The sequence below is a fragment of the Aulostomus chinensis genome, chromosome 14, assembly GCF_037954235.1.
Source record: "Aulostomus chinensis isolate RoL2024-O1b breed Wild chromosome 14, RoL_Achi_v1.0, whole genome shotgun sequence".
In the NCBI taxonomy this organism is placed as follows: Eukaryota; Metazoa; Chordata; class Actinopteri; order Syngnathiformes; family Aulostomidae; genus Aulostomus; species Aulostomus chinensis.
The window spans coordinates 18001452-18143375 of record NC_141333.1 but is presented as its reverse complement, the minus strand read 5'-3'; the positions used below and the strand labels follow the sequence as shown (position 1 = coordinate 18143375).

Here is a 141924-nt window from a genome sequence, read left to right as displayed (position 1 = left end):
AGTTCATTATTCAGTCATCATGCAATGTACAGGGCTTATTTGACAGGCTGTCCTCAAGCTAATCCATTTATTGGGCACTAATCTAGTCACTGAGTTGATATCTTCCTTCTTGTGTCGTCAGCTGCTTGTACTCACCGATGACAATGCCTCCGATGGCGCCAGCTTTCTGAATGTGTCGGGCTTTCTCTGCAAACATACACTGACCCCTCTGGAGCAGAGCAATGTGGCCCTGGATATAATCAGCGTTGGCGATCTCACTACAGCCACTGTAGGGCTCTGCTACAGTCACGAAGCCTCGTACCTGCACAGAGGAGGACGGAGGAAGAAAACGCTTCAGTGTTTTGCTTCACTCTCCTGTTGCTGAACGAATTAGGAAAATATTCAGCGAGAGGAAGTGTTTTCTAAAAACTACAGGGTAAATGTGTTAGGAAAAACAAACAGGAGGACAGTTAAGTGCCCGTTGGAAACCTGGCACCTTAGCGACACTAACAAACCCACTCACCCCCGTGGAACTTTTGGACAGGTCGGTGCCAAACTGTGCGGGGCCTGCGGTCAGCACAACCCTGCCAAAGAACGGATGTGAGACAATCTGAATGGCTCTGGGAGGAAGCTGCTCTTTCTGCTGCTGGCTGGACAACTCCATCATCTCCTGCATGAAACGTACGCCGTCCTCAGCTGCTACCGCGCTAACCGCCTTAGTGTGTGTGTCAAAGAGAGAGAGAAAATCAGAATAATTTGCATGACAAAGAATAAGGACCTTAAGTTTCTATAAGTGCATTGCAGATATACTTGCAGTCATTAAAATAAGGTCTAAGATCATCATCAGAATCAGCCGAGTAATTAAGAAAATATAATGACCTCAGCCTTGGACTGTGTGTTTTTCATGACAAATCAGCCATCAATGAGCACACATTGTGTTTTCATGTTGTGTACCTGCGTAGCATGCTGCACCAGTTGCACCCTGCCATCTTTCAGGTGGATGAGACTTACACCCATCCTCCTCAGCAGTTCCAGGTGTTCAGGGTTGTTTGCCATGAAGTCCTGAGCTCTCAGCGGAGGGCTGCCCATGCCAGGCTCCCTGAATGGAGAATGAGTTGGAGGGAAACGGTGATGGAAGGGAAATAACAAAATTTAGGGAGAATAAATAATAAGCACCAGATCTATGACTGCATTACCGGTAAGGAGCAGGACGTGGGCAGCTCTTGTCCACGGCGCTACGAATGGGTTCTCTCAGGTTACGAGGGAAGGCGGGGTCAGGAAACAGGAGTCGAGTGTTAGGACAGGTCCAGTCAAAGTTAGAGTCATCCAGCTCCTCCTCTGACTGAAGCATCACGAGTATGAGACAAGTGCCATCAGAAACTCGACTGTGGAAATGAATTCACCTTCTTGCCTGAAGTAATTAGAATGGCAGCATGACAATTACCGTTCTATTTGAGGGAATAGATGAAGAATGAGGGGCTGTGGAAAGAGAAAGAGGCAACAGGTGTGCCTCAGTAGTAAAGATGTAGTCCTCCACATCAAATGGTAGGTCCTCAGCATCAGCAAAGAGCAGGAAAAGGTACTTAAACATCTCAGCAAGGAAGAAAGAGTCCATCCTATGAGCAGAGAAGAAGTGAAAGACACCAGCAAAGTTAAAATGTTTATTCATCAAAGTACAGCCTGACTAAATTACAGTCAGGGAAATACACAACATACAGAATATGCATCTTTATACCAGTGTAGTACGTTGGAAGATGACAAATATGCTGCTGTACTGCATCATCCATCCATCCATCAATTTTCTATTCAACTTTTCCGTTAAAGGTCGCAGGAGGGCTGGAGCCTATCCCAGCTGACATTGGGCGAGAGGCGGGGTTCACACTGGACGGGTCGCCAGTCCATCATGAAATAAAATAGTGACCAGTCCCCCTTAAAGATTATCTACCTTGTGCTGAGTGAGTCACATTCCTATTCAAATGTTTATGACAGCCTAACTGATGTTTAGTTGGTGACAATAGTCAGGATTAAGAGCTACTTTTTAGGATAAACGTTGGTAATAACATAGCTCTCAGGACAGTCTTATACTGTACTGATATTTTCCCATCAGCAATTATGTGTTATAACAAATGTGTTACAGGTGGCATTCTTAGATAACTCACATTCTTTACAATAACTTAAACTTTACAAACAGAGTTTATTACCGCGATGGCTCTTCAAATGAAGTTTGAGGAATCTCAGTCTTAAAATTGTGTGCTTGATGAGCACTAAGCCATGATATGTTAATTTGAGGCATTTAACTGTTCAGATATGGATAGCATCCATTTTTCATCTGGTGTTTATTTCATGTTACACAGTATCTAACCCTTCCTGCTTTACACTTGCTGTATTTCCTACCATACTATACAAACTAATACTATCTGATGGTATATAAAGCAAATCTGATGGCTTCATAGTTACCTGTCCTCGTGGCTCCCCGTACGCACATCCTTCATCGCGGCAAAGCCACAGGGAACACGAGCAAAACGATTGAGGTTATCAAGGATGGTGCGCCCTGCTTCCAGGTAGTACGGGTCTGCTGTGGCCTACAAGAACAAGACGGACATCAGAGCAGCACGACAAGGAATCTGGTTAGGTGAAGAGAAGTACTAGGGTAGTAGTAGTTTTATTCTGGCAAACAAAACAAAACAAAAAGTTAAGTAAGTTTATTAGATTAATGACAATTTGATTTTTTTTAATTATTTTTTTAACCAGACACTGTATCTGAGCTCTTAAAGATGAAGAGTGCCTAATAAACAGCACAAATGAAGATGATGCTTCAGATTTTGGTCACACTGAACAAAAATCAGATGCTTGATAACAGATAATATTCTACCTCTGTACTTTAGAGCTGCATTACATCATGTTTTCCTGATAAACTACCTTGTAAAGGAAATAGGTGCTCTCTGCAAATTCAGGCCTCAGGGGATGCTGGGCCCAGTGTACCCTGAAATCAGTAGTGAAGGCCTGCAGACACACAGAGAAGGACAAACAGGTCAGCACAGCACTCCAACCTTGTAATGAGAGGAAACAGAAGAAACTCATGATGCCAATTCAATTTAAAGAGTTATCAGCAGATACAGCTAAACGTGTAGCATTTAAAGACCCATCACCTCAGGTAGGAAGTTGTGTTTCTTGGTTACTTGGTACAGCATTTCATGAGTCTCAATGGCTGGACGAATATCTCCCTTCAACACCTGAAACAGTATATAAAACATTACAGACAGAGTACAAGATAACAAGGACAGTAAACGCTTTCACTGCTGATCAAATCTGACCTGAAGACCAGGGAAGAATGCGAGAAGCGAGTCCATCCAGGTGCGAGCCGGAAGCAGAGGTTTGTGGATGTGGACGTCGAGCAAGAGAGGAGGCTGGCTGATGTACTTCATTATAGATGCATAGTGCTACGAGGTGAGGGGGGCACAGAGGATCAGACTGAGATGAGCATCAGAACGTCAGATACGTTTCAGGGTAACAATAATAATATACGCATCCCCAACGCGCACTCTAAAGGCTGTCTTGTGTGAGACAAATTGTCATTATGCAGAGAGAGCGGTGTAGGGTTACTTTAACTGAGCATTCAAGAGTGTGCATGTGTGTGTCCTCACAATATTGAACCGCTGCAGAAACTGGTCATCTCCCAGGAGGACGTAAGCCTTAAGCAGGTATTCATAGTAGGAGTCAATCCCTGCCCCGACGCCACTGTCTGGAGACACAAGATCATATATACATCACTCTTTCAGGCAATAAAAAAAACCATATGTTCCATTGTCCACTGTCTGTACACCCACATCTTCTCTTATCAAGACACAGACTGCTTCAACTAAATTTTCACTTCCCAAAATCTCTATATCACTCTGTACTCTCTGACTTCCCAGGGTCCTCGGTTTCTATCATTATCACCTGCTTCCCATCTCACCCATCCATCTCTCTCTCACCCCTGCGCACCCACTCTCCAGAGTGGATGTTGATGGTGGTCCCCACCAGATTGCTGTTCCTCTGTCTCTTTTCCCAAAGGAAGTCCAGGGCTCGCCGGGCGTGGGCCTGTGTGTGTGTGCGTGTGTAAAAGGAAGGTTGCATTATTGATTAAAATAGAGAATAAAAGGCCATGTGCAGTAGCTGCTCACTGTTAGAGTGATTACAGTGATGGACTCTGTCTACTTGTTCAGCAGTCCACTTCAGCCAGGAAATGAGCTCAGCCAGTCACAAGCCGTCAACAGGTAAAAACATTATACTGCATTAGACCACTGTGTCTACATGATCCTAATCCCTGGTGAAACCTGAATAAACTTCTCAAAGAAGAAAGAAGGCTGAAACTTTCTGGTACAAGCAGGTTGATGAAATGAAAAGAAGATTCATTAGTATTGTAGCCCATCTTTATTATCACCTAAATCTTTTCGTCAAAAATGTTTGTAGGTCGTTTTAAAAAAATTAAAATATATTTGCTTGAACTAACAAAAATCTGCACAAACCTGATGAACACCAGGATATCAGATGACTGCGTGCACGGAATGGGATTAAGACTGTTCAAAGACCTCATGATTATGTAGCAATTCTCAAAGCTGCATAAGTCTTTCGAGAATTATAAAGGAACTGGCAACATTTTTATTTATTTTTGTTCTAGATCATAAATGAGCCCCAGTATTAATATGATCAAGAGACACACATTTAAACACTATTAACTGTTTAAAGAGCTGGTGGCTTTGTTACTGGTGCAAAACTGTTCCAAGTAGACCAGAAACATACGTATAATTTTGTGACTGCTTTACGAGACACAAAAAAAAAAAAATAAAATCAGGCAACAAAAATAATTTGAGTTAGAAGATGAAATTACCCTAAATAATCATTTCCCTGTTTTAGAAATATGAGAAGGCTGATATGTGGTTTTTCATCATCCTATCTGTTTTATTGACATCATATTGGACATTATTTATAATCATAATTGTTTACCTCAAAAACAGGATCCCCGGTGAAGCGACTTAAGGCAGCAAACTCCAGGATGATGGTTCCTGCACATGCTGTGCAGGTGTCTGTTTCTGTGCCTGTTCTCGTCTCTGGACCCCTGACACCATATTTCAAGTTCACCTGTTGGAACGGGGGGGGGGGGGGGGGGGGAGAAGAAGAAGAAGTATATCTTTACAGAGTCACATGATGCACTCAGGAACCTGTGTGTGAAAACCAGTCAGCCCAAAAAGATAAAAAGCAGAAACTTGTAGACATGCTGTACCAACGCTGAAAATGAATCCGTGTATTTTTGCCAGATGACATGAATGATATGATATGATATGAATGAAGCGAAATGATAATTTTCACCCAGATTTGTTTTTGTGTGCTGTGCAGGCAAAATATTATTAACAGTTCACAAACAGAGTTAGTACCTCAAAATCCTAGTGAGTGGAGGATTCACTGTAGTACCATATGAGATTTACAGTCGTGAAAACTGCATGCCACAAACTAAGCACAAGTATGTGCCATACTAAAGTATCAATTGATGACTGATTCTTGCTTGAGGGGTCTCCACATGTTTCTTACACGGGGGTACGGAAGGCCACTGCTGGTGTTGAAGGCTGGCAGCAGACGGAGGCCCAAGTCTTTGGCCATATGCAGGAGCTCATCCTGGTACCACTGCATGTGCTGACCCTCGTCCTTCAGCATCACAGCCATGGAGTGTCCTCCCAGCAGACCTCTGAAGACACAAACAAACATGTCAACACATTAATACAACCCTCATTTCATTTCTTCTCACTACAGTCCTCCTGTGGGTCAGAGATCACCACCATTGAACCTGCAGGAGATCACATAAGCAATTTCTTAACCCTCTAGACATGCGAATAATCATGCTCCAGTCTCACCCCAGGACTCGAATGTTGGTTTCGAAGACAGACACCACAATGTCATTGTCCAACCTCACGTCTGATAGGACTCTCCTCACTGCAGCCTCAAACTCTGTTGTCTTGTTCAAAAGCTGCTCATGAGACACAGTACGTGGAAATAAAATGAATACAAATACAATTTTTAAAGAATAAATGTTTACTTAAGGACTGTATTCATCTTTCCTTGGTGATAACATTATTTCCACCTTTTACTTTTAATGCAACATGAATTAGAATCATTTTCATGCACAATGTGGATATAACATTCCTGTGATGCCACCCACACTTCCACTGAGTTCTGTCCCAAAAAAACGTGAAAAATAATTGATACTCACCACCAGAGTATCCAGAGTGTCTATGAGAGTCAGAGAGAACCTAGCAGAGACAGAAAAGAACTCTTAAAAATAAAACCTGGAAAAACGTGGTCCTTCCCAACTACTTAGCACCTTGAGTAAAGGTAGGCTCATGCATAGCCATGGATTTACGAAGTTAGTATGAATGATAGTGAGGTATGAATCGATATGGAGTCGATTTCCTAGCTTTATTCAAAAGAGTGGTATAAAAGGTCGGGAGCATGATTTTATTGGTTTTATGTTCATATTCTCCCTGAAAGCCTGCACTAACATTTATAATAGAAAAATGTGTATAAACTGTCTTTTTATTCCAAAAGTCATCGAGAGAGCTTGAGGAGAGTATTTAATAAAAGTATGGAGGTCAAGAGTGCCTGAACATCAAGACAGCAAAGGAGTCTAAGTGCAAGAAATCTGTGCAAGCAACATCATATCTAAGGGCAGGCATACAAATGGAACAGAAAAAGAGCAAATCTAAGAGTATGCAGAGGATATTTGAGTGCAAGGGCAGGGTTAGAGGGAAAACATCGCAAAATGTAAACATGAAATCAATAAATCAACCTGCATTACCACACTTGAAAAGTGATTGGAAAACAGCGCCATATCAATTCATAATTACGGTCAAAAGTCAAAGCTCAGGACCACAAGTGAGTGTTGAAATGCAAATTGACAAACTGGAGCTTTGCCTTCCAGTTCAAGCTAAAGAAGTTAGCATTTCCTTGTTTATTACAGTAAGGCTGAATATCCTACTGGAAGTTTGTTGTCCCATATTGATTTGTTTGTTTTGAATTTTATATTTTACATCTCTTCCCAGAGGTATTTCCCCTGGGAAAAAAAAACCCTGTAAAATTCAGTGAGTCTAATGATATTTTGAATTACTACCTAAAAAAAACAAAGCAAAAATACTATAACACCAACTGTGTTGAATCTTGGTGAAGGGAGGGGTGTAGCACAGGCCAAAAAACAACCAAATACACTTGGGCCTTCTCTGTGTAACAAGCGGAAAAAAACGCCAATCTATTTCTGTAAGGAGAAGTTAAATCTGTCACCTTTCATCAAATAGATGTCAGATGTTGGTGTGGTATAATATCTGGGAACGTCAGAGCTTTGTTAGTAGATTAAAGAGAAAGGAATAAAGGCAGTAATGCTACTCACTTTCCAAGTGCGTCATCTATGTCACCTCGACTAGGTTCAAGCCCACGTACTCTTCCTCTGCACGTTAGAGGCATCAGCTCATCGGCTGGGTACGCATGATCCTAGGCAATAAATACAGGTAATATTTACATCATGTCTTTTAATTTGGTGTATTCCCTCACAAGCTGGCTAAAACATAGGAGAGTCAGTCATCGCAAACTATGCAATAGTAGAATGTTAATTATGAATAAATCTTGTTCATTATTCTGTTTAGCTGCAGGACGGACATCGAAACATGCAATCGATTTAATTTTTTTTCAATTTCAGATCTGTAAACACAGCCTCAGATCTAAGCTGCAACATCATCCTGATCATAATTTTGATAATCAAGACAACAGAAAAAAAGTATGACTTATCAACTGTGTTTAAGCTGATCCTTTGAGGAACTTACCATATAATTCTGATATGCATGATCAAACATCTCAACCACTTGGTTTCTTTGTTGAGTGGAGAAGAGACACAAATCAGTACAAAGAACCAATTTTAAAAGAGCTTTTTTTTTTTTTTCATTGATGTTGTGTTCTTTTCCTCACCTCAGCCTGTGCTTCTCCTCCCGTGGCATGGCCCATCCCAGGCTACATAATGCTCCAAAAAGCATCAAGGTGAACAATGCAGGCGGCATTGTAGCAAGCAGGGAAATTTACAGCAATATACATACAACCACAGCTCAGTTCTCACTCAGTCTTTGAGCAAATACAAAGTGTTCACCCCCACCCAAACCAAATAACAATGTACCTCTGAAATCATGTTGATCCACTACAAGATACCAGCTTCTAATCAATGATTACATATAGACAGTAGCTTACGCAGCATCTATGTTTTTGCGGGACACTCAGTCTATGCACTTCCAGCTGACATGCAAATTAACAGCTGTCAATTCAAAAATATCCAACTGTAATAAGGAGAGAGTGGCGTAAGCTATGGCGCAAATAACTTTCTGATATCGGTCCTGTGAACAGGCTTGTCCGTCTCTCACACAACTGTTTACTTTTCCAAGCTGTCACCCGGACCCAATACAGGTAGGAGGTGTGTGTGACACGTTGACAGGACTGTCGTTACATCTCAGTGGTGCCCGAAAGCAAACCGACTGCCATAAGGAATTCCAGTAAAGCCATCTACATATGACATTAACTCCAATGTTATTATCGAGGGTTTAAACTTCAGTGAATGCAACTATCAAGCAACCCTCTCAGTAATCAGGACCTCCTGTGTATATAAAAAAAAAACAAAAACAAAAACTCACTACAAACCAAGTAAACGTAACAGTAATCCTGTCAGAGAAGTTCTTGTTATCACCCAGGTGCGTGTCGACCCGCTTCAGATACCGCTGTTAAGTTAATCATTTCCTCCTCTCGGCGGATCAGTTTAGTTAGCTCGACAGAGAAGCATCCGAGCACTTGTCAAGGTTTAATTAGCCAGTTAGCCACCAGTGCTAACTCACCGAGCAGCTGGCCGTCGACATGCCGACAACGTATGAGAAATCCCCGTAAACACAGTCCATTGTTAGCCGGCAGACCTGACCGGGGTGTATTTCGCGTCTGTCGTATTCAAGGTTGTAGGTGGCCAATTTGCCGTATGCAGCTATTTCACCGAGCTAGCCTGCCTCAAAACCGGATAGCGTTGCAATACATTGCAAAAAAGGTCAACAACATCCGCTTCCTGGTAAAAAAAAAAAGGAAGATGAACACTCCCTGAGTTTTGACTCTCAGATTGCACTTGAGAACAAATCGGTGCCTTTTTTTCCGTCATTGTCAGCGTATAACTACAGATATTATCACAAATAAATAATTCAACATATAAAAAGAAAAAGCTAAACATAACTTCCTGTCAAACACGGAATCTGTTACCTGACAGTCAAACTAAGGGACATAAATTGATCTATACTTTTGCGTCGCCTCACCGAAACTCGTAAATGGTCGGGGAAAAGGAACACTCTGATTAAAAGTGTTTCACCGCAATATTTCACATATGGCGTCGTCACCCAGCGCTGATTTTTGCCTTATCTGTTACGTAAGTTTTTAAACGTCATGAACTAATTTAATGTTTGCCTTTCAACTTTGTTAAGGATCTTTTCGTACACCCACTTTATTTTGATGAGAACCCATAACACCAATAAATACTTAAAACATAAAAAAAAAACTGGAGATGAAAAAATTGGTTTAAATATACACTCAGGGTTGGGTACCATAATGTTCACGTTTTCCTCTATTTACGTTCGCGTTGTTCGTCAGTAACTACACTTCCCAGAAAGCTTTGCAGTGTCACTTGACGCTTTGATATTTTCACGTGATAGGCACATCAACTAACCGCGGACCGGGAGAAAACAAGTAAAACTCAGCAGCCTTTCGTTCCTCAAAGTAAAATTGATGTTCTTACGCAGAGACAGAGAAGACTCCAACAGGTATGCAGCCGCGGACACTCTCACACAAGTCTTTAGGATTTTTATGAAGGATTCATTGTCCCTCGCGCCTCTTAGCTTTATACGACAAAATAAAACTACTCTATTTTTTTGTAAAGACATAAAAAATTTTTAAAAAAGAAGCAAACATCGCGCTTGATTAGAGATTAAGCGGTGTATTAAGTCTATTTTTCCTCAAGACCTTAACATTGTGAGACAGCATTTTTCATTTATTTCTTAGAAAATACTACATGGATCATTATTTAAAAAACAATCTGGTATATTATTTAATATAATATGGGGTATATTTGCTTAATATCTGTTAATATATAGGCTTTTTAAGAAGTGCCATTTGAATGTTGAATAATGTGCACAAAAAAACACATTTAGGTTATTCTGTTAGACATTATAATGTCCCCGAAGACTGGTTTGTTTCTGTTGTTGTATACGCCTCATGACTTTCGTGGAATTTTTTTACACAAACACAAAAGTGATAGCGTGAACTGGGAATCTGTCAAACAAGGACGTTGCATTGGCAGGATATATAGTCAACAATGCTTCATTTTTAATGGATACAATGAATTTTTCCTTTATCACTGTATTGTAGCTCTTGTAATCTCATTATGGCACTTTCTCATGTGGCAGTTTCAACATAATTCTGATGAATTATGAAGCCCCACTCGTAGATCATTCTCAGTCCCATGTGTCCTAATAGTCATATTGAGCCTGTAGATGTTAGTCAATTCAAGATAAGCCTTTAATAATAAGACAGTAAATACTACAGCTTTTTATTCTATTATTTTTTTCCCAAATCTTATTTTTCTCTTTGCCTTTCTTTCTACCCAACCTGACTGACATAGCTGACATATCTTTCATGATGTCTGGCACGGCTCCTCCTGCTAATAAAAAACTGGCTGGCCTCGTTGCAGCCACGTTTACTCCCTTCAATGACCATGGGTAAGTACCTTGTAGTCCTGGAGTCCAGGATAGAATGATGTGTTTAGTGCGTGTAGATATTCAGTTTCCATTCCCAAAAAAAAATGAAAATGAGTAATGTGAGGGAAGACAGATTGATGAGATTAAAGGGAAAAAACTGGATTAATGAGTGGAGAGGCAGGATGATGATGTAAAGTATGAGGGGCCTCTGGTATTTTGCCTTTGCAGTCACCAAATCTCACCCGTGAGAGTCAACCAACATTATCTACTCTGAAGCTGCACTTACTCTTTCCCAACACTCACCTTTTAAGTCCATTCGCATTGGTTTTCCTTTGATTGTCACCCGTCCGTATGTATGAACTGTTGCCACCCTGCCCACTTGTAGATCTGGAACATATTTGACAAGTATTCAGGTCTATATTTGTCATATTTTTCCCCAAACAGTGAAATCAACTTATCAGTGATTGGACCATATATTGACTACTTGACAGAAAAGCAAGGTGTAAAAAACATATTTGGTAAGTTTACAAGTGGATTCTTTCTCTTGAAACTCATCGTTGTCTGTGTCCCCCTCTGAATTAAGATATGTTTAATTTCCTAATGTCTAACCTGTCAAATAACATGTTTACTCCTTTGTCCTGTTCAACATAGCGACTTCTATTTTATGTTTTGATTGTTAGGAAATCTTGTCAGTCAGGTCTGGAATATAATCATGGTCTCAGGTTACATTCAGGTGATTTTATTCTTTCTTTTCTTTTTTTTTTTGTTTGTTTCCGTAACAAAACCTTCAAAAACCAGGGTATCTTTAGTGTGGCAGGTTCTCAGCTTGGAGGGAAAAAGGGGAGTGTTGATCGTCTGATACATTGTTGGCTGCAGAGACACACGAGTGGATGTGTGTAGCAGTAGTCAGTTGTCTCTGAGCATTATATGTGGGACAATTTCAATTGCAAATCCTCCCAAAAAATCAAATTACAAACATCTTAAAATTCCAAAAGAAACCATGCATCACATCACGTATTGCATAACTCCAGTAACTGATGATGACAGACATTGCTTCACACCATAAAGGATCAAGAATCGAGACAGTCCATTTAAGAGCTGCTCTCTGTATCTGTGTCACATGTTTTTTTTTCCATCGGCCCCGTCCCTTTAGGAGACTAGCAGCAGATCCTGGAATGGTTAGGAATGATTGTTTCACCCCGAATTCACCAAAGTAAAGATGTGACCCTTTTTTCAAAAGGCAGCGAAGCCACATATCTTCTCAACATTCTTACTGTAATTATGAAATGAATCTTTATTTGCACAAAGTCAAGTCAAGTTAGTTTTATTTATAAAGCGCCAAATCACAACAAAAGTTATTTCCTGACACTTAAAAGGTAGAGCAGGTCCAGTACCTCACTCCTTCATTGAATGTACACCCAACAATTCTCCATCAGCAGCACGTCCTGCAACAGTGGTGATGAAAACCTTTCTTTTAACAGGCAGGAAGGTTGAGCAGATCCAGGCTCAATGGGGACGGCCTTCTGCTTTGACCGGTTGGGGGGAAAGAGAGCAGGAGAGCAGGGTGGAGACAAAGACAGATAATGGAGGAAGACAGATACAGAGAAGGAAAGAGAGGGACAGAGATAAAGAGGGAGAGAGAAAGGGAAGAGACAGGATGTGCCTTATCTTAGAAATGTTATGAAACTGAAAGAAAGCAGTCCTAGAAATTTGCTTAATGTGGGCATTAAAGGGCAGATCCTGATCAAAGAGAACTCCTAGGTTCCTTACGGTAGTGCTGGGGGCCAGGGTGATGCCATCCAGGGTAACCATCTCAGTAGATAGGGTGTTTTGGGCCCAGCACAATCATTTCAGTTTATCAGAGTTTAATAAAAGTAAATTATGGGTCATCCAAGTTCTTATCTCCTTTAGACAGGCCTCCAGTTAATCAAATGATTTGTTTCCTATATATATATATATATATAAGTGATATAATAATGAAGTGCAGGAACATGGGGACTTCAGATTAGAACAAACTTCACAAGTTCTTCCTCAGTTCTGGTGAAACATCAGAGCAGCAGCAGGTCAGAGTTCACCAATGACAGTTAATTTTGATGACTGACAGATTCGTTGGTGTTGCAATCAGCCGTTGCATTACAGCTACAGATGGTGCTGTAACCCTGCAATTTAGGAGTAAGTGGCATCAAATGTGAACTCGTGTGTCCCTGCTTTTGAATTAAATTACATAATAATCCCAAATACATTTTAGGCCCACTATGAAATTAAATATAATCAGCTTATATCAAACTCTGTAGACATTTCACTGACTGTATGATATTGTTTCATTAGAAAGCATTGATAATATATTGACTCTTCACTTGTAATTTGCATTCTTTGCACTAAATTGTCTGACCTTGCTGGCCGTGCTGATATGTTTTATCAAACAAGCTTCTCCTTTGCCTTCAGCATGCGTCATTCAAACATGATCGCTGATGTGAGCTCCTTTCTGAGGTCCTTCTTTTGATTGAGGCCAGTCAGCCGTACCTGATAGGCTGGGCTTGGCAGCGGACCTCTTTTCATACCTGTAAATTTGGCTTAAAATCTTTGTGGTTCTTTTCTGACCTGCCATGTTTAGAGTGTTAAAAATCTAGATCCATGTCACCTTGCTCTCTTTACTAACCATGCAAGATATGCATTCGGTGATAAGAATATTGCTCTGAAAATTAAACACACGAGCGCTTCTCGACAGTGAATGGCACCACGGGGGAGTTCGCGTCTCTCACTGTTGCTGAGAGGATGAGCCTGGCAGAGGACTGGTGTCAGAAAGCCAAAGGAAAGTAAGTCCTCATGCTCCCTCTTGATCCAGAAATATGTCTGTAGACCTCCTCATCATCCCACTGCACAATTATGATGCTAAAAATTATAGATGCAGACACTGTAGTGATTTCATCTGGAACCAGCGTCTGTGTTTATGATTTGAAGGAGAAGTTAGTGTTACAGATTCTAACTTATTTACTCTGTGTGTGTGTGTGTGTGTGTGTGTGTGTGTGTGTGTGAACTCTACAGAATGGATCATGTGATTTTGCATATCGGTTGCTCAAGTCTCAATGATTCCCTGGAACTGGTGAGTTTCTGGAACCTGTGATTCATAAGGCGCCGGAGGCGTGGTCTCTTCCTGTTACTTGTTCGAACAGGTCTACTTTCAGTGTCTGCTCGGCGTTGTTGTCACAGGGAAAACTGTTAAGAATCTTCACACTTGATTAAAAGTTGGACTCTGAATATTTATGTCGAACATGAGAAAGAATGACTTCCATGAAACAGACGTTGACAATTAAATTTGATTTACATTACTCATGAAAATAAGAAAATGGCAATATAGTTTGTAATGTAAAGTCACTCCATGAAAAAAATGTCATTGGATAAAGAGAGAAGATAACTTCTGATTTAAATAGAGATTATATACATAAATACAATTTGCAGTATTTTTCTTATTTTTTTTCTTATTTCTTGTTTTTCTTTCCCTCTTTAGGTAGGCCTACAATTACTCTCTCAATTAGATGTCCTTTATAGGCCCCTTCTGATCTCTTGTCTCCAGTTTGCCCTTTGCACTGAAATTCTTCTTGTAATATCTCTTTCTGTGCCCTTAATTGTGCTAAAAAATATTTTTTTAAAAACGGTAATGACGCCATAAAGATAAATTCTCCTCTCCATTACCGCGTTGTTCGTAGAAGTAAATTCATTGGCCCCCGTTATGTAAAATTTAATTAATTTTTGGTGTGGCACACTTAAGACAGGAAATAATTAACATTCTTCAACCAGCTGTGAGCTTTGCTCAGAAGAAAAAAATAACAGGTTGAGCACGTCACTATTTTAGCTTGTTTTTTTTTTTTTTCTCAAACGTAGTCAGTAGAAATACTGCGATGTACAATTCCTCATCTTCCACCTCAATCTTCCCTTCAGGCGCGCCATGCTCAGCGGCTCCAGGCTGATGGGATTGCAGCCATCTCCCCTTCCTTCTTCAAACCCGCAACAGCAGGTATGCAATGCTGTTAGTGGTGAAAGCATTTACTGCTATGGTTTGATACGGCTTTTATGGGATCATTCATAGTCGATACTTTCACATTGAAGTCAAATGTCAGTACTGTATTTTCTCCGTGTCTGTCCTTCTCATCCTGTCTCAGAGGCGTTGAGGATGTACCTCCACAAAGTGGCTGCAGCCGCCCCAGATATTCCCTTCTACTATTATCATCTCCCAGCTGTCACTGGTGTTAAGAGTTAGTGCCACTGATCACTGGTTTTAGCAAATGTTTTGGCCAGAGCCTGCTGAATGTGTTAACCTCTGACCACCCTCCATGCCTTTTACTGTTCAGTTCTGGCAAGAGATGTGTTGGATGGTATCGAGACGCTCATCCCCACCTTCAGAGGCATCAAGTTCAGTTCGACCGACCTGTTGGACTTTGGCCGCTGTGTCAGCCTTAGCCAGCCCCAGTGGTCACTCCTCTACGGCGTGGATGAGGTCAGCTCTCTTTCTTTCTCTCTCTCTCCCACTCCACATTGTCCTTCTATTTTTTTACACAGATAGGTTGTCCCTTTGTTCGTCACTGAATCCACCAGACTGATTCATCATTGAACACATTTGCTTTTATTTTATCAAAGCAACTGCTTGGAGCTCTGCCACTGGGAGCCCAGGGAGCAGTCGGCAGGTCAGTGTATGTTGCATGATACCCCTCTCACACTCTCCATCCAGCAGTTATTAATGGCTTTTGTTTCTCTTCCAACAGCACTTATAACTATCTAGGAAGCCATTTCAACAAGCTGCTATCAGGATACGAGTCATGTGACCTCACCCAAGCCAAGACCATACAGGTACGGTGCATCTCCCAGCTGGCCGTGCATCTCATGATATTTGTCTTCCGTTTGCTCATATCTTGATTTTCTTTTCACAACCAGTTCAAGGTACAAGACTTTATCTGCTTCGCCATGGAAAAGAGTGAGTGGTGTTTCTATTAAACGGACTCTCTTATTTGTGCTGTAGCAGTGTTATTTTAACTTTTTAACCCGCTTTGTTGTTGTTTATAGGATTCGATGTGGGAGTGAACAAGCGGGTGATGGAACAGATATCAGGCCTGACTCTGGGTCCCCCTCGACTCCCTGTGATGCCTTGTACTGTTGAACATGCCCAGACCATCGTTCACAAATTATACAGTGTTTTCCCTGAAGACTGATATGCTGTAGATTGTTGAACTTTAAAAAAAAAAAAAAAAAGCTTTCCGCTATATTCATGCTTCCGAGTATCACTTCAATTTGTCCAACTAACTGCATTAAAACCGCATTCGCATAGCTTTAGTTGCTTTGCCAAATTCTACTGCAAGTTTGTTTTGTGGTTTGTTTGGGTTTTTTTTCAATGCACTGAATGATTCCAACAGCTGGGCATTAAATCATTGGGGTTTATCTCTTTATTGAACATACGATTATATTTCAGGGGCAGTCTCTACTGTTTTTTTCTCCACTCCATTTTTTTTGTTATATTCCGTTTACTGAGAAATTTTCCACAAATGTTGATGTTTCTATCATTTCATATACTATAAATAATTGTTTTTACTGTTACATTTAGGTGGGATGGAGGGGTACTGTAAAATTCTTAGGAACCTTCCATCACTTTTGAGGTTTCGGTGCCCTATTTTTCACGACCAGATCGCAGCTCAAGTCAGCAGTGAGGCAGCCACAACCAGAAACTTACCCTGATTTGTCAACTATTTCACTCTGATTTGGATCATAATTTACATCATGACCATTGTGAGATATTGAAGAAGACTTAAAATTAATGATTTAAATTATTAACTCATCAGAATAAAATAGACTGAGGCGACAAGTCAAGTGAGACGTCAGTATCTCAAGACAGCATAATGATGACCGAGTGAACTCACCCCTTGTTGGCTGTGAGTAAGAATGCAAGTTCAAGGCACTTCCACTTTGGCTTCATGTCAGACCTGGAGGCTATGTCCAGCTCTTTCATACTGTCAGGAGGCTGAAAATGTTATGAAATGTGTACTGTTGAAATGGAAAAAAGGGAAATATGTAATGAGCCTTTTTAATATGGCAAATGATCACAATTTTCTTACAAATAAATCTGCTGAGCAACTCGACTCCTTTTTTTTTCTTCATAAGAATTTTCAAAATCAAAAGATCTGATTATTTTAAATAGTTTAGCAAAGCATCAAGAAAAACTTCTTTTTAGATCGTTCTTTTTCAAACCTGAAATATTTCCAAATTCAGTTAAACAGATTATGTCCATCTGTTACCGTTTAATTCAGCTGCCTCTTCATTCACCACAAAATCAAGTCAATTTTATTTGTCTAGCACCAAATCACAAGTTATCTCATGACACTTTACGAGTAGAGCAGGTCTAGTAGCACACCAATCAGTGATCAATGAAACAGCTCTATAATTTATGAAATGGTATCCATCCCAAGTTTTGTACTGTGGTATAGAGTTTTGCTGTTTTCCTTTTATTTGTGAATTTACCAGTTTGGAATGATAAATGTCACATGTGAGTTACAGGTTCAGAAACCCCAGTGATTCTCCTGTATTTTGTGGATTCTTCTGTACTCAATCAGATGTTCCAGCGCGCCATATTTATGTTCTCTTCAATACTCCCATTCATCACTCTGAGACGTTCTTTGATGGATAAGTACAGCGATAATTTGAATACACTTTGATGCTTGCAAATACAGTGAGTGGATGGTAAATACGGAGTATTGACCCTTGATCATACAAGTCATTTTAAATGTCTTAGTTTGTGTATGAATGCTTATAACTATAAGAACACAATAACACATTAAAAAAAAAACTTCTTAACATCGTAATGAGTTATGATATTTAACTGCACTAATGAGGCATTATATTCACTATATGTATTTTCATAAAGGGGCAGCATGGCTTAGAGTTAGATGGATGGATGGTATGTTCATAATGTATTTTAATGTATAATAGACATGGGCTCAATAGCTCTGTCTGCCCATAATGATCCTGAGCCAGACCAGAGACCAGAGAGCCTTGACGAAATTAAAAGAATCTTTGTCTTAAGGTTAATGTTGTCATTAACATATTGATCTGTTGTTAATATCAGAGTGTGTGTTACGTGGATGCCTACCCGCAACCTGTTGACCTTAGAGAAATGAGAAACAGCCAGACCTCAATGCCCGCAAATGGCTGACACACCACTTTTTCATGTTTAAAATAAAAAATCTGTTTTTAAACCCCCAAAAATTGCTGACTTGCTGCCAGAAACCCAGCAGAAAAGATTCAGAAGAAGAAGAAGACGGAGAAGGAGGAGGAAGATGGTCGAAAGTTGGCTAGTTTTATAAAATCTTGATCCTTATTTTACATTATAGAAGAAAAGTCAGCACTTCATCAATAAGTGTGACTGAAGAAAGCTTTTGCAACTTGACTTCATGTATTTATTTCTCATAAATAAGAAGAAGCTCAGCTTTATTACTATCAAAGATTGTTTCCTTCCATATACCAAAAAATGCAAGTTATGTTAAATAGAGACTGTATGGCTGTTGGAGAGAATGTGAATGTGTATGTTTGTATGTCCCTATAGAAAAGCTATATGATAGATGACCAACCAGTCCAAGGTCTGTCCCAGTTCTTGCCCAGTGACAGGTTGCATAGACCCTCCACCCCCAACCGATATAAACAACGGATGGATTAATCCCGGTGATGAAAAAGACTGATGATGAAAAAAAAGAGCCTCTATCCCATGATGACACCCTCATAACCTAAAAGTGTGTCAGGATGTTGCTCCAGTTATGATCCAGTGTGTGGTGTGAAACCCAGAACCTGCCGACCTGCAAACATGTGATTTCAGTGTTTAATTTCATGACTGCAAAACGACTGGCAGTGAAAAGAAGGACATATTTGACTCTATTTGTTTGTGTGTGTGTGTGTGTGTGTGTGTGTGTGTGTGTGTGTGTGTGTGTGTGTGTGTGTGTGTGTGTGTGTGTGTGTGTGTGTGTGTGTGTGTGTCCTGCAGTGGTTCCTACGTATTCTGGTACATATTCTCAGGCTTGTGTTTGGTCAGCTGTTAACTTGTTAACTGAAGTAGTCGCCATCAGATGAAAGCTGATCCTCTGAGCGGAAGAGTGACAAAAAGATGAAGTTGTGTTCTAGAGATAACAGCAAGGTTAGATAGTATGATCAAAGAAAGAAATATTCCTTCAATATCAAAATTCAAAATGTAAAAAAAAATGATCACAAGTATTGATATTTGTGATCAGACCCAATGAGATAATGATTATGTCAGTAAACGCAGCTGCTTCTGCTTAGGGACTCACAGCTTCTTCAGATGACTCAGTAAAGTTACATTCAGAACCATGCAACAAAAATACAAGTCCTAAAGAAGCCCCGACCAGCCAGCTACAATGACTACTGCCCCGTGGCGCTGACTTCCATAATCATGAAGTTCCCCGAGTGGCCGGTCATGCAGAACATCAAATTCATCCTCCCTCAGGATGTTTTGGCCAGCATTCAGTTTGCATACAGGTCAAACAGGTCCACAGAGGATGCCATTTCCACCACTCTCCATCCAGCCCTCGCCCACTTGGACACAGTGAAATCTTGTGCGCGAATGCTATTCTTGGATTTCAGTTCAGCAATTAAAACAATTGTTCCCCAGCAGCTAATACAGAAACTCAGACAATATGAACTCAAAACCTCTCCCTGTAACTAGGTACTGGACTTTATTCAGGCTGAGCGCAGGGGACCTCAAGGGTGTGTGCTCAGCCTGCTGTTCTTCCTCCTGTTGACCCATGACTGTGTACAAACTTACACTTGTGATGGGCCACATCGCAATCGATGATCGATGATGACGCCAACAGTTGGTCTGTGGTGTAAAGACAACAAACTCCTCCTTAATATGGGAAGACCAAAGAGGTTGCCGTTGACTTCAGAAGCCATTCACACCATCCCCCTTTGACCATCGGGTCAGGTGAAGTTTGCAGAGTGAGTTGAGGTCCAGAGAGGAAAAGCTGGAGCAGAGTTGAAGGAGGAAAGCTGGGCAGATGAATCTGGCAGGGGAATCTGAGAGATCTGGACACAGAGAGGACAAAAGGTAAATTCAAATACATAGAACAAGAAACAAACTTCCTATCAGGAGCCAGGTTGAATATCACATGGGGTAACAGGCAATCAGGTAGTGAGCAGAGGAATTAAATAGGGCAGGCAAAAAGGGAACTTGATTGCTTGGTCAAGATGCGGGTGTGTGATGAGCAACAGATGAAGGCCTGAAGGATCTCCAACTCCACCCCAAATCCAGACACACGAACACAGAACAAACAGACAGGGGGCGACAAACACACACCTGAGGGGAGCGAGAGAACAGAGGAAATGCAGGGCAAAAAACATGCTGAACCCTGACGAGGTTATCTTAATTATTCATTTATTAAAACAATTGACATGCATTCCAATAAGTTCTCAATCATCACGTCAAACCTCCGACCACTATATAACTAAAAGTTTTTATCAACATAAACACATATAGCTGAATTCATGTCCAACCAGTCCAAAGTCTTTTCCTTTATCAGAGTTAATGCAAGCCTCAGATATAGCAGTTATGTTGAATGGTTGTGTAAACTGGCTTAAATATTCCGAGATGTTATCAGAGTTTTCATACAGGCTTTGGTAATGAATAGGATTATTGATAATTTTGCTATCTGATTTAATGGTCGGATTGTATTGTTCATTTGAGTGGTATCAGTTGGAATCAGAATCAGATTCAGAATCAGAATCAGAAAAGACTTTATTGCCAAGTATGGTTTCATACATACCAGGGATTTGTTGTGGTGCTGTTGGTGCATGCAGTCCAATAATCTAAACTAAACTAAACTAACTTCCTCAAGAGAAGAAATTATTGTCTGTTCTTTCATATTCTGTAAATTGTAATCCGTACATTCAGATGTTTTTTAGTTTAAGTTTATCATGATGAAAATGTGTGTGTGTGTGTGTGTGTGTGTGTGTGTGTGTGTGTGTGTGTGTGTTCGTGTGTGTGCGTGTGTGTGTGTGTAGGGGGTGGGAGTGGCTGGAGCCTATCCCAGCTGACATTGGACGAGAGGCGGGGTTCACCCTTGACGGGTCGCCAGTCCGTCGCAGGGCCACCAGGAGCAATTAGGGGCCCAATGTCTTGTTCAAGGACACCTCGACATGGTCGATCGGAGGAAGTGAGGATCGAACCAGCGACACCGCAGACACAGTCGCTGGACAGCCACGTTACCTCCGAGTCATACCGCCACCTAATATATTCATAGCTTAAAAACATAGACTGTAAATTGACTTCGTCAAAATGTAGCAGTACAGAAACAGGTCTAAATATGTTTATAAAGTACAACAAAAAAATAAATCAATTAATTACAAAATAGAGGAAAACAAATCACAGAACAAGTTTTATACACATGCATGAGCAGCAGCTATGATTAGCTTAGACATTGCCTCTTGTTAATATAGTCCATAAGAATGTCCAACATAATATCACAAAACTGTAATTTTTGCAAACTCACTCTGATAAAAAAAAAAGAAAAGAAAAGACGTAGAACCTTCTTTGAGGCTATTTGGTTCCGCGTCATACGCGGACGGAACCATTAAACTGTCACACACACACAAAGCTGTCGCTCTTCCGGCCAGCTCAGCGCGTCAGTCCTGAGGTGTTGTCCGTTTACAGGCTGTCAAACACCAGTGTCAGTTACCTTCTCTTTCTGGTTCAGCGGGTCGCGGAGAGGCAGCAGGACTTAGGGAGAGATGGTGCTGCTGACGATGATCGCTCGGCTGGCTGACGGACTGCCGCTAGCCGCGTCTATGCAGGAGGACGAGCAGGTTACTAACCCAGCCTTCTCTGCCTATTTGTTGGTAGCCTGCATGTTTTCTGCCAATAGCACAGGCTTCTGTAGTATGTGTCTAAAATGTCTGGTTCTGTGGACACGCTTGCCACGGTAACGTTGCTCCCCTGCCGGGGCTGTCAAACACACGGACTGGTTTCCTCCAGATGTGGAAGACTCACCGGCCACTGGATATAGCAGAAAACGGTCCAAAGACTTGCTGATACGTGGAGGTGTTGTGTTGTAGGCCCGTCTACCTGCTCTTTATTTACCTACTGCAGCTGACTCACTCCCGAGTGTTTAATGAGTACGTTCGCATAGTGTCAACCCCCCTCATACTAAGGTGGTTACCAGGGTCGCTTTACAGCCATGATGTGGGCCACATCTGGACCAAACACTTAGTGCTTCTTATGGGAAAATTTGCTCTGACCTATACTCAACCCCAAACCTCTGTCTCATAAAGGTCTAAAAAGACCTACTAACCTTATTCGTAGATACTAACCTTAGGCCAATTTAAGTTTTATTTATAGCCTTGGAGAACACACAGCAGAGAACTTTTTTTGGTTCTTTTTTGTATGGTCTGCATCACCAGCAGTATAATACTGTTACACAGTAATGCACTCTTGGGAATATTGATTAGAAAATCCTGCACTGTACAATGTGATGATCATATCACATGGAAATGATTATCCTGGTTGGATTTTTTAAAAATCCAACATTTTATCAGCGGTTCGTATTGCAGGTATTTCTTTTCTACATGCAGAGCTATCCCCTCATAAATGAATAAATTTATACTTTTAGGGATATAACAGGGATCAAGATTTATATATATATATATATATATATATATATATATATATATATATATATATATATATATATATATATATCCCTACTGGAAACCAATGAGCGCTGAGAGTACAATATACACTAATAAAATGTGTACACAATTATTGCAAGCAGATAAGAGCCAGATGATTGCATCACTAACCTGTCAGCATATACGTTGGCTCGCAAGACAAATCAGTTTATAAAACCAAAAAGATGTTACATCATCACCGTTATATAAGTTGTCCTCCGCAGATGTTTCTGTTCAACTGAACACTGCGTTTACGAGTGGGGTGGAGATATCAAATACTGTTATAGCAGATTTACTGAATATGGAACTTATTTTTGGAACACCAGCTGAACTCCAGTATTATTGCTTAATCAGCGCCTGCTCACTGTCAAAGAAGTAGGTCAATATTTTACAGATGTTTTCTGGAACATGGCTCAGCACATCAAAGCAGACACAGAATGTGTACAGTGGTAAAAGTGGTTACTAACTTGCTAAGTTGTTATAATGTGAAGTTAACACTGGTTTTTTTCTCACTCTCTTGATTGCTTTCTTAAAGGGGAGTGAAAAGGTTTGTTGTGTCTCTGCTCTCTGCTTCTGCAGCATGTTTGTGTCTGTGATGCTACAGTTTAGCATTCATCGTCATTCAGCTTCCAAATTCTGACCATAAACAGTTTGCGTGGCGTGGCTGTGTGTACTATCAGGTCTCACATGTAGCATCACATGGTTTAGTCAGTCTTCCATGTCGGGCGTCTATTTTCAGCAGCTCTAAGGTGGGGCGAGAAAAACACTCACCATCAAAGTGTAGCATGCAGATGATTTGAGTCAGTCTAAGGGTTTTACTCTTCTGTTGCTAGACAGTTAACTGAATCCAGTTTCATGAGCTGTTTAAAGTTACTATGCCGTATAAGATGTGTGTGGGTTTGCTAACCATCGCTGGTGTGTTGTGTGTGGTAGTTGGGTCGGGACCTGCAGCAGTATCAGAGTCAAGCCAAGCAGCTCTTCAGGAAGCTCAATGACCAGAGTCCCACGCGCTGCACCTTAGAGGCAGGTTCCATGGCATTTCAGTAAGTACGAAGCATTAACTTGGCTACCGCATAACTTCTGCATGTGTAACGAGACTGAGGAAACCCGGCGATAACGCACCTATGACCTAGATATTGATGATATGAATACGTGTAAACAATGCCCTGAGGTTTGTGGGGATTTAAAAAGTAGTTTGCTCTTACTGTTATGCAGAAAACAATGAATACAACTCATATAAACACCTCTAAACCGCAAGCAATTCCCATAATAGTCACTGATTTGTTTGATCGTTGGCAAATCATGTGATTAAATCATTACACGTCTAGAAATGAAATATAAATGTATTGTTTTTGTTCACGCTGTGAAGTCCACATCACTGCCAGTAGTTTAGCATTTGTTATTATGTAACCATAGCACATTTGTAAATTGCTGGACTTTTATACATCATATTAACATTTCAAAGTGTACTTTCATTTTTATTTTGTAATACATTCATAATTCCTAGCCATCATATGTCGTTATTTGCCTTCACTGAAAAAAAAAAATTTAGATCTGAAAATGACAATTATTCAGATCAGTTACGTATCAATATGATTGTAATCTGTTGCAGCATAGGTATTGCTAAAATTGTAACCAATATTACTATCATATTGAATTTTTTACCCAATTGGTATGAATTTGGTCTTGAGAGGGAAGAATCTCATTCTTGCGAATGGTTATAAATGTGGTTGTAATCGTATAATTGAAACCCAATTATCCACTTGCTTTCATTTACGGAGAGCCATAGAACACAATGCAACAATTAATTGTACATATTTTTAGCATAACTAATAATATATAGTGAAGCCACGATTATCTTAGTAAAGTATTGTGAAGCCATTTTTGATGCAGCACTATTATCCATTAGATAAATCTGCCTCTCCTCAATCATTCAGGTTCTTACCATTTTTAACAAAATCCCGTGCAGCACATGTTTAGAGGGTCTTCTGTCTGCAGCTACTTTATAGAGAAAGGAGTGTGTTACCTCGTGCTGTGTGAAGCCAGCTTCCCCAAGAAGTTGGCCTTTGCTTACCTAGAAGACCTGCAGGCAGAGTTTCATGAGCAGCACGGGAAAAAGGTCCCCACCGTATCCCGGCCTTACTCCTTCATTGAGTTTGGTAAGAAAACAACAGCCTTGTACTCTATTTTAAATCACAATTCATCAGAACTTGATCGACATGTTATTAAAGCCACTTATGAAGTTATTCTCACACAATTTGTGCCCGTTTTCCATCTTTGTATTAACTTGGACATTTTTTGAAAAACATTCCAGAGTTTACCTGCAACCAGTTCTGCTTATCTCTCCATTACCAGACACCTACATCCAAAAAACCAAGAAGTCCTACATTGACAGCCGAGCCAGAAGGAATCTAGGCAGCATTAACACAGAGCTCCAGGATGTACAGAGGATTATGGTGGCCAATATAGAGGAGGTGCTACAGAGAGGAGAGGCTCTCTCCGGTAAGGCCGTCTACCTCCAGCCTTATTCACTCTGATTGTGAAAAAACCTGAGTTCATATTCAAAAAGCAGTTACAGAATTCTGAGAAATTCTGAGCTTCACGACAGACTCTTAAGAATTTCCCCTTAAGGTTAAGCTGTTATGATAGATAAGATAAAAACCACTTCGCTCTTCAGAGAGCTCCTCAGGAGTGTGAAGGAGGACTTTTAAGGAGCTTAAGAGTTTCTTCCGTAGTTGAGGAAATGACGGAAATAGGAAGAGAAAGGAGAATAAAAAAAAAAAAGAGTAAATTGACTGAAAATTTGATTTTATCACGAAAGAATTGTGTTCATCATCAATTTGATTGGATGCGCTGTCTTCTCCCGCCAAACAACAACACAGCATTCCCAAGAAAGAGTGAAAACAACTTTAAGGTATTTGGATTCTGGGAAAATGCTGCAGCACGGCAGCTTATTTGGGTTGGACGCACAGTGGTGATGACAGTGTTATAGTGTTGAGGAATTTGTGTAATCTAATCCCCGCCGGGTGTCCGCACCTTGCAAGCTCACAAAGGAATGTTCATGGGCGTATTCCCCACCCTATTGTTACGAGCATCATTGCAACTTAAGAAAACTATATTTTATTACCATTCTCTTTCCTATTAATATGTAATGAAATTTAAAAAAAATTGCCAACAAGAGCGCCATCATTTATTTTTTTAATAAAGAAAAAAGTTACATCTTTTTACTTGATGGACTATGTTAAACAGTCAGAGCTGCTCTAAAAATATTCCTTAAACACTCCTTCACTCCTGATCTCAGAGTCCTCGCCAGACATATTTAGGAAACTTTAAGAATACAGCGCTGCTTCTTAATTTCACACTCTTGCCCCCCCCCCAGCACTAGACTCCAAGGCCAGCAACCTGTCCAGCCTATCAAAGAAGTACAGGAGTGATGCCAAGTATCTTAACACCCGCTCCACCTATGCCAAGCTTGCAGCTGGCGGCGTCTTCTTCATCATGCTCATCGTCTATGTGCGCTTCTGGTGGCTCTGAGGGAGGAGGATGAAGGAAGTGCCGAATGTCTCGACGTCTGCAGGCACCAAGAGAAGTTTTCACCAGGCACCTCGAGAAGTTGTAACAGGATCCCTGCCTTTAATAAGACTTTTCAGACCATACTGCCGCCCATTTTGTTGTGTGATCTGAATATAAATGATGTCATAATACATAGTTTCATGATTAGCAATTATAGTACTGCACTCGTAGTTCCCCTGGTGTTTAGAGGAAATGAGTGAGTGCGTGGGGTTTGTTTTTGGAGATCCACGTGAAAGATTTGACTGTTCTGTCATTTTCTAAACCTGTACGGCTACGGGCCCATGTGATTTTATCTCATGTACTGTCCAACAATACAGGGAAAACATATTTAATTTATCCTGATGATACTGGTTCCCATGATACTGGTTCATTAACTTTATAATCTTAGTAGTTCTGGCTTAATGATGGATGCAGATGTTTGGGAAAACATGACATTAATCTTTAGCCTGTTGAATATTTTCATCAACGATCAATGTCGTTTTTTTTTTTTTTTTTTTTTAAGGTTCTGTGTGGAAGCCTCGCATACGCTTGTGATTTGCAGTTTTGTTTTGTTTTGTTTTTTTCCCGCCATCATGGGATGTCCTGAACTGCGTGTATGTCTGTATGCTCCCTCACACTACATGGACCAGCACCTTCCTGTCCCCAGGCATATTACAAAGTAGTTGCTGTCTGGTTGGGTACTTTCATTTTCTATAAAGTTTACACAAGTGTAGACGATAGTTAGCACGAGAGTTGCAGGTGTTGCTAGGCAGTCACTGTGAGGACTCTCTTTTTCTGTTCTGTCTGCTATCTAAAAATAAAATCATTTGCACGACACACGCTTCCTTTTTGTCAGAGGGCCTTGAGGTGAACCATGATCAACACTCTTTGATAAAGCTTGGCTTGAATGCTCACTATTGTTTAGGTCATCATCCAGAGCCAAAACCTGTAATTAAACATAATTCTTTCACCAATATAATTTGTCATGTTTAACCTTTTAGATCTTTTTTGGTTTTTTTTGCATTATTTAATATTAAATATCCAAAATGTATATTCCATACATGATACATAATAACAAAAATACAACAAAAAACAGTGTTAGAAAAATGAGTGGGTAAAAGCTCTTAGAGGAAGCCAGTTATGAAAACTCATGGCTCAAGTATGTTGCTCCTGTAGTTTCACTCATCAGGGCTACGCCAAGTGTCTGTGCTTGTTATCCTCACTCGTGACCAGCAGGTGGAGTATTTTACCCACGTGTGGCCTGCTGTAGCTGAAACCAAAGGCTCAAAATAACCTCCTAACTTCTGCTTCTGACTGCGGCCTCCTGACAGTTCACAGAGCTCAAAATAATAGGTTACCTTTAAAAGATGGAAAAACATAGGCTGCAGCCCTCAGGATGAGAGGAAGAGTACAAATACAGACCAGGGCAGCACTTGCAGAGACTTTCAGCACATGACAGTAAATGCACCAATCAACCCTATAGGCTCACAGAAGTGCGGCATTTGAGGTAGAACAGGAAATGTCGAGCGAGAAAAAAAAAGAGAAGCAGTAGAGGATAGCGTGCCAAAACATCAACCGCAGTGCTCAGGCTTACCTTTTGACCTCAAGGTGGAAGTGGGTATTTATGAGTCTGGCACACTTGTGAGGAAAGGTGTCTGTGTTGCATTTTACTGTAACATACTTCATGACGTAAGAGATACTCTTTTGGGGGGCCAGACTTCATTTATTGTCTTTTTGTTGTTTTGTGTTGTTGTGTGTGATGCTGTGCATCTTTCTGTGTCCTGTCTTCAGTTGAAACAACATATAAAGTATGTAATATTTGCATTTATATAAGTCCTGGCTGGTATGCAAGTTTTAACTTCCCATATTCAACAGGCTACCATCAGTATATACATTTTAAAACGTAATTACCTTCAAGTAAGCATTTTTTTTCACGATCAGGCACTGCTCTCATACTTAACTTATCATCTATAATTATTTTATTGTACAAGAAATTTTCAACTTTATGGGATAACATGACACTTATGTTTCATATTTTAGATTCCTCATAGTAGCCACCCTTTGCTTTGCTGACAATGGTGCAAACCTTTGGCCTTCTCTCAATGACTTTCATGATGTCGTCACCTGAAATTGTTTTCACTTCCCAGGTTTGCCTTGTCAGGGTTAATTTGTGGAATTTCTTGCTTTCTTAATGGGGAAGGTTCAGTTTTGTTGTGCAGAAGTCAGGTTGGTACACAGCCGACAGCCCTATTTGACAACTGTTAGACTTCATATTGTGGCAAGAACCAATCAGCTAAGTAATGAGAAATGACAGTCCATCATTACTTGAAGAACTGAAGGTCAGTCAGTCTGGAAAATTGCAAAAACTTTGAAAGTGTCCCAAATAGCAGAGGACCGCCCCAGGAAAGGAAGACCAAGAGTCTCCTCTGCTGCTGAGGAGAAGTTCATCCGAGTCACCAGCCTCAGAAATCACAAGTTAACAGCACCTCAGATTAGAGCCCAGATAAATGACACACACAGTTCTAGTAGCTGACAAATCTCTACATCAACTGTTCAGAGGAGACTGCACAAATCAGGCCTTTATGGTCAAACAGCTGCTAAGAAACCACTGCTGAGGAAAAGCAACAAGCAGAAGAGATTCGTTTGGGCCAAGAAACACAAGGAATGGACATTAGACCAGTGGAAATCTGGGCTTTGGTCTAATGAGTCCAAATTTGAGATCTTTGGTTCCACCCACCGTGTCTTTGTGCGACACAGAAAAGGTGAACGGATGATCTCTACATGCATGGAGGAAGAGGTGTGATGGAGTTGGGCTGCTTTGAAGGTGACACTGTTGGGGATTTAGTCAAAATTAATGGCTGAACCAGCATGGCTACCTCAGCATCCTGCAGCGACATCCCATCCCATCCCATCTGGTTTGCGTTTAGTTGGACCATCATTAATTTTTCAACAGGATAATGACCCCAAACACACCTCCAGGCTGTGTAAGGGCTAACTGACCAAGAAGCAGAGTGATGCTGCGCCAGATGACCTGGCCTCCACAGTCACCTGACCTAAACCCAATCCAGGTGGTTGGAGATGAGATGGACTGCAGGCAAAAGTGCCAACAAGTGCTCAGCATCTCTTGGGACTCCTTCATGACCGTTAAAAAACCATTTCAGGTGACGACCTCATGAAGCTCACAGAGAGAATGCCAAGAGTGTGCAATGCAGTCATCAAAGTGAAGGGTGGCTATTTTGAAGAGTCTAAAATTTAAAACATCTTTTGAGTTATTTCACACTTAACTACATAATTCCATATGTGTCCATTCATAGTTTTGATGCCTTCAGTGAGAATCTACAATGTAAATAGTCATGAAAATAAAAGAGAAACCATTAAATGAGAAGGTGTGCTCACAGTTTTGACTGATAGTGTATGTGTTTTGATGTCATTATTAAAAGGTCTTAAATAATGTTCATTAGGTAAAATCAATAACTTTCATGAGCTAAAACTAATGATTCAAATAATGTTCTAGGTGCATACGAAAATTACAGCAGGAAAGTTTACCATGAGTCTTAGTATGGACACCTTCAGCCACCAGCAATGCTTCTGATTACATAAAAGAGCAGCCCTCACACACACACACACACACACACACACACACACACACACACACACACACACACACACACACACACACACACACACACACACAAATGTATGTGTGGGCTGTATATCTTTTTTGAAGTCATAACAATATGAAGTCTCTTGGGAAGTTGAGTACTACCGAGGTGTTTGTGTGTGCGCGTGTGTGTGTGTGTGTGTGTGTGTGTGTGTGTAAAAATGTCACAGTGATTAAAGCGAGGACAACGTACCCCTCTCTTACTCTAGTACGTTCTCTCCTTCCTCTGCAGGTTACCATGGCAGCGGCGAGTGTGACAGTCATGTGAAAACGAAGCTGATTGGATTAAAATACTTGGTGTGATCAGGGGTCAGGAACACAGCGCATGTACTAAACACACAGTCTGATTTTATAAACACACACACACACACACACACAAAGCAAGACAAAACTGCACAGCACCTTCTACGTATGTTTATCAGTTTTCAGAAGCTTCGTTGTGTGAACTTCTGACAACTCATATTACCCTATCTTGATTACATTTCCTGTCAGGGACAACCTCAAGAGCGTCCACCAACTTTTTCACGTGTCTTGTGCGATCTTAAAGAAACAGGACACTAAAACAACATAACCTTGACAATGACCATCAGACACTTGTCCTAAAAGTCACTGAGACGGTCGAGCATGCTAGTTCACACAAAGCCAGTCTGAGAGTTTCACTCATCTTTCTGGCAGACTCTCATCACATGAGCCTTTAACCCTTTCTCAACCACATGTGGTCAGTTGCACATTCAGCAATCGCAAACCCTGAACCTCACAGATATGATCTCATGATGGGAGGTCAGACAGCAGACACACTCACCCTCCTCTCAATCTTAGTCTCTGACAGGAAGTGACAAAATAAAATAAAAAAGCACCCCTGGTCAAAAGTTAGATGAACGGTTGCTTCAAATGTAAATTTTAGATTTTAAATTTGTATGAATAACATAAACTGTTGTCTTGACCTCTTGCCTCTTGGCCACTTGTTTTTTACCCTGTCTAAAGGAAAGTAGAAAGTATTCAGAGAGGAAGTACATCTACCAGTGACAAAAAACTTGTGCTTTGACCCCAAATAAAGCTTCAATTAGCGATGAGAGGGCCATGTCGAAGTGTGTGGCTGTTATGGACAGTGGGAAAGAGATTAAATAATACTTGGTTTTTGCTCGTGATGTGGTGTAAATATCCCTTCCTGCATCCACTGAGTCGCCCGAGAGAACACAAGCTTACTATGATGTCGCAGTCCATCACAATGAGGGGAACACAGTGTAATGTTACTGTAAATCAAAGGTTTGCTACATCGGGCTTGCTTTTGATGATCTCTTAGTCGCACTATGAGTTAAATTTAGTTTGTAGATGTCTTCAGTTAGGGACTCTCAATAAATGTGTGAAGTTTGGACAAGATCTGACCATGTGAGTCCAAATATGAAAACTATCCTCTTCACAATAACGCATCAATAAGTTGTTAAGGTGTTTCTAACCAAATTTGGAATTAAACTATTTGACCAACTTGGAGGAGTATTGGAAAGTTAAAAAGTAATAATAATTTAAAAAAAAAAGTTATTTCCTGTTACCACCAGGTGGTGCTGTGATCAATCAGCCCCAAACTTGAACGTTTCTGCCTTGGCCTATTTTTCTCCATGACAGTGTGTTTGGTGATAATCTGTTTTACAGATTTTGTGTAATCCTGCTAGCAGACACACAAATCCACTGAAGACATCAAGATTTCCTTGGGGGAGGTAATAATGAAAATAAGTTCTCAGTGTTACCTGATTATGATATAAATGACTTAACATTGAAGTGCATCTAGTAAGAATTAAAACAGTTTCCTTAAAAATGTGCTCCATATCAAATCAGCATCCCACCTCATTCTGGCTGCTTCCCCATCTCTCCCTGTTCTCTCTCTTCCCTCAACCTCTTCCAATCAGAGCAAAGAGAAGCTGCGTGGACAGCAGCTGTATGGCAGAAGGTCATAAAATGCAGAGGGTTGAAAGAGGAAGTAAAGGGACCTGGTGAGTTATTGCCCCCAAACGTACACACCGGGTCCTGGGAACGGGGAACTTCTCACAGGGGGGGTCAGTGTGGATCTATGCTGGACTCTGCTCATTCTTTATCACCTCATCACAAATCACTGATGACCCATCACACCTTGGCGTCATAATTCTGCATCAGTCTATTTAAAAAAAGAGTGGACCTTTAACTCTGCAATAAAAACCATGTCATTTTCCCAGTACCATGTATTTACCCATGTCTCTGTAGGTGTGTGAGACTATGCCATAAACAATAAGAAGATATGGAGGAGAGTGTGAGAGAAGGAGAGAGTGACATTCACACACCTACATGAATACATGCTGCTCTGGAAGAGATGCCTCACAGGCCAAAACACACTCTTGCATTCTTTGTTAAGGCAAACACTTACATTATCGTGTCCTAAAAGAACTTCAAACATGCATTTCTTTTCTGTGTCATTCCCCAGTGTGTCTCATTCATCCCTCCATTTTTACTAATTGATAACACTGTTGGTTTATTAATAGTTTCTTATCAGCATGAACGCTCACACAATATCAAGCTGTGCCTGTGAGAAAGTGAGGGCTGAAGTGTAAATTCCAGCCATGCCTGTCTTTTAGCAGCTTGTGAATTTATGATACAATTAACCCCCTCAAGATATGACAACCACACTCACTTAGAGCTTTCAGCGTGTGAGTTAAACCCAAACATGCTTTAGGGTCATTTACACCTATTAAATTTAAATTAAATGCACCGATATAATTTTTGACAATAAATTATATTTTGAAACTGTATGATATCCTGCTTTTCGATCACTAAATTTGACAGGTCATTGCAAAAAGAACATTGGCAGATCAAACTGAGATTTTTTTTTTTGTCACTATTGGTACTAGAATCAGCCCTAAAACAATCCAGCATCAGTTTGCCTCTGACAGGTGCCATTTTGTCACCCTGACAAATACAAATGTATTTCAAATTAAGTTTATTCCAAGCACTGTAAACACTTTCAGTATGTATCCCTTATCATTGTCTGTATTTTGTATTTTTTGTTTTGTTTTAGTGTTGTTTCTTGTATACAGTGAGCCAAAGACAAAGTTCCATCTCAGTGAGCAACAAAACTTTGTTCTACGTATTCACTGATGTTACTTTCCAGTACGCTGATGTTCATCACTTTGGATGAAAAATATTTCCATTAAAATGTAAATCATCCTATGTCCATTACATGCCTTTGTCCACAATGTTTGATAACCACATTTTAGGGACAATTGAGAGCAAAATCAATCAATCAATAAATAAATCTAACATATCGTGGCCAATATATATTAGAAAGGTCATATTCCCTTATAGCTTCATTGGCCCCAAAAATACTTTATCAGTTGGGTTCTATTTTTAGTGGCCTTTGTTCTCATGCTGCCTGTTTGGTAAACGTCATGGACTGTTACAGATTAGCTTCACTTTCTCCCATGGGATCTCCCATGACACACTGAGCTTCTCTCTCCTCCTCTCTGTCCTCCTGTACTCTTACTTGTTACTGACTGGACTTCTTCACCAGAGAATTTATGCTTCCCCACTTCCCTGATGCTGGAGGAGGCCACAGACCTGAAGAGGCTCAAGCTGCCACACTTAGTATTACTATTTGTATTAGTACTCGTAGTATTCATATTAGTATTCTCAGTACTGTACTAAAAATTAACATCAGCACTTTTTTTGTATTGTATTATGCTGAAGTTGATAGCTTAAGTAACTGGAAGATGTTATTATTGGTTGCTAGTTTACTACTATTGCTGCAGTTGTTGTTCCTCTTCCCTCTGTCTTTCTTTCTCCCCGCTCTGCTCTTTCCTTACATCTTGTTCACGTCGCCGTCTGTCTGTAACTCTCCCCCTCCTTTCTCTTTGTCTCTGTCCCTCTTTTTCCTTTTCTAGCTCTGTCCCTTTCCCTTATCTGTCTTTGTCTCTGCCCCCATTTTCTTGCTCTCTTTCCCCCCAACCGGTCAAAGCAGACAACTCACTGAGCCTGGATCTGCTCGAAGTTCCTGCCTGTTAAAAAGGTTTTTGATGCTGCTGCCAGAAGATGTGCTTGCTCATTGAGAACTGTTTAGTGAGAATCAATTGAGGGAGTGTGGTACTAGACCTGCTCTATTTGTAAAGTGTCATGAAATAACTTTAGTTGTGATTTGGTGATAGACAAATAAAACTGACTTGACTTGACTTGATGTTCAGCATTGCTGGATCCAGGCCCTGATGGAAGAAGTGGGTGACAGCATTTTAGAATAAAAGCGTTAACAGCAATGTTGGATGGGCAGGACTGACTATTCTCCAACAGCAGAGGCCTTTCTAAACTCTATTATCTGCAGCAGAATACTGATAAACAGGGAATGGATAAACAAGACCCCCCCCCCCGCCAAAAAAAACAACAACCTCTATCACAAATATTATTTTCAATATAATATAATTTATACAATTATGATTATCATCATCTTTTTTCAAACTGGCTTAATCTAAAATCTAAATCAGTCCCATTGACTCCCATCATCACAACATAATCCTCTTTTTTCCCCTTTGTTCCTCTATGCTTGTTTTTGTCAAATATGGTGTAGTTTGGGATTTCGGTTAAAGTCATGTGGTCTAATCTGTGGTAGTGACAGTGCAGTTATAATTACTCTTATGAGAAAAAAACGGAGTTAAGCTTCCTCCCCTTAGCGCGGCATGCAGTGTCTTTTACTATCTACGCCTTCATTTAGCCTGTAACTATGAATTTCTGTTGACAGTAAAATTATATTATTCTCAGGAGCACAGATTTTGTGAACTGAGGAATGTTTACCCTGGTCAGAGAAAGGAGAGTTTCACATGCATCAGGTACCTATTATGTCTGCATATATAAGTGTACAGACTAGAAAGCCCATCGTAATATTCCAAATACCTGTTGTTGCCTTTTGCAGTGTTACTTAAAGGCATCACCAGTGCTTCCATCCTGGCAACTCTGCACAAATCAAAATAACAAATCTAAAGTGTCACATGATTCCTGTTTTAGGATGACTCAAAAAATAACTTCAGCCTTCAGTGCTCAAATATGTCAGTAAGGCTGCACGCTGCATGTTGTCCTTAAGTTGTTTGTGACTGAGGGAGTTGGTAAGGCATAGTGGTGTTTTGAATGTGGGTGTGGATGAGGAGTATAAACCTTGCAGGATCCAGATGACAGTCCCAGGGCTGATCTTTTCCCACAGCGCAGTATAAATAGCCTGCTAGTGTGGGGTGACGGTGGGCAGGCAGGGGCGCTCGAGGGAGGATCCCATCCACACACCGTGGAATATTCCTGTCCACCTGGTCCTGCCAGAGTCATGGGTCACAATGTATTCACACACACACACACACACACACACACACACACACACACACACACACACACACACACATACACATTCACAGTGCAGTATTCCCCCTATTTCTCACACCTTTCCTTCATCTCCTGTTCCCCCACCTCCTTCAGCTCCTCATCAAGGACCCCCTCATCTGAAGTTGCTCACCTCTCACACCTGGTCATATGTGGACCTTCTGTTTGAGAACACACCGCATTATCATCATTTCTCACAGAACTAAGGAACTTATTCGGGGTAAACCTTCTGTCCATAGCGGAATATACTAGGGATGACATTACAGCTTTTGTTTTACTGGTTCAGATGACAACCTGGTCGCTCTCAGTGAATTGGTTCTAACACACAGTGCTTACAGTATAACATTTATATCAGTGGCTACACAGGGTTGCTTTTAACTTCATGTAAAACAACTTTCTTAGGAAACAATCCTGTGTGGAACCTGATTTGGAACTGGTAGCTTTGGAAACTATGCATACATTATCTGGCCCGATGTTGACATATGACCTCGGGTTCACACATGATGGTGGTTAAGTACTTGGAAACCTTCTATCTACTCAGTAGCTCTCTGTTAAATTAAGCAACTCGTGGCTTTTTCTCATCATGATGACCTGGCGTGCTCTGGCGCTTAACAGCAAGATCTGAAACTCACTTAATCTGATACACTAATGTCTTGTTGTCAGAACAGAAGTTTGCCTTCACACGCAGCTTTCCTGCTTTAATTCAAACCCCTTCTTAATATTACAGAAGGGGCCCTGCTCTGCTCCAATCTGTCTAAGGGGGGCTGCTGCTTCTTTTCTCACAGTCAAAACAGGTCAGTGAGAACGAAGGAGGTGATAATCAAGCCTAAATATACCCCCCCCCCCCCCCCCCCCAGTTTCCTGTCCCCCAGATCTGCTTACACAGAGAAGACGATATTAGACAGACGATGCTTCCGGCACAACATGTGCAGGAGTCTTGATGGGGGCACAGGGGTCATCAGAATCTCACACCCAGAGCTTGAGATTTACAAGAACAAAATGCCTGCTAGTCAGTCCCTCTCAACTGATCTCAGTGAGGCTGCAGTAAAGGGGTTAAGAGCAAAAAGAGTCATTACAAGAAGCCTAGAAAATCAGCTGCCAGAGAAGTGTCATGAAATCAGTCGCCACCGTTGCTAATTATAGAAGGGCATCATATATACCCATCACGCTAGCTCCTGTTTGCAATCTCAGGACATAAAGCTGGTTCCTCTTTGAATGACAGGTGCTGATTTGGTTTCCCATGGCTATCATGGCTGGGGAAGATGGTGTGTTTATGGTTGAGGGGAGTGAATGTGCACACACACACACGAACACACACACACACACCCTCACTCCCTCTCTTCATCTGGAGTAATCATGTTCTGGAGTATAAATCTAGTGTCTGACACCTGGAGTCACCCTGACTGATGAGCTCCAAATCAGTGTGAAGAGCCCAGACACGGATGAGAGCAGCTCTTTCACCAGTTGATCCAGTTTCAAGACCACACTGGGATTTACATAATAAACCTATAACAAACCTATAAGTTATGCATTGGATCCAAAGTGTTCTAAGAGTGACATTCAGACCCACTGATTTAAATGTGTTTTGGTGTGTTTGGATGTCTTGAGTGCAAATACAACAGATATTTAATGTGAGTTGGAATGCACTTAGTAATTATCCAAACTATGGAGTTCCTGTCCTCTCAGACTGAGACTTGAACCTGGGTTGGTGATGCTTTTAATACAAACACTGTTCAAAGGGAGTAAAAGTATGAGTGAAACTGAGCTTATCCAAAGCTTTGTTTTTCAAATGCTTTATTTTTTCTTCTGCGAAGCTATGTCAAGCCTCTGTGATAGAAAGCCTTTCATCAGTGCAAAGGCGAGGAGGAACTAATCAGAGTTTTCTGCTCACGAGGCAGAGCCACACCCAGTCTCACCCCATCGTTCCCTAAGCCCACATCTGGAGTGACATCATTAGGAAAACAGTGCTTCAGTGCAGACAATGTGATCCTCTGGAGTGATTTATATCATGATACTGGCTTTCACCCCTGTGAAATATGGAATTTATCAAAGTGTATCACAGGAGAAAATCTGAATTGAATCTTGTGACAAGGAATAATTAAATAAAAATGCAGGGTTTACTCAGAAAGCGATGCGTTCAGGGCAGTAGATTTGTGTGTTTTGGTGAAAGATAAGAAGAATAAGCAAATGCAAGATGTGGTTTATCAACTGACCAAATGCTTGAACACTTTTTGTTGTCCCGCCAGCACCTGACACCCAACCACGCATGGAGAACTAGAGCTTGACATTGGCCACGGCAACAAAAGCATTGTCAATACAGACCCCTGAGGAGATCAATTTGCTCCCTCTGGTTCTAGGCCTTTCAACAGGGTTGAATAGAGGACAGAGGGCCGGTCACAGCAGCAGGGGGCTCCGCAATGTTTCTCTAACAGGGTGTAAAGACAAACAATCGCTAGGATGAGACATGGTCTTGTTATTGTCATGAGCCTGTGATTTACACCTGGATTGACTGATAAGGGATAATTAGTTTGGGATCACTGACAGTGTACATAGTTATTTGTGTGTGTGTGTGTGTGTGTGTGTGTGTGTGTGTGTGTGTGTGTGTGTGTGTGTGTGTGTGTGTGTTCTCCTGTGCTTAGATATTAGATTTCTATTGTTTTCCTAATTTAAGTAAGTGAGTCAACTGTCTGGAAAATGGCATAAAATAACCCAACAGACCTTTTGGCTTGTTCGGATCAGAACTGGGAAAACTTGGTGTTTTATTACATGTTTCATTACAACCTGTATTCTGACCACTAACTTTAAATTAAATATTTTCAATCCTAAACATTCCTCAAAACAACCTTTAATTTGGGTTGGTGTTAATGCTGCACACTTACATGCCTGACATTGGGAGTAACTGATGTCTTTACTTAATCTTTACTTTAATTACATGGGATTCCATACCAAAATCATAGTTATTCTGTGCATTTACAAAAAAAAACAACAAATAAAGACAGAAACACGAAATGTTCTAATTATTTTAGGAACAAAATGATGATAAATAAGCTTTTCTTTTGCCACTTTGAATCTACCAACGCTCTTCAAAAGTCCTCTGCCTACTAGTAAAAACCCAACCAGCTCAACCTGGCATTAAAGTTGTTTGAGACGCAAAATTAGTTAACCGTGGGCGTTAACAGATATTTGGGGAAAACCGTGTAGTAACAGAAGAGAAACGAGAGAAATCATTGAACGGGTTAATTTTGAGTCATACAGGCTCCGAGAAGTAGAAAAATGAGAAAAAAATTCCTCCGCTGCGGCGACATAGAGGAGGAAAACTTTGAGTTAACTTTTACTCATATCCTATGTTTGATTAACGATGTCTCGTGTTGTGTAAAGTCTCCAAAACAATCCTAAACAACCATACGGTAGAAACAACGGTTTAACACGTTTTTTAGATCATCGTTTTAGCTTGACAATAGATCCACCCTGACCCCAGCGGAAGGATATGCGTCTTCGCTCAGTGACTTCAGTGACTGCTGAGGTAGAGAGGTAGAAGACTTTGTGAGTGCGGCGTGTAACTAATTGGAGTTAAACTTAAGTGAATTTTTACCTTCAGAAGAGTCGGGTCACATTTAAAAAACGAGTCAAGATGTTCTAATATAGTTCTACAAGTCGTCTTTTCGCCTTAATTGTGTGCGAACCGTATCCAACGAGATCGTTTTTGAGAACTAACCGTCCCGGGAGACAGCTCAAATTTGGGCTGGCGACCTTATGTGGATTTTACAGAAAATATGGAGCAAATACCCGGTTTCTCCGCGGGAAAACCTCTAGTGCTGGTCCTCTGCTTCATACATTTATCTCTGGGTGAGTATCAATTTGACGAAGTGCCATTTTTTTTATCTTTAATCTTCTCTTGATCACGTTTGTTGCCTCTATCCGCGGGTCTTACATAGCATCACTACACACACACACACACACACACACACACACGTACAAACCCCTTGCACACTTTTGATTTTACTAGACAGGTAAAATACGCTGAAGAAGTAACTTCTATAATAGTAAAAACAGAAACTTTCAGAAACCCGAAGGTTAACATAGCTAACATTTCAGGCGTGATTGTTCTGCTTTTGCATCTTTTAAGCGAGAAAAGACACAACAGACCCTAAAAAAGCTAACTTTATGTTTCTTTTTTCAATTTAAGCCAACATCCCTTTTGAGTTCAGTGTATCACTGCGCTTCTCATCCTCAACTGCAACTTCTAAAGTTAATTTGGGATATTTTGTATTTCTGCTAATGTTAAATAATTCTTTAAGTCGTTTGGACTGTAAAGTTGTTTTTTTTTTTTTAAAAAGCAACCCCCACTGGAGTCTCTAAATTTAAAGCTAACTTATACCTTTGTTTTGAATAAAGAATAGTGTGGTTCGCTTGTTTTCTGACCTACATCTGTGTTCAGTCTGAACTCCACCGCTGCCCAGATGTTGAACGTCGAGAGAAATTCAAAATGGACACTTTTAGGCTGCCCTGCTGAATTAGAGGAGCTGACACCGATGAAGAATTAAAGATGGAGCCTACTGGAGCAAATATCTAGAAATATGATTTTAGTCAATACGTTTTTTGACTCAAAAGGCCTTGTGGTCCAAAGTCAGGCAAATGTACTCACTGTACATGCCCTGAAATGTGAAATTCTTGTTGTTTAGGAAGTGCTTCACTTACCATCAAACAGGTAGATTAGTCATGCCATAGAAATTAACTAGTTATAATGTGAAACAAAATCTCTCAAATTAGGCACTTGATGGGACTCTGTTTTCCAAAGATCATTCAGGGACACTTCCATGAACAAATAGTAAAACTCCGCTCACTCAAGGCCACCATATTAAATGACTTGTAACACAAATGTGCTGCATTTTTCCTTCTAGTGGGCAAATTACATGAGTTCAGAAAATTAGGAATTCACAAACACGTATGAGTTCTTTTCCCATCAGCATGTTTTGTTAGCAGAGTTATTTAAAATACTTTGATAGTCGCAGTGTATGCTGAAATGTAGAAAATGAAATAATGTTTCTCAGTTTAGCATTTAACTATGGTGTAAATACAAAGGTGCATTAGCACTACTTAACCCCTGTGTTTTACAGAGATACACATTTTTATGCCTTATTTCCCATCTTAAAAGGAGGATGGATGGCCTTATACTCAATCTCCCCTCATTGTCCATCCTCCCATTCATCCATCCATCCATCTATGCTGCTTATCCATTAAGGGTCAGGGGGCTGGAGTCTATCTCAGCTGACATTAGGCGAGGGGTGGGGTTCACCCTGGATGGGTCGCCAGTCTGTCGCAGGGCCATATCAGGAACAATGAAGGGTTCAGTATCTTGCTCAAGGACATGGTCACAGGGGGAAGTGAGAATTGAACCAGCAACCCTTCGGTTGCTAGACAGCCACGCCACCTCTGAGCCATGCCGCCCCCTCCTCTCATCAGTGCTTTCCATATATATTCCCCATGTATGATTATTCCAAGTATTGAGAATGTTTGATGCAGACTTGGATCATACTGTCACTGAAGGTTTTAATGAACCTGTGTTACCTATCATACCCCATCTTTTCTTTTGATATTCTGATGCCTTCTTTTTCCTATAGTTGTGTTAGTGCCTGCTTTAAGAACCTAGCTGACCAAAAAAGGCCTCTTTTGGTATTTACTATTATTTCTCCTGGACATTAGGTGACTTGTAGTAAAGAGGTTTCACAAAAGATGAAAAGACAATGCAGAGGTGCTGCAGGCAGTGCAAGGAGAAGCACTGGAATGTTGTTGGTGTTTGACATTCCACCCTCCCTCTCTCTTTCTCTCCCTCTTTCTCTCACACACACAAAAAGTGAACACACACATTGAACTTTTATATTGTTTTGAGTGGCACCATGCTTTGGCCCACTTAGCAAAATGATTGTGATATGTGCAGAGAAACAGTGAATTTCAGATACTTGTAGCATACTGTGTCGCGTTCTTTGATAACATATTGGGAGACCTGAGGTAGACCTATGCTGCAACAAGAAGCTGTCACCTGAAAAGAATTTGCTCAAAAAATATGATACTTTGTCTTCATGTTGCTGCACGGACCAGTTTATACCAACTGGTAGTTATTAAGGTATTATACAATGTAACTGTTTGTTCTGTGGCACCAAATACAGCTGCACTCCAACTAGCTGCTACATGATAAAAGCCTGACAGTCGCTGGTTTGCTGGTAGAAACCTTTTTAACAAAGCAGTGGTTTTGCATCTTCAGTTCTTAACATGACAGTTGCCATCCATCATCGTAAAAGACCTTAATTGTTTTTAATGTTGTATTTCCTGTCCCATTACCTGCTGATTTGTTCTTCTCCTCAAGTCTCAACACCCTCTGTGCTCTATTTGATACTTTGTCATCAAAGCAGACCAGCACAAAAAATGTACTAATTTACAAGTAGAACGTACTCTTTTAAGAGTAGTTGGTCAAACTATAAGCACTACAACACAATACCTCCTCTTGTGATATGTCAATGTTAGCCAGCTGCCAGCCCTCTTGGGTGGTGAATTGAAAAGTTAATTTCTGACCAGGCCTGTGTGTGGTAAACAGATGGTAACATGCAGCCTTTTTCTCCTCATCTTTATTAAAAAATTGTAATCCCTCCATAACTAGTAACAACATAGTAAAAGGTACATTGTAATTCAGCAAGTTCCTGCAGTTCGTTTATCTGATTGAACGGAAGACATTAAGAGTGGAGACCACTGTTAAGGCCAGTAACCCAATAAACCTTATTCAAGAAAGTTTTCAGAGAGGTTCATGAAAAATATTTCAAAACCTTGTAATGATTTTATTTTCCTGGGATCGGCTTTGGATTTCAGATCTGCTCCAAAAATGTAATAGGATCTTTCTTTGCCAGTGTATCACCCCTCTCCCTTTATCGGTGGCATCTTTGGGGCACACGACAGTGTTGTCCCTCCATTATGTGGGCATGTAGATGGTTGCATATATTTGCCCAGTGCAAACAGCTGCCAGCTGACATGCGTGTGTGTATCTATTTGCGTGTGTGTATGTATTGCATTGTGGATACTAACTGACAAAGACCAGCAATTGTGCTGCCCATGGTTTACTTGAATCTGACTCAAGCTTGAGCCTGGTGTGAAATGTGATTTATTTGCACCATGCTTCAGCAGTGTGCTCCAAAGACAAAGATATTTATTGAGCTACCACAACAATGCGTTATTTATTGACCCCCCAGCTCTACCCACTGCCTTGTGGTTTTATTATTAATGTGGCTGAAGACATCCTCCTTATGACACTTTACCAAGGATTAGCTTTCCCTTTGGCTTCTTTTTTGTCCTCTTTTCTCTGCAAGGTCAAGAAGATGCTGTTCACTTTCACCTCAGTGTGAATGTGCATGTCTCATATATATGTACATATATGTATATGTATATATAAATGTCTATACATATATGTGTGTAAGTCTCTGTATATACATATATATGTATGTATGTGTGTGTAAGTCTGTATATGTATGTATGTGTGTGTAAGTCTGTATATACATATATGTATGTATGTATATGTGTATGGGAGAGAGTAGTAAATAAAGGGAAGAGATGTTTGAGAAAGAAGTTGAAATTTGTAGGACTGGGCCTTAGATAACTAAAGTCTGTGTTTTTATATACATTTTCTAGGTGCCTCCAAACTGCTCCAGATTAAAGGCACATCACACACACAGTTTATAGGATATAAATAAGGTTGCAATGCCCTGATGACCTTTTTTTTTGGCACAATACAGATAATCTGTAAGTTTTATTTTTTTCTGTAGAGTAACATGTTTACTGCCACATTAATGACGTGTTAATTTATGTAAATTAATTTATACAATTATTAACAGACTAAAAAAAATTATGTCAAATCAGCACTTGAGCATTGCATCTTTGGCTTGTTGCAATCCTTGTCACTGTCAGCTGTAGTAATAGCAGCATGTAGGAAAGTGGCCCGTTACTGTTTTATTTATATCCGCTGCAGGTTTAACTAACTCACCATGCTTGCATATGACTGACATGTTTACATTTGGATGCCTGTCATGCGCTGGCCCTGTGAACAAGTTGGGAAGCAGGACTGCACTCAGCCGCAGACATCTGTCAAATATTTTTAATGAAAATTGTCTGATTATGATCAGCAGCTGATCGATAAGGGCATGTCTAAATTGACATTTTGAAGCTGACCTGTTGCTGATATGGTTAAAGTCTTAAGTTATCGATCTTTATTTTGCTTCATAGTGCTAATTCAGCACCAGCCCCTGCTTGACCAGTTTGTGCTTGGTGTCTTTAATACTCCTGCATTAAGTAAAATGCCAGTTGAAAAGTAAATGAAGCTAGTTGTGTGCACTGCATGAACCAAATTCACTTTTACCATAGGGGGTTGTGTTTGTGACTTTGAATGTCAGGGGATTACAGAGAGTTGGGTGTGCACTGTTGAACAGGTTAGCAAATTAACAGGGAATTACTGCAGCCTGCATTCCTTCGCCAAACAGGCCCGAAATCCTGGAGACAGGCATTCAGAGTGCACAGAGTAATGTACTGTACCAAGCAAGGCACATAAGGTATGAGAAGGAAGGAAACTTCACAGAAAAGCTTAGAAAGTAAATCCTGTATAGAAATGGGTCAAAGCATTGATGTAGCCCTATGCTTTGTTTAGGATTTAGAGCTCATATGCCTTTACAGCTTATACTCCATGTGGAAGTAAATAGAGATGCACCCATTGCATGTTCGTCACAGATTTCGATGTTCCTGTGGGACCTGTCAATACCGATTTCGGCAGATTCCCATTTTCTGTCTGAGAGCGAAACTTGACAGAATATAAAAAACAAAATGTTTTCTTTAATGGAATTTTTTTTCCCCATAATTAAAAAAAGATTACTCTTAAAGTTTCCCCCTAATTGTTCTAAGTTACTAGAAGTTATATTAAGTTAACAACTCTTAAAAATAGTATATAAATAAAGTACCCTCCTTCTGGAAAGAGGAACAAATAAAATTGTGTATTCAGCTGTGTAAAACATATATTTTATTTATGGAGCAAATGCAGCTGAATGCAGCCATTGAAGGACAGGAGAGTCTGCAAGCTAGTTCTTGTCTCTGTGCTCTGCCTTTTACCTTCAGCCGCTTTCCACTTTGTTAGCCTCCCAAAAATGGGCAAGTTCAATGAGATGATTGAGTTTTAAGAAACTGATTAGGTTATTTGTTCGGGATATTTTTGTTGGGGCTCCTCCATGGAATATTTTGGCCCTAAATGTTTTAAAAATTGTGAGCTTTATGTCGTCCTTACCCACAGTGAAGAACTTCCACACAACTCCCACTTTCCACCAGGCACGGCTGCTCGGTGTTCTTAACACATGCTGTCCAGCACTTTTGTCAACACGCACGGTTCAGTGTATTTGGTCATTGTCTCTTGATTAATGTGAGTATGTGTGTATATTGTGTCCTTTTCAGGTCTGTTGACAGATAGCCTGCATGTGGTGTTTTATTTTGAAAGTTGACAGATATACTATGCTATGAACTGGGCTGGATCAATTTTGGGTGGAACATTATCCAGTTAAAAGACAGACTTGACAATATACTATACTATACCTTGAACTGTGCTGAGTCAATTTAGGTGGGACACAGATTTGACAACCTACCAGTTGTAATAACTTTTATGTATTTCTATAGATTTATGTATTTAAGAGCAATTCTAGAGGAGAGGCGGATGAGGGAAGTCTTATCTGTCCAAATCAGGGCAGTTGAATGTGACTGTCATTTCATTAGTAGATCAGGTTTCAATGCTTCACATCATCCAGTACTCTTAACAGTGTTCTTATGTATACATTTTTTTGGGGGCTCTCTGTTTTTGTTTTTTCTTCTGAAAATACACATAGTATGCTTTATACAAAAAAAAGCTGTAGAAAAATGTGCATGTCTGCCTTGTCAGGCCTGATTCTGGGTCAGTTGCCTTCAAGTTTGTTCTAAAGAAGTGATTTTGCCTTAAAAATAGAAGCAGCAATCCTTTATTATCAGTGTTTGTTTTGGCTTGGTTTGTTGGCTTTGACAGCCTTATCACGGCCTGCATTAATTAATGCTCTATTTATATGAAAAAAAATCATCAGAGCTCAGCTGTCACTTAAAGCTTGAGCAAAATTCTTGCTTATTAACAAGTCTGCATCAAAATAAAACTCAAAATAGGGTTTTGTTAAATGTAGGGTTCACGACCAATAGGTGATGACCCATGTGGGGGTAGGGTTGAATTCAGTTCACATCTGAGCCGTTTTAGCCTCCTGAGCCAGGTTGAAGAAAGTGACTGTTATTGCTGTCAGTCAAAGCTCATTAATGTAATGGACTCATGACAGACTGATGATAATAATAATGCTAACATTATTTGTACTGTAAAACACCAAGTGAATGTCAGCTAAAAACAAGAACACAATCAGTGATGTTGTTAGGTACGCATCCTGCGTCCCTGACGCATTAAAATATGAAAAGACGCAGTAAATTCACCACCCGCGCGTCCCAGGGACACACCTCATTTTTCCCATGAAAAACCATACATTGTGAACAACAACATGTGTTTAAAATCACAGTAAGTAGCAAAAGAATCCTTGCCGTCAGTGGACCTGACGAGCGCTGTTTCAACCCTTTGCCTATTAACTCAGCGCAGACATGATCCCCTTTAGTACAGTATCGCGACATGCTAGTTTAGCAGCTACAACAACAACTACCGCAGATTTCATTTCAACAATTAAAGATACAAACTTCTTAGTAGTAAATAAAGTCACGTTTCACCTGTTATATGCTGTGTTCACTCGATGGTTGAACGTCTAGGGGATGTGCTCTAACGAAATTTTTTTGGGTTGGGACTCGGCGAGAGCAGTCGCACTCCCCCCCCTCCCCCGTGTGTTCCTGACCCCCGCCTCTGCCCTCTGCACCTCCCTTGAGGTGGCAGCGCCTGTTGGCTGCAGCCTGCCCCGCCCGGGCTTGGTTGGCGCGGCTCTTGCTGCGACGCCTCACTCTCACTTGCCTCCATTGGGTCAACGGACTGCTCAAGTTTAGCGTACATACACAGCAAATGTATATGTGCTGTTGTTAAATTTCTGAAGTGTACCATTATTACTTTCAATCTGTAATAATTGTGACGGCTTGTGATAGTTGTATCAGGCTTTGAGTTGTGATCTTTAATTGCCCCTCGGGGATAAATAAAGTTATCTGAATCTGAATCTGAATCTGAAAAATATGTGTGGCAATAAAAAAAAAAAATACTTTGAATGGCGAAAAAAACATTTTGAACATACCTGTTAATTATAGCCATATCTTACCATACCACCATTGAGAGAGTTTAACACTACAATTTAAGCAATAGAAGAATATAAGAAATAGAAAGAAATACATTTTTTAAATGGGGACCCATTGAATTTCCCAGGGACCCACTCAAATCACCACCTGTGGGTCATGGGGACTCACTATATTGAAAACCTATCAACATCTCTGCACAACTTTTCATATATATACATATATATATATATATATATATATATATATATATATATATATATATATATATATATATATATATATTTATATATAATATAATATAATATATATATATAAATCAACGTAATTAATTACCTGCAACGTCACATTGCAAAGTTCATGCCATGTCACTGTCATTGTCAGGAGTATCGTCATCCCTGACTCTTGCTGCAGGGAATGTGCAACTGATCGTGCTCGCAGCTGGAATTCTGCTAGTACTACTAGCTAACATCACCGCAGGAGACTTACGCTGGTTTTTAGGCAATCAAAAACGATACAGTCATTGGCTTTTAGGTGTTGCCCAATATTAGATGCACAGTGAGCATGGCCTCCTTCAATTCTGGAAAGTGCAGCAACACTTTGACCGCTTTCAACTTGTCATTATTACTGTATGTTCCAGAGCTGCAGGACATGACTTAATGATGTTCTCACAGGCTTGTGGTGTTCAAGATTAATTGGAAAGTCTCCCATACTCTGTTTCATCCCATTCTCTTATGGTCAGTCCAATTTTATCAGGCACCAAAAATTTGGCACCTTCTGATTTTACATGAATCGGTATTCACCAGAACCACCTTGATTAGGTCCAGTATGCCAAAAAGTACCAGAGAAAACTAGTCACCCTCTGCTCTAAACAACTGATTTTCATTTTGCCAGTTTACTCTTAGTTGTATTGAGACATAAATAATACATAATAAAAAGACAATGTCTGACAAGAGGGGAGAATAATCAATTCTTCAATATGCAACTGTGGGCTGAAATACTAAATGCTACAGTATAAAAATATTTTTAGCTGTGTTTTGCACGTATTTTATTGAATCACAGTATGTATATCATTTACATATTGTATAATTTATGTAGACAATTTTGGTAGATTTCAGTAATTGAAAAGGGGCAAAGATACTACACACAATTAGAAAATCAACAGAGGGAGAATGTAACAGAAAAAAGGCACCCCCCTTTTTTTCAAGGAGAAAAAGAAAGTTTGGACAGGAATGAGAATGGGAAAGTCCCTTAATGTGTCTAGTCTGTTCTCATTTCTGTCTGGGTTTTTCTCCCTAAAAAAGAAAAAAACATATTTACATATACACTCATGATCTCTCTCTCTCTCTCTCTCTCTCTCTCTCTCTCTCTGTCTGTCTGTCTGTCTGTCTGTCTGTGTCAGTCACCAAGCCAGCAGAGCTTGTCCTGTGTTCCAGAGCAGTTCAGTCCTGCTCAGTACCCTCAGTCTGGAGATCAGCTGGATAATCACTAACATTCTCCCCTTCTTTTTCTTTGTCTGATTTCATCTGTTGTCTCTATTGCTATTTGGTGGGTCACTTTTTGAGAAGGGTCAGGAATAGGTTGCAGTGTTTGAATGTTTGGCAGTGTGTACCGAAATGCAGCAGGTTAAAAAAAGGAAAAAGGATTTGGCTTCATATAGCTCATAAGGTTGAATTAATCCCTAGAACTCGCACAAAATCCAATAAATCAACTGAAGAAATCTCATGCGATCACATGGTTTTGCTGTTTTCTGTCAGCACCTTAAAACTGAACTTGACCTTGTAAAATTACACTTTTAAGGGGCTGTTTGTGTCTTTTGCTGTTTGTGTGGGCCTATAAAGCTTCCCTCAGGGTAATGGTGTTTAGTTTGAGCCTCATCTCCCCCCTTCCATGCTGAGCTGAGGATATTTTATTGCAAGTTACCATGACAACTGTTTGGCCTGCTGGATATAGAGGCTTGTACAGCAATTCCAGGAAATGGGGTTACTTCCTCAGTCAGTGTGAACAACTTCCTGCTCTCTGCTGTATGGTTGTGTGCCAGGGCTCAGAGACACCCATTCGTGTGCAGGCTTTGTCTGTAGTTTCATAATTACTTCCCCATCTCAATCCTCAACTATAAGCTCAAAGCCCTCCAGCTTTCAAACTTGTTCATTCACCCTTTCTCACCCCTTCTCTTCTGACCTCTTTGACAGCCAATCTGTCTCATTCTTTTTTTCTCCTCATGACATTGGTGAATCTCTCCAGGGACTCGCTGTGGCGCTGTGACAAAGCAGTGGCGAGTGCTGAGAGAGGGGCCAGTGTAATTTCAGCTGAGCACAACTAACAGTATGCACCCGTCAGACTCAGTGTATTATTTTACTGATAAGTCACAGAAAAACACGTGAGATTTTTAGCACTTCATTTCACAAATAAGGGAGCCCTCTTAAAACACAACTGGCAACATCGTGGTTACACATCAGACATCTCTGCTATTTTGGTCCTTTTTCCCTGCATTTTTCTACCCTACTTTTAGATTCTTTTCAAAATGAGGCTTGAAAATAAGAAAAAATAAACAAAAACCTCATGGGCCAACACTATGGTGGTGGATGCAACTCATACTTATCGATTGAAAGTTTAATGGTGCATATGTAGGTTTGCCACCAATCTTCATCAGTAAAGATACCTGTGACTATCCTTTTCCACCAGTCTTGTTCCAACATCCAGATTGTCCCATGGACAAAAGTGTTCCTGAGCACAGCTAAAATAAAAGCAGCCATATAAGACCATGTTCTCCTTTGCCCTCATTGATATTTCATTATTCTCGTTGTCGAAGTTGGCTTCCTCCTCCACTTTGAAAGCCAGCTGCGGTCCCTATGACAGCACAACTTCAAAGACGGCTAGCACATTTTTCTAATTGATGCGCCACCCAGAGGAGGATGTGACAGTGTAGCCTGCCATTGGAAATGCTTCTGCAGACATTCCTTGGTAGATGAAGAGGATGGGATAGTTGAGCCAGAATATGATTGCATCTACATCTCAATGTGGACACTGGAGATGCATCATAATATCCGGTTTAAATATATGTGGTCAAGGACTATCCAATCGCAATCCAATCACACAAAGGTGTCTCTCTTGCTCTCACACTCAGGAAAACTAATTTGTGTGTGATCAACCCTGTTGTGTCACATTAGCAAGAAATTTGACTTAACAGAACCTGCAAAAATCCCTATAATATTCAGCGTATGATGTGTTAACAGAATTTTACAGTCTCTGCAAATAAGCACACATTAAAGCAAAGAGAGCTGCATGATTTGTACACACAGTGGAGCACAGCGTGCGTAGAATTGTATGTGGACAAATCAGGTCTTTCCCTTTCAGATACTACCACAAAGACAATCAAAGTATCCAAGTATCCTTCATCGAAGTATCCTTGAGCAAGATACTGAGCCCCTAATTGCTCCTGCTGGCCCTGCGATGGACTGTCGACCCGACCAAGGTGTACGCCACCTCTCGCCCAGACATATATATATATATATATATATATAAAATATATTTTGGATCTGTCAAGAGGATAATTAACACTAGGACAAAGGATTAAAACTGGGATGTAAACTGAGCAGTATTCATTCCATGGGACCTAAGTGAGCACCATGACATCAAGATCAGTTTTTTTTTTTTTTTTTAAAGATTTTTGAAAATGTGCATATGAAAGGAAAATAAATTATTGTGGAGAAAGTTTTTACCGCTGCTTGTTGCTGGAGGCAGCATAGTGAATAGTAGTCCTGCATCTGTAGACAGAAACTCATAGCTGACTATATGGTTCTTCACCCTATTGCCTCTCACATGCACCAACTGCCATCTAAGCTAATTTATATCTTGCAGATTTAACTTACTTGTTATGTATTGATGTGTCACAATTTAGTGTTTTCTTACAAGCATACCTAACATTTTCAGGCACTAATACAGGGTTCCTGCCCTTGATGGGTGAGCAATGTTTTGTACACTGGGCACTGAGGAGCTGATCAAACAACTGTGTTTTGGTCTGTCCATGCTGAAAAAAGGGAGACAGAACCCTAGATGGGTCAGAATAATTATGGTGCCTAAGAAAAAGACAAATAATTTTATGTTTTGACCTGAAAACAGATGTACTAAATAGTGGAGGGGTGGTGTTTTTGTGTACCTTTCCACCGCTTCCTTTCACAGTGGGCAAAAAACCTCCACTAACTATCAGCGTGGATCATGTTTCTGCTATGGAGCATTTGACCATAATGTTCCAAATTCATGCGGTAGAAGACGAGGGATTGAATGAGCAAGTTAAGGGCAAAGTTGAACAAGCGAGTGGAGACGAGCTAACTCTGCTGGGCTACTAAAAGGAACAGTTAAATCACAACTTCCTGTCAACTTTTTAATACAGTGAGTTTTCTTCTTGTTCAGCACCTCTCACCTGTCTGACAAGCTTGTCAAGAAGCGGTCTGTTTCAACTCTTTTGTCTAACTATGGCATAATTGTTGGAGTTCATGCTAAGGTATCATGGTGTCATGTTCACTGTTGCAAAGTTGACATGTCTGTACACAATCTCTGAATTGTTTCACTTTTGAATTAGTGAGTCGGGTCTTGTAAAGTATTTAATCCTTGATGAATTCTCCTGATAATGTTTTTAGATAGAAAAATGTGTAAAAAGCCAGTTTCTCATTTCAATGTGATGATGTTTTTGTTCTTTTACTTCAAGTGATTGCTGTCAAGTCATTGTCAAATCCTTCGTCAGGGAACTGGTGACCTGAACCACATGGGGCACTCAAGTCAAAGACAAAAGAAGCATCTTTAATATTCATCATCACCTAAGTCATGTAAAATATTCAAAGCTACGGAAGCAAGCGTGTTTGTCTGCACGCACGTGTGTGTGTGTGTGTGTGTGTGTGTGTGTGTGTGTGTGTGTGTTCTTGTACTTGCTACATATTGAGGACTAGAATACCATAAATTCTGGACTATAAGCCGCGACTTTTTTTCAACGCTCCATGCCCCGCGGCTTATACTCAGGTGCGTCTTATATGAGGATTTTACCTTCACCCTGGGGTGTGGCGGGCAGCGGCAGCGGGCAGTAATTCCCTATTGTTCCTGATGGCAGCTCCAAGTACCGTACTTAGGGAAATTCCTAGCTAAATGTTATGGTAATTTCTCTAAGTACTGTACTTGGAGCGTCCAGTCCATGCCGCGGTGCAGTGTAAAAAGAGCATCACACGATATTTTCAGTCATTTGTACTCACCCTCAAGATGGAGAGCAGAAGAAGGAATGCTTATGATGCAGCTTTCAAGTTAAAGGCAATCAATCTGGCGGTTAAAGATGGAAATAGAGCTGCAGCACATTAAGTTTGGCATAAACGAATTGATGGTGAGACGCTGGAGGCGGCAACATGACGAACTGACCCAATGCAAAAAGACGACAAAAGCTTTCAGAGGTCATAATAGCAGATGGCCCGAACTTGAAAACGCTCTGGAAGACTGGGTCAACACGCAGAGAACGGGCGGCCGAGGTGTTTCCACCGTGCACCGTGGCTTATTTACCGGTGCGGCTTATATGTGTACAAAGTTGATTTTTTCCCTAAAATAAGCATCTGCGGCTTACAAAACGGTGCGCTCTATCGTCTGGAATTTACGGTACATATTTAACCGACAGAGTGAGGACATTTTAGCTGGTCTTCACATCTTCAAAGGGCCATTTGAAGGTCAAGACTTGGTTTTAGGGTCAAGGTTAGAATTAGGTTCTGGTTAGGTTTAGGGTCAAGGTTAGGGTCAGGCAGTCAGTTGAGATTGTTAGGTTTAGGGTGAGGGGCAAGGGAATGTATTACGTTGATGAAAGTTCTCAGAGATATAAGGACAAGGGTGTGTGTGTGTGTGAGTGAGATGAGAACAGCCTTTTCTGGTCTGCTGCCTCCATTTTTGTTGCCTAATGCATATGTCGTCTCAGCTCCTCCGCCCCCACAAATTTTTGTTGATTTTGCACATGTCTGCTCTCTGCTAGAAGGCTAGTATCCTGCCCCACCCTGAGCTGTATTGCTCGGATCTTCCGTACAATAATAAAATGTAGTAATCTGTTCATATGTCATTTAAAGGGGATTAAACATGCGTGACATATAGTTTGACTTAGTGTGGTAGGCCTAAACCATATTTGTGCAAATTTTTCGTTCCAAGGGTTGTATTGTTTTGTTTCATGATTCTCTTTACTTGACATGCAGCAAGGCTCCCAACAAAATGTCTGTCACTACACTACCAAAATAACAGTATTTCTTGTGGGCTCAAATCAGACTTGTTAGTGCATGTCTATACGTGTGTGTGTGTGTGTGTGTGTGTGTGTGTGTGTGTGTACGCACGCATATGCATGCATGCATGTGTGTGTGTGTGTGTGTGTGTGTGTGTGTGTGTGTGTGTGTGTGTGTGTGTGTGTGGTAGGATTAGGAATTTCACAGTGGTTTATGTATGGGTATCCCCATGTCTAATGGACTATGTTGGCCTCCGTTGCTCTCAGGCATTTGTCACTCGGCTTCTGTCCAAACCAGTTCAGAGAGCGGACCTGGAATACAAGGCACTCGCAAATATGCCCACAGATATTCAACATGTAATTTTGTAAAATCATAACAAGACAGGTTGATAGTTGAAAGAGACTTTCAGTCTTAAGTGACACTTATTAATTGCAGGTGCAGGAAGTAACACTTTAGCGCTGAGAGCACTTCCTGTAATGCAATGACTGTTTGTGCAGACATTTCTTTGAAATCAGCTGACCTACCCTCAGTGTTGTAAAAAGAGCTCTGTTCTACTGAGTGGGGATAAATCACATAACCATTTTCAACATGTGACACTATGAAACAAAAATGTTAACATAACAACATTTGTACAAACATTTCTGATGATTTATAGCTGTCATAATCATATTCAATCTTACACATTTGGGATTGACTCCTTTCTTTTGCTACCGTATGACATTGATAAATAAAGACTGCCAACAATACATTTTTTTTTGTCGCTGGCATGGTGTCAGTGAAGACTACTTGAGACATGTGTCCTTGGCAGCTTGAAGCCCACACAATGGCTGATGTGTCTGACCATGAGTGTTTCATTGGTGGAGAGAGAGTTGGTCTTTGTCTTCGTCAAGGCTCATCTCTGTCTGCCAGCCCAACTAGTTGCCCTGTGACCACTGGCTGATTTCAGACTGCTTTAGCATTGTTGCTAGCCCTATGTATTATCTCACTGCAAGGATGGAGGGGAACTCTAAAGATTGCATATATTTCCTCTCAGTGTTGGGTTCCTATCACCACTCACCAGTTTTTTAGAGGGGGGGAAGTCCAGTTTTTAGTTTAAATGGGGTATTCAGCAATGAAATGGAAATCTAATTCATCTGAGCTTGTGAGAATCTTTGATGCACATTAATTTTTTTTAGACCAGTCATGTAGTAGGATATCATCAACATCATTAGACTTGGGTGATAATCCATTGGAATTGATCATTTTAATAACCTATTAAATATTATAAGGAGAAAAGAAATGTTAAATCCCTATTATAGTTATACTTAAAAAAACAAAACCACTCATACTGTTGAGATGACCTGTCCCCATCACTGCTGTATGCCCTCATTTTCTTACTCCACATTTCAATTGTTTGACTAGAAGAAAGTCAGAAAGACACCCCCCCCCCCCCCTCAAGTATTTCTACCTTGGGAAAGTTGACATACTGTAAGGAATAAACTGAGATCAGTGTCCTTGGAACATTCATTTCATGAGGGATGAAAGCAACAAAATTCATATTCTTTGTCCCTTGTAGCCAAGTGCAACGTTGTTGCCAAGTTTTAGCTTTAACAAAAATACAGTGAAAATGGACTGTACGCTCTGAAGCTGACCCACCGTTGGCCCCCTGTGAGCCTATCTTTTTAGAGCAGTAGGGTTTGTTAAATGTTAACTGAGAATCATTGTCCAGTTTTGATAAGATCTAAACATCATGAAAATATATGATTGCATTTTTGTTTTGTTTGTGCTGTTTGCCTGCTTATTGCCCAATGGACATAAACACAAACTTCTCTGTCTTCAGTGATTCATGACTCACGCCTGTTGACAAGCAGCAATTGTCAGTCACATGCTAGCATACCATTAGAAGTGATGCACGTTTGCAGTGTGATGGTTCGACAACCATTTTTTGGCAAGTTTTTGTTGAGTGCAAACTTTTTAATGTGATTAAAATGTATCTTTTAGGTTGTTTAATAATGTATTATAAGAGCACATTATGTTGTCTTGTTTTTAAGTTTACAATGAGCTTCACTGTAGTTCCAGTTGAAATAATACCACAACAAACTTTGCCTGGACCTCTTCGTGTTTACACTTGCAGCAGCAGTTACTATTAAGCAGTTTTTCTGTGTCTCCCCGTCTGCTAAAACTAGTTAAATATTGCCTCCTCATGGTATGTCTCATTATTCCAACATAGTGACATTTTTTTTTCACAACACAGCCTCCACTAATCAATGAAATTTCAGGCGGTTGAAAAAAATTGTGAGCGATCATTTATTAATTGTGCCCATCGTTACTGCTTATAAGACAGGGAGGAGGATAAATAGGGTTTGGTGAGCTTGTTGCAAATCTTTAGTCCCTTCCATGCCAGCTTTCATTGAATTCATTCCAGTGAAACTTTGTGACTGTTTGGTATTACATTTTCGTATTGCTTTTAATGAAGGGTTTGTTGCTGTTATATGTTGCTATTGTTTTATTTCCCAGATATCACTATCGCTATCATTACCATAGTGTGTCTGTATGTCAAATACCAACAAGAAGACATGGTGAACCATTAAACCAGACTTTCTTTTTGAGGGGATAAATGACAAGATTTGGGAGAAATTTGTACAATATGCAAATGAAGGTACTGCTGTCACTGTTTTTACGCTATAACAATAAAAATGGCTTGTGTGTGTTGACAAATTTTAAATTCCTTATAATGTTTTAATGATCTATAAAAATAATGTAATCAATGTCAGTATTATCAAAAAAAGTTACATTGGAATATTGCCAAGATTTCACCCAAATCTGGTGTAGATGAACTGCTTCTGCTTATCCACTCTCTGAGCTGCCTCTCTTCTTTTGCAGCTCTGCAGTGTGTGGATGACAAAGCGCCATGTGTTAACAACGCTACCTGTGTGACTTTTAGCAATGGCACTGGATACTGCAGGTAAGATTGACTGTTTGTGTTTATACAGCTATTGAAAATCCTCATGAGCGCCTTGTTGGATGTGAACACGAGCACAGAAACAGGGCTTTAGATGAACCCCAGAATGTCCACGAGACCATGAGGTTTCGCTTGGGCATGGAAAGAGAATAATGGACTGCTCTGTGTGAGAAAGTACACCAGTACTGGGAACAATACCAATGTACACATTTTCACCTCCAAAATGTTATTTAATACTGTTGCCTTTTTTTTTTTTTTTTTACTTGTTCTCTTGTTGCTACAGAATGAATAGTTTTGGCATTGATAACTTATTTTACTCCTCATTATTTAGTTGCTGCCGGCAGATGTTGTAGACATTTTGAGACATGTGTTAGTAATGTATTATGTCGTTGATATGGGAACAATGTGCTTAAACTTGTTTAATGGAACCACAATGACAAGAATGCTGTGAATTATTACCACAAGTTTATTCAGCTATTTGTTTCCTAATAGAGGTCAGTGGGGAAACTTTAAATAATCTAGAAATAATACCCTTCACATTGGCCAGGTCAAATGACTCACAGTTAAGCCTAACTCTGACTGTGATTAAAGGAAAAATGTCACTCAGCACAATGCCTGGCCCAACTACTGGAGTAAACACATCTGGCAACTGCCCAGCATGGTGCCATTAAACTAGCAGAAAGACTGTGGTTACAACTTGCATTTATACAGTCCACACACAACACAGAACAGTTATGTTAACGATGCATTCTAACTAACTGCTAGAGTGAGCACAACCCTGAAATTAGTTCCAAAAATGCATATTCATCACAAGGCATCTTGACAGTGACATACAGTGCGCAACACAATATCACAATAACTCAAGCTTTTCTACTGGCAGTGTGAAAGGAATAAATCGTCTATTGTAATGGGGGTTTACCCACACTTTGAAAAACATTATGTACATGCTAGTTTTGGTGTAAAAAGTCTGCTCTCCTGCCAGCTGCCATTCGATAATTCAGGAAAAGTGCTTTGGTGTAAATGAGCTCATTGGGATGTTTGATCTATGGTCTTCCTCTGTCTGACAGCTTAGTTGAGTTTGTAATTAAGACTGAGCTATATTATTGCATTGCCAATTTCAAGAAAAATTCCCCCAAAAACACAGCTTCGCCAGTTCACGAACCTGATCGTATTTCATCCAATGTTATGTGAATCACACTGAGTGTCTGTTCCCAGACCTTTTGGAATCTCAACACCCTACTACTTCAGTGGAAAGGGAAGGAGAAACTTACATTCCTTAATCAGTGCTTGACATTCCCTCCATCTAATTGAAGGTCAGAGGGACGTGGTTGTATAGGTGCAAAGGCGCTCATTGTCTGTCTGTTTTTGCATTTTTGTATGAGTATACTTCACCCTGGGATCCACAATGTACAATCCAGTATTTTATTACTATAGACAGGATATCAAAGTCAGATTATCATGGAAGTGATGCCAGGATGAGTGTTAGGTGAGATTGTTTCATCTATGTAAGGGAAGCAGCAGTATTTTTATCAAGTGGATTATGTCAATTAATAAAATGTTGGGGAAACAGGCAAAACCATCCTAAGATTATCTTTTCAGGGATGGTAAAAATGGGCTGACAGATTTACTATGAACTGGAAACCCAAATGCATTATCTTGGATCAATGGTTTTCAGTAAGTTCACTCCTAGTTCCTTGCTCATTTTCCTGCTTAAGCATTGTCTGGTAAACTTTCAAGTTGTTTTTTTGAACTACACATTACACTTGCATGCTCTCTAAAATCAGCTCGTGCTCCTTACTGTCCAAAACAAACAAGAAAGCCGAGTGAAACAGATGTCTGAATGTGGTGTAAGTGCAATAAAACCAGTGTTTTGATAATACTAACATTGCAATATTACAGCAGCCAGGGAGTCATCCTGGAAACCAAAAAAACAGCCCAGTGGATTGTGGTTGTTGTAATTTTATTAAATGAAATGGCACCAAATTGCATCATTTTCAAAATGATATGCGCAGTTCTATTGTAGGGACAGGCCAGAAGTATGAAAAGACCATCTTTCCATCAGTGAACTAGATACATACATACATACATGCATGCATACATACATACATACATACATATATACATACATACATACATACATACATACATACATACAGACTTACTGACTTACTTACTTACTTACTTTATTGATCCCAGAGGGAAATTCAGTACCAGAGGCAGCACCAATAAAACACAGCGCACATTCAACAAATACTGTGGTAATCCATCCATCGTCCATCGTCATCTTCCGCTTATTCCTACACATTAAGGGTCGCGGGGGGGCTGGAGCCTATCCCAGCGTCAACGGGCGAGAGGCGGGGTACACCCTGGACAGGTTGCCAGAAATACTGTGGTAATACTTTAACTAAATAATAATAAATAAATCTATAAACAAGTGTATAATAGAGCAATGGTAAAATGGATATAATGAACAGTCCAAATGGAAGCAGTAGAGGAAAAATGCAGATGTAAGTGGATTGCACACGGGTGGGATATATTATATCGGGGGGGGGGGGGGGTACAGTTCAGTTCAGTCCGGGCTTCTCAGAGTGAGCAGTTGAAGAGCCGAATGGCCCGAGGGAGAAATGACTTCCTCAGCCTGTTGGTGTGGGACGACGGTGACAACAGCCTGTCACTGAAGGAGCTCCTTTGCCTGCAGATGGTACTGGGCAGAGGGTGATGGGGTTGTCCTGGATGGACAAGAATTTCGTCAGAGTTCTCCGTTCTGCCACAGATGTCAGGGAGTTCAGTTCTGAACCAACTACGGAGCCAGTCTTCCATACCAGTGGAATCCCTCTTCTTGATGTTTCCTCCCCAGCACACCACACCGTAGAAGAGGGCACTGGGTACAACTGTCTGGTAGAACATCTGCAGATGCAGATGTTAAAGGAACGGAGCTTCCTTAGAAAGTACAGTCGGCTCTGCCCCTTCCTGTACAGGAAGTCTGTTTTTGGTGACCAGTCCAACCTATTGTCCAGGTACTATCCCAGGTATTTGTAGGTCCTGGTGAACTCCACTTGGGCCTGGGCCTCCTGAAGTCGACCATCATCTCCTTGGTCTTGGAGGCATTGATGTGCGGGTGGTTCGACTGACACCAGGTGACAAAGTCATGGATGAGGTGCATGTACTCCTCCTCCCGACCATCCATGATACGCGTCACGATCGCAGTGTCATCCAAAAACTTCTACATGTGGCACGACTCTGAGTTGTACTTGAAGTCCGATGTGTACAGGGTGAACAGAACAGGAGAGAGCTGGAGGAGAGTCCCCTGCAGAGCGCCGGTGCTGCTGACCACAGTCTCTGACATGCAGCCTTCCAGCCAGACATACTGAGGTCTGTCAGTCAGATAGTCTGTAACCCATGCTACAAGGTTTTGATCCACACCCATTTTAGTTGGCTTGTCTCTCAGGAGCAGGGGTTGGATGGTGTTGAACGCGCTGGAGAAATCAAAGAATATGATCCTCACCGTGCAGCTTCCCCTATCCAGGTGGGAGAGAGATCGGTGGAGAAGGTAGACAATGGCGTCGTCCACCCCAACCTTCTTCTGGTATGCAAACTGGAGGGGGTCCAGTGTGTGGTGGACTTGTGGCCTCAGGTGATGGAGCAGGAGCCGCTCCAATGTCTTCATCACATGTGATGTAAGGGAAACTGGTCTGAAGTCGTTCAGCTCCTTCGGGTTTGGTTTCTTGGGGACTGGGACGATGCAGGATGTCTTCCACCTCCGAGGCACCCTTCCTAATCGCAATTCATGAAGGAGCGTGTGATGGAGGGTAGTCTCATTACTTTAGGTTTGTAATGAGGCTGGAGCAGGATGAAGTTGTGGTCAGATTTTTCCCAGTGGAGGAAGCAGGGAGGCACTATATGCATCCTTCACCTATTGTTGATAAAGATGGTGAGTCTTCTGTCCTTATGCTTGCTGGTTGCCTTTGTGTCTCTGTCCACTCTGACCGTGCTGAAGCCGGGGAACTCCACGTTTGCATCCAGGGTTCTCGCAGTTAGCCATGTCTCGGTGAGACAGAGCAAGCTGAACTCCCTGTAGGTCCTAATGTTCTTCACCAGCACTGCCAGCTCCTCAGTCTTGTTCACCAGGGAGTTCATGTTCCCCATGACCACAAAGGGGACAGATGGCTTGTAATGCTGGCGGTTTGCTAACCGCTTAGCCTTTAGCTTAGCGCTGGCTCTGCAGCCCCAGTAGGGTTGCCTTACCTACGTGGGTAAGTGGGGAACAGATCCAAAGCTGGACTTCTTCCTGAGGGAAAGCATCTGATTTCTTGTGTAGAAAAGTCCACGGCCACTATCCATGCCCAGCGTAAATAAAAGGAAGTGTCAGAAATAAAAAGTACAACAAACCAACAGGGCAGAGCTGCTGCTGGGTGCAGGAATTGAACAAAATAAATAAGTAAATATTTACTGTTCGACAACTTAATTAAATGTCACGAATAAGAACACAGACTGAAGTCATTTTTGTTACATTTTTTTGTATTGGGAAACTAGTAATCATTAGTTTTAGAATCATTAGGTCATATTCAATATCTCTTCTATTAACTAATTTTCAAAGTCAGACAAATGTTGAGTCATTTTATATTGAAAGCTGATATAATTGATAAAAAGGGGCCTCTTGCCTTCCAGACACATAGAGAGGAGTCTTTCAGTTTAGTAGTCAGCTGACAGAGCGCAGGCCTGCTGTTACACTTATTAAGTAGGCAGTCAATTTTTTTCTGCCATCCACACACAAACATGGAGGACTATACACACCATCCGACATACCCCGCCCTAACCTCCCACCCCACCCCCTGCACTGTGCTGCTGGTCAAAAGGCTCATTGTGAACAGAATCTAATTTTGTGTTTATTAGTGTCCTCAGTGAATTAAAAGTAGCCGGTTGTAACTAAACTGTCACCGTGACCTTTCAGTTTTGTCCAGTGTAATTATGTCACATGACTTCCCTCTTGGGTCAGACTTGCAATAACTACATAATTACACATACAGACGGATTACAAATTAAAAGAAAATCCATCCTAAAGTAGTTAGAATATAAACACTGTTTGGTGGAATAGAACACCATTTTTCAGTCCCCCATCTAATAAAGGGTCACTGTTAAAATTCTCAGTATACTATTTAATCTCAACCTGGGACCTCACCATCAGGACTGAGTGAGTCAGATTTATGAGACCCCATGGCCACTGTGAGTCAGAGATTATGGACGAGCACTTGTTGGGACATGTTTATTACACTTACGGAGACGTAACAAGTTGTAGGTAACTTGATTAACTGTCTTCACTTAACCTGTTTCTGCTCTGCTGTGTAGGGGGTTAATTCAGTGACACCATTTTTCTATATGACAGAATCTGTATTTCTTATTCCATAAATCATTTTTGTTTTCCTTTAATTTGCCATCCACAGTGTACGATCAGTGGCAATTGGGCTGGGCAATATATCAAGATTAGTTTTCAGTTGCCATTTTGCCCTCCTATAATTATGAAAACAAGACAAACCAATTCTTGTGTTTTTTTGACAGAATGACAGAAAGAGAGCTTTTAGTCAGTAAGAAACCTAAAACCAATTGATGTGTTGGGAAACAATTTGGCCTCAAAGAAAATGGTGAAAAACAACAATATTTGAAAACCTCTGCAGTTAACCTCAAATAGCAATGTCAGGTACTTCATTTAAGACCATAGGAATGTTGTGAGAGGGTAAAGTCATTGGGAGAGTTTGACTAGCTGCCTTTCAAGGCAGGGCTCTAAGAAGCTGTCTAACCAGTGTCACTGCAAGCCATCACTGTGGGTGTGAGAAAAGGTGTGTGTTGTGAGTATGTGGCTTTGTGAATCTGTGCATGTTACAAGAAGCTTAGTAGTTATTTGATGAGGTAGCCAAGAACTTATAAAGCACTGGTCATGTTTTTGGGTCAAGGAGGATTCTTGATGGTTATATTAGCTGCTTTAGTATCCACCGCATGCTTCTAGCTTGACTTGAATCTTGTCACACATTTTGGTCTTATTATTGGTACTTTTTTGGTATCACCTGTGCCATAGTTGTAAGGGAGCTGAACTGGTAATTAAGATAGCTTGCCAACACTGCAGCAAACCAACTGCAGAAACAGAATCATTACCCGGATCATCACTGCTCAACACATAGCTGTTTGATCAGATAGTAACCTACTCATCCACACTGAGGGAGGTGCTTATGTTTCTCTGTTTGCTAAAGAGATGGGAACCCCATCCACACACCATGAAAAACACACTCAGCTTTTGATATCCTCATTCATTTATTTTTTTTGTGTTGAATTGAAAATTACATCATGTCAGTTTTGTGCTAAATCCTGGGATCAAAAGCGAATAGAGTCCAGACGGGCTGGTACCAGAGGATTTGTTAAACTAAATTGTTGTGACAATGATTAAAAAGCAGTAATTCAGTCCAATACCTGAGTAGCATGCAGGAATAAGGCTTGACATTGCAATAGGTGGTCCAAACTTTATTTTTCACAAGAACAAGGTCCCTTTGTCTACTCTTGGATGATGCAAACAGATGAACTTTACCTCCCTTTCAGTTCTTCTTTTTTCTCTCACAGTCCATGCCCTTACATTTATTTTTAAAAAAAAGCTTTTATTGAGAACTACGCTGTGTAGACCTGCTACCTGTTTGATCTGACAGCTAGAATTTGCCTGAGGGGCAGACAGAGGAAGAGAAAGGGCCAAAAGAAAAGAGGATGCCTCTTTTCAGGTAATTTGAGGAGGAATACCTCGGAGCACAACTCCTTGCTAATGATGAGAGAGCAGTAAGGAGGGAGGAGCGGAGGGAGTATAATTTCCCTCTTGCTATGCCTCCTTCATCAAATTGTCACTCATCCAGCCATGCCTCAATCCCTCTCACTGGTTCAGGGTTTAGATGCCTCTGAACACAGCTCACCCTGGCTCCTCGTCCATCTCCTACAACCACTGACTTTTTGCAATACTATGACTATTATTTACTGTGGTCCTTTTACATGTGAAGTTATTGTTGTAGTTTGAAGATCTTCAGCCCATTGTTGTTATCGCAATTCAGGTCCCGTCTTCCATTCATATTTGTGTGTTCACAGAGGTTTCTCTTGCTATGCCTGTTGCTTTTGCCACCTTGGTTACCACCATAAACTTGTGGTATGGTGTTTAATCACCTCATGTCCCCTACAGGGCTCCAGACTGCAATCATTTAGTTGCATTTTTCACTTCTTTTTTTGGGTCAGTGCAACGAGTTTTTTTAAATTACATGCACCAGTGCAAGCTGAAAATATCTTCCAGTCTTGATTAGCAAATGATCATGCTGCAAATGACCACGAGCCACTCTGTTTTTGACCAGAATGGCTGTCAGAATTGACTTATATGAGATTTAGCCAAGAAACATGTGCTGTGTGATTTATGAACTTTCTCACCATGGTCTCAAATTTGCAATTAAAGCTGAAGTGGCTTTCTTTAACAGCACTCTACATTTCAAACAGGCAGAGCACAAATGGAATATGCAGTGATGTTAGCTAACTACTGTGTCAAGTACAGGAGAGAATAGTTACCCATTTAACGGCTGATTTTTCAAAAGAAGGCTCCCAAAACTAGCTCTGACAAATTGGTATTAATAAATCATTTCTGCTTTTATTTTTATGCTTTTTATGCTTGATTACATAGAAAGTGACTCTGTTGGTAAGTGATTGGACATGCATCGATGCTGGTCGAATTTATAAATGTATTTCATCAAACTCGTTTTTTTGCGCTAACTCCCTTTTTGTAGAATCTTTGAAATAAAACTGCTTTTGTATCTGTAAGTTGTCAATTTATTGCACAGTTAAGGAAACATATGAATGTGTGGCTTTGTGTTGATGCTGTGCTTCCTAATTTGTTCATTTAGGACCCCCAGGGCTCCAAGTGAAAAAAGTTGGTCTGGAGCCCCTCCCTACATGTCAGTAGAACACCAAAATTGGACCACCATAGATAGAGCAAAGGGCAGACTGCTTTAGGCCAGTCAGCCCTTGTCTCTGCTCCACACCCTCACCTATCACAGCAAAGTGCTCATTCTATGTCAGACACATGCACTCACGCATGCGCTTACGTGCGCGCACACACACGCACGCACACACACACACACACACTCACAGATTGTATGGATTTTAAATGGGTTGGGCATATTATCAAAACTAAATTCAACCAACCTCAGATTAGGAGTCTGGAACCCATGGCAGTGATTTCCCACTCTTTCTCCAAATGACTTATCTCCTTCCCACAGCCCCGCTAACAACAGTCTAGATGTGGTTGAGACTTGAACCACAGTGATAACAGTTTCTTTGTGTATGTACTGTGTGTGTGTGTGTGTGTGTGTGTGTGTGTGTGTGTGTGTGTGTGTGTGTGTGTGTGTGTGTGTGTGTGTGTGTGAGAGTGTGAGAGAGAGTGATTCTCTCAGGGGCACCTTGAGCCCAGGGCAAATTCACACTGGCACAGATTGCAGCTAGCGTGAGATTCAGTATTTGGAAGTTGTGCTGTTTTTCTATGTATGTGTGAATGCATTAAACCCTTAACACCAGTCAGGGCTTCAACAAAAGGATCATGTTTTCTTTTAATATCCATTAATATTTGATATCAATTATTAATGTCCCCTGAAATTCACAATTTCCCTAGAACCAAAGGGGAAATTTTCTAATTGCGTATGTGGCTTTAGCACCAAATGCAAAGCTCATACATTTATGAAATGTTAATTCAACTTTTAAACCCTGGCTAATTCTCATATTTGAGAACCTGAAACTAGTTCACTTAAGAGACAGTTCTAAAAATGGCCATCAATTAGTTTTTCTGTCAATCTTAGTTAAATGGTTCTTCCAATCCCAGATTTGTCGCGGCCATTGTGGCCTGCTATCATTGGTCTTTAAGATTTGACACACAGTCACACACACTAATGAACAAATACCTATCAAACAAATGGTTGAACACATATGTGCAGATGCGGAAGATGCTGCTTGGAGATCGGAACTGCCCCCAGACAGAGGAAGCCTGACAAAACAGTGGGGAATGTAGCAACCAGACCATAAGTCCACATACAGTAAGGTGACAGTTTGCCCCCTGTCACATGGATGATGACACTATGGGGTAAAAAGTACCTCCGTTTTGTCATCATGTCCCACATTTACATGCAATGTGATGGCCAGGTGAATTTTAGTGCTGTGTTACTATGATAATTAACAAATCATTAAAGGAAATGACTTGAACTCATCTTAACTATTATCCGTAACCAAACGAGTCTCTTTTTGCTTTTCCATAACTGTTCCTCCAGTCTTCCTCACACTTTGCCGTATTAGAAAGTTGTGTGAATATCTACCTGCTGGATGATGCATTGTATAGATCTAGATGTGACATGTGCAAAGGCCGACATACCTATTGTTAGAAACTGTACTTTAAAACAACCACAGAAACTGGATAATGACAGAACAACATGGAGAGGCTGAGAGGGTTCTGAGGCTAAATGGCTCATATGCTGTCTACCGCAGTTTCTCAGATGAGTCTTTTTGAACATGTCACTAAACACAGAGATTTTACCACATGAGCCTAGTAGGAACTCCACCCTGCTTTGACTCCTTAATCCGTCCATGGTGCTTTTCAGTTCGACTGCTCGGCTTCCTTCTCTCTGCTTGTCTGCTGTCTCACTCTTGCTCTCTCATTTACTTCTCTGGCTTTAAGTTCCATTCCATTTCTCCCTTCACTCTATCCTCACTTCTCTCACTCCTCCCTCTCCTCTTTCATGTTATTTTTGCAGCACTTACTCTATGAAAATAAGGGGAGAAAATGAAAAGAAAGGGAGTGTGCCAAAAATAAACCCCCATTAAAACTGCTTTGCTTCTATGAATTTCATATATATATATATATATATATATATATATATATATATATATATATATATATATATATATATATATATATATTCATACTTTCCATTCTGCTAAAGGGAAAGGAAAAATTCAACCTTTACATCAAATTTCATGTGTTTTTCATCTTCCATTTCTGTTTTCCCCTGTAACACTGGCTAAGGTGTGCACAAAACTGGTACACCTTGACAGTGGAAAACAAAAGTTGTATCTCTATTTAGCTTGCTGATGTTCCTCTTCTTTCTTTGCTGAAAGTGTTGAAGCAGCCAGTTTTCGGTGAATTAATGAAGACTGCAAGTGAAATTGGAAGTAAATATAGTGGACTAGTGAGCTACTAACAGCGGCAACTCTGTTCATCTTTCTTCTCTTTTCCTGTGCTCTTCAGTAGAAGCCTCTGCATTTTCTTTCCCCAGCACTTTCAGTTGTTACTCTGAGGATAGGTTCTGAGGTTTAAGATAGCTGTAATCTTTTGAAGTGTTTTCTCAAATATGGACCTATACTTGTGTCTGGAATAAAGATTCAAACCTGAGGATCAACTAAATCTTTGGCCCCATTTCCAGTGACCAACAAAACACTAACACCTGTTAACAGCGGCTTGTGTCTGCAATTGAAACGGGTGTAATCAGTGTTCAGTCTTTTCTTAAATGATCCTAAAGTAGACATGTCTATTTATTGGCTTCCATCAGCAAAAACAGGAACACAAAGCACAGCTGAAAGTGGTCATTTTTGCTTTACTTCTGCTGCTTTCAATCTCAGATCCACATATGTCTAGCAGCCGGAGCTCCACTGTCAAAATATATTGAGTATTAAAGATATACAATTCAGTTCAACAGAATCACTGTCACTGTCCTTGATACTTCTTTTACTGCAGCTACCAAGGATTGTGTACAAACTGCTACACTTGTGCTGACTTGACAACAACTTTCAGTTCTTTCTGATGCAGCGATTGCATTCATGGAGTCAGATGTGACATATGAAAGAAAACGGCCAGGCAATGTGAAATTAAAAACGTGAACCTTTGGCTTTTTACAATAAGTGTATGCAAGTGTGTGCTGTTGGAAAGGGGTATTAGTTATTTTTATGCAGCAGGAGTTGTTGTTCTTGGAGACTTGGAATGAAATCATAAATCATCAGCTTCTGTTGCTGTGTTCATTATCATATTACAAACACAGCAGTTAATTGATTGTTGAAGGTTTGGGACCTGTAATGCAACTCTGTCATCACTTTATTATTCATTGTTGTTGTTTCTTATTCATATAATAAAAATATTGATGGAAGTAAATTACAGGAGCCTTTAAACTGTAGAGTACTCATTTAGGAATTGGGGAAAGTTGGAGAACCTGTAACATCAGAACTGGCAGGTCAGACTTCCCTGCCAATCTGCAAAGGAAATTGAAGTTCGATCTGGAATGCTCCTTTTTTTTAATGTCATTTCTGGTTTTAATATGGCTTTCTGTTCATTTCAGTCATACTGGTAGGGAATTGTCTGGAGAAAGTTTTACAAGTATGAGGATTTTGATACCATATAATGAAGAGAAACGTCATTCTTTCAAGTAGTGGTGTGAGTATGTGGTGTTTTACAGTTGTGCAGTTTACATTTTTTGGAGTATGATACCAGAAAATCATGAATGTGGACTGCAGTTTCAATCAAAACTTATGTCCTGTGATCTGCATTTCTATTTTTCCAGACCCCTGGGTCTAATAGTTGCAAACGTCCTGGACACATTTTTGTGCAATGCACTTTTCTTCAAATGATCTAACAGGCCTCTTCAAGTTACAATTGCTATGTTAAGCTGAGAATTCATTCTTAGTTAAATGCAAATCAATTAATATGTTCTGCTCTTCACTTGTGATATTAATGCATACACACACACACACATACACACACTCAACACACACAGGGCTACACTCCTTAGAATGGCTACCTATGCTTTAGCCAAGCCAAAGAAACATCCATGGTTTGAAATATGAGCTGATTTATGCGCACTCGCTCTTTTGCTCCCACACTGTTTCCCTGTGATGGCTGCAGGGAGAGAGCATGATGGAGTTATTAAGCTTCATTGAGACTGGAATAGAGACTGGAGGAGGTGGTTGTGGTGGGGTTATAGTTGAGGAGAGAAAGCTGGGGAGGTAGGAGAGGAAAACTGGCACCAAAAAAACTGAGGAATGAAGGATTGGGGATGGGATGCAAGGAAGAGAGTTAAGGAGAATTGGAAGAAGTGGGAGACATTACAAGAGCCAGGACAGGCAAAGGTCAGCATGAGGTAGAGAGGAGAAGGAGAGAAGGGGTGCAGAGAGAAGGAGGGGTGTGGGTGAGATGGGGCGCTAATGCGAACCAGCTGTGGAAACCTGACACCCCAAGAGTGGGTTAGAAAAGAGAGGTGAGAAAGAGTAAAAGAAGGAAGCCGCACAGAGTAAGAAGTATGGAGAAAAGACGAAGGAAAAAGTCTTTGTGTAACAAACAAAGAATCCCATAGATGAACAGAAACCCTTGCTACTGAGTAGTTGATGGAAGAAGCTCATTGTGTGTTTTAGGTGTGTATATTCATCCGTGTGGAAATGCTCGTCTGTGTTCTGCTGTGTATATGACGTGTTTGTCACATTATTCCCAGAGTTGTATTCACTGACAGAATACTATGTTAGATTATGTCTTCCACAGTGAGACACTACTGCCTGACAATAATGTGAATCATGCACAGCCTTGCCTTTCAGCCTCGGGCTGGAGTGATACTGCCTGAGGCTAATAATGAGCTCTCTATCTGGCACTGAAACCTGAAGGACAGGGTGATATCATTTCCTGACGCCATGACATTTGGTTCTGTCAACACTGGTTAGATAGAAGCTATTGAATTTAACAGAGTTTGCCAGGCTACTCTTCTGTCTGCTTTATATACATATAAAAGTTGCACGTGTATTGAATTGTGTTGAGATGTAAAAAGCTATGTGAGAAACTACTGGAATCATTTTCTGTCTTAGAGCAGTAGTATAGTATAGGACAATATATTTGTATATTGTGTATTAGAAATTTGGGCGGCATGGCTAGGAAGTAGAGTGGCCATCTAGCAACCAAAGAATCACTGGTTTGATCCTCACTTCCCCTAGTGACCATGTCAAAGTGTTCTTGAGCAAGATACTGAACCCATAATTGCTCATAATGAGTAGGGTGGCACCTTGCATGGCAGTCTCCACCAGCAGTGTGTGTGTGTGTGTGTGTGTGTGTGTGTGTGTGTGTGTGTGTGTGTGTGTGTGTGTGTGTGTGTGTGTGTGTGTATGTGTGTGTGTGTGAGTGAATGGGTGAATGAGATGACACTATAAAGCACTTTGAGTGCAACAAAGGTAGAAATGCGCAATATAAAAATGAATCCATTTACCATGTATTTACAGATGTAAAGGCAGCCTCCATCGCTGCAGGTGGTAATTACACTAAAATATTATGTTGGGCACAAGGTTTGCAAAGTTGATGTTACAGTGGTGTTTTGTAGACTAGGAAGTTGAGGCATATTTGGCCTACAACCACTGTGACCGCATTTTTGAGTGCCAGCAGATACCAGTGGAAACTGTTAAGAACAATGAGATCAGTACGATATCTCCAACTTGACCAATCGACTAACAACATAGGCTCAAGCTTCGAGAACAGAAAAGTTAGCAAATGTTACATTGCTTTGGTCTATATTATCACCAACATTTATAGCTGACAAGGTGGATATTTAGACTAGCTACAGTACAAAGTAGGCTAATCCACATTGTTATCATCAACCGTTTGTTTAACACAACGTTAGCTAGCCTACAGTAAATGACTAACCCGCACAGCAAACATTTATCAGGGTTGGATTTGGGTTTGGGAAGAGAAATTACATCTCCTCTTAACCTCTCCTGGTAATGTGCGTCACTATTTCGTGTGCCCCTAGCACAACGTATGACCATATCGGTAGCTTAGATAAAAGTTATTTGATCAAAACAAGTGCCTCCGTTTGATGCCGGAGGAAGTAAAATTGCTATGTGCAACTAAGCAGGGGGCGGGGCTTACGCAAAAGATCAATTACTCATGAACTTTTAAATCTCTTGCTTGGTGGCCATTGGCAGACTCTTTGAAACTAAAGATTTCTAATTAGCTGAACAGGGTTTATCTTAATTTTTTGACTAAATTCTTTGTTTTATTCTTTCAAGAAAACAAGAAAGCCATTGCCAGACTGAATGCAACAAAATAATTGTTTATCTTGTTAATCTTTTTACAATGATCATTTAAAGCAAAGATTGTAATTGGTCACAGCATTTAGTTCATAACTCAACCCCAGAATAAAGTTGCTTCATGTGGAATTTTTGGAGCAAACTAGCCTTTGAATGTTATTGCACATAAAATGTATGTTGTTAAACACTTAACTTGACTTAACTTCAGGTGAAACATCACAAGAAAATACAAGATTCAAATTTCGTTTTTCTCACCAGTGACTTCACCTGCTACCTTGAAAATGCGTTTCATATTTCCCATAGTTTTATAAGTGAAAATGTGTGAAATGTTCCCAGTGAAATGTAAACCTAGCATTAACCTGGACACGGTGTTCTCTGTGTGACAGCCTGCTAATGTGATGTATGTCACAGGGCATAGGGCCATGTCGTTACTCTGAGAGAGAGGGCGGTGAGACTATCTGGGAGGAAAAAGAGCAGTCCTAATTCCCAGGACAGCTGTCTTGTTGTGATATCTTTACCAAGCTATGTTTGTGTTTAGATTGGGGTACGTGTGTGTGTGTGTGTGTGTGTGTGTGTGTGTGTGTGTGTGTGTGTGTGTGTGTGTGTGTGTGTGTGTGTGTGTGTGCTGATACAGAGATGGGAGGAGGAGGTTTTGTGGCCGTGTCTAATCAAACATGGTAGAAGTGAAGACACATGAAGTTTGTCTCCTCTTTGAAGATTACACATTGCTTATCTACCATTTTGTTTACCACTTCACCAGCACTATAAACCAAATTTAAGATTGACAGAATCCTGATTTATTGTTGAAAGATAAAGCTGCCTTTTTTGGGGGTGACTAACAGTGCATAAAAAGGTAAACAATATGAGAGACTGACCGGTCTCTGGTCGGTTTGTGTACATTTCAAGTAGCCCCGGGCAATTTATCGATTTTATTGATTGATAAGAGTTTTTCATTGCAGACGTTTTAAAGAATAAAAAAATTCGAGTTTTTACTCTTCTTGCTACGGCGCACCTTTTGTCCCCCTGGAGCTTCCATAGATTTCCCCCTCACCCCTACTGCGCACGCATAGCAGCAACATGGCTAACAAGAGCAAGAAATTTGTTTCTAAGAAAGTAGTGGTATCGTCAGTGGTTTGGAACTGGTTTGGTTTTGCTGTGCCAGACGTTGAACAAGTGACTGCACGCGGCAAAGTTTGTCTGAAGCCCATTGCAAAGAAAGGCGGCAGCACAACAAACTTATTTCAGCATCAAAAACAGGCATCCAGCCGAGTGGGAAAAATGCCACTCTTTGCGAAGGGAACAAGACCGCTATAACCGACAAACTCCTACTAAAAACAGCTAACTGTGGTGGAATCATTTACTCATGGGAAAAAATCAGGAAAAAAACTGAAATCACATTTTTTGTGAAAAAAATCTAAGACTTTATTTTAAATCCATATTGCTCAGGCCTAATTTCAAGGCATCAAAGGCAGCAAATAAACTGTCAAGTTATCTTTGCGCTTCAAAATGCTCAGGGGGAGTTGGTCATGAAGAGCGTTTAGTTTGAATTTGAAATTAAATCCATTTCTACTGATCTCATATCCTGAGTTCTCTTTCTAATATGTTGTTACATGCTTCTTTTGGGAAAGAAGCATCCATATTTCATTTGCAGTGTTATATTAGAAGCTATTGCTTTATCTGTGTGTGGGTGTGTCTCTCTCACTCTGTGTCTTATTGTGTGTTTTATCTCTGGTCCCTGATTATGTTACTCGAGCCCCTCCAGGGAGGCAGGTTTAGAGGCTGTTATAAGAGGCAGCAGGTTGCTCTGTCGCCCACAGTCCCCAGACAGTGTGTCCGCCATGTGCCTGCCCCACAACCCCCCCCCCCCCCGACCCACCTGCCCCAACACACACACACAGAGTAATAGATGGCTACGACTTGGAAGTCTGCACAGGAATTACCTGAGTAGTCACAATTTTTGCTCAAAAAAAATAACCCCCAACCAGACAGTGTCACAAATTGAGAACTGGTGAGTGAAAGTGGGAGTTATTGAGCAAATACTGAGGAATAGAAAGTGAGGAAGGGAACATTGTCCCCATTGTGTTCCCTAGTGGACATGTTGTGCAATAATGTAATTTCCTCCCCAGTTCTTTGCATGCAGCTGAATCACCTCACACAAAATGAAGAATAAAGCAACATTGAAAGGGTGGGCAATGAATAAGCTGAGGAAAAATCAGACACATACATAATTTTTAGAAACTATATTGGTTTAGCTTGGCTTTTCTCTCAGTTACACACTGTACAGTTTTTGTGAACTACATACAGTAGTCAGAACATCTTGTTTTACTCATGGTGTAAAATATTGTGACAGTGTAGTGGAACACGGTAGTGTAGGTCATTGCACTGTGTCTGTCAGCTGAAATATTCAAAACTTTGTTTTTTTCCACTTGTTTTTAGTTTCTGCCAGGCTTCAGTCAACAACTTCCAGATGACTCCACCTCACATCCTTCTGTTTTTGAACTTCTCCTTTGCCATTCTTTGCCTTTTCTGACCCTAGCTTAACCCCTTCACCAAGCACAGGTTCCCCTTTTCTCTCAATAGGGTTTAAGGATTGTCCAGCAAAACACATGAAGGAACTCAGCCTGGTTTTTAACATGATTTAGCATTTACTTACCAACAAATTAACTTAAAAAATACAGATCCATCTATGGTGGTGGTCTCAGTTTTTGATCCGTCGTAATTTATTTCAGTCTTCAGAAATGCTGTCTCACACAGTCTCTCTCTCTTCAATCACACATATGCACACACACAGACACAGACACACACCACACACTATCATACACTAGCAGTAACCAAGCTGTCTTCATCGTCTTAATATTTTTGTTTTAATATTTTTTCACAAGCAGACCTATCACAACACCTGCACTTGTCTGAACCACTATACATGTTATTGTCCTTTATCTCTGGTACCAAGGTTACATTCAGTACTTTCATTACCATAGAAAAGAAAAAACAACTGCTGACAAATCTTACGGTCATTCAGCTCAGCCTATGGCAATGGCAAGACTATGTATTAGTAATCTTTGTGGGTTCACTTAGGTCTTTGATGTGCATGGATGTACACACAGGACTATTGTGTGGAGGTAACGGTCAACCATCAGTGCTCTCAGTCTCAACAGTAGTTGTCTGATGTGGTGCATCATGTGCAGTTGACTGAAACTCCCTTTTGTTTGTTTGCACACGAGCACACACACGTCTATATTTGTCTATTTGTTAAACTCATTGTCTGTATTAAAGGGTGATTTGGTATAAATCCATGTGTGTGTCTTTGCATGCTCCATCAGTGATGTCTCTGTGTGTTTTGTGTGTGTGCATACAGGTGTGCACCAGGTTTCCTTGGAGAGTACTGCCACCATAAGGACCCTTGCCATCCTGGCTACTGCCTGAATGGTGGGAACTGCTCTGTGTCTATGTTGGCCGGTGTACCTGTACCAGGCAGCGCCTCCTGCACGTGCCCTCTTGGCTTTACCGGACATCAGTGCCAAACTCCGCAAAACTCTGCATGTTTCCCCAACAACCCCTGTGCCAACAGCGGTGTCTGTGCCCTGTTGTCTCTCGACAAATACACATGCAACTGTGCCAGAGGATGGACAGGTGAGATACTGCAGTTAACTTTCCAACAGTATTGTCATGGCTATTATAGCAACTTTCTTCCTGGGTGTCTGTACAAATGAAGGATGTTTCATTTGGAATTTAAGTAGCTAATTTTTAAATCGCAGTGTAAGCCTGGAATTATCTCTGCTAAGCAGGTTAATGAAAATGTGTGGTTTGTTGCTCTGTAAACATGATATCTTTAAATTGGAGAACTTACTGAAATTTGATTATAAATTTGTCTAGCCGGCAACACAGGGATCTCAATCCCTAGAACATTGCAGTATTACTGCATGTGCTTCTACAATAAATCTCATACGTACATGCGACCAATCATGATTCCATCTCTGTATCCAGGTGATAATGTTGTTGGTGGCAGGTTTAAATGGTACAGAAAATATCATTAAAATAATCCCAGCTTTCTATGATGTAGCTTTCCCCTCCAGCATGATCTATCAATAAATGGGTCAAGCCAAGTATTGTAATACACAGATCTCTTTCCTTTTTAATTATCAGGGCCGCGGTGTGAACACGAGGACAGCTGTCTCTCTAGTCCCTGTGCAAATGGTGGCACATGCAGCTCTTCATCAGGTGGTAGCTACACATGTTCCTGTCCTCCTGGCTACACAGGTTTCCGCTGCCGTAATGACACAAACGAATGTGCCACCACACCCTCTCTCTGCCAGAATGACGGAGTGTGCGTCAACACCCCTGGCTCCTACAAGTGAGAATCTAATTAATAATATCTGTTTATGTATAATGACAGTTATTGAAAACTTTGATATATTATTCAGTCACAACATACATTTTTTTTAAATGAAAAATCATTGCATGTTTTGTGTTATGACTAAATGAAGTTATATGTACTGTTGCTGTTGCCACAGATGTATTTGTGCCCCGGGGTTTACTGGCCGTCACTGTGAGAATTCGTATATCCCCTGTTCTCCTTCACCATGCCTAAATGGAGGCACTTGCCACCAGAGTTCTGAAACCAGCTACTCCTGCCACTGTCTTCCAGGTAATCTAGGGATCAAACAGAGTAATCCATAAACTTTTCAGTCTCTTTTTTTAAGCTGAATAAACTGATAAAAAATTTACCACCCGCAGAGTTGTAAACAGCTGTGTAGCCTGGTGAGAAAACGCAGGAAGGCAATAAAGAAAAATTAACAATTAATATAGGAAAAGGAACTCTGTAACTGATTTGTATCAACAAATATGGGTAACTTTAAATGTCTGTATTGCTACATTTTGCTGTTTGAGGTGCAAACACTGTGATCCTGCTGGCTGTGTTGAATTAAACAAACTGTCCGGCCAGTCTGCTACATTTAACAAGCAGACACAATAAACACACACAGCTGCTGTTTATACACTATCTAGGCATGTCATAATACTTAAGTACACGAGAGGCCGGTCTATGCTGGAGGCGTTTCAGCCACATCTTTCACTTTTCTGTCTCACCCACTGATGGATCGTCTGGTAGAACATCAGCGGTTGCTCACTCCATACAGGCTAATTTGCTTTCAGAGGTAAAGAATCTGCTTATCAATATGGTGCATTTTCCAGCAAGTGAACTTTCTTAATCTTTGTGTATTGAGCAATTTGCAACACATGCGTTCAGCACTGTGCCTGAAAAGAGCTCTGAAGCTGCTGTAGCAAGTCACTGGGAAGTTTGTGCAAGCATTGTGTAAAGGAAATCAAATTAAGTGGATTTGGTTGCATGTCTTGAACATGAACACACATTTAAAGCGATGAACACTGAAAAGTTTGCTGATATTATTCAGTAAAGGTGAACCAGATAAATATGGAAAACAGTGTTAATACCTCTTTATTGTGTTTCAGGATTCAATGGTACCAACTGCGAGAACAACATTGATGACTGCCCAGGCCACCAATGTGACAATGGAGGAACGTGTATGGATGGAGTCAACACTTACAACTGTCAGTGCCCTCCAGAGTGGACTGGTATGTGTCTGGGGATTCTGTATGTGAGGATACTATACCATGTGTTTTGTGTTTTGCAGAACATTCTGTCGTCTCTTTCATTTTTAAAAGTTAATCCACAGTAAGTTTTTTTGTATATCATGCATCTTTTTATTCAATCACTTAAAAATTCTCATACGGTTCCAATATTCATCATTGTCTGCCTGTGAAACACGCCTTGTCAACTTACTTGTGAACAAGCCAAAACTGTATTTACATCCAATGTTACTCAAAACAACAGGAGTATCCAATTCATTTCCTTCGACCCAAAAAATTTGCAAAGCTTCAATATAAAAATATTGCAATGTAGATTCATCACTTTGCTGACGTGTTGCAGCGCTTTTTTCACATCACTGCCTCCCACTGTTAATGCATCTTTACAGTAGTGGCTTTTACACCACACAAGGTGTGCCTCTGCCAACACGTGTGTGGCATACACAAGCTTCCCTGGGCCTGTTTATATAGCACTAGACTAACCTGTGGAAACAAAAGCTAATGGGATATTAAGGCCTGATCGGCTATTGCTGCCGTGGATATACAGGATGTTCTTTGAGCCATTAAATTTGCTATGACTACGTAAATCTTTATATGAGCTTTAAATGGGAGTGTGTGAAATATTTATTTTTTTTAAATGTTCAATTGCGCAAGATTGGGTTTACAGGTATTCAGGTGAGATCAGGTATTTTGATATCCTCATGTTCACCCGTCTCTTCACAGGTCAGCACTGTACAGAGGATGTGGACGAGTGTCGTCTGCAGCCAAACACTTGCCAGAATGGAGGGACCTGCAACAACATGATGGGCAGCTATGTCTGTGTCTGTGTCAATGGCTGGAGTGGACCTGACTGCTCTGAAAACATTGATGACTGTGCAACAGCCGCCTGCAGCCAAGGATCCACATGCATTGATCGTGTTGCCTCTTTCATTTGTCTCTGTCCCCATGGGAAGGCGGGTGGGTCAGCAGTCGGAAACCACAAAGAAATATTTTTATACCAAATCCTGAAATTCAGATGACTCTTTGTTACATATGAGATATGACAAAACCAATCCTAACAGTCTCCCTCAAAGCTCTTCACAGTTCTAAACAGCTGTTTATTACTCAAAACATGACAGAATACTACACCAGCAATTGTCTTTACTTGAAAAGAGAATGGAATTGTTGAGTGCTGCATTTGGTGGAACAAGTCTAACCAGAAATACTGTTTTAGATTACACTATATTTAACCAGTGGCTGGCGTAAGACTTTTCTACCCTCAAGGAAAAGACACAGACTATAACAGCTAGTTATTTCTAGATTTGATGAAACTTTTTCTAATAAGGAATCTTCTTTATTTCATCTATTTATTTAAGCAAATTTGCTCTGTTTATAGTGTTCTCATGTGGGCAGGTTTGTCCAGTTCAGAACTGGCATGTCTAAAAATTCAAAGATTAACAGATTGCATTTTGTTTTTGTCTCTCAGGTTTACTTTGCCATGTCGATGATGCCTGTATCAGCAACCCTTGTAGAGAGGGCTCCCACTGTGACACCAACCCCATCAGTGGTATGTTCAATTGCAACTGTCCACCTGGCTACGTAGGCAGCACCTGCAACATTGACAGAGATGAGTGCAGCATCGGTGAGAAAGCTCTACACAAAGCATTAATCTGTGCAAGCTTCTTGTTCCCTTCTGCTTTCAAACCATGACCCTGTCCTCTTGTTGTCAGGAACCAACCCCTGCGAACATGGTGGCCAGTGCGTGAACACCGATGGCTCCTTCACCTGTAATTGTGTTAGGGGTTACGCTGGTCCACGCTGTGAACAAGATGTCAATGAGTGTGCTTCTAACCCCTGCCAGAACGATGGCACATGTCTGGATCGCATCGGGGACTATACGTGCATCTGCATGCCTGGTACACTTGAGATTTCTCATTTTGATGAGGGAGTGGACGCTCTGTATGTTTAGTATTTTGATTATTTTAGCTTTCTTTTTGTCGTTTATTTGGAGTCAGAAGTAGTAGGTAGGCAGGGTTGATAAAAAAAATATTTACTATAACTAGAAAGGATTACTCTATGTTCCTACAGGATTTGAAGGGACTCATTGTGAGATCCAGGTGAACGAGTGTCTAAGCTCCCCCTGTCTGAACCAGGGTAAATGTCTGGACCAGGTCAGCCGCTTTGTCTGCGAATGTCCAGCAGGTTGGTACACAAAAATCTGTGCTTGTGTATTTCCCTTGATTGAACTCCCTTCACTGCTGTGTTAGTTCTGTTTTTTTGAATTCACAGGATCTTCACTATGTCCGTCATGTTGTTCTGTAAACTGTTTTCAGGCTTCAGTGGTGAAATGTGCCAGATCGATATTGATGAGTGCTCCAGCACGCCCTGTTTAAATGGGGCCAAGTGTATTGACCGACCCAGTAGATACGACTGTGAATGTGCTGAAGGTAATACTAAAGAATTGCATTGCAGACATGTTTCAAGTACTTATAACATCTGCTATTTCAGCATAAAAAAGGGATAAACAGTTAACCCCCTTCTTGATCCAGGAAATAATTAGCACAGTACATGATACAAAACTGCATTTTTCCCTTTTTAAGAAAACAAACTGTCCTCTCTTCAGGCTTCACTGGAGTACTTTGTGAAGAAAACATCAACGATTGCCAGCCAGAGCCATGCCACCATGGGGTATGCAAAGATGGCATTGCCACCTTCTCCTGCGAGTGCCAGCCTGGATACACTGGCTCCATTTGTAACATCCAAGTCGAGGAGTGCCACAGCAACCCTTGTCAGAACCGAGGACACTGCATTGACCTGGTGAACGCCTACCAGTGTAACTGCCCAGCAGGAACTACAGGTTGGTGCCTTTGCAGCAGACCAGCACTGCTTATACAGTATAATGTATAATGAATAGGTTCCTTTTAATTATTCTTCAAAGAAAAATCCTGGAACTTCTGATGAGACCAGTGTCATAATGGTTGATGTCACATTAATCCAACCATTGAAATGTTACTCTGTTTCATTAACATCTTATCTGCCTGACAAAGTTTTCTCCTTGTGTCTATCCTATCCTGGTCCAGACAGAGCGAAAGCTTAACTCATCTGGTTGCCATAGGTTCCCTTTGTTGAAATAAACATGTAATTATGTTTTTTAGTTTGTATTGTATTTAATGAAGTAAAAGGAAAGAATTTATGTGTAAATAAATAATCACAAGTTGCCAGGTATGACTAGGAGCCAAATTCACATTATCCCTGAGAATTTATCTGTAATTGAATTTAGAAGGTCTTATTGTTAAGGGGACAAGTAGAATTGAAAGCAAAGACCAACCCCCCTTAGCTTCCTGTATAACTTTGAATGTCATGTAGTGTAGGGCAGTCCAGGTGGGTGTGTGCACCTGTTGTGTTGCAGTGACAGGTGTGAGTAAGAAGAAGCTTATTCAACTCAGTACATTGTATTAGTGTTCCATGTACTGGTACTAGTGTAGGTATTGCATTGACTTCACCAAAATGGCTGTCAGATCTCACTTTCAGTTGTCATGCTTCCACATCCTCTCCTTTGATGGGCCTCTCAGCTTAGTTTTCACTTTGTGTCTCAGTCTTTTTCACCCCTTTTGTGAAATATCTGCATACCTTATGTGAATTTTTGGCATACTGTTGATTCAGTTTGTCACCTGCCGGCTTCATTTTCATAGAGTCTGACTCCCCCTGGAGGTGCTTGAGCTAACTTTCACATATTCTAACAGATGCTGCAGGCAACTCCATATTCTCTTCAGCCAAATATCTGAGAAAGTTGACTGTCCCTTTTGAACCTCAGCACACATCATACCACCAGATTCAATAATTCTGCAGAGCAGGTTTGCTCTATATGACTGCATTTTTGTCTTTCAGGGCCGAACTGTGAGGTTAATGAAGATGATTGTGCCAGCAACCCCTGTGAGTACGGAGAGTGTCAGGATGGCATCAATGAGTACAAGTGTGTGTGCTCCCCTGGATATGCAGGTGTGTTTGCTACAACATCAGCAAATAACGATTACTCATTACGATTAGCCCATAATATTGCGGATGTTATGAGGAGTTATGGCTCTAAATCCTGACAGATTAGATGCCACCACTGTTTTTATTTATGTCTAAATCATTTTCTCTTAGGTGTCAAATGTAACGTGGAAATCAATGAGTGTAACTCAAATCCATGTATGAGTGGGGGGACCTGCATGGACAAGATCAATGGGTTTCACTGCCTGTGCCCACCCAGCACCCACGGCCCCCTGTGTCTCACAGGGACTGACCACTGTGCCCATCAGCCCTGTGTACATGGAGAATGTGTTGAACAGCAACATGGGTAGGATGTCTCATACTGCTTCTTTGTAAAAAAAAAAAAAAAAAAAATCTCATCATTGGAACTTCATTGTCAGCTCTGCCAGTTGTACAGAGTAACCTAATAGTAGTAATATTTTTCTTGAACTGACACGAACTCAAGCGTAAGTTAAATGTGTCAATGTAACCACACATTATTATTACTACTATTAAAAGTGTAGTGTTATTACCATGTGGTTACACTGACATTTTAAACTCATACTTGTCTGTGTCTGAAGGTACCATTGTGAGTGTGAAGCAGGCTGGGTAGGACAAAATTGTGAGCAGGAAAAGGATGAATGCCAGTCCAGTCCATGCCAAAATGGGGGTACTTGTGTGGATCGGCATAATGGCTACACCTGTCAGTGCCAACCTGGATTCAGAGGTAATGATATTATTAGTGCTTCAGCTGAAAAAAACAAACAGCCAGGATGGCATTTTAGGATGTATTTCAATCACCATTTTTAATCTCATCAGGTGTGAATTGTGAGAAGAATGTAGATGAATGTGCATCCAATCCTTGTCTGAACCATGGTGTTTGTATTGATGGGGTCAACAGCTACACCTGCCAGTGCAGTCCACCATTCACAGGTATTGTCACTACACTTGCACCCTCCTTCCTGTCAGCATCCACTCTCCGAAGTGGTTGGAAATGTTCATTCACATTCATTAAAGGAATCTTTAATGAAAACAGACAGACAGTCAGTTGCTCTTTCAACTGTGAGAACTATTATTGAATCAACTGATTCATCATTTTGGTTACTTTTGAAGCAAAAATTCAAATGTATATTTAGATAAAACATTGGAACAGTTTAACATCAATTCTGTAATATTTTGTTGGCAATATTACTTATCAAAGAGGTAACTGGCAGAAGATAATAAATTGCCTCAAGCTTTTTTTTTTAATTTTTTGTTTTAATTTATTATACTTTGTGTAATTTCCAAACAGGTAAACACTGTAAGGATGAGCTTGTTCCTTGCGCCTCACATCCATGCGAAAGGGGAGGAGAGTGTCGTCCCACTGCAGATTACATGTCTTACACCTGTCGATGTCCTGCTGGGTGGCAAGGTTTGTCAGTCTGTCTATTCTTTTATGTCTGTCTGATCTGGCTGCTTGTTTTTGTGAGCAAAGTCATGTCACTAAAACTTGTGTATTACCGTTGTAATGATATTAATATATCTGTGTTTATAATTGCATAGGTCCACGCTGCACTGAGGATGTGAATGAATGCAAAAAGAATCCTTGCAAAAATAGCGGTCATTGCATGAACAGCCTGGGCAGCTACACGTGTAAATGTCAACCAGGATACAGCGGACACAACTGTCAGACTGACATTGATGACTGCTCACCCAGTGAGTTTCTCTCACACTTTGTGGCTCCTCCCAGTGGAACCTGCAACTTTGTATTTTCAAATGAGTTTTGAATGACAGTGTCGGCTGGAGACTAGATTTATTTGAAATGCTCCAATAGAAAGAAGTGCTAAAAGCCCCGTGAGGTATCAAGTTACATGAGCACACAAATTGACATCATATAGAATCCAGACAAACAGAAAGGAGTTACCTCCGAAATGTTTCTTATTGGATCCACATAATATAACTTGGAGATCATTTGGTGTCTACAATTACCTGTGGGAAAAAAAAAACTTCTCCTCACATTCTCTTCTCCATTTTGCAGACCCATGCTTGAATGGAGGTTCTTGTGTGGATGATGTTGGGAGTTTCTCCTGTGACTGCCGGCGAGGTTTTGCAGGGGATCGGTGCGAGACCGAGGTAGATGAGTGTGTGAGCCAGCCCTGCCGGAATGGTGCCATCTGCCGGGACTACGTCAACAGCTTTGTCTGCGAGTGCCGACCAGGATTTGATGGAATCCAGTGTGAACGCAACATCCAGGAATGCACTGAGAGGTCAGCTGTTAAGTTGGCAATAAAATGCATCCATAAAAGATGCATTTTATTCACACATGATGTACTTTTTTTTTTCTTTTGATGATCTCTATGGCCTCCAGTAACTTGCAGTTTAAGTATAAAACAAATGTAATATATTACTACAAGTAAAGTTCTTGAACTTGGTTGGAAGATCATGACTTGATCATGACAAACCAAATATATTACTTGTGATACGAAATGTCGTATTTAAATAGGAATTATCAACCTCACTAAAGAAGCTGAGCTCTTGTTTATTGTAGATTTTCTTGCCCTCTGCCTCTCAGATGTCCCTTAAAATTATTCCAGACAAACATTGTTCATTTGTCACTTCATTTTTTTCTGTCCAGTTCTTGCCTGAATAATGGAACGTGCATTGATGACATCAACACGTTTTCATGTCGATGCCGCCCTGGTTTTTATGGTACATTCTGTGAGTATGAGCAGAATGAGTGCGACTCTCAGCCTTGTAAGAATGGAGGCACATGCACTGATGGCCTGGGCACCTATCGCTGTACCTGCCCTGTGGGATATAATGGACCCAACTGCCAGGTAAATTGTCGGTTCATCATTGCAAAAGTAGATATAGCTTCTTCCTGTGTCAGCTGTGTGTTGTGTGTTTTTTTGCTGTAGAGACGAGAGATTATAAACATTTGCTGTTGTTAACAGCACTGAAGCAAAAGTAAAAAGGCCTTTGTTTGCAAAGCTGTGTGATAACACCGTTGGCTTGCAGTAGCTTTGAATAAAAATGTTTAAACCAGAAAGGAGGTTAGATACAGCGACTTTTACTGCTAGCCTTAAATCTGTCCTTATCTTTGTATGTAGAATTTGGTAAACTTGTGCAGCCAGGTGCGCTGTCACAACGGTGGCTCATGCACTCAGACAGCAACCTCCTGGACCTGCCGCTGTCAAATGGGATGGACAGGACTTTACTGTGATGTCCCAAATATGTCCTGCCAGGACTTTGCTGCCAGGAATAGTAAGAACTTTGTGTTATTTCATCAACAAACACACACTATTCTGAGATATGGTAATGGCTGATGTCATCACATATGCAATAAATTTTTTTTTTTTTTACCAAGTCAACAGAAGACACACAAATTTAACATTTAAAACAGTGGTTACACGGATGTTTTGTTTTTTTGACAGGGGTTTCAAAAAGAGGTCAATTTAAATAAAGGTTTTTCACTGTATGCTACTCCTTTTCCTAATTACTCCAGGTCTGGAAGTGGAGAATGTATGTAAAAATGCTGGGCGGTGTGTAAATGTGGGTAATTCCCACCAGTGTCAGTGCCAGCCAGGATACACGGGCAGCTACTGTGAAGAGATGGTCGATGAGTGTCAATCAAACCCTTGTCGTAATGGAGCCACATGCAAAGACTATCAAGGCACCTACGAATGTATAGTAAGTGGGATTAATCTTTTTGCATGCCTTTTTTCCCCACAGGTGGGTTTGTGTGCATCCACGGTCCAAAAACATGCATTGAGCTAACGCCTGTTTAATTATTCTAGTGTAAGCCAGGCTTCCAGGGAGTGAACTGTGAGTATGATGTCAATGAATGTCACTCGAAGCCCTGCCTCCATGGAGGAACCTGTATAAACCTCATCAATCGCTTCACCTGCTCCTGCCCGCCTGGAACACATGGTAATGTTGCATATTACAGAGAACACACACTTAATTGTAATGTTCCCAAACACAATTTTTTTAGATGTATTGTTTTACAGCTCAAGTACAGTCCACCAAAAAGTTGTATAGCTATACACTTCCATGCTTGAAGTGATCCGTTTGTTCTCTGCTGTTTAGGGGTTCGGTGTGAAATTAACGTGGATGACTGTGCCCCCAAACCTGGCTCTTCCGAACCTCGCTGTCTAAATGGAGGACAGTGTGTGGATGGAGTGGGTCGTTACACGTGCTCCTGCCCTCCAGGATTTGTCGGAGAACACTGTGAGGGAGATCTGAATGAATGCTTGTCTGGGCCGTGCCACGCCCCTGGGAGCCTTGATTGTATTCAGTTTGACAACGATTACCAGTGCCGCTGTCGCCTTGGATACACGGGTACATTCATTCTTTCTGCTCAAGACATAACACCATATATATATATTAAACATACAAGTTGTAATGTCGTTGTAATATTAGATTTCTTGGTTAAATGAAGATGCACACACACAAACACCTGAAACACCTCACAAACATTGGTGCTAGGTGTTAACAGTTTTCTAGAATTAGCTTGCAAATTATTGCAGTTATTTATGTCTTCTCCTGGTGTTTTTCACAACTTTCTTTGTCAGGTCGCCATTGTGAGTCCATGGTGGATCTGTGTCTGTCAAAGCCGTGCCATGACAGTGGCGTCTGCTCTATGAACATGAGCTCAGTTCACGGCTACACCTGCTCCTGTGCTCCTGTAAGTTTTTCATTCACAGTTCCTTTCCCTAATAGCTCTTATGTAAGAGCTACCATGGCCTGGATAACTGAATGTTCACCAAAACCTTTCCCTCATAGGTTTTAAATTACCATCCTCTCTTCTTTCTTCTCTTACACAAGTTTACTAGTGGTACCAGTACCACTGACTTTTCATTATTCTTATTCACATACTGAAGGATACGGTGCTGGCTTCATAGAAGACAAAGTTGCATATTTAACCAGGGGCACAGGTTACCAAAAATCCTTACTTATCATAAAGAGCAAGGCTCACTTGTAAGACAGCCAGGGTGTGTAGTCAACTGTGGTGACAGTACTGCATTGCACTTGATGTGGATTTTTTTTCCCCAGTCCACAAGCAGACCTGTTGCTCCTCCTGCACTTGCTGCTACCATGTTTTTTTATTTTCCAGTACCCACCCTGCCTTTGGTACCACATTAGAACAATTACTGTCATGTTTTCAGACATATTTTATCAACTGGATATCAGTTCTTTGCATCTCCCCATAATTACATCTGCTTACAGTATACAGTATATTCAATAGTGTATCAGTCCTTAAAACTCTACAAATCCACAGCATCAGTAACATTTTGTGTGTGTGTGTGTTAAAATACCTAATTTTATTTCAGGCGTAGGGAATAATTAGACCTTTCCTTCATCTTTATGCTCACAGTAGAAAACAATATTATGTACATATAAACAACAATATGTTGCAGTGGCAGAAATTGCTACTGAACTTCCTTTCACTCCGGAACTAGAACATCAATCTTTTCACACTAAATGCTTGTTTTTTTCCGCACTAACCTCTGCTCCCTCTTTTATTCTCATGCTTGCTTCAGAGGGCCACACCATGGCTCAGGTATAGTAGACAAGTAGCAGATTTTTAGGAGAGAAGTCTATTATTATTATTATTATTATTATTAACAACAAATGTTTTTGTTACACGTCAGCTGCAAGGCTACATTCTGTTTCTCAAATGTGAGAATGCTAAGATCACTGTCTCTCTGTTACACTGTTTTAGGGCTTTACCGGCTTCAACTGTAGGGATATAGAAGGCTACAGCTGTGCTAAGTTGCACTGCCAGAACGGTGGCCACTGTGTGGAGTCACCAGTTGGACAGCTGTACTGCCATTGCCAGGCAGGCTTCAGTGGGTCACACTGTGAGAATGACCAGAGGTGTCCAACTCCCTGCCAAAATGGAGGAACCTGCGTCAAAGACCCATCCAACCCATCCCTGTTCAGGTGCAGCTGCCCTATGTACTTCTCTGGACCACACTGTGAGAACAAAGTGTCTGTAACACGCAAGACAACCTGCCCATATCTTCAGTGCAAGGGCCAGTTGGGGGATAAAGTGTGTGACGATCAGTGTAACAACCATGAATGTGAGTGGGATGGAGGAGACTGTTCGCTTAATTGGAAACAGCCTTGGGTCAACTGCACCGCCAGTGTCCCGTGCTGGGATTTCTTCCAAAATAGACGTTGCGATAAGGAATGTGACAATCCCGGTTGCCTCTTTGATAGTTTTGAGTGCCAGGAGGCTCCATCGGTCCCTTGCAAGTATGTAACCCTTCTCCACAGTTTGTCACTGTCAAATTACAACTGTCTTCATAATTTCATAGCCACCCTCACCTTGTACTGTGTATTCTCAGGTATGACGATTACTGTGCAGACCACTATGGTAACAACATCTGTGACTGGAGTTGCAACACAGAGGCCTGTGGCTGGGACGGCCTTGACTGCTCTGGTGACACTCCGGCCAAAGTGGCAGATGGCACCCTGGTCATTGTGGTCTTATTACAGCCTAAGGAGCTGATTGGGGACTTGAGAGGTTTCTTACGGTCCCTGGGAGCCCTGCTGCACACCAACCTGCAGGTGAAGCTGGATGAAAACAAGGAGCCAATGGTGTACCCATTCTATGGGTTTGAGGAGGAGCAGGGACGACACATACGAAGGACCAGAAGCAGGCGGGAGCTGGAGAGGGAGGTTATTGGGTACGGAAAATTCATGATATTCAGTCTTAAAATTTCTGTGATATATTCTCACAAATTTTGAAACAATCGCTAATTAACTGCGTTTTTCTGTTTAGGTCTGTGGTGCACCTTCAAATTGACAACCGTGAATGTTCCCAAAAATCTACTGATTGTTTTTCAAACACTGATGAGGCTGCTTCCTTCATTGCGGCAGCACGTATCAAAGCTAGCCTGCAGTACCCTGTCGCGTCTGTTACCAGTAAGTATGAATGTTTTTAAGTAGTTAGGGGACGATTAAGATGCAGGTAAAGATGTAACTGAAAAGAAAAAAAAAGTCTTGACATTTATACATGTCCTTGTACCCCCTAGGTGACCTGAGAGTTCAACCAAACACAAAAATTCCACTGTACCTGATAGGAGTCGCCGTTGTGATTGTTCTGCTTATTCTGGTGCTGGGGATGCTAGCAGCAAAGAGGAAGCATAAACATGGTGTCCTGTGGCTACCTGATGGCTTCTTGGCTAATAAAAATGACAAGAGGAGAGAGCCTGTGGGACAAGATGACTTTGACATGAAGTGAGTGGACATATAAGAAATACTGAGCGATAGTCAAATGTAGCAAAGAGTTTCTTGAATTAGCGTAGAGGAATTTTTGCAGAGGAAAGAGTAAATCTCCCTACAAATCTCCCTCTTGCTGTTACAAAGACAGCCATTTAGTGGCTACTGTAGAAGACTCTCGCTTATACCTAAGGGTTTTATCCACACCAGGAATTTCAAGAGCCAGGATGGAGCCATGATTGATGGAGGTCAGAGTCAGAGATGGCTGGAAGATGAAGTTCCAAACAAGAAACCAAGAGTAAGTAAACTGAAGATGGATGCAGAACAGTGGAACATGATGAAAAGTGGTTTGTTCTAAGTTAATGTTGTCTTTTGTAGAATGAAGACAAACCCTTACTTCCTATCTCTATGGATGGAGGTGTTGACCGCAGAGAATGGACGGTACAGCACCGCAAGGCTGCTGACATCAGCCTTACTCCCCCACAGGCTGACCTGGACACAGACTGTTTGGATGTCAACGTCAAGGGACCTGGTGAGAAAATTTAGCCTTCTTTTAAACCAAGTGTACATAATTCTCTTTCAGTCCTCTAATAATCATTTTCTTCTCTGGCAGACGGCTTCACCCCACTGATGTTGGCATCGCTGCGAAATGGTGGAGGGCCAGACTGTACATTGCATGGAGAAGAGGAAGAGGAGAGTGGAGGAGATGAACCAGGACCGAGTGTCATCTCAGACCTGATCGCTCAGGGAGCATCACTTATGGCTCAGACAGACCGCACAGGAGAAACAGCACTCCACCTGGCGGCGCGCTATGCACGGGCTGATGCTGCGAAGAGGCTGTTGGATGCTGGAGCTGATCCTAATGCTCATGACAATATGGGCAGAACGCCCCTGCACGCTGCTGTAGCGGCTGATGCACAGGGTGTCTTCCAGGTGAGACACTGTCTGATCAGAAGAGCAGATGAAATTTGTATTTGTAGTTTTCATCTATCTCATGTGTTTACTTTTTTTTTTTTTTTTTTTAGATTCTGATCCGTAATCGTGCAACAGAGTTGGATGCCCGGATGAATGACGGCACCACTCCACTGATCCTGGCAGCCAGGCTCGCTGTGGAGGGCATGGTGGAAGAGCTGATCCACTGCCATGCTGACATCAATGCAGTAGATGACCATGGTCAGGAAACCATTTTACTATTCCAGTATATTTTAGAGTCTGAGATCGCAGGCCTCCCCTAAGACAAAGCTTAGAATAAGGAACCAGCCTACCCTTCCATACATTTCTTATCCTTTAGTTTCTGAATGGCTGTATATGATCATTATTATGTTATTCCATCACATTGACAGTCAACTTTTTAGCCGAGCTACCCTATTATTGCTGTTTTACATAACCTCAAAGTAGAAAAAACAGAGACTCTTGGAAAACTGGAAGAACGGTCAAAGCCCCCTCAAAATAACTGTTTATTTTAACAATATTAGATACATTAAGGCTCTTTATATAATATATTTTAATAAATAATATTGTACTAAATGTGAAGAGTCTAAATGTAGTTACCATGGAACCAGAATCTGGTTGACGTCTTTGTTTCATCTTTCCGTTCTAGGTAAATCGGCTCTTCACTGGGCAGCAGCGGTTAACAATGTGGAAGCCACTCTTGTGCTTTTGAAAAACGGAGCCAACCGTGACATGCAAGACAATAAGGTGTGTTTGCTTTTTTCTAACGTCCAACCTTTTTTTTTTTTTTTTTTTTTTAAGCTAATTATAAATGTAGGTGGTGTGAATAAAGTTGAGTTAAATTAAAGCGATCTTGATGGAAATTATGATATGTAATTAATATATTTACAAACTAATCTTGAGGCTAGACTTTAATGTTGACTATTGCAAGAGCATGTGCTTGAGGACTTCATCGATCAGATAAAGTAACATGTCATGGGCTGTGTTTGCTTCAGGAGGAGACGCCATTGTTTCTGGCAGCCAGAGAAGGCAGCTTTGAAGCAGCTCAGGTTCTCCTTGACCACTACTCCAATCGTGACATCACTGATCATCTGGACCGGCTGCCCCGAGATACCGCCCAAGAACGTATGCATCATGACATAGTCCGCCTCCTAGACCAGTACAATCTGGTTCACAGTCCACACAATGGGCCCAATCACATGAGTGGAGGAAACTCGTCTGTCATGTGTGGAGCCAACGGAGCTGGCTTCATCGGCATGCGGCCCGGCCCACAAGGGAAGAAGAGCAGAAGGGGTGGAGGTGGGACAAAGGTGGGAGGTGTTGGTGGGGGAGCTAAGGAGCTGAAAGACTTGAAGGCGAAACGAAGAAAGAAGCCTGCTGGAGGAGAGGGGCCGGCTGTGGGTGCTGGAGGAGGAAGCGGAGGAGGTTCGGGTGGAGGCGGTGTGAATGGTGTCAAGGCAGCAGGACTTCCCGAGAGCTCTGTCACCATGTCACCCGTGGACTCCCTGGAATCCCCCCACTCATACACAGGCGACGTGTCTGGCGCTGCCTCCACCACAGCTAACTCCCCTCCCCTCCTGAGCAGCCCCACCTCCAGACCAATGCTTCCGCCTGTCAGCCACATGTTGGGGCAGCAGCAGGGCTGGGTGAGCATGACCAAGCACGGCTATAGTGGCCACATGTTTGGCCTCGTACCACACCAGATGGGGGGATCCCACCGCGGCATGGGCCCACACCACAGCCAGGGTCCAATGCTCACCCCCATGAATGTGACCATGAGCAGGGAGCAACTGCCTCCTATTGTCACGTTCCAGATGATGGCGCCCGGAGGAGGCCAAGCCATGCTGAAGCAGCCGCCACCTGGGCAGGTACAGGTCACTCAGTCCCAGGGGCAGAGCCAGAATCAAGCTCACTCCCAGCAGGGGCCAGGCCACCTGCACTGCACCCAGGGGATGATGTATCAAATGCCTGAACAAATGGGCATGGCGCATGGGCTATCCCACACCCTGCAGCACCCCCACACTGTCAGCCACGGAGGGATCGAAGGCCAGTCTCGGCCGCTTCCCTCATATCCGCCCATGCAGAGCCCTGTGGATAAGTACCCCACGCCGCCCTCCCAGCACAGTTTCTCCACCGCTGGCTCAGAAGGCACCACCCCGGGCCACTCTGCTCACCCACCCAGCGAGCACCCGTATCTCACCCCCTCACCCGAATCTCCAGACCCTTGGTCTTCCTCTTCACCACACTCCAACTCGGACTGGTCTGATGTCACCACCAGCCCCACTCCACTGGGGAATCCCCACCATGCACTGCCATCATCCCACCACACACACATTCCAGAGCAGGTGCAGCTGCAGCCGCAGGCGCAGCAGATGCAGCAGGCATCCCAGCAGCCTCAGATGGGAAACATGCAGGTGTTTGCGTAGGTTGGCCAGAGAAAAGCAGACACACAAAGACTTAAGAGTTCTGTGTAGTAAATGCTGGCACATAGTAACTCATAGAATGCTTTTCTAACTTCCCTCATTAATTCTTTTTTTTTTTGTTCTTCATCTTAGTAATCACGCCTCCCTTTGTATGTTATCCTTTTCTCTTTGCACTTAAAAAAAACTGTGTATAGTTTCTAAAAATCTCATTGACTATTGTCAGCTATAAATCAAACTTTTTATATACCAAAAAGTGTGGAGTAAGCTCTCTGAAGCTAAATCATCACAGGGTTTCTCCTTCAACCCTATCTCAAGTGTCATCTTCTCTCTGTTTGAGTTTTGACACAAAAATACAAACATTTTGATGAGTGATCATCAAGGATGGACACAGGCAGGACAGAAGATGTGGGTTGATGTTTTGTTTTGGAGGACATTGTTATTTCTTTTGCCCTGCGACAGACTGGCGACTCATCCATGGTGAACCCTGCCTCTCAATGCCAGCTGGGGTAGCGCCCCCCCCCCCCCCCCCCAACCCTGGATGGAATGGATAAGCGGTACAGAAGATGGATGGATGTTATTTTTTTCTGCTACATACTATCATGTTGTTATGGAATGTGATAAACCTGTCAGTGCTACGACCTTGTTGAAACCACTCGTTGTGTGTTTAGATTTTTGCTTCAATTCTTAAAGCAAAAACATATTATTTACCCGATTGTTTGTCTTCTTCAATGCAAGTACACCAAGAGAGGTTACAGATTAGAAAGAAATGCAGGAAGAACATTTTGTGTCATGTGGTACTTTACTTTCTGTTTTCAAAAATACATTTTAGTAGATCATCGAAAAAAGATCTGCCTGCAACAAAACAGATAAGAAACCAGTGTATTAGTCATATTGATGGAAGTTAATGTTCTACAGACAAACAACAGAGTTGATTTAAAAGCCAAATCATGGGGGTGTGTCAGGTCCCCCGTGGTTCCTCTGTACTTGAGGGATTCATTCTTGTCTATGTCATTGTTACTGTTGCACCACCACGTTTCCTATGTTGAAATGTACATAGACGAACAGCACATTCTGCTTGTAATTTGTTTTTGTTTTTTGTTTTACATACACACACACACACACACACACACACATATATATATTCATATATATATATATATATATATATATATATATATATATATATATATATATGAATACTGCTCAAACTTGTTGAGTGATTGTTAATGTCGCTGAGGTGCATTTTATTCTCCTTTTCCTCTTCCGGGATCTTCAACCAGTTTTGCCATTTGCTTTACTACAATCAGTGTATTTGTGCACCTTTTTAATCGTCACGGTTCATAAACAAGTCAGGAGATGAGAGAGGTTTAATAAAAAGTATTTTTTGTCGTCGTCTTCCTCCACAAAGTTGGTATCCAGCTTAGATTTGTGTTACTGTTCTGTAAACGTAGACAATCATTCACTAATTTAGTTGTTTTGTTTTTTTCAAAGGAACATCAGTCTCTTAAAGACCAAATTATCTTTTTCTTTCTCAGCCAAAAGTATCAACCCATTGTTCCTTATTGGAATAAGGTGTGTGATGTATTAAAAAACAGACAGACAGACATTCTGCATTTCCTTACACGTTATCCTTTAGTCGTTAGTGTTGCCATCATCGTGAACCTCTGTTGATGGCGTCCCTGCAGCTCCACAGAGCACACGTACTGCACTCTGATGCCAATCAACAAGAATCAAGCATGTCCATTTCCACAAATACAGTAAGCAATGCTGAGTCTATGTTGTGTATATAAATGTTTTGAATGTTTTATTGTTATCTTCCTCTGTTAACCAAATAGCCCGTAATATACATGCCATATGAAGTAGTTGTCACCATGTTTGTATAAGGTAGAAGAATTAAAACTGATACGTTGTTTATTGGGGGGGAAGAAAAAATCCCCAATTGATCAACCAAATATGCTTACTGAAATAAAGCCCAGATCTTAATAGATTTTTTGCAATCGTCCTTTTTTATTTGGTTCATGTGGTTTTGCATGAATGGAAGTCCAGGCGAAGCCTGGTATCAGGCCTGGTTGGAGAACCAAAATGTGGAGAAGATTGTTGCTCTGTAACTTGGTTCATAGTTTGTATTCCTGGATATTCTATGTTCCTCCTCTGTCCACAGTGGTTCAGTAATAACAGTCTTTGAAGAGTACCGAAGCAGCAAAACACACACAAGCTTTAGCTAGAGATGTTCTAAATTCAGCTGTTAAAACTTGTCACTCGTAGTCGATGTTTGATTTGTGTATTGAAGCTGGGTTATTTTAACCTTCCCACAAGAGTAGAGCCTTTAAATAAACCTGTTTACCCTGGGAAAAGTGGGCGGCTTAAAGATCACAAACACACCACCGTTACTAAAACATTAGCTCATCATAAGCTAATGAATTACAATGTTAGCGTAAAGCAATCTCAGGACGAGGTGAGTGCGAACGGAGCATGATGGGTAATGAGCTGAGAGACCGTTAGCAGCACACAGTGGTGAACTGAGTGTGTTGATTCAGAACCTGGAAGCGGTGGTGGTTGATCATACAGTTCTGTTCAGTTCTTTTAGTTGATCAAGTTGCTCCACTGCTCCCCAGTATTCAATTGATTATTATTTTTCCTGAAGCATTTCTTTCATACATTATATGTATTTTTTTAAGTTAAAAACATAAATCTGAGGGCAAATTCTCCAATTTCAATTATTGTAATCCTGTGTGAATAGAATTCCAAGTGAAGCTTATAGTGCTAAATGTCTGTTATCATCATGGATGTGCTCTGTGTCGTACTGCATGAATATTGATACAATTAAATATCACTGCAGTTACTTATAGAATAATCATGACGTTACAGACATCAGTTATTGAAATAAAATCAGTCGGGTGACACGTGTAGATGCTTTTATTTTCTACTCTTAAAGGGACATTCACTCATACTGTTTCAAAAAATTAAGAGGGATTGAGTGGTTGGAACTTGTTTGCCATTGATGGACTGGAGAGATTGACAAGACAGAGACATCACGTCGACTCAAATGACATGTCAGCTGATGAACCATTAAATGCAGAAAGTCCGTGTTTTATTTGTATACTATCATTAAAAGAGTTAATAACTTACCATCTCTAGTTGTTTTAAAATATTATACTTCAAGTCTTAAACTGGCACTTCCCTTTACACTTATATGTGTAGTGTTGCAGTTCGTTGCCAGACCAATAGATGGCGGACGCTTGCACAAGCAACCTCTACTAGGAGACGAGAAAGAAGCGTACACACGGAAGTGTTCAGGACCTTGCATGTTATGAGAGTTTTGCGGCGCGACTCTTATGGTTTCACTGTATTGGGGGTGTTGTTAGTTGAACAGCGATGCCAGTACAGTATGCGACAGTAGCGGTGTTCGGTCCTCGGTGGACGGCAGAGATCCAGGGCGGGTCCATGGACGCCAGGACTTGAAGTGTTGCTGTTTTGACAGCTGGCTTCAACCTCCAGGAGCTGCTGCGTTTGTCTGTCCGGCTGATCTGGTGGGAAGGTGCTCGGGCAGACAAGACCCGAGAGCTTTAAGCCACATGAGAGATTGACTCGATGTAAAGACGCCTTTCTAAGTCCGTGAAGTTGCGGTTAAAGGGAACAACTCCCCATCGGGGACTTCTCCCTCGCCAGCCGTTAGTCTTTTTGGAGTCGAGCACCTGTTTTTGCCCCTGTCCCGGTCCTCGCCGAAGCTCCGCTCTGCTGCTTCAGCGATAACTCTGTTAATAATCTAAGCTCAAGCCTCTCTGTGAACAGTTTGTTGTTGAACTGTGCCCATGGCTTCACCCCGGCTGAAGTACCTGTCTCTGGGGGTGCTGGTGTTCCAGACCACCACCTTGGTGCTCACCATGCGGTACTCCCGCACCCTGCAGGCCGAGGGCCCTCGATACCTGGCCTCCTCGGCTGTGGTTGCGGCCGAGCTCATCAAGATCCTCACCTGTGTGATGCTGGTCTTCAAGGAGAACAGTGAGTCCACCGACATGTCACCGCAAATACTGGCGGTTTAATCGCATCTGATCAGGATTTAGTGCTGATGGACAGACCGAGGAAGAACTGTTCCTATTTACTTCTCACAGAGTAAAAAAGAAGTGTAGTTTGGAATGATGTCATTTAAAATGAGGTTGCAAGATTTGAGACATTATCTAATTGCAATTATTTTTTGACTGATTCGGCAATATGATTGGGGATTTTCGAGGGAATGTTCAGTTTTACATCATTATTCTTCTTGCCATGGGAAAACCCATCTTCGTGATCGTGGCGGGACCTTTGTAGGGCCTGTGTTGCGTACCTCTATCTGAGAGATGTCAAAGAAGAAATGTGGATTGTCAGGTTGTACTCCTCAGTGCATCTGGAACACAGTCCCATGCAGCAAGACCAGCTTCAGGTTTCATTCAATTAAGTTATCCAACCCAGTGAACCAGAACCCTGCTATGATCACATCTGATGTGCTGATTGAGCTCCCATGCATCGAGCTGTCTAACTTGTCTGATTTCATTCCACAGGTTACAGTGTGAGAGCTCTCAATAGCATCCTTCGTCAGGAAATAGCTCACAAACCCATAGAAACGCTAAAGCTAGCCATCCCGTCTGGGATCTACACGCTGCAGAATAACCTGTTGTACATCGCCCTGTCCAACCTGGATGCAGCAACCTACCAGGTGAACGCCGGTCAGGTTTTTCTGTGTGACGCAACAGTTTACGCACAATCTTGTGTTTGTGAACTCTCCTTCTCCACCTCCACCATCAGGTCACGTACCAGCTGAAGATCTTGACCACGGCTCTCTTCTCAGTTTCCATGCTGGGCCGTCGGCTGGGGGTTTACCAGTGGCTCTCATTACTGATCCTCATGGCCGGAGTGGCTCTTGTTCAGGTGCAGTGAACTCTTCTATCTCAGCTGCTTTTAAAAATGGAATTCATCCTGTCATTCATTATCTCGAAATAATGAGAATGAGTGACAGGATGAATAAGGGAGTGTTACTGTCAGGAGATTGGAGCAGTTTGCCTCCGAGGCTTGCTGTGAAAGGTTCTGTTTGAACCTGAGCCAGGACCCAGCAGTCCTTCAGGGCAAACTTCTCCTTTTTGAACTAATGTCATCTCTGACTCGCGGAGAAGTCTCCCACAAGTCCACTGTCATATCATTCAACAACAACATCCAGTGGATAAAACTTTATCAGTAGTTGTATGATCATAGTTATGTAATCAAACAGAACTGATATTTGGTTATAGATTGTACTTATAGGTAGGATGTGGCATTGTATTGAATGCCAGTATATGGTGTCGCTGGTCAGGATGTACCTTTTTTCCTTTAGAGCGATAGTTTACCCAAAAATGAAAATTCAGTCATTAGTCTTTCACTCTCAGGACGATGGAGTTCGGGTGGCAGTTTGCTGCTTTGTTCTGACACCCGATCTTCATTCATTTCAGTCGTTTGTTAAATTACCGCAACACATTTTTCTGTAAGACTCCAGCAGTTTTCAGTGGACTAAAACAAAACATCACCCGACCGTCCTTCAGTGTGAGGGAGAGTCGTTCGTGACATGATAGGCAATGACGTTTTTTGGGGGAAAGATCCCTTTTTAATGAGTAGTCACAACTCAAGTTTCTGACTTTTTTTAACTACTCGAGACAGAAAAAAACAATACACTGTGGTGCTACTACCAACCACAACATCACAATGGTCGGTCAAAATGACCGGAGGTGACAGCTGACGTGGAAAATACTACAAAGACATTTCCGCGTCCAAATGATATTCTTCCGTTTGAAGAAAACGCCTGTGTTCGACACAGGTTCCTGCAGAACTCCAACCCTCAATATTTCATGTTAAAGACACAAGAATGATGATTATGCCTAATATTCTGAATTATGTATGCACGATATTGTGTTTTTGGCTGATATCCAATATGCTGATATTTTTACGACCGATTCATGACGGACGATTGACCATCCTGTCAGCTGACAGCTTAACTAGTTCAGTGTTTCAATGTTAAACCTTTTTTTGTTTATTTCCAAAACGTTAAAAAAAAAAAAGCCTATGAATTCTACCTTTACCACACTGTTCCCTCATCATAAACGACGGATGATGAGCAAAGTTGAAGTTAAAACCTGACTGATATGTGCCGGTACCGATGGGCTGTTTCAACCAGTTTCATCCACTGGAGTGAAAGAAGAGCAGGCGTTCTTCTCTTTGGCTCCTGTCTGCTGAAGTGGTGTTTCTCTTCAAATTGTACAACAGATGTTGCTCTTATTTATATTTATTCAGTAACTCCTGTTGTGGAAGATCCTGTTAAAACAGCATCATCAAAAAAGCTCAGTCAAGAATTTGTAGAAGATTGTTGGATCTTTGTGTTGGTCAAGCACAGAAAGGACTCCCGCTGTCGGGGAGCAGTAAGCGACAGATAAATCAAACACAATCATGAAACTACAATGTTAAATATTGACAAACAGGGGTGAGCAGGGACCGGTTGAAATCACCTCCTCCTTCTTAGCTAAACAAAGGACGGTCAGTCAGAGTTGCTGTGATGGTGTGACTGCCAGACAGAAGCACAAGAGAAGAAAACAGCGAGAAGCTCCGCCCTCATCAATGTCTACAATTGGACGTGTCATGACTCAACCCTTTTCTAATATTTCTGATCTTTCATGTTTTTGTTCTGGCCAAAAGAAAAACTGCTCTAGTTATATTTATTGCTCCACGCAACCAGAGATCCCCTTGTTTCAGCCGGTTTCCTGCTTGCTGCAGCAGATATAACAAGAACACACACTGCAGATTTTTTGCCGTCGTAGTTTGGAAGTTTTGAAGAAAACATTAGTGTGAACTTCAGCATCACTGGTGTGGAGAGAGGTGTGTGTGTGTGTGTGTGTGTGTGTGTGTGTGTGTGTGTGTGTGTGTGTGTGTGTGTGTGTGTGTGTGTGTGTGTGTTTATATGTGTGTGTATTCTTATTTATATTTATATGCGTGTATATGTATGTATGTGTATGTATGTATGTATATATAATGTGTATATATACACACACATATACTGTATATAATGTGTGTGGGTATATGTGTGTATATACATATGTGTGTATATATATATTGTGTGTATATGCATATACAGTATGTGTGTATATATTATGTGTGTATATGCATATACAGTATGTGTGTATATATTATGTATGTGTATATATTATGTATGTGTGTATATACATATATATGTGTGTATATATTTTGTATGTGTGTGTATATATATATATGTGTGTGTGTGTGTGTGTGTATATACATATATGTGTGTATATATTATGTATGTGTGTATATACATATATATGTGTGTGTGTGTATATATATATAGGCTCATGCTCCGGGTCCAAGCTCTAACGTTTGTCTTGTCCTGCAGTGGCCCTCTGACTCTGTTGAAGCCACGGACAAGAAGGCCCTGTCCGCAGGCTCCCAGGTTGTTGGTGTCACTGCTGTTCTGGTGGCGTGCTGCTCCAGCGGCTTCGCTGGCGTCTACTTTGAGAAGATCCTGAAGGAGAGCAAACAGAGTGTCTGGGTCCGCAACATCCAGCTCGGTGTGTGTTCCCCGCCACTCCCACTTGATAGATATAATTCAACACTCTTAACAGTCATAAAGCAGTGCAAAGTAAACAGGAGAACTCTATAATATTTAGGTGAGACTCATCAGCTCTTGTTTGTGACTCTATCGCCACGTCTCTGAGGCGACCTCTTGCTTGTGTACACATTCTTTTATTTCTGCTCTGAGAAGCAGATCTTTCTCAGTTAAGATGAATGTTCCTGTCCAGTTTTATTAATGTCCTGAAATGTGTGAAGCTTGTGTTGAGTCCCGCTGTGGGTTTGGAGCCTTTGCACCTGCACTGAATGTCACCAACGTGAGCCTCAATGTTGCTGGCGAACAGATAGAGGAGAGTATCAAATGCACTCATTTGTAGTCAAAGTGTTGTTGTTGTTTTAATACACCTAAGAATTTCAATATTCCAAATGATAATTAAAAGCTTACCAATGGATTAAATTAATTATTAATTGCAGCCATTTTTTTTGTATACAGTATGACACTTAGGAAACTGTGTGTGTGTGTGTGTGTGTGTGTGTGTGTGTGTGTGTGTGTGTGTGTGTGTGTGTGTGTGTGTGTGTGTGTGTTTGTTCAGGGATGTTTGGCCTGATGTTTGGATTTCTCGGGATGCTGACCTACGATGGGAAGAGGGTGTTGGATTCAGGAATGTTCCAAGGGTACAACACCGTCACCTTCGTTGTTGTAGCACTACAGGTGCGTCTCACGTTCACTCCTCAGATGTATATTTTCCAACCTCTGGTGTGACACTTCATCTCATGAATTGAACTCCCTGTCAGCCCCTTGTCCATCTGCTTAAGTGTGTTTGTTGTTTTTCCAGGCGCTGGGTGGTCTGGTCATAGCAGCAGTCATCAAGTATGCAGACAATATCCTGAAGGGTTTTGCTACATCGCTCTCCATCATCTTGTCCACTCTGATATCATACTTCTGGCTACAGGACTTTGACCCCTCAGGGTACAGGAAACACTTTAATCTCACTATGTTTCTTTACTAAAATCACAATTCCTCAAGCTAACTAGTCCTGTCTCGCCCACAGCGTGTTCTTCTTCGGAGCAGCTTTAGTCATAGGGGCCACTTTCCTCTACGGCTACGAGGGCAAGCCGGCCCCCAATCCCAGCAGGGCGTAGGACACATGCGGCTGAAACTACAGCAGCAGGAGGAGGTCCTGAAGCGTCAAGACTTAGAGGAGAAAGGGGGACAAATGACTGGAGGAAAAGAAGGGGGGGAGGTCTTAAGCATATGTTGTGATCACAAGCAGGAGGAGAAAGAATGGAGGGAAGCAGGTTGAAAGATGAGAAGCTTATAGACAGCCAAGTTGTGATGGGTCTCACACGCCAAAAGTGCCTCAGCTGGAAATGTGTAAGCAATGTTGTGAAACAGCGTTGTATGTTTTCATTTAGACGTGTAATTCTAGAGATAGTCCCGGAGCTGGAGGGACCTTCTCAACAGGGCTGATTTTGTTCACGGTTACTGCCACATCAATCATTCCTAGAGAGCAAAGGGTTCAATCGTATTCACGTGTAGACTTCGCCACCTCACAGTTGCAGTATTTCAAGTTCTCCTGCGATGAAAGCAGCCCTTTTTAACCCTGAACAGATGCACAACACGGCAGCAAGCTGGAACATTGGTGTGTTTCAAGCTGCAGATGGTCAAGGACGGATGGGAGGCAGCAAGAGGAGCCTGAGAGCCTGAGCTCAGGGCAACACACACCGACTACACAAAGTAGTTGCAATAACCTTAATTAGTATTGTTTTTCTGAGATTTTTGGAAGCTGTTGCTCGGCAACATAAAATCAGCGGGGACATCTTTGATGAGCGTGCACGTGTCTCAGTGACGGAAGTGTATTAAATGTTTTACAGTAATCTGGGGGTGTGAATAAAATTGTGACGGGTGATAATTTGAAGTTACTGATTTCTGAAGGTGTGTCTGATGTACAACTCGAAGTTATGATATTGTGGGTGTGATAGTGTCACCTTTTAATTTGCCATCTACCAACGGTTTAATTTATTCCTACATCAGGTAACAAAGCCACTGGTGCGCAGCTCTCTTCGATCCTGTGTAGCCGACTGTGGCCAAGTCATTAACGTTACTGAATGTCATCAGACGTCTGTGGGGTTTGATTTTGAAAGTAACCCTGGATTGTATGAGTTAACTGGTGTTTGTTCTTCTGAAACTACTCTTTTGTTGTTGTTGGTATAAAGCGGGTATAATTGATAACTTTATTATTTCATTGACCAATATGTGATTCTTGTATAAAAGAGACGATGTTTTCCTTTAAAGATGCTATTGTGTGTCTTCTCTACACTGCAGCTCACACTTCAGTTTCCCACTCTGAACTCACGCTTGTGACGAGCAGGTAGCAGCAGTCTTTCTGCTCCGCGTGAAAATGAACGGGTGAAATTACAAAAACAAAAAAAAAAAAACAATCAGAAAACTGTTTTGTCAAACTAGACCAGAGTTGTAGGTTATTTCGGGTTCATTTCCTCCATGTTGCTCCATGAATGAAGAAACTCCCAGTTACCCTGAAAACTGACTGAACAGAGTGAATGAAGGCAGTGTTCTGCCTGCTTAAAAAGAAAGAATATTAAGCTTTAAACAGAGGCGATACACTGAAAATGTTTCAATCAAAATATATAGAATTTCAAAAGCATTCAAATGTGACATATTTGGACACAAACATCTGGCTCTTAAACTGTAGCATCGTAACTTATTTGTGGTTTATTCTAACTCCCCCCGGCAGATCTGCAAAAACACCCTGACTAAATGAATACTCAGCGTGTCGCCGTAGAACGGCAAACTACACGAGATGAATAAATCCACACTTTGATATATTTTTGACATTTGTTTTAATGAATTAAAAACACTGCATGCAAACGCCAGACAGTCTGAGAGAAAAGACTGAAACATAGCAGAGGTTCATGTCCTGCGTGTAGAAACGCCACCAGCCAGCCGCTGTAAACCTGCATCGGAATACAATTATTCAGCAGAATCCTTGCGAGCGGCCGTGCGCCGCTCTGAGTCCCCAGGCACATCTGTTAAAAGACACTTGAGGCCCTCACGGTCAAGTAGAAATGTGTTTTTCCAACATGTCACCTTAACTGATAAACAAAAAAACAAAACACACAAGTGCCAATTATATGAATCAAACCGCTGGCCAGTCAAGATCACCTCCTCATCTGTGTTGTTTAAAGTGCTGCTCCAGATGTTTCCTTTGATTGTCTGTGAATGGAAAGCCAGAGGAATCATAATCATCTCCCTCTACGCGCCATCTTAAATGCAACCAGTCATGTGTATTTTGTTGGCAGTTAACAAAACCCCGACAAAGAAGTCGGACTTAATCAACCGCGCAAATCAACTGGCTCGCCAATATTCTGGCGCATTATACCCAAGGTCTACCAAACGTTATACCAAAAAGTTGCACCAAAGTTTTGGATCAGATGACTCTGTAAGTAATTATGTCTTGTTAAGTTATATATTAACTCAGAGGAGAGAAAATCTAATCTTTGTCCTTCTCTGCCAACGCCTATAAGTTGCCTATTGATTATGCAGCTATACTGTAGTTCTGTTGGGCAATAATCCACTTGTTATAGTTGAGGTTTAGAACACTAATGACTGTTTTAGATTGGCAAGTTCCAGAAAAAACATCTGGAGGTCCTCTAGTCTTTCAGAAACGCTGCTACATTTCTATTTATTAGAATTATTTATTATTATTACGACCTGGAAGAGGAGCAATGCTGTGAAAAAGATTAAAAACCTTTTTACTGTCACGGCCTCCAGTCGGACACATGTGTCGCTTAACGGAGAGGTGACCACCAGCCACCAGCGGTCCAGAAGAAGAGCTGACCCCAGTCACAGCTTTTATTTGTCATCTTCATCTCAAGCTCCGCCTCCTGACCTATGTAACCTGACCCCCAGCCTCCACGATCCTGTCGCATCAGTCAGGTGCAACTTTACCTCATTAGGCACGACCTAGGATTACCAGTGAAAATCTGTCTTTCTTGACTCGTTATGTCAACGTGGTCGACATCCTTGTACACAGACATGTTGAGATTTGTGAGCAGTTGTTGTTGGCACATGTTAATCAATGTCACGTCTCTGACTGTTGTGAAACAAAAGTCACCACAAGGGGGCGATGAAGCCGTTCTGCTGGTCCTCTCCTGAATTTATCAAGCTTTAAAAGAAATACTGAAAGATAAAGATCTGGAATTAGGTACACATCTTTTAGGTTTTAATAAATTAACATGGTTAAGCTACAAAATGCCACAAGATATTCCTTCATTTATCCTTTATAACATTGTCGATCCCAACATGCATACAATTACATTACAGCTGCCATGACATCTGGACAGAAGTATTTTTCATACTGGTTCAGGACCACATTGGTTTTTCCCATCTTACAGGCATGAATATGATGTGATCCTTCTACTTTGACAGTATTAGAGTATAATTTGAGGTATTAAAATTTCTTTGCCACTCTCACAGCATTAAATGTGAATTTATCTTTGCTGCAATGATCACTTGTGGCATTTAGGATGGCAACAGAGGTAAAATATGACCCTTCCGTCTTTCCGTAAGTGTGGGCCCTCATGGCTACAGTAGGTGAAATGTGTACCCACGTCTGTGTGATGAGTGTATTGCAAGGTCTCAAGACCCTCTAGCATCCTTCTAGATGAGGTGAGTGTGTGAGAAGGCGCGTTCGGTTCGTACCACAGCACTGAGCAGCGTGGCTAAGGTTAACATGGTTACATCCTCTGTCTCTTCATCTCTGCCTGATCTGGAGTCTGTACCAACAGTATATAGACGAGTCTGAAAACAATCAGCAACACTGTCACTCAGAAAGAATGAAAATGCCATCGAAATCTTCATTGTTGTTCATCTACGCTCAAGTGTTTCAGTCAGAGATCTGCATGAACATGTTTAATATAAAAGATCATAATGGCACAAGAGACTGAAGAGTTCAATCTTCAAAGGCTCGGTTCACCTAAATAACACTAAGTAACACTTTGTCACCTACACCAATATCTAGTCATGGAGATTGGTTTTGGTTTTATGTAAAATAAAACAAAACACCCGTATGAGGGATTTCTTTCTGCGTCCATTAAAATAAAGAGATTTTCCATTTATGCATGAGAGAAAAAAAAAATTCCAAAAAGTAATTAAAAGGGAAAAAATTGTACTGATGGAATAACTGCTTGATTATTAAGCGTTTTCATTGGATATGAGTTATTTACTGCAGTGACTCCCCAAGTGCAGGCTGCAGTCCCCTGGTGAGCTGTGGAGGTACTGCAGGTGGGTGGTGAGAGGTCGCTTACAATCACTAAACTGAACATTTTTCAATTTCAAGTTTAAAAGTACCATAAAATAAATCTTGGGAAAAATAAAATACAGATGAATTTTATCACCTAGTGTTCGACAGCAAAGAAATAAGATTAAAGAATCTCGATTTGAACTTCATTTCTTACACGGATTATTAATTGCCACTGCATCATAGGAGGCTCGCATGACGGTTTGGGTGTGACCAACATTATTAAATTCAGGGAAGGCTGATCTACAGTTACAATGACACTGTAATCTTGAAAGTTTGGAACGCTTGCACTGAAACTTTTCCAGACATTCATGGACCCCCATGACGCTTCATGCAGCATGATGTAGACATGCTTTATCTTTCAATAAAGGTCTACTCCTCCATCAGTCTGGTTTGTCAGCACCACCAACAGGTCCAATCTTAAATTTATAGAAAGTTGACTCATCTGCTTGGGACCGGGGGACAAAATCTCACTTAGTTGGACAAATCAAATCTACACGGCTTGATCCATCTGAACCCTGGCCAACATGCAGCTCTTCTTCCATACAATCTCTGTTCTTAAACATCACATTCAGACTGGGTAAAGACGCCTATTTTATCCTCTCACATCCGCTGCGACTTGTTTTATTCATCATTAGTAACTTTGCTTTTTTTTTACCTCACAAGTTTGATTAGACGAGACATGAAAAAAACTCCTGTTCTACCCTGGAAGGTTGTCATCATCGCCGCAGGCATCTCTGGCTTTCAAAAGGCAGGTAGGGAGATGCTGTGCAGCTGGGGAGGCTGCTGCAGGGTGTGAGCGCTAAACCGAATCACTTTGATACGATGAGAGCAACAACAAGAAAAAAAAACAGCTCTGAGGGTATGTACGTGTCTTCTTAAAAAAAAAAAGAAGAAGAAACTAATATGTTTTTAATAGGAATCATCAAAATGAGGCCTCTGCGTTGTGAGTGTATGTTGTTGTTGGGACCCAAAATGTAAGTCTCTATAATGTAAGTCATTGAGTGAGGAATTTAGGGTCTCTGGGAAATCTAATGATGGATAAGCAACTGTTCTGTGTGTGTGAGGCAGTCTAGTGTAACAAAGCAGCAAGCCTGGACCCGACCCGGGGCTCTATCATAGAAAACACACACATATTCACTCATGCCCATACACACACACACACACACGCGCACGCACACACACACACACACACACACACACACACACACACACACACACACACACACATCTTTAACATAACATAATCCTGGAACATTTCTATGGATGTTTTCTGCCTGGAACACCATCGTCCTCCCAGCAGAGCGGCCCAGTGTTTAGTCAGGATCATTAAGGCTGAACAACTGTGGTTAGGCTTGTTCTGTCTGTCTGGGCCTGGGTAGCTACAGTGCAGGTTTGCACTAATTTGTCAAAATCAGGTCAAATTTCAGAATAAAAGCCAAAAAAAACCCAGTAGCTCAACAGCACCAGAAGAGACCAACATATTTCCTGGATCATCGAAGGCAGCGGTGGGGAATTAAGGCAGTTGTCCCCTCACGATGTGACACTCCAAAGACTTTTTTTGTAAAAACTCACTCGTCTGTGTTATTTCAGTAACTGGTGTGAAGTCTACTTGGGTGGTATGACAACAAGCGGAGGACCTCTCCTCGGCCTCCACATCAGAACCTGGGCGTCGTTTGCGTTGGGTCTCCCCATGGCATTAGGAGGGATGGGCTCCATACGGGTCAGCACTCTTGGCTGGTCCTGGTGCACCCTGCCCACCAGCCTTGCCCTGGAGCCCAGAGGCAGCGAGGGATCCACAGCGATGTCAACCCTCATCCTCCACTTGATGGTATGGAGCAAGATCTTCTCCCTGGACGAGGTGTTGAGGGCCACCAGCCACGTAGTGAAACTCTGATCCCGTTTGATATTAGTCAGCAAAGGTGTGTTGGATTCACTCACCGGGACAGCCCAGGTGACACTCGGGTAAAAATTGTCATTCATGCTAACAATAAAGCGGGATGGCTTGGAGGTGGGGCCTACGATGGTGACAGTCTCTGTTGTGTTCCCATACCAGGGGTAGCTGACACCATCTGAGTCGCTGATGGCCTTCACAAGGCCTTCTCGCAGCTGAGGCAGCTCCCAGCTGGACCTGAGGGGGGACACCAGAGTCAGACTAGAACCAGAGGAACGCTGAGAGAAAGACCCATGAAAAGGTCCCACCAGCAATAATCTCATCCAGAATTTCCTATGACGCCGTGTCCTGATGTCACCTTGAGATGGATTAATTGTTTTTTTTCATAGATTTTATGAGTTATGAGTCCTTCATATTAGTTTAAAACAAGGAACATTATCCTTGAAAATACAAGGCTGTGAAGCAAAAGAGCCTTCATTTACTGTTCAAGATGGTGTTTGTTTGTTTGTTTGTTTGTTTGTTTGTTTGTTTGTTTGTTTGTTTGTTTGTTTGTTTGTTTGTTTGTTTGTTTGTTTGGATGACACAAAAACACCGACTCCCCCAGACTTTCTGGAGAGGTGTAGAATGAGCAGTGGAAGAATCCAGGCATGTTAGTCGCAACACGACAAAGTGGCAACAGGAAATGACACGTGTTTATTCGCTTTGATCTTCTTGGTGAGTCAGACACATCCATCTCAAGTTTGGCCAGAAACGTCTTAAGAATGTGGTGATAAGTTTCTGTGTGTGAGCTAGAAAATGTCTTAAATGTGCTTAAAGGGCAATGCTTTTGTGGGGATTTTGCGGCGTTGAAGGCTTCCTGGTTGATTGTCTCACCTTCGTGGTGCAGCGTGAGTGCCGAATCACAATCAGCTGCATTACTGGGGTTTGGCCCACGGGAGAGTGCCCGCTTCTCTCTGTTGTTGATTTTGAAGAAGGCAAAACTGCCAAAACACCATCTGCATTAAAGTAAACTGCATATGCAGCATGAGTGTGCAACCCTTTTTTTGTTGTTTTTTTTTTGCCATAGAGCAAAAAAGTGTTGTACTTGTACTTTAAGCTGCTCGGTGCTGGTACTGGCTCAAGTTTGGTTTAACTGTCGGCAGAATAATGTAAAAACTATGTGATGGATTTTACCAAACTTGCTGGAGAGGTGTAGCATCAACCAAAGAACAACCTGTTCAGTTTTGACTCAAATAAATTTAACATAATTAAAAATGTAATTTGGATTTGATTCAAGTTTTTATAACAAGCACTCATCTATCCAGCTTCTAAAATGGAGGGTTTTTGTTGTATATTTTCAAAAATGTAATATTTTCCGTACTTGGAAAGATCTCAGACAGGGTGCCTCAGGATGAGACATTTTATAAATTTAAGGATGAATCATTTCATATTATTGTGATTCTGAGTCACTGGCAGTTTGTGGATCAGCTTTTCAGTACTGAAAGTTGATTTTGAAGTTAAACTAAACAATAAACACTCTAGCAATGCAGTAGATTGATGTCCAGACAGGCTTGTGTGGAGAGCAGCAGCCTGTGAAACTGTTGTTTCATTGTGTCAGTGGATTATCTTTATCATCATCTCTTTGTTATACCCACCAGATTTGCCCCCCCAACACACACACACACACACACACACACACACACACACACACACACACACACACACACACACTCGCACACAGGCTCATGACCAGTCTGATGAGGCTCCATCCTCTTACCCCCTACACCCACCCACCTGGCAGACCCTGCAGGATTAAACACCCTGGTGGGGCTGTGGGGGAGGACATGTCTCTGTGGGCACATTGTGAGTGTGAGAGCAGCAACTCTGTCGCTCTTCTAATTGCAGCTTTTCTATTTAGGTGCCAAAGTCACAGGAACAGAATCTGTCGGTGGGCGTTTGAATGAAGGAGGCTGTCGAGCTCAGTTAACCTGCTGCGTGCACAAATGCTCCTCATGCGCCACATTCATAGTGTACGTGCACACGCGCCCGCAAAACAAACAAACAAACTAACTAACTAACAAAAAAAACACCATGTGAATACGTCACAGGACTGTCACGGGGACGCAGGTAACAGAGGTGTGAACTCACATGCCGGTGTCTCCATAGGTGTTGTAGAACTCCATCTGGGTGCACGCCTGGATCCAGCCCACCACCCAGGTCTCATTGCGCGGAATCGGAGGCATCACAATCCGCGCCGAGGCTTTGAAATAGGGCGTCTTGTATCGAAGCACTATGGGCGAGTTCTCCTCGATGACCGTGGGGCAGTGGTCTATGGTGGCGGACAGGTCGTACACCACGATGTTCTCCCGTTTGATGCGAGATTTGTTACAGGCGATGCTCTGGATGCAGCCCATTGTGATGCAGGTGATGAGGATCCGAAGCAGCCAGGAGAGCTGCACAGGCCGGGGGAACTGTACTGTTGACGGGGACTCGACCGGGAGGAACACCGTGAGGCCGGGCATCAGATTGAATTGGAGGGAGAAGGTGGATCCAGATTTGAATAAAAATTAGACTTCAATAACAGGAGGCGGGCAGGTGAGACCAGCACACGAGTTCAGGGGCGCTGACCCGGTTGTCTGACCTCTCTGGAGGCCAGGACTGAGAGAGAGAGAGAGAGAGAGAGAGAGAGAGAGAGAGAGAGAGAGAGAGAGAGAGAGAGAGAGAGAGAGACCCTGCAGGGAGTAATCGGTCCTCTCAGGGGTGCTCCGTCCTCAGAGATCCTACCGGCTCCTGCTGGAACCCACGTGTCTTCCCGGAGCCTTTGATCCTCTTCTTTCTTCCGCGAGCTTTCATGTCACAAGAAGCGTCGAGGGACCGGCGGACACCGGGGCACCGGTGGCATGGGGACCCGGCGCTCGGGCGGCGGTGCTTGTTGATGCGGCACAGCACATGAGACAACCGGAGAGGAGGTTCTACGATCCGTCATGCCGGTTGGGAAGGAACCCCGGCGTACCAAACATAACCGAGCATCTGATCTATGCCGGCGATAACAGCTTGCTGTCGACGACAAGGGCGGTTTTGCTGACGATCAAAACGAGAGAGAAGAAGAGCCGCGGAAACACTGATGGTCAACATGCAGCTGACGGCCACTCTAACGGCGTTAGGGCGGAAAAATCGGATCTACCGTGCGGTGCGGGGCAGCGTCCGCCGCGCGGCGTCCTGCGGGGCGGTGTGTCGCTGTTCAGGCTGCGTGGTGCTGAAGATACTGAATGGACCAATGAACGCGGGGGGACGCCGGAGGCGTGGGAGTGCCCGCGTCTGCACACGCACAACCTCCTTCCGTACCTCCATACAAAAAACCCCCAAAAAACAACAACGCTATCTGATGCATGCACACAGAAGGTATGTAACAAAATATAACAGTTTCAAATGAGATCAGACGCAGCAGAGTGTGTGACACATTTCGGGAAATATTTTTGGGTCTTTTCCCCTCAAACGCTGTTACTCTGTTGTATTCTTGATCTGCTTAAATTCAAGGCTGATACATTCAGCAGCGAGAGTATTTATAACCACACAGAGTGCATTTAGAATTGTATTGGGCCGAGTGACTGGTAACCGGTAGTAACCTGCCAGCAGCCAAATGACACTGACAAAATAAATGTAGCAAAAAATTCAGAGCACACACGCACACACACGCACACACGCACACACACACAACACACACACACAGAATTAGAATTTCCTTTTTGCAATAATGGACACATTACATTACATCTCTAACACATTACTTTACTTCTACCTGACTTTTGAACTTCTTGGTATTTCAAAGGCTCTGTCAAGACTGTCATTGCCTCTGACTCAACATCCTCTCTCTCTCTCTCTCTCTCTCTCTCTCTCTCTCTCTCTTCCTCTCTCTTCCTCTCTCTTTCTCTGTCTTTCTCTTGCTCCATCTCTTTTTTTCTGCTGGCTTTCAGAATCTTCCAAAAGGGTGGAAGTTTAACCACTGTAAATGCAGCACAAAGCGAGCTGAAGAACATTCCTCTCCATTTTCCAAGTTCTCCTGCTGTCCCCTTGTTTATTTCTAGAGCTTTTTTTTTTTTTAAATAGGGCAGAGGTTCTTAAGTTAACCTTCCTATTTCCTCATCCTGGCCTGAGACCAGCCATGATGGAGAACAAGAGAAAACCCTGTAGATAAATCTGCAATTGAGAGGTTAATGTGGGCCCTGCTTTATTTCTGTACCAGGCAACCTGAGTAAAAATCTTACTTTTAATATGAATAAGTGTGCTGCAATCCTCAATCAATTTATTTTCAAAATAGCATATATTACACGTGTGATTATAGTAATATATCATCTACTTTTCACTGTCATGCTGGGCAACATGCTGGTGTGTGTTGAAGGAAAGAAAGACATAACGCTTTATTATGCTACCAAGACAAACCTAATAAACCGACTGTAATAACCTTATATTTAGGAACGCATCCTGTCACTTTTGTCATTGTAGCGAACTCTATTTTTACCATAAAGCAAGAGTAGTTTTTTTGTTCAGATATGGAAAGCTTTATTTTGAAACCAACTCATAGGCGGAGTTGTTTCGTCATTTCCAGGCGGAAGAGAACGCAGGCTGCTGATTCACATGCAGGAACAAAAACCGTCTTGTTCTTGTTAAGTAAAAAAAATGGCTGTACTGTAAGCTCCGAACACCTAGCGGCATATATTACCAACAGACTAAGATGGTAAGAATATGACATTTTTTCTATATAAGTAATTTCAGAGCTGGTTCACACGAGCTAAGCTAAGCTAAAGATAACTTACCGTCTGACGAGGTTTGACGCTTCAACTTGTTAGCATCCCAACTTTTAAGATTATTGTTTAACAACTAGATTCATGTAGATTTTCCCCTTGAAAACCTACATCAAAGTAAGTTAGTCTTCGATTGTATTAGCAATTCGAATACATAAACTGCAAGTATGTGAAAATATGAAAGTAGTTACTAATTATGATGTCAGTCAGCTCAAAGTGATACTTTAATCAGTCTGTACAATAAAACAAACTTAAGGCATTGAACAATTTATCACGGAGCAATTTCGATTTTACTGAATGATACAAGACATTTATTGGTTCCACTCAGCGTGACAATTGAAAAAGTTATTAACTGTGATGATTCTGTCTTGTAGGTCCCCATAGATGTGAAAGACCTGATCCAGAGGTTTTATCACCTGCAGTCAGAGCGGCTAGAGACCTATCGCCTTTTTGAAGAGTGTGTTTGGGCCTTGTAGTTTTGTTACATACACCTCTGCACATATACTGTCTCATAAAGAAGTACTCTGAGGATCTTTGTTCTTGGAGACCTGAGTGTTTTACATTTCTGCTCATGTTTTTACGGGTGCTCTTCTGGCCGCTCACTGTCTTCCAGGGGACATGAGGCCTACTTAAGGACGGGGCCCCAGTATGACTTTGACCACTACAGACAGCTAGTCCACGAGATAACACAGGCCTTCTGTGGCATCTCCAAGGAGGTGCTGGAGATCAAGGGAAAGCTGCACCACCAGTTTAACAGACCCGACCTCTCGGAGCACATCGAGAAACTGCAATCTAAAGAGCAGCAGAAGCTTGAACTGGTAAAAACATTTATTTATTTGATTTTTTTTTCCCTTTCTACCTGTACCAGAAATTAAGAGAAACTAGTCAACATGAGGGAGCAGCCTCACCACATCCACCGTGTGTGTTGTTGGAGGATAGCGTCATCATCCCTGTCTCATTCATTAAATTGTTCTCGGTGTGTATTGATGTCAAGGATGTGTATTATCAGATTCAGATTCTTTTATTTTCTATTACTTCAGATTTGACATACAAAAGAAACAAGTTAGTGTTTTCAGTGGATTGCAGGACATAAATAAATGAATAAATATAATTCCCTTAATAATTATTAAAAATGGACATCTAAATATGCACATCTAGAAACAAAAACTAGAACTAAAACTAAAACTACTAGTTTTCTACTAAAACTAGAAACAAACCTAAACCACATCAACATAAATAAGCAGTAGCATACAAACTCTGTAAAATAAAAGTGCATTGAAACAACAGTTAAAGGTGCGGCTTGTAACTGGGCGCTACCTGCTCCATTGATATAGGGGGCAGTATTGCATCCAATTTTGATGCATGTCAATGGAGAACCTTCACAGTGGCATGATGGTGTCTCTCCCCGTCTAATCTCTAATTGAGCAAGTGTTTTAGCTGTCTGTCTACATGTCCACACAACTGCAAGTTACAGTCCTGTACGTTCATAACGGACAGCAGAGCAAGAATGTTCCATATTCAAGCAAGACCGCTCCTGTGACTCGGTCCAAATAAAACTGCTAACGTTGCACTACCTTCCTCACAAGTGGCGTTGGTGTAACTTTACGGTTCAGCGCTCCGTAAGAACTTACTGAGCACCGTTTTAGCAACAACACAGTTTGTAACTCTCAACATGAAAGTCCCACCATGCCATCTGGAAAGCTCGTCCCCAAACATCACACTTCAGGTTGTCATCGTTTACGCTGAAGGTACGTTTCGCCTTACAGCCGGCATTCGTCGTTACTTGCCATCCAACAGAAATGAAGTGAGTTCAGCAGCAGACCTCCTGTTTTTCTTCGCTAAGAACTGTTTGTAGCGTATTGGTGTGGCGAAGTTGGTGCTTGACCGAAAATAGATCACGTCTGTTTTCTCTGTTCACCAGTTTTTGCACTGATATGACGGGTAGAGGGCTAATTTCTTAAACACTTAACTCACTTTGTTGAAAAATGTTTTAACATTGTCATCTAACTAACTACTGTGGATTTGTAGTCGCAGCAACTCGCGCCGCCCGGCTTGATGTTTGCGTCCTCCCGCCGGCTGCAGCACACCAGAGGCTAAAGTGAGTCAGCATTGACATCTAGTGGCAAGGCTGCATCACTAGCGCGTGCTAGCAGAAACTGAGTGTTGAGTTGTCTGTGTCTCTGCAGTGCCAAATATGGGCATCTTTTTCATGTCACTGAAGCCTGTTACTTTTGGCCTCTTTTTTTTCTTTTTTTCTTTTTTAAATAAAAAAATTCTTCAGCCTTGTACAAATTGCACCTCTAAGATTCTAATAATCTAGTGAGACAAAAACAAAACTAAAGTAATTTAGACAAATTCTCCTCTACAACGAAGACCTAAGAGGTCTAATTAATGAGAAGCTTTTTACGTGAATAATGAAAAAAAAACTTGTCATGTCAAAGAAACGAGATCACACTAAAATAACTTAGCTAAACAAATATAGACAATAAAATGCATTCATGTAAAATACTTATCTTATACTGCTTGTTGTTCTTTATGTATCCATTTTCAATAAAACAACAGAGTCTTGATTCTTATGAGGGCGATCATTTTACCCTGTGAAATTATTCATTCATGTGTTTGTGAACTATTCGCAATTGTTTAATAGTTCAATCGTTTAAATTCATTATTTATCAGTACATTGAGGGGCATTTTACCTTTAATCAACACTGTTGCTGTAAGTGTGCTGGTTTTATTTTGATAATTTAGGCCTGTGATAAGATCATGGTGGTGACTGCCTGACTTAGAATTTTATTAGTCAAAATGTACAGAATCAGTGAGACAGTGTGTGAGTGTCATTAGGGCTGAGGTTAAAATTTCAAAATTAAGATGCAACTTTACACCCTTGTCAAAGTATCCTGTTAGCATGAAGAGGTTATTAAAAAGCTTTATTTAGTGATTGATTATAAATGAATTGCAACCTTTTAAAAAAAAAATATATATATATATATACAGCTCTACAGTTTCACAAGGATGCAGAATTATTCCTCAAAACAATTTCAGTATTGAAGGATGCCCGTGTCATTTTTGTGATAAAGCAAATATGTCTTGGAAACATGTGGCAGTGCGTGATGCAGCTGAGAAGTAAGACACTGTTTGCAGTTGCAGTGATTCACTGATGCAGCAAAGTCTCTGATGCCGTTTCAGAGCTCTAACCCTTCACGTTTGAGTCACGCTGCATTTGAAATGTTACAGCCGAGGCTTCGGTCAAATCTGACACTCTTCTCTGTTATTAACTGGGCTCTCTCTCTGTCAGGGGACTGTCACAGAGCTTCTATTATCTCTGAGTTCATCGTCGTCACCGTCTCTCCTCCATCCTCCACTAATGAATGGTTTGCATAAATCTTATCTGCTGTTCCTTCTTAACAGACCGCCAAGCTGCAGCTGGCCAGGCAGCGGGCCCAGGATCACCCGGAGGAGGAAGGCTGTCAAGAAAAGATTCAGGAGATCAAGCATGAGTAAGAGCAGCTATTACCACCCTGCAGTTTACAGCGTTAGTTCCCAACGGACCCATTCACTCGCTGTCCTGCTGCCGGCTGCACAACTCTGTCACTCTCATTTAACAGGCTCTTCTTTGTCGTTTCATTTGGTCAGAACAGAAACTCATGACAGTCTCTCTGTGCTCTGGCCGTTCAGGATCATCAAGAACAAAGAGTCTCTGAGCGAGATCATGCAGGACTTTAAGTACGACTCGGAGGAGTGTGATTGACAGGTGATTCCTCAGAGGCATGCAGTCGCCTGCTCGCATCAGCAGACGGCGGCGCTGACAGATCGACTCTGCTCTGCTGCAACTTCCATCTTGGACACTGTAGCTGCACCTATTGATCCTCCTCTGGCTCCACCCCACTCGCTGCTGCAGTCTTATTCCACCCCGGGGGGTTTCACATTCTGGATGTGTGCGTGTGTGTTTATCTGTAGTCATGTGTTTTTGTGAATGCCTGCCTCAGCAAAAAAGAAAAAAGCTTTTGTTGTACAGAAATTGATTAAATATGTAAATACTTAAAGGATTAAATCACTCTAAGAAGCTTTCTCGGCAATCTTTGTTTTCCATGACACTTCATATCACACAGTATTTTTTTACCGATACAAAGAATGAAATATATATTTATTTTCTGACAAAATGAAGGTAGTATGTACATCTAACAGAGGGGTTTATCTATGCAATCGCCTATCCAGCCGATGCTTATTAAAATTAAGGATTGCCTCAGTTAAACTGAGTAAATCACTCTTTTGCTATGGCACAAATTCACTGAGCCACATCAGTTTAAACACTTTCCATTATGGTATCAACCGCGATGTTCTGTGTCATATTTGGATCACTGGAATTTGGGTGCGGCGCTCCACTGAGGGTCCTAATAATTAGGTGCAACAATAACGAGCAAAGCCTATGTACTCGCTATGAGACTCGAAACAATTTAAAACTTGGAAAAAAACACTGTCAAAGGCCCCCAAAAAAAGTGTTTTTTTTTTAATCAACTTTAAGATTTTTGTTTTGATTTTTTTTTTTTTTTTTTTACAAACGACCTGCTTGTCGTCTTTGCACGTTAAAAAAAAAAAAATCCCCAATTGGCTGTAACTGTGGCAACAAAATTTAACATTAATTAGCCAGGGAGGTTTTCATTTTTGATACCTGCATTTACATTTTACCCTGACAAACCTTGAATTCAATATTGGTAATCGCGGTTGAAGCTTGAAAGTAGTCCTGCTTCTCTCATTTTATACGGCAAAAACTGGATACTTGCACCTTAGTTTTGCCTCGTGATGATTTCAGATGTCGATGATTTAATTCTGACTTGTGATTTTTCCAATTCAAAATAACTTGAATTTCCCTCAATTTTAGTCACATTACCCTGTTCAGACACCTAAATTAAGTTGTAATGATTGAGAGTTCCATTGTAGATATCCTGAAATGCAATGAATACCAAGCAAAATAAAGCTCTCACAAACTGAAGTTATGAATAGTCATGATAACCTCGGAGTAGATATCTGGTACCAAGTTAGATAATCTTGAAATGAACTGTCACAAATCTCTCTGTCTTGAATTTCTTTAGGGTGTAAGAGGAGGTGAGTACCATTACCTTTAAATCTGTTGCAACAAGCTAAAATGTCTAAAGTTAATTTAGGGAAGTTAAACTTTGATGTTGAATGTTTAAAAAAAAAAACTTGCCATGTGAATAATGGTTCCCTACAATGTGACGTCAGCATTTCTCATGATGCAACTGAGAAGTCTTACCGCGCAGCCTGAATATTCATGTTTGTACAGTTTTAACCCTTTTGTCTGGTAGAATAATCTGCCTTGTCTCCCTGCCGTTGTCATTCACCTAAAGTAAACCAGCGTCTCTCAGCCGGGGTCAGAACTCCCCCTCAGCCGGGACCCTGATGGCCAAGTTGATGAAACAAACACCACAGCGGTGCAGCTGTGTTCTGAATTATCATCTTGTAGAACCCGAAAAGACAAAACCAGATGCTTTGTACTGGGACAACTCAGTGAGAGAACCTAAAGAGTGACAGTCTGGCACTCGTCCTCTCTCTGCATCATCCCCCCAGCCCCCTTGCTGCTTCCCTCTCCAGATAATCAATGGGAGCCTGTCAGCCTCTGTGAACAAAGACATTATTCAGGTGACAGTCTGAAGCAAAACAAAAACAAAAAACAAAAAAAAACAACAACAAAAACAAAAAAGAACACAAAATGTGGACCGCTGCATAGCTTATTGTGTGAGGTAAAGTCAGAGTGAGTTCAAGGACTGAGCAGGAGCATCTGAACTCTTCACCATGGCACATAAACAGAAAATGCCGGGAACTGAGTCATTTTTGTGAGACGGATCTTTACGCCAAAACACAATAAAAGACAGAAGGAACACATCATAGTGGATTGTTAATGACATGTTTATCTGACTTTGTTGTGGTCATCGGCTGAAGATCACAAGTCCAGGTCGTTAAAGGAAATATAAGTGTATCAGTGCGTGGCTGTTTGTGCTCCCACTTGGGGGCCAGTAAACTTAAAACCGCTTCATTTACCTGAATTTGGGGATGGAAACTTCACAGAGGCGGAAGTTCAAGAGATCCTTCGCCTTTGTTTTTGTAAAAATGCTGACCGCATGCTAGAGAAAGGCCCTCCCGGTCTGTTTATGCTGTGTGTGACTCCCCGTGTCTCCATCATTCTGAAGGGATACGGACTGCTCAAACTGGCTGACGCACCTCATTCTTGTTACTAGCTCCTAAATTCTAAATACTGTTTAAATTAATAACCTTAATATACTGAAATCCACTGTGTCCAATCCCACCATAGTCACTCCTAACTGGGGGCTCATCTGGGATTCGCTAGAAAAGCTCACACCTACCTGGTTGGGAGTTTCTTGTGACTTCTGCAGCCACGCCCTCCACTGATCATACAGTTTGATTGACATTCTGTTGCAGCCCAGTGCATGCTTTCGGACCCAGCTGAAGAACTGCTTGAGCTCCCGTCGCAGTGTGGTATTCTGCTCATCGGGTTTAGGATGACATGAACCGTTCTGCAGCCACCCTGGGAGAAGACAGGAAACAGCATCAAGGGGATGGAATATTTAGTTTCACGTAATCTCAGATGGTGGTGCAGTGCTTAGCACTGTTGCCTCACAGCAAGAAAGTTCTGGGTTTGAGTCCTGGCTCAGGCATGGGGTCTTTATAGATATAGAGAAGAGAGCTTGGACCCTTTCATATACTTTGAAACTATAAAGGCGATGCATCATATTTGACTTTTCGTGCAGGAGACACTTCTATAAAAGTCTGCCAAAATCAATTCTTTCTGGCAAACACCAGAGCCTGATAGCAACTTCCTCCCTCAGGAGCGTAACCTATGTTCCTCATTATCTACTCCTCCTGCTCCCAAACCTGCTTCCACTCAAGCTGTCTATGTCCTGTGTGTAGCACAGAGGGACAAGCAGCTTTTCAGCTTTATCAATCTTTGAAGCCAAAAATCTATCAGAAGTCCTGAGGGCTCTTTGCAGGTACTGTACTTCAAATCCTCTGCTGAGAGATCTCTATCAAGATACACAAGCCTGTTGATGTTTGGTTTCTCCTGGGTCACATGCGGTTTGGATCTGCTTGTTCAGGATGTCTAATCAAGGAGAAGGACATTCCTTTTTCTGCCTTTAACTGGCGAAGTCGAAAAGTCGATTATGAAGAAGGAACAAATGGTCAAAGTTTGTGAAGATCACAGACGTCTCAGAAGCATTTAAAAGCCATTTAGGCGTCCAGACGTGAGCCTTTGAACGGAGAGTTGAAACATTTGGTGGTTTTAGCTTTCCAGAGGATGTTTTGAACACAGTCTTACATCCTGGTAAAATGACTTTTTTGTATTTGTCTTAAAGTCTTGAGCATCTTGCTTGGAAATGCAAGTCCCCTTTAGGAATGCTACTTTTAAACACCATAAATCTCCAAGCTGTGGAGAGAAGCTCTGATGACTCTGAGCCCACTGAGCAACACCTTAAATTCCCCCCTCCCTCGAAGCTTCTCCTTCGAGGGAACTCTTTAAGGGGTGTTGGGGTAGTTTCACCTCACTCTGACCGAGAGCCTAAAGTCAGCTGACGTCAAGCAGATTGTATTGTCCTCTGATAAAATACAGACCACTGCTGGGTGTGGAGGCAGCGGTCGGATGGCTCCATTCACTCCAGATACCGGTCTTCCTTGAGCCATAGATGCCTACTGGGTTGCACCGCACCTGAACAAAATAGACTTTCCCATGGCGAAGGCCTGCGAGACGACAAGACGTCTGGTTGCCAATATCATCAACCACCTGGGAAAACCAAAGGAGGGGATGTAGTAAGATAAAACGGTAAAAATCCTCTTTTACGCCAGCTGAACTTTGGCAACACCTTTTCCCGCTATTTTTTTTTTTAACCTTTGTACTTTCCTATAATACAGATTAAAACTTTGCTCTGTTTTCATTTCAAATAAAGTCTGCCTTGGATTTCAGTGTGTTTCAAGATTATTTTCCTAATCCCTTCGTTCAAAAGTGAATGCTGCATATAAGATGGAGAAAAAAAAAAAGACAGAATCCGCTGCCAGAAAACATCAGAAACTTTTAGATTTGTGTTTGGGAGGTACATGAGAACACAGAGCCAACAATCTGGAAACTTCCAGTGGTGTCCTTTTCCCCTACTAATCTGCAGTATGACAATGAAGGAAAGACAAGTTAAGAGTTTGTGGCACTTAATATAAATCTGCTGTGAAATATGTAATGCTTTACTCATGACAACAACAGGAAAGACTGTTTCTGCTGCACTTTTGGATCAAAGCCACCAATGACAAAACTGAGATTTGCACTCAAGTCAAAGACAAAAGAAGCATCTTTAATATTCGTCATCACCTAAGTCATGTAAAATATTCAAAGCTACGGAAGCAAGCGTGTTTGTCTGCACGCACGTGTGTGTGTGTGTGTGTGTGTGTGTGTGTGTGTGTGTGTGTGTGTATAAATCACCTTCCATTCAGTGCTCTCCTCCAGTCGGTAGCGTATCTGATATTTAGCCTGGAACAGGATGTCCTTGAGTTCTGGGGGACTGGCCCAGCGGACAGTCAGCTGGTCTTCCAGGTTGCCGACACGACTCACCTGCACGTTGGCAGGAGGGTCTGTGGTCACTGCAAAGACAAGGACGAGAGTTTACCACATGTAGAGGAAACATGAGGTTGAGAAAAAATGCACACAAGCATCCCATGGCTTCATTCTACTTCTACTTATATATTTATTCCTTGTTTTTAATGAGGTCAACCCTCATAGCAGTTTCTACATGAATAAAGTCAGTTGTTCTCTTTTTCAGGGATCATCTCGACCCTGGAAACAGGTCCGTTTTTACAATTTCTGAACGAAAATGCACATTTTCGTTCCAGTATTCATTTTCAGGCTCTCAGACTGACTGGCAGCTTTTTAGCGAGCATGCTGTAGCAGTCAGCATTAAAGTAAAAAGCTTCATTCTCTGCAATAAAACTTGCAAACAAATCAGGCACTATGATGCAGAGAAATGCAGAGGGAGAGATAAAGTGGAACAAAGAAAGGAAGAAAACTTGATTAAGTGTCTTGTAAAAGTTTTTTTTTCCCTCTGTCCATATTTCACTGCCTTTACTACTGCTGCGTGTCAGCTGACATACTTTATTTGTTTTATTTAAGTTCAGCTGGAGGGAGAGAGGGAAATCAAGCCAGAAATAAATATTTTTTGAGCTTATTGTTTCTTTTATAGTGCAGTGCAGTTAATCGTGGATATGGCGTCATTCCTCCTCCTCCTCCTCCTCCTCCAGCTCACTCTCAGACACCATCTTTTCTGCACAGTGTGCAAAGAGGTCATCGACAACACACACTGCTTTCAAATGTGGCGTTCACTGGAGGCCATGAGAGTACTGCTGAGGGAATCATATCTGTCTCGCTATGAAAACAAGAACTGGGATGAATCAGCTGTGTGCTTAACTTTAACAACCAAACAGTTTATCTCTGGGAGATGGAGCCTGATCCAATAATGCTCTGACAGCAGCAGGTTTGAGGGAGTGAAACATAAAAATATATTCTCTCTCCCTAGAGTCTGGTGTTAGACTTCTGCAGATAAACAAGGGGAGGGAGGAAGAGGAGAGGCAAACTTACCTACATCTAAGATGTCCAGGGTGATGATGTCAGAGGATGCAGAGCCCAGCTGATTGGCTGCCTCCACCCAGATCTCATATGGGGTGAAGAGGGCGAGGTTGCGGGAGATGGAGCAGGAGTAACGCTGCCTCCCTGTGCTGTAATGTTCACACTCATTCTCTCTGCCGTACCACCTTGAGAGAAACCAAAATAAACTCTGGATTTAGAACTATTTTTAACATTTTTACCAACACGCAGCCGCCTCCAAGTGGAGATGGCGGAGGTGAGAAGCTTTAGGCTGCAGGTACAGTATATCTGACGCTGGTCTATGTAGGGTGGGGGTGAGGGTGGGGGGCTTCATCTGTGAGCTGCTGCAGGTCAGGAAACTCACCTCAGTTTGTACTTGAGGGTGTATTTAGTGGGAATGTGGGTCTCACCCTGGCCACCCGGCTGCCACCTGCAGCTCAAGTCCTTGGTGTTGCGAGACCAGCATGTTAAGTTGACAGGCTTTTCTGGAGGCACTAGAGAGGAAAACCACACAAAGAAAAGATCGAACTAAAAAAAGCAAAAACAGACGTGAGAGTCGAATTTTGCGTTGCATTCTGCATTCTGCAGTGAAATTCAAATTAAGGTTATTTTCATGTCTGTTTTATTTGAGACATTTTAAGAGTCAAGACCCTGACTCAAAAACAGATGAGTGAAAATTCAAATCATTCACTTCATAAAGTTTAACATCAGTTACACACCAGACTCGCCTGTTTTTCAGTCCGATTTTTCGAGTGAAAAATAACTCAATAAACACCAGGGTTTTTATTTAGGAACTCACAATAAAATCGCACAGAGGGGAAATGTGAAACTTGCAAGTACAAATGTGATTTTATTTACTTTTTTTTTTTGCGGGCAATCAACTTTAACACCTTTTGGAGGATTAAATGTATTTTACAGTGAAAATATAGAGTATATTCCCTATATGCTCCACAAATTGGAAAAAGCCATGTTATAAAAGCCAGCACGACCGTAAGGAACCTAGGAGTTCTCTTTGATCAGGATCTGTCCTTTAACTCCCACATTAAGCAAATTTCTAGGGACTGCTTTGTTTCATTTACACAACATTGCTAAGATCAGGCACATCTTGTCTCAAAAAGATGCAGAAAAACTAGTCCATGCCTTTGTCACTTCCAGGCTGGATTACTGCTATTCCTATCAGGCTGCACCAGTAGGTCCCTAAAGACTCTCCCGCTGGTCCAGAACGCTGCTGCCTGCATGTTGACTAGAACTGGTAGAAGAGACCATGTCTCTCCTGTACTGGCTTCTCTGCATTGGCTCCCTTGCAAATTCAGAATAGAATTCAAAATTCTCCTTCTATCATACAAAGTCCTCAACAGTCAGGCACCTTCATACCTGACAGAGCTCATAGTCCCCTATTATCCAGCTAGAACCCTTCGCTCCCAGGATGCAGGGTTACTTGTGGTTCCTAGAGTTTCTAAAAGTAAGATGGGAGCCAGAGCCTTCAGCTATCAGGCTCCCCTCCTGTGGAACCGTCTCCCAGTTTCGGTCCAGGATGCAGACACCCTCTCTACCTTTAAGAGCAGACTTAAGACCTTCCTTTTTGATCAGGCTTATAGTTGGGCTGCTTAGGCTGGCCCTTAGATATGCTGCTATAGGCTTAGGCTGCTGGGGGATCTCCCATGGTGCACTGGGCTTCTCTCTCCTCCTCTCTGTCCTCCTGTATGTGTCATACATAAATCATACTCATATGTCTTACTAACTCATCTTCTTCTCTGGAGCCTTCACGCTCCCCACTTCCCAGATCCCAGGTGCTGCTGGAGGAGGCTACAGACCTGAAGAGGCTCAGGCAGCCACCCATAGCTCCACCTGCTCATGTCCCAGTCTGTCTGTCAGTCTCTTCCCTTTCTCTCTCTCTCTTTATCTCTGTCCCTCTATCCCCTTCTCTATATCTGTCTTCCTCCATTATCTGTCTTTGTCTCTGTGATGCACAAGAATTATTTCTGAGCGACAGTATAGTACTTCTATTGCACAGATTACTATGCAAATTTGAGCTATTTTAGTGACTTGAAGTACTGTTACTGTTTAAAGCTAATTAAACTCCACCTTATCATACTCATATAATGAGGTGTTTAAAACCCACTCATTCATTCATTCATTCATCATCATCTCCATACTTACTGCCCACATAGAGACAGGAACCAGCTAGGACATGTCCGTCTGCACCGTGACACACCAAGTTGTCTCCAGACTGCTGCCGGGAGCCGTTTAGGCGGTGAAGGGTGAGACTCAGGGTGTCAGGGCTGGTCACACTGTGAGTGCTGCTGGAGAGACGCATCCCATTGAGGGTCCAGTACAAGGTGCTGGCGTCGAGGCCCAGGTCACTGCTCAGGGTGCAAGTAGCTGTCAGGCTGGAGCCGATACGGAGGACGGCATCCTGCGGGGTGATCACCGCCGCCTCTGAAGGATGGATACAAACGTAGAAATGAAACATTTTAGCCACTTCACTGCATCACTGAAAACGTTCCCAGAGATCAATGTGAGCCTCTCCAGTCATACTTGAATGTGATTTATATAAATACGATGGACCAAATATTATGAACATCTCCGTAGTACATCATAAACCATCACTTCTCAATTTAGACACCACATCTCTCATAATCCCTTTTCTATTGGTTGAATCTACAGCTGGGTACCTGTCGCTGTTGGAGTTAGACACTGTTTCATTAGCTGGAGTTTAAGACACTTGCAGTCACATTCAGCAGGTTTCTCAAATTCATATGCATCATCCGGCTGTCTGTCCAAGCCTACGCTGTGGACAGGGTAACAAATAATTATGCGCAATACTGAATTATCACATTTTTTGGATACGGTTTACATACTGATACTGGTCAGATAGTTTTCATTCGATTAGAAAAAAACAACAAAATAAAGACAAGGCATACCTTAAAACTGCTTTAAAGATTATATTATGATAATAGCTTTAATAAAGGCTTTTCATCTATATTATTTGTTAGGATAAGTCAGTGCATCCTTATTGTTATTAAAACTATTTGGGTGAAACCTATGAACAAACTAGTCGTCTTTTGTGTCTCGCCTTTCCTTGTGCTAATGTGAACTTTGATTATTTTACATCTGAAGCCCGATTAATCTAAAACCACTCTGCAGGCTCCGTAGTTGAGATGGACTCTCTGAAATGACGGAAAAATGTGCTCAATCCCAAAAGTTCATTACTCACGTTTAGAGGAGATCAGCACACATGGAACCAGCAGGAGGATGAGAGGCATGCAGGATAACATGCTTCTCACATCTGTTATCTGTACGTCCTAGCCTAGGTTCTAAAGATGGGATGAAGACCACGGAAGGAACGTCAGGAGGAGTTCCTGTGCTGCTTCCCTCTCTTCAGACGTAATATTGGTTGACGTTCCAGAGAAAGTCAGAGGACCAAAAGTACTGTAGCTGCAGGCTGTTGATGTTTGCTTCCTGTGAGCTGCTGCAGGCAACTACAACCCGAATTCATGCTGATGCTCCTCCTGTCCCGCCCCCCCACACACACAACCACAAGTCCCCTCCCACAAATACACACACACACACACACACATACACAAACACACGCACATGCAAATTTAAATGCGTTTACTCAAGTTACTTTTGAAATATGGCAGGCTAATTTAGACCTATGAAACTTAAATTGTAGCCCATGTAATTGTAGACCAGGAGTGAGACATCTGGATATTTATTTATTTGTGTTTTAACCGAGTGATTTTGTGCCTAAACTTAAAGAGACTTTAACCACAACGTTATCACAACTATCTTTAAATACTGCATTTTCCACCGGGAGGAAAAGGAACGTTTCGCTGCAGCTCAGTGAGGGCTTTGCACAGGTGTGTTGGTTGTTTGTGTAGCAGAACAATTGTAAGATTATACAAGAGAAATTCACTTTTCATAAAATGTCATACACTAAGAATACAATGAATATTAATAACCCTTAGTGCAAACCAAACTGGCCCAAACTACTGCTGCAAACCATCAGTGTTTCAACAAAAGGGGTTGAAGCTTTTGTCCTGATCGCATAACACCCCAATTATCCTCCTAAACTGAGCCGGTTCTAACTTTGACCCCCAAATTTCCATTCAACAGCGTCCGAAATCTGAGGACCTGAGAGACGGTTTGAATCTGGTCCTCATACAGATCGTGGTGCAGGAGTATATGTGGATTACTGAGCACACGGCTGGTTAAAGAAAGTTGTGAATTTTACCAGATGATGTGCTTGAGAGTTTGTAACCAGATGTTCGTGGACAGTTTTGCTGTTGCTCATAACCTGGGATCACGGGGTGCAGTTAGCTTCAAGTTAAATATACGAAATAGGCTCTTACTGCATTTCTGCATGTAACTTTTGGACTCACAAAGAAGCGATGCAGGATTGGAAAAAATGTCTGTGACCTCAAGACTTCTATTTGTGAAGACACGGATGATGAAGTGTCAAGGCGAGGTATCACTTCAAGTTCTCATCAAGGGATCTTGAAGTTTTTGCAATACAAATGAAAATATAATGTTGGACATAATATCCACATAACTGCATTACAAAAGTTCCTGATCTTCACTGATTCATTATAAATAACTTTATATTTTACATGTTAAACAAAACCTATCAAATTCTGTTTTAGATTCAACAGTCAGGTGTGCACAAATGCAGTCCTTTGACTTGTTATCACACCAAATACAATTCTCCTCTTTTAAGGCTACCTGCTATTTTAAAAGTGTTCCTCAGCAGAACTTCACATGCAGCTGATAGTTGGGACATTGATCTTTCATGAACCGTCAATAGAGCAACAATCGGAGCATCTGGCTGCTGCTCGGAGCAGGACATCTGCCCTCCGCAGTTCGGCCCTGCTCAGCTACATTTTTATGAATGTCATCACTGCCATATTATGCACTGCAGTGTGTATGGAGGGGAGGGGGGGGGGGGGCAGGGTGTGCGTGATGATGATGATGATGATGCGTGTGACGCCACGAGCACAGCAAATGAGGGGAGCAGACTAGACCCGGGCTGAAGCAGCAGCAGCAGCAGCAGCATCATTCGCACCTCCTGCAGCAGAAGCGCCGCCACAAAGGGAGATCAGCGCCGTTCGAAGCCCGACTCTCCGCTCCTCTCCTCCGGCTCTGACCTGCTCCGGTTCTAGCAGCAGGATGTGCGGCTTCTCGGCCCTTCTCTCGGTGCTTCTGGCAGGGCTCGCGGCAGCGGCGTCCTCCGATCTGTTCGACAACCAACTGGGCGACATCAATTACTGCAAAAAGCAATGCCAGCTCACCATCAAAAACAAAAGCCCCGCTAAAGTAAGTTGCTCGATCTCTGTGTTGTAGCCTCGATCGTGCAGCCGGACTGACAACAGCATCCGCGGCGCCTGCGAGGACAAGCTCACTTACAACATAGGCTAATATATCAGAAAACTAATTTGATTGAAATCATCAAATTCAAATGTGTGCAGGGTCCGTGCGTAATGGCAGGCACCACGCTGGCTCCGATTTTCCGCTGCAACCTCATGGATGAAACGACGCGCAATTAGGCCGAAAATGGATGCAGCTTAATTTCTTTTCAGCTCAATCACCTCACTTCTCGATTCACTTCTCCTTAAAGACTGTACGATCAAGATTCACATGCATGATTTTATTAGATTAGCGAGGCTGTTGTGAAACATGAATCTATTTTGACAGTTTAAATCGTCCCTCTGGCCATAGGAGGCCGGAGTGGCCACGAGTAGATGTCCGAGGTCCTGTGGTTTATTGCTCAGCTTATTCGCAGCGATGGATGTTTTTCCTCCCACCTCCTCCTCCTCCTCTTCCTCCCGCTGCCTTCAGGTGTGGTTCAGACATCCTGCAGGGCAGCAGGAGGATTGCTGCAAAGCAGAAACCTGCTGTACTGGTGAAGATAAGGGAATGAAATCATGCAGCGGCCTGCGTGTGAAAATAGCGCTCCTCTCCTAGACAGTGAGGGAGTATAAACCTCAAACTAAGTCTGGAATCATGATTTGGTGTAAACATTCTCTGTCATTTTTTTAAGAAAACATGGAAATGCAGTAAAGATGATGTCAAGCTGTTCAAAAATGGCAGCGGGGTCTGTCTCAGTTCCCAAATCGGTCATAGGGGGGCGCTGTTTCCCTGTTTTGCAGTGAGAGGAAAGTAATACTAACGTTCCTTTCCCACCAAAACTTTTGATTCTTCTTTTACAGCCACTGATGTCTTATTAATTATTAATGACTTAATACAGCAGCTGCCTCCTGTCATTAAAAACGCATCTTTGTCAGATTTGAACAAGTGCTCAAGACATCTCTAATCCTGTGTCCCTCATGTCCTCTCTATGTTATCCTCCCTTCTTCTCGGGGGCCTGGCTGGCTGCTAGGACTCCATAATGAACGCCTGTCACCGCGGCTGCCGCCTCTACTCCATCTGCCAGTTTGTCAATGGTAATGCTGGTTTTAATACCAGCAGGGAGGAGTGTCAGGGAGGTGAGTCATTCCCATGGTCCGTCTGCTTGTGTCATGTTCAGAGATGAAGCCAGACATTTAACCCAGGTGTCCTGACTGAAACATGGCAGGTTCAACCTCTTAAGGCACCTAACCATCATGAATTTTTCCTGGCATTTGAGGCTCTTTGCCCATTTTGGACTTGTGTATTGGAAATCAATGATGTGATTTGCCATCCAGACAGCAGATGCTCCGCCGCCCCCCATTTCAATAACGGAAGCGTGGAGTGGATCGCCTCCACAGGGACTGACATAAAACGTCTCCCTTGCATCTTCCCACACAAGCAGCTTTTACTTAGTTACATTTCTTCCTCCCAACTGACTGTAGTGCCCTGTGTTATCTCTCTTTCATGCCTCATAAGTGTCCCTCTCTCTCCCGCGCTCTCTCTCTCTCTCTCTCTCCGTGCAGCCTGCCAGGAGGCCTACATTAAACTGCTGGAGCAGGAGGCCTGCAGCACCGGCTGTGCCAGCCAGCCCTCTGAACCTGAGATCAAGAGGAGGAAGGTGAGAAAAGATTCACAACGATACACACGTACAAGACTTCCAGTCATGATGAAGGTTTCTGCTCTGCCCTCTATTAGCTCAAGGCCATGACACTCCGCCCCAAGCCCCCATCTGTGATGGAGGCTGTGTCCAGTTGGTGCAACGACATTGTCAGCTCCGCCCAGAGCTTCATCTCCTCCACTTGGACCTTCTACCTTCAGGCGGATGATGGCAAGGTGGTGGTTTTTCAGGTACGATTCCTAGTGGTTTTCCGACTTGTGTAGCATTTTTCTTTTAAAATTTAAAGTTATACACCTTTGTTAAATCCTCTCTATTCACAATGTGGGAGTCGACCAAACCCACCTTTCTGAAAGATTTGTAATCAGCTGAGCTGGATGTGTTATGATGTTTCGAGTGGCAGCAGGTTTTAAAATGAAAAATATACAAAAAAAACCTATTTATTTACTGAGCAAAACATTGGATACTACCTACACTCAAATCAAAAATCATTCACACAAATTCAAGTAACGAGACTGACAGCTGTATGGGAAGACCAGCACAGTAACCTGGAAATGTCTGATAAAATTAGACTGACAAAATAAATAAGTATAAACAAAAAAGCAGTTGAAAAAATAAACTAAAAGCACAACATTTCTGTTTTTATAATGTATCTGGGCTACTCCCCCTAATAGGTGCATGTTAAATGCTTGAATGCCTCAAAAGCAGACTTTATTTTATATCTTTTTCGGCAGTTTAATGATACACAGGCTTAATTATTCAAGATGGGTCCAGGGGGCGGCTCGGTGGTGCAGTGGTCAGCACTGTCGCCTCACAGCAAGAAGGTTCCAGGTCTGAGCCCCGGCTCCATCACAGGATCTTTCTGTGTGAGTCTCCATGTTCTCCCTGTTCCTGTGTGGGTTCTCTCTGGTACTCCAGCTTCCTCCCACAGTCCAAAGACATCAAGAGGGGACGAGGCTGATTGATACTCTAAATTGACCGTAGGTGTGACTGTGAGTGTGAATGATTGTCTGTCTCTATGTGTTGGCCCTGAGATGGACTGGTGACCTGTCCAGGGTGAACCCCGCCTCTCACCTGAAAGCTGCTGGGATAGGCTCCAGCCCCCCGGTGACCGGACCAACGGGATAAGCAGTAGAAAATGGATGGATGGATGGATGGATGGATGGATGGTGGTCTATCTTAAGCTGTCTGATTTTTTTTTACATAGTTTCTCAGTGGAAGATGTTTCATAAAGTTATAAGCATAATTTGGCAAATACCTTAATGTAGCTACATGGTAACCACTTAACCTCACAAGTGGTTCATGAAAAATTAACTTTGAAAAAAATTGAAAACGTCGAAGTAATTATTTAGGTGGCAGGACAGAATATCGAGAGTGACACGCTCAGTCACTCTTAGAATCAAAATACATAGAACGGAAAAATATTGATCAAAATATAGAAAATGAAGGGAGAGAGATAACAATTTGATTGTTAGACCTGCGGTCTTCGGGATGCTAAAATGATGCTAATATCTGTTGATATCATGACTTGTGGCTACACCCAATTTTTAGTGTGCCAGCAAGCACACATAAAACATTTATTTGTCAATGTAAATTTATTACAGCTTACTCATTTTACTGTAGTTTTGTCCCCCAGGTTTTCATAAGTTCAAATAAAAGATTTTTGTTTCAAAACGTACATTGCATATCTACACCAGTTTGTAAACAACCGAGTGTCCCCTGGATGGTAAATGCATATTTACTCATGAAATAATCTGTGGGCATTATCATATTGTGTCACATGACATGATTTACATTCGATACAAAGAAAAAAAAAACTTTTATTGATATTTTGTGATTAATGAGGTCATTCTTGCTGCTTTTACCACCTCTTTTCTCTCCTTCCTCTGATTGTCTCACCGAGAGCATCTCCACCAGAATTAATGACGCTAAATTCCTTTTCCATTTACAGCACATTGTATTTTAAAGTCACAATAATGTAAAATGACTGCAGTGCTTTTTTTTTAGCTTATATTTTATTGATGGGAGGTTCAAACCAAGCCTGCAGACCTTTATACACCATCAGTCGAGCTAACCTCTCCCTCCTGTCATCAATGTGATATGTCGCCTTTGCTTTATGGCGTTGAAGGGTTTGGGTCACTTCCAAAACATCTCAAAAGTCATTTCAGCTATCAGTGAGTCTGTGAGGGTAGAGTGAGCAGGGCTGGGGACACGCTGGTAGAATTCAGAGCACTGCAAACAATTTTTTTAAGCGCAATAATTCATCATAAATGTCCTTTTAAATCATGTCACTGCCCCCAGCACCATGCATATTTGATAGGCGGCGTGGTTAGCGGTTGTGAACCTGCCTTAAGACAGAGATGCACTGAAAGATTTAAAAGAGTGGACTAACGCTCTGCCTGTGGCAGATAAATATTCAAGTGTAGTTTCTGGAAATTTAGAGGATGAACTCGGTGTCAGATCCCTGCTTTTTGTTAATTGACTGAAAAATGTAGAATTGTTAAAGTTGGCTCACTGTTTTCTCAAGATCAGGTGAAAAAAAAGTTTATTTTTGTAATTTATATTTATCGTCTAACCGCACGTTCGTGAAGATCTTTATCCAGATGTAGATTAAGGGTTTCTTCTTTACACTTTCTATTATTGAAGTAGCAAATTAGGAGGTTCGGCAAAGGTAATTGCCCTCACAGTGCATTTTCGTCAAGCTTATGAACGTATCGCTGAAGTCAAATAAATAAACCAACTATGCATTAACCCATAATAAGATTTGGTCTGTGGCATTGCAAGACTACCCCAATTCAAAAACTGGTCAACTGCATGTCTGTCAGGGGTTTTCCCACTTGGATAATGTGGCTTTGATGGCAATTTCAGCTCCATAATTAAAGGGTTCTGTGGGAAATTACAGTATTCATGCAGTCTAACCCACATAGAAGAGCTTCTGTAAAACTGAGATGATGAAATTTATCATCAGGTACAAGAAGCTGCGCACACAGGCTTGGGAGCGTTACCTCATAAAGAGATGCAGCAGTGCTGCAACATAAAATTACCAACTTTTTTTTTTTTAGACTTTGTGATGGATCTTTGCTTTTCACGGCAGTGACACGCAGGCTGAAGTAGCAGCAGGAAGTCAGGCTCCAGAGGGCTGAGAGAAGACCATCAGGCTTGTGTTTAGTGGTGCGGTTGGCAAACTGCCACCAACTTGACAGATTGACTCACTGTGTGTTGAAACAACAGAAAAAGTCCGGCTACATTGAGCGTGGGGGCGAGGAGGGGGGTCAGACCAAAGCTTCCTGTAATACAAATCATGTGGATTTCCATAATGAGCTGACTGTCTATTTGCACTCAAATGTGTTTGTGTGATTTCAGATTATGACAGTTGGTGGTTGTGTGCAGGAAGCTACCAGTCAGGAGCAGCAGTTAGCTCCCAGCTCCTTTACCCTGCTGTTATTCGAACAAATCAGCCCTGGATAGTGTGAGAGTGACAGTGTTTTTGGACAAAAGTAAGTCCATTAAAAGCTTCCACTTGCTGAGCCATGTGTTAGCAAGCTAACCCACAGAACAAACTGAACTCCGTGTGGCTAAATACAAAGCAATTTCTTGCTACATTTCCTCCTACATTTATTTTCTTGACAATAGACTTTCTGCCAAAATTAATTTCAAGTAAAACCCAGAATGGAACAAAGAGAGGGGCGACACAGTGGTGCAGTGGTCAGCACTGTGTCGCCTCACAGCAAGAAGGTTCCAGGTTCGAGCCCCGGCTCCAGCACGGGATCTTTCTGTGTGGAGTCTCCATGTTCTCCCTGTTCCTGTGTGGGTTCTCTCTGGCACTCCAGCTTCCTCCCACAGTCCAAAGACATCAAGAGGGGACGAGGCTGATTGATACTCTAAATTGACTGTGAGTGTGAATGGTTGTCTGTCTCTATGTGTTGGTCCTGTGATGGACTGGTGACCCGTCCAGGGTGAACCCAGCCTCTCAATCAAAGGTTGCTGGGATAGGCTCCAGCCCCCCCATGACCCTTTACAGGATAAGTGGTAGACAATGGATGGATGGAACAAGGAGAATCAATGAGGAGCTTTTATGATATGTTCCATTTAGCATGTGCAGTTTAAGCAGAAGCCTTAATCTCATTATTTATTGTCATTCACATGACTAATACTTACTAGTCCATGTCAGAACTGAATGCTTTTTGAACAAGACCAGTCTGTACGGCTAAAGTCTGCATTGGTTTAGGCACACTTGGCACACAATGATCCAATTTTAGCAAGAGATAAAGAAAATCGAGCGCGACCAATGAGGGAAGGAATATCTTTTTGAGTTCAGCACACCTACATGGAACTGTGAGTACTTGAAAGGCCAATCCACCTTTTTTCGGTTATCACATTAAGAGGCTGCGGTTACTCCAGTTTGGCCACGTGGGCGCTGTGATCAAATTTCAGATGTTGGTTGTCATTAACATTTCTTTTATATGCATTTCTTTCATACTTTTGGCTTGTGCTGTGGATATTTTCCAAATACAAGTCTTGCTGCATTGAAAATTAGCTTCAGATATGCATTGTCTGACCCATGTGGACCCATGTGTCAGACAAAACCAAATACGAGATGTGAGATTCGGTGTCTTTGCAAGCAGCCTCTCCCTCCGTAGCACCTTGTCTACTCCCTCTAATAGTTCATGACTGATGCTGATCAGGTTCCACTCATTCTGTACAGTTTGCAGAAGACCTGAATCATTTTCCCCTCTGTCTTATATTGGCGCTGCATCTTGTTTTAATAATCTCTGCTAGAAAACACCGCTTTCGTTAAGCCTAATAAACCTGGATGTGAAATAACTTTCCTACAATTTTAGGAAACAATCCATCCATGTGTCCAAATTTGATTTTAGTGGGTGATGGTATTTTATTTTGCTGGAGAATCATCACACTCCCTCTGTAGCAAACAGATCGATCATTTCCTCAGTCAAGTAATGAGAAAGAATGAAGCTGAGGAGGAATTTAGCTGCCTTAGCATCAGAGTGTAACTCACAGCAAGAGATTTCAACACCTATTGATTGAGTTAAGTGTCAGAATTAATAAAGATTGGGAGATTGACATGACTACGGTTGGATGTACTGCACAGCTCTGAATACGCGCGCGTGTGTGTGTGTGTGTGTGTGTGTGTGTGTGTGTGTGTGTGTGTGTGTGTGTGTGTGTGTGTGTGTTATTGTACATGATACCTAGTGGGGAACAGAATACTTATAAGGGGCAGTGAGGACATTTTTGGAAAGTCAGGACATTTTGGCTGGTCCCCAGCTCTTCAAAAAGGTGTGTGAAGGTCAAGACTTGGTTTTAGAATCAGAATTAGGTTCTGGTTAGGTTTAGGGTCATGTTTAGGGTCAGGCATTTAATTCTGATGGTAAGGGCTTGGGTGAGGGGCTAGGGATCCATTCTCAGTGAAGGTCATTACAAAGATATACACACAAGGATATATGTGTGTGTGTGTGTGTGAGAGACTGAGAGAGGTGTGTGTGTGTGTGTGTGTGTGTGTGTGTGTGTGTGTGAGAGAGACTGAGAGAGGTGTGTGTGTGTGTGTGTGTGTGTGTGTGTGTGTGTGTGTGTGTGTGTGTGTGTGTGTGTGAGAGACTGAGAGAGGTGTGTGTGTGTGTGTGTGTGTGTGTGTGTGTGTGTGTGTGTGTGTGTGTGTGTGTGTGTGTGTGTGTGTGTGTGTTGCTGAGGCCAGCAATAGTGTTGTTTCAACTGACTACAGCTGCTGTTGTAGTGGAGGGAAGGTCAGTGGTAGGGAACCAAAATCCTCTTTTAATGAGTTCTCTAGGGGAACCAAAAACATGGTTTACCCAATGAAACACACAACCGTGCAAATACTGGCAGTCTGTGTACTGGTGTTGTTTTACAGCTTTTCAGAAAAGCTGATCAGGATGGATGCTAAAAATACTTGAGGTAAAAGTTATAAGTTTGAAGGTAGTTCAATGGTATCATATGACAGCATTAAATGCTGCAGTAACACAAAGGAATTATGCCTTATTGCAAGTTCACCATTTGTTTGTGTTTATTCAGCAAACTGCACACACATTGGATGACACAGGCTAAAAACAAAAAGGGTCTTAATCCCTAAAAGCTCCTGAGGTCAGGGTTAAGCCGACTGACCTTTGACATTTCTGTAGCAGGACAGGCAAAAAGAAAATTCTTGGTTTCACTTGATTTGGATTTGGAGTGTTAATGCACAGTTAACTGTGTTAATTTTCTACTTGTCATTAAAATTAAAATTAATTTTAGATGTATTAAAACTAAATTTAAAACCAAAATTTAATTTTGTCTTAATTCCTGTCAAAATTAGTTTTATTTATCTGATAAAATCAGTTGATTTTTGTCGTGAAAGATAGAGGAATTATTTTGTGAAGTAAGCCTGTTAATTTTGTGGCGATAGAACATCAATAACTATCTGATAAATTAGCTTAGCTTAACACAAAGATTTAAAACATGGTGGAATTGCCAGCTAGGCTCTGTGCAATTTACCGACCGCTTTGAAACTCATTAAACAGCATCCATGTTGTTACGTGTACATTCGCATGCATTAGATGGGTTTGATCTTCATTGTTTTGATGGAAGCTAACAATGTCCACTTCTGACCTTCATGCTAAAATTTGTGATTAGTTTTGGAACTCTATCCATCTCTTGTTTCTCTATTATTTGACCTCACAGTGTTGCTCTTTAAACCACTCGTCTGCTCTGCTGTTGAAGTGATATGTCGATAATCGTCATAATGGCCGAGCATCCCTGTGTATCCTCAGAGTCAGCCGGAGATGGAATACTCTCTGCCTGAGCTGCAGGCTCCTCGATCCAACGTTGCTGACAAACCCTGGCCTCAGGTGCACTCTCACACCCAGAGACCTCATGGTGAGATGACATGCATCCTGTCATTCCCTCATGCAGTAACCATTTTTATTCAATTCAAACAAGCTTTGTCATATGAACATTTAACAGGCGTGAGGGGGCACGGTGAGAAGGGTGGTCCGAAAGCAGGGAGCAAAGGGAAGCACCCTGTCCAGCACTCAGATGACCCCACAGCTGAGCACGACTTCCTGGGCTGCATGTCAAGGTGAGCTGGGGTAACGACCGAAACCAGTGTCTCTCCCCTGAACGTGCTCACTATTACTGCCAGTCATTTTCTAAATCAAACCACTAGTTACTTAGTCTGATTTCTTTCCCTTCAGCCAGTTTAATGTGATGAATCCATCAACACTGTCACACCTCTAAACTTTCCTTTCCCTTAATAACCTGTGACTTTGAATGGAAGGAGAGGAATCTACCTCACAGGTGTATGCTTCCGAAAAACATGCATCAAACTAGACTGTAATTGTGCCTTATAATGACTATAAAAGTGGACATTGATGCAGTTTGTTTCAGCGATGATTCCAATCCTCTACTCTCCAGACGTTCAGGTCTTCCACGGTGGATTTTAGCGGCCTGCCTCTTTCTGTCCATCATGGTCATGTTGTGGCTCAGTTGTGCCAGTCTGGTCACTGCACCGGAGCAGCATATCAAGACGCAGGTACACACACAAAAAAAACACACACACCCCTGCATGCATGTCTGACAATCTTAGTCGAATTATTTTAATCCTCTATTTTTAATTTGGTCATCGAATATCAGGGGAGTCACTTGGTTGCAGCTAGCAGGATGGAAGCTCAGCGTTTGAGCTCGTCATATCACCAGTAATTGAACAGGCAACGCCTGAGAGCACAAACTGTGACTGGATGTGTGTGTGTGTGTGTGGGGGGGGGGGGGCAGACTTGAATATCTTAGTCATTTTAACAGGTGACTATGAGTGATTTTCTCCAAACTTGGTGGAATGGTAAAAAAAGGACCAATTACATTGCAGAACAGTGCCACCTGGTGGCAACAGGAAATGTCATGTTTCTTCACAGTTTGACATCCTCCTCCCACCACATCCATTTCACATGTGATTAGGATTACCTGAAGAACTTGGTGGTGGCTTACTGTGAAGAAGAAGGTGATCATAGAACATGGAGCTGCTGTAACTGGTCTCTGCGTGGTCCGATCTTTTCCAGATTTGACGTGGGTGATGACAGTCTCAGCCTGGGGACAGCAGCGACCGGCTGAATTTATTCATAGCACCAACCAGTGGTTGCAGCCCGATGAAATAAACATCATTTGATTCACATCAGAATTACACTTTATTGTTTTCACAGGATGTGCAGCTGCATAACATAGAAAGTGTGTGTTCTCTAGCGACACCTAATGGACACAGGGAGTGACATTAATGCCACAGGGCAGCATTAGTCTGCTCCTTGTCTCCTCCTACAGAACACAGCCACACACTGTGAGGTGTGTTGGTGGCGCTCTCTCACAAACAGGGTGGTGGTGCTGGTTGAGTTGTCAACAAGGGGAAAAGTGTATGGTAGATACATGAACTTCTCACTGTTATTACTTCTTTGTCTCTTTCTAGCTGAGTATCAATGGAGATAAAGAATTTATGGATGCTGCCCACAAAGTCAACCCATACCATCTGAGTCCTGTGATCGCCGTCACCATGAAACAATCAGAGGAGAGCCAGGAGGCGGGGCCGCTGCCGCTGAAAGTCGACCTCAACAAAACATGTGTTTAGAGGGCAGTAATGGGAGAGCAGCTGTTTTGTTTCCCGCTGTACCTTTTGTCTAAAAATCTGCAGCCCGTCAGTGAACAGAGCTGAAAAAAAACATCAACCGACTCATAAGAATTTTTTAAAACATATTTCTAAGAGCATGGTGCCCTCTTGTCATTTTAATTGATGTTACTGGAATTACCGAACCCAACAGATGGGCTGCGTCGGGCATCTCCTATCTTTGTACAGTCCATCCTCAGATAGGAGCTCCTGCTTGTTGATCAGGTTGGTAGTGTAACTATTAGAGCCACATCAGCAACAAAGAGAGGACAAGCTGGGATTCAGTTCTAACTGTCCTCATTCGAAAGGGAATAAAGCGAGTGCTAAAAACGCAATGAGGATGAATGAAGTATCATCTAAACACTTAACTGTACTGTAGCTCAAGTTCATTGCCATTTTTTTAATTATCTTTTGTCATGAGAATTATTATATTTTTCCTCCACAATGTAAAATAATTCTCTAGTGAGCAACCAAGTCCGCAAAAAAACTCATCAACACTATTCGGATGCGTGTGGGTGCATGTCTGCATGTACGAGCAGCACATATTCACAACGCCATCAAAACTGGAAAGTTTATTTTTGAATGAGCAGAAATTCCACATGTATTTATTTTATTTTCTATTTATTGTGGATCATCGACATGAGCTAGCTGTTAAATAGTGTAATTGAAGTGCCATCATACAAATGTAATGTAACATAGACTGGGAGCAAGACACATAGAGGGAGGATTGCACCTATTGTTGTATTATTATGATCATATAATTGCTCTTATATCACTTGAAGAGATCGTAGCTGTTATACGTGCCATGTGCTTTCTGAATAGCTGATTATTTTGTTTGTCCCAGGAGCACATACTGAAGGAGAACCTCTGTAACAATGCGATTGCAAAGCTTTGGAAGTTTTGTTATTGACAGTTAGAGAGTTGCACAGTCTTAGAGAAGATTTTCTGTTTCCCTCTCAGTGCTTTTGATGTCCTGTAACGCTCCCTTTTAATCTCAGCTGTGTAGATGATCATCTGTGCATGCAAGTGATGCTTCGATAGTTTATCTTAACCGCCCATGGCAGTGTGGCGCGACTCTGCTGTAGACTTGTGTGATTTATTTTTTTGTTTTGTGTTACTATTTGCCGTAAACATTGATAGAATGTGTAATAATGAATGATAACACCGTAATGGTTTACTGGAAGGACACTTGACAAAAGCCATTCAATCAATATCTGAACGTGTATCACAAGGAAGATGATCGGAATTTCAATCTGTATTGTTTCCTTTTTACTGGTCTGTTCATTTTCAATGAAATGATACTTAAGACATAATCAATAAAGTGTTTTCATCGTAAATGAATGCCGTATTAGTCATGTTGAGTGTTAACAGTCACAAAGATGATTCCACTTGTGTGAAGGGAGTGTTAAGCGAGTTTTAACATCTTCTGAAGCACATTTGTAACTCACGTTTGTTTTCTGTGAAAATTTAAAAAAAAACAAAAACAAACGCAGCAGTAGAAGGAACAAACACAAACAGGGGGAGATGGACACCTCCGTGACGCCACACGTGATCAACCACAGGGCGAACGTGGCTTCACCAACTGTCGTCGCAAAGTTTAAAACATCAAAAACATCTTCAATATCATAAAGATTTCCTTTCATTCAGACAAAGTGCACCAAAAATACATGGGAAGAGTGAACATGATCAGATTGATACAGTGATTGGTTGCTTTGGTAGCTCATTCAAAAATATATTTAATGCTAAAAAGTATTGTGTAATAGTGACATGTACATGCTTAGGGTCATGTATGGCTGACACACGTGAGTGATTTTATCAACCTATTGATCATGAACCAGCACAATAATAAAGGATTTTTGATATTTTCTAAAAAGTTTGCCTCGGACTTTCATTCAGATAAAGATGATCTTTTCATATGATTGCAGACGCTGAAGTTCACTTAATTCTGACCCACCAGCCCTGTTGTTATTCTGTCATTTTTAGTAGCTTATAAAGTAAAACTGGACCTCTTCATTTCTTTTAAAGACTTCTTTTTTGTATCACTTTTAGTTTATTTTTTTAGAAAAAGCTAGACCGCAAATGTTTGTTGACTATTCTAATTCAGATATCTCTGACTAAAATAAGACTAAAACAAACAATAATCAAATGTAACTCAACAAATGTGCTTTCTAGCCCAAAGACTATATTTAAATCAAAAGTCCTGAAGAGACAAATGAAGGCTCTCACAAAAAAGAAGGTCAATTTCAAAGAACTTAAACTAGATCAGTGAGTTACAGGTTAGTTACCTGTATTATTTGTTACTTGCGTTTGACCAAAATAAGACTCAAACCTTTCATACCTTTCATCAACTAAAACTAAGAACGGGATAAACAAACATAATAGCCTTCAGGCTCAGGCCCTAATAACTATGATGAAAACTAACAGGACACTGACACAAGACTAAGACAAAATAACACAAACACTAACTCTCCTCCCGAGTAGTGTTTATTTAATGTGCAATAAGGGCTTTATTCCACATGGTGGCAGCAGAGATTCATAGATCAAAAACAGAATGACGTGATTTGAACTTTAAGGATGAGCCCCCAAACATTTTTTGAAGGTCTTAAAGCGCACGACATGAGAAGGGACACTAGACTGATTCAAAGCAAAAAATTCTACATACATTCTTTAGTAAAATATCAAGAGCAAACACTAAAAAAAAAGTGTGGCAGTGTCCTGAGCCAGAACCCCACAGATGCCTGCACCAAGAATACAGCAACATAGATCAGACATCCATCTATTTTCTATTTTCTTTTATTCTCATTCCTATCAAGGGTTGCGGGGTGGGGTGGGGGCGCTGGAGCCTACCCTCGCAAGAAGCCGGGTTCACCCTGGACAGGTCACCAGTCCATCACAGGACCAAAACATAGAGACAGACAACCATTCACACTCACAGTCACACCTACAGTCAATTTAGAGTATCAATCAGTCTCGTCCCCTCTTGATGTCTTTGGACTGTGGGAGGAAGCTGGAGTACCAGAGAGAACCCACACAGGAACAGGGAGAACATGGAGACTCCACAGCCCAAATGGTAAATGGACAATTTATATCAATTTATATCGCGCTTTTCTACCTTAGCGGCACTCAAGGTAGGTGGTACTCAAAGCGCTTTACAGTGGTGTCTCATTCACACACACACACACACACACACACACACACACACACACACACACACACACACACACACACACACACACACACACACACACACCTGGTGAGTGGCTACCATGCAACCCGGTGCCAACCTACTCACCAGGAGCAATTATGGGTCCAGTATCTTGCTCAAGGGTCGAAGGCTCATGGTCGAAGAACACCGGGGTCGAGGATCGAACCAGTGACCCTTCGGTTGCTAGACGGCCACTCTACCCCTGAGCCATGCCACCCAAGCCCAAGTCTGGGCTCGAACCCAGAACCTTCTTGCTGTGAGGCAACAGTGCTAACCACTGTACCACCGTGCAGCCACAGCTCAGACAGTCAAATCAAATCATTCACAGGAGTCATGACTCCTAACGATGAATAGATACAGCTCTCGTTGCTCATAAGATTTTTAATCATTTATGTTTGCGCGTTAAAAACATTTGACTTCCTTTCTCTCACAGAATATCAAATAGAAGAAAAGCAGCTGATAACTACGACACTCTTGACTAAACCTGTCTATGAAGGGAAGGAGATGAAAAAATAACAAAGATAAAGAACCGGTGACACCTTTCCCTTTTTGGTTGTTGCTGTTGTTCTTAGCGTGATGAAAAACTGTCATAAATAACAAGACAGACAATAGCTTTAGCATCAAGTGAAAGCAAATATAGCTGCTAGGACAGTTGATGAGAGAGTAAATGAAGTTTGCACCTGCCAGGAGACAGAACCATACATCAGGGAAGTCCAGGAGATTTTCCTGCCACCCTCAGTGCCTCTAATGTAACTCACTCACTGTAATCATCACTGCTCTAAAGTCCAATAGGATCTGCCTTTAATAAGGGATCATTTTAATTTGAATCTATAGTTACGTTGTTTGCCTCTTCTGGCAGTGACAGTTATTAAAGTCATGCGCTTCCATCATAATTTCACTATAGCTTTGTTTGTTGTTGCTGTTGGATCTGTTTAAGGAAACATTGTTTTTAGCGTTACGCAACCAATGTGAAATGACTGAATGAATGATCATCATTGCAGCTCGATCCATTTGTTCTGGATAGTTAAGAAGAATCGTACAATTTAATCATTTAGCCAAATTCACGATAGGAGAGAAATAGCCAGAAGGAACTGGTTTGCCTAGAATGTTGTTACAGAGAAAAATGATAGATTTACCTGCTTCCAATGACTTCAATGAGTATTGTAAGAACTTGTTTGTCAGGTGCTTGAATGTAAGAGACATTCACTTCTATGAAAAGGCACCACGCCATAGATTAAAGTAAGACTCTCTCATCGCTGGTTGACAAGTCCACAGCTGAATCCAGATATCTAAACACACACCAGTTAAATCCATATTACAGGATATTCCGATCACATCTTCCAGCATGAAATGTGCGATTAAACTCTTAAAGATTTGCATAAAGTAACTTCCTCTGGATTAAGATGAATAGCTGAGAGTGAAGAGACAGATGGAAAGTCTGGCTCCTCTGTCATTGCATCAGAAACAGCCCAAACACAATAAACACAAAATCAAACACCACAAAACAATAACAACTCAGCAGAGCTTCCAGTACATGTGTCCAATTAGCATAACTGGCTGGTTAGCTGTGTGAAACAGAGGGAAATATCAAAACATGTGATGCCAGCTGTGACTCACAACCAAAGAAAAGTAGCTCCTCCGCAGGAAGATGTTAACGGACATCATCTGTATCGCCGTTAAGGTCCCACTGACATACTTCAGGAACACAAGTAAGAGGAAGCTGTGATATGGACAACCAGGACTGAGGTGTGTCTTTGACCTCCTATTCACAAAACCACACAGGAGGTGAGGGCTGAATTGGAGCAGTGATTATCTCACTATACATTCACACTCTTTATGTAAAGAGAGAGAAACTGCCTGCTGTAGTGGTACTTGAGAAACTTGACCGTGCCGGCCTTCACTGCACGTCTAGTGAATGAGATTGGCAGCAGCAGGGTTTTCATTCATGACAAACTGGAGCCAGAGGTTGGAGGTTTAGTTCGTTTCCATCAGATTTGGTTAAAAATCATGAGGTATTTGTGTCTAGACGTGGTGGAGGAAAACAAATCACAGGATTGCACTTTTCACACTGGCTTGCTGAATGCAAATGGACCCTGGTGTCTCACTCTTCCACTTCCTCCCTCTATCAGTCTTCCTCTGTTGACGCAGGGAAAGATAAACTGAGATTTTATGGCGCATGCAGCCTCAGGCTTGGACAACACACACGTCACATGAGCTGACATTTATGACCTGATGAGAGCTCAGTCTCAACACCACAGTGTGTGGACATATGCAGCAGTCCCAGGTTTAATCCAGCGCTAATCCATGTGTGCCACTGTCAACACAAGGAGGAAGACAGACGCTCCACGCAGGGCTGTAGGCAGTGTCATGTATACTTAGCCCCCCCATAACTGATGAAACAAAGTAAGTGAAATATAGCATTGGGAGGAATTTAATTGGAATATGAAAAATGTGAATGTGTCGTAACACATGTTGAATCACAGTGATTCATAAGCTTGTCTGGCCTCCTTCACCCCTGTTACCCCTCCACCTGGAGTCAGAATGTAAGAATGAGTACTTCATTGTTGTAGTTGCCGAAGGTGTCAGTTCAAAAAAATCCCAGCTCATAATCTCAAACTTTCACAGATAGGCCGTCCTTCCCCAGCAGGCATTTAACTTCTGTATTAAGGAGAACCACACCGTCGTACTGGGCTATCGCTAACGTGCTAAAAAGCGCTCTGCGTTGTTAAAAGTTGAAGACCACTTGATGTTGATTTGGTTAAAATCGATTGTTTCAGGCCTGTCGGAGCACATGTCCTATTTTGTCAACAGGAGAAAAATATGATCAGATTTTGTTTCAATGCAAGTTCCTTTGTTTTGCATATTCTATATTTATTCAACTGGTGACCCATCCAGGGTGACCACACCTCATGCCCAAAGGCTACTGGGATAGGCTTCAGACCCCCCCCACGACCCAGGATAAGCGGTCGAAATTGGATGGATGGATGTATTTATTCATAAACTATTGCATAATACTAGCCGGAGACGAGATCTAATGTCTCACTAACGTTGGTTGATTTTGCATGACAAACTTGGCCCAGATGGTAATGTTTACCATAAATGTTAGGTTACAGATAGTAAACAAATACACAGTCAATACACCGAGCAAACAAGCACATTTGAAGTCAAGTGCTCAGAGCTTAAGAGAATCAAGGACTCTGTTTCCATTCTTTCAATGGTGTTTGCAAAGTTAAGGTTGATGAAATTGCAGGATCAGCCTGTATAAAGATGCCAAGGTGAAATGAGCGTCACTTCCTCCTCAGGTTGTTACCTACAAACAACTAAGAGAATATATAATGTGTTTTGGCCTTGGCTCCATGTTATTCTGTTTATCTACTTTTCTCTCTCTCGTTCTTCACCTTTGACCTTCGCCCACTATCACATTACAAAAGACAATCTTTCCCAACAAACAGAAAAACCTACAAGGGACCTGCCAGTCAGCTAATCGCCCACAGGGGGCGCTACGAATACAGGTTTGAAGGCTTGTGGCCCCATTATTATAATTTAATGGTTTGTGCGTTGCAAGAGGCGATACAGCCCCCCACGTCACACCACCCCCCAACAGAAATCTGCTCTTATCTGGTCAGACCTGCTGCAGGAGCCAACCTGCAGTGCATTAAACAAGCCACAAACACACGTGGAAATGTGTGTGAATGTGTGGATGGGTATGATGCGAGCGACCGAGTGTGGAAATCAACAGAATCATGACAGTCAGATGCATACAAAGAGTTGATCAATGAAAGGATTGATTGACAGGTCACTGTAAATATGTATCTGTGAACGATCGGTGTCGCTGACGGAGAAAATGACGCAAATATCTTCAGCAGATCAAGAAAGTGACCTGGAGACAGAAATACAACTCAGAGGCGGGAGACATTGTCTTAACAAGGAGATGAAAATTGTTCTTAAATAATTCAGCATCGTAGAATTAGAGGGCACAGAAACACTGGACGAGTTTATTTTCAAATTAAATCAC

At 41.7% G+C, this 141924-nt stretch overlaps 9 protein-coding genes across 12 annotated transcripts in view; 6 read left to right on the top strand and 3 right to left on the bottom strand.

The window, feature by feature from the left end:
- edem3 (ER degradation enhancer, mannosidase alpha-like 3) overlaps positions 1-9090 on the bottom strand; it is a 12203-nt gene extending 3113 nt beyond the window's left edge. For 2 of the 3 annotated variants that reach the window (XM_086223775.1, XM_086223777.1), the window contains exons 1-18: positions 7966-9090; positions 7824-7869; positions 7394-7494; positions 6224-6263; positions 5868-5980; positions 5548-5701; positions 4966-5100; positions 3954-4059; positions 3624-3721; positions 3294-3419; positions 3129-3212; positions 2899-2982; positions 2437-2561; positions 1424-1595; positions 1176-1321; positions 934-1078; positions 503-694; positions 136-301 (exon numbers count right to left, since the gene is read on the bottom strand). In XM_086223775.1, the coding sequence (XP_086079901.1) occupies positions 136-301; positions 503-694; positions 934-1078; positions 1176-1321; positions 1424-1595; positions 2437-2561; positions 2899-2982; positions 3129-3212; positions 3294-3419; positions 3624-3721; positions 3954-4059; positions 4966-5100; positions 5548-5701; positions 5868-5980; positions 6224-6263; positions 7394-7494; positions 7824-7869; positions 7966-8054 (2122 nt within the window). In that variant the 5' untranslated portion in view covers positions 8055-9090. The remainder of the gene's footprint in view (positions 1-135; positions 302-502; positions 695-933; positions 1079-1175; positions 1322-1423; positions 1596-2436; positions 2562-2898; positions 2983-3128; positions 3213-3293; positions 3420-3623; positions 3722-3953; positions 4060-4965; positions 5101-5547; positions 5702-5867; positions 5981-6223; positions 6264-7393; positions 7495-7823; positions 7870-7965) is intronic. The other variant, XM_086223778.1, reaches the window with a different exon arrangement.
- Positions 9091-9290: 200 nt separating this feature from the next.
- On the top strand, positions 9291-16051 carry npl (N-acetylneuraminate pyruvate lyase (dihydrodipicolinate synthase)). 2 transcript variants are annotated; one of them, XM_086223779.1, is made up of 13 exons: positions 9291-9442; positions 9726-9833; positions 10691-10787; positions 11211-11284; positions 13495-13582; positions 13812-13869; positions 14706-14781; positions 14927-15019; positions 15116-15261; positions 15402-15448; positions 15527-15611; positions 15696-15735; positions 15825-16051. In XM_086223779.1, the coding sequence occupies exons 3-13, from the start codon at positions 10705-10707 to the stop codon at positions 15968-15970; spliced, it is 936 nt and encodes a 311-aa protein (XP_086079905.1). In that variant the 5' UTR covers positions 9291-9442; positions 9726-9833; positions 10691-10704; the 3' UTR covers positions 15971-16051. The 2 variants fall into 2 exon arrangements, with proteins under 2 accessions (XP_086079905.1, XP_086079906.1); XM_086223780.1 differs by lacking the exon at positions 9726-9833 and having other exon boundaries at positions 9316-9442.
- A 5332-nt stretch (positions 16052-21383) lies between these two features.
- sec22bb (SEC22 homolog B, vesicle trafficking protein b) lies at positions 21384-27040 on the top strand. The gene is made up of 5 exons (XM_086223601.1): positions 21384-21614; positions 23409-23518; positions 24474-24634; positions 24831-24977; positions 25855-27040. Exons 1-5 carry the CDS (start codon positions 21540-21542, stop codon positions 26007-26009), a joined length of 648 nt encoding a protein of 215 aa, XP_086079727.1. The 5' UTR covers positions 21384-21539; the 3' UTR covers positions 26010-27040.
- Positions 27041-38559: 11519 nt separating this feature from the next.
- notch2 (notch receptor 2) lies at positions 38560-91806 on the top strand. The gene is made up of 35 exons (XM_086223767.1): positions 38560-38907; positions 55464-55545; positions 73001-73275; positions 73789-73996; positions 74157-74290; positions 75112-75234; positions 75970-76203; positions 76712-76867; positions 76956-77141; positions 77314-77427; positions 77559-77672; positions 77849-78082; positions 79114-79224; positions 79372-79564; positions 79818-79963; positions 80056-80169; positions 80528-80647; positions 80779-80931; positions 81254-81482; positions 81851-82052; positions 82326-82479; positions 82721-82905; positions 83013-83145; positions 83305-83556; positions 83790-83902; positions 84941-85476; positions 85569-85910; positions 86006-86148; positions 86259-86463; positions 86656-86743; positions 86824-86977; positions 87059-87378; positions 87471-87618; positions 88046-88143; positions 88392-91806. The coding sequence occupies exons 1-35, from the start codon at positions 38835-38837 to the stop codon at positions 89820-89822; spliced, it is 7503 nt and encodes a 2500-aa protein (XP_086079893.1). The 5' UTR covers positions 38560-38834; the 3' UTR covers positions 89823-91806.
- Positions 91807-93087: 1281 nt separating this feature from the next.
- On the top strand, positions 93088-99698 carry slc35a3a (solute carrier family 35 member A3a). Its single transcript, XM_086223768.1, has 7 exons — positions 93088-93821; positions 94358-94512; positions 94602-94724; positions 97225-97399; positions 97994-98112; positions 98237-98370; positions 98453-99698. Exons 1-7 carry the CDS (start codon positions 93632-93634, stop codon positions 98541-98543), a joined length of 987 nt encoding a protein of 328 aa, XP_086079894.1. The 5' UTR covers positions 93088-93631; the 3' UTR covers positions 98544-99698.
- A 695-nt stretch (positions 99699-100393) lies between these two features.
- On the bottom strand, positions 100394-107762 carry fam78bb (family with sequence similarity 78 member Bb). The gene is made up of 2 exons (XM_086224500.1): positions 106743-107762; positions 100394-104852 (listed from the first exon to the last, which is right to left on the bottom strand). The coding sequence occupies exons 1-2, from the start codon at positions 107114-107116 to the stop codon at positions 104330-104332; spliced, it is 897 nt and encodes a 298-aa protein (XP_086080626.1). The 5' UTR covers positions 107117-107762; the 3' UTR covers positions 100394-104329.
- Positions 107763-109101: 1339 nt separating this feature from the next.
- rex1bd (required for excision 1-B domain containing) lies at positions 109102-113482 on the top strand. The gene is made up of 5 exons (XM_086224501.1): positions 109102-109329; positions 109771-109853; positions 110010-110214; positions 112805-112893; positions 113072-113482. The coding sequence occupies exons 1-5, from the start codon at positions 109327-109329 to the stop codon at positions 113142-113144; spliced, it is 453 nt and encodes a 150-aa protein (XP_086080627.1). The 5' UTR covers positions 109102-109326; the 3' UTR covers positions 113145-113482.
- Positions 113483-115050: 1568 nt separating this feature from the next.
- crlf1b (cytokine receptor-like factor 1b) lies at positions 115051-121521 on the bottom strand. Its single transcript, XM_086225157.1, has 7 exons — positions 121209-121521; positions 119413-119542; positions 119043-119215; positions 117894-118051; positions 117041-117209; positions 115777-115958; positions 115051-115062 (listed from the first exon to the last, which is right to left on the bottom strand). Exons 1-7 carry the CDS (start codon positions 121519-121521, stop codon positions 115051-115053), a joined length of 1137 nt encoding a protein of 378 aa, XP_086081283.1.
- Positions 121522-124040: 2519 nt separating this feature from the next.
- Positions 124041-136534, top strand: tmem59l (transmembrane protein 59-like). The gene is made up of 8 exons (XM_086224605.1): positions 124041-124364; positions 125428-125533; positions 125960-126054; positions 126132-126284; positions 132831-132936; positions 133024-133138; positions 133474-133591; positions 134510-136534. The coding sequence occupies exons 1-8, from the start codon at positions 124218-124220 to the stop codon at positions 134666-134668; spliced, it is 999 nt and encodes a 332-aa protein (XP_086080731.1). The 5' UTR covers positions 124041-124217; the 3' UTR covers positions 134669-136534.
- Positions 136535-141924: the final 5390 nt, after the last annotated feature.

Coding starts and splice junctions, on each gene's coding strand:
- tmem59l (XM_086224605.1), top strand. CDS start 124,218: ATGTGCGGCTTCTCGGCCCTTCTCTCGGTGCTTCTGGCAGGGCTCGCG. Junction 126,285..132,830: donor GCAAGGTGGTGGTTTTTCAG/GTACGATTCCTA, acceptor GTGTATCCTCAG/AGTCAGCCGGAGATGGAATA. Junction 133,592..134,509: donor AGCAGCATATCAAGACGCAG/GTACACACACAA, acceptor GTCTCTTTCTAG/CTGAGTATCAATGGAGATAA.
- npl (XM_086223779.1), top strand. CDS start 10,705: ATGATGTCTGGCACGGCTCCTCCTGCTAATAAAAAACTGGCTGGCCTC. Junction 13,583..13,811: donor TGTCAGAAAGCCAAAGGAAA/GTAAGTCCTCAT, acceptor TGAACTCTACAG/AATGGATCATGTGATTTTGC. Junction 13,870..14,705: donor TCAATGATTCCCTGGAACTG/GTGAGTTTCTGG, acceptor TCTTCCCTTCAG/GCGCGCCATGCTCAGCGGCT.
- crlf1b (XM_086225157.1), bottom strand. CDS start 121,521: ATGTTTCATTTCTACGTTTGTATCCATCCTTCAGAGGCGGCGGTGATC. Junction 117,210..117,893: donor AGGAGAGCACTGAATGGAAG/GTGATTTATACA, acceptor TGGTTTTCCCAG/GTGGTTGATGATATTGGCAA. Junction 115,959..117,040: donor TGCCTCCACACCCAGCAGTG/GTCTGTATTTTA, acceptor GTCTTCTCCCAG/GGTGGCTGCAGAACGGTTCA.
- sec22bb (XM_086223601.1), top strand. CDS start 21,540: ATGGTGCTGCTGACGATGATCGCTCGGCTGGCTGACGGACTGCCGCTA. Junction 21,615..23,408: donor CTATGCAGGAGGACGAGCAG/GTTACTAACCCA, acceptor TGTGTGTGGTAG/TTGGGTCGGGACCTGCAGCA. Junction 23,519..24,473: donor GCAGGTTCCATGGCATTTCA/GTAAGTACGAAG, acceptor TTCTGTCTGCAG/CTACTTTATAGAGAAAGGAG.
- fam78bb (XM_086224500.1), bottom strand. CDS start 107,116: ATGCCCGGCCTCACGGTGTTCCTCCCGGTCGAGTCCCCGTCAACAGTA. Junction 104,853..106,742: donor ACCTATGGAGACACCGGCAT/GTGAGTTCACAC, acceptor GTCCCCCCTCAG/GTCCAGCTGGGAGCTGCCTC.
- slc35a3a (XM_086223768.1), top strand. CDS start 93,632: ATGGCTTCACCCCGGCTGAAGTACCTGTCTCTGGGGGTGCTGGTGTTC. Junction 93,822..94,357: donor GCTGGTCTTCAAGGAGAACA/GTGAGTCCACCG, acceptor TTCATTCCACAG/GTTACAGTGTGAGAGCTCTC. Junction 97,400..97,993: donor GGTCCGCAACATCCAGCTCG/GTGTGTGTTCCC, acceptor GTGTTTGTTCAG/GGATGTTTGGCCTGATGTTT.
- rex1bd (XM_086224501.1), top strand. Junction 109,854..110,009: donor ACCTATCGCCTTTTTGAAGA/GTGTGTTTGGGC, acceptor ACTGTCTTCCAG/GGGACATGAGGCCTACTTAA. Junction 112,894..113,071: donor ATTCAGGAGATCAAGCATGA/GTAAGAGCAGCT, acceptor CTGGCCGTTCAG/GATCATCAAGAACAAAGAGT.
- notch2 (XM_086223767.1), top strand. CDS start 38,835: ATGGAGCAAATACCCGGTTTCTCCGCGGGAAAACCTCTAGTGCTGGTC. Junction 76,868..76,955: donor CAGAGATGAGTGCAGCATCG/GTGAGAAAGCTC, acceptor TCTTGTTGTCAG/GAACCAACCCCTGCGAACAT. Junction 85,477..85,568: donor GCTCCATCGGTCCCTTGCAA/GTATGTAACCCT, acceptor GTGTATTCTCAG/GTATGACGATTACTGTGCAG.